The following is a 124,044-nucleotide window of genomic DNA, read 5'->3' on the forward strand; positions in this document are numbered from 1 at the left end:
GTAGCAGTTCTAGTAATCACATGTATACGGTGGTCACTGGTGAGTCAATGTGATGTGAAATCAATGTGCACGCAATCATTTAGTGGACAGTATTGTATTTGACAGCAATGTGAGAAATATGGACAAAAGTTATATATATAAAAAAATTGAATAAAAATGTTGAAGTACAGTACACAGAATGGTCAATATTTGTATGGAAGTGTTTTTTATCTTTCAAAAAGAACATCAATCTCATCCTTATGCCCCTTGTTGTCAAGCATTCAAGTTGCTTTAAACTGGATTAACTCCATTTGAGTCAATGAGCAGTCATTTTGACTCATTCGCTCTTAACAGTCTAATAAATACATTTAATATATGCTATCGAAGAAAAAAATATGTGGGTTGTGTTTATGAAGGTCTGGGTAACATCAGAATAAGACTTTATTAGTTTTTCATTAGTTTATGTTACTGTAGGCTATCTGTTGCTGCATGTGACTCTGTAGGAGGATTTGAAAAAGTACATTTTTGGTGTTCCGGGGAAAAAAATGGCAAAACTGTTTGTGATATCAAAATTCTTACAACATACATGTGTTAAATAGACTTATTTAGGAAAAGTCAAGGATGGAGGGGACATTACTTAAACAATTGTAGAGGTAATAGAATTTTATATTCATATTGAGTCAAAATGACTCACTCGGCTTTTCTGGTGTTAAAATGTCAAGCTGTTTCCTTGGGTGTCCACCCCATAAGTTAAAATATTGAGACGAGGAGGGAACACAATCTGGAAAAGAGGCTACTTAACAAAACCAGGCAGATGCTTTGGGGTGTGACCCTACACCACTGGGAAAATCAGTGCCTCCTCTCTAACTGAGCGTGAACGCAGCAAATAGGGCCCCAAGAGTCCAGTGCCAAGTTACCGGCAGCTTTGAAAGGGTGCTAAAGCCAACACAACACCCCAGCCAGTCCAGATCTCCCAACAAAGACAACTATCCCATGCTTAACACCTGATCATCCATCTCTGCTATTATATTGATTAGTTTGATGAATTATTTTGTCTTAACAACCCTAACACCCACACTTTTGTCTTTTTCACATATTCTTTCCCATTTTATAACCCTTTCAGACATCTACCATAAAGCCACATATTTTCATTGTGTTATAATCAAAGCATCCTGTTTTTGGCCAATTGACATCATTTCCTGCATCCCGTCAGATTAAAATGCACAGGACACCGGCCAACAACTTTTCTCCCACATCTGTTACAAAAAGACTGCATGTTGATACGGTTACAAACATGTTACAAACATCATTATCAATTGCTCTATGTTCTTCACAAGTATAAGATGTTTGATTATAAAGGCATTTATTCATCACAAAAATCCTAGAAGTCCTATAAAAACAAACATAGTAAATGACTGATAGAAAGAGAGTACCTAAACATGCTTCAGGCCAGCTTGAACAAAAGAGAATCAAGTGCTTGACCCCAACTAGTGACTTTCCAGGAATATAAAGAAAATAGTCAATGACTGCTTTACAACACTCAAACAATGAGAATTAAATCTAAATTAAACCTAAAACAGTTTTCAAAATAGAGTGTATTGACAATAATTTGCATGTTAACATTGAGGAAAGGGCATCTGATCTCAGGAAATACAGTAACTTCAGACAGTTTCCTTTCTTTTTGTAATGTTCTTAATTAACACACGGGGGCAGTAAACCATACATGGAAGTTACTTCCAACATTTCCTTCAATACTTAAAATGAGAATTGGATAACTAGAGGCACAGGGAGTATTCTATATTTTAAGATTTTGTGATGATATCAAATAAGCTATTGTATATGGAACACCATTATCAGACTGTGTTGTTCATGCCACGATAGGACCAAAACATCATTGTCCTAGCCTGAGGTTTTATTTATTTTTTATTTATTTCACCTTTATTTAACCAGGTAGGCTAGTTGAGAACAAGTTCTCATTTGCAACTGCGACCTGGCCAAGATAAAGTATAGCAATTCGACACATACAACAACACAGAGTTACACATGGAATAAACATAACATACAGTCAATAATACAGTATAACAAAAGAAAACAAAAAGTCTATATACAGTGAGTGCAAATGAGGTAAGTTAAGGCAATAAATAGGCAATGGTGGCGAAGTAATTACAATATAGCAATTAAACACTGGAATGGTAGATGTGCAGAAGATGAATGTGCAAGTAGAGATACTGGGGTGCAAAGGAGCAAGATGAATAAATAAATACAGTATGGTGATGAGGTAGGTAGATATATGGGCTGTTTACAGATGGGCTATGTACAGGTGCAGTGATCTGTGAGCTGCTCTGACAGCTGGTGCTTAAAGCTAGTGAGGAAGATATGAGTCTCCAGCTTCAGAGATTTTTGCAGTTCGTTCCAGTCATTGGCAGCAGAGAACTGGAAGGAAAGACGACCATAGGAGGAATTGGCTTTGGGGGTGACCAGTGAGATATACCTGCTGGAGCGTGTGCTACGAGTGGGTGCTGCTATGGTGACCAGTGAGCTGAGATAAGGCGAGGCTTTACCAAGCAGAGACTTATAGATAACCTGTAGCCAGTGGGTTTAGCGACGAGTATGAAGCGAGGGCCAACCAACGAGAGCGTACAGGTCGCAATGGTGGGTAGTGTATGGGGATTTGGTGACAAAATGGATGGCACTGTGATAGACTGCATCCAGTTTGTTGAGTAGAGTGTTGGAGGCTATTATATAGATGACATCACCGAAGTCGAGGATCGGTAGGATGGTCAGTTTTACGAGGGTATGTTTGGCAGCATGAGTGAAGGATGCTTTGTTGCGATATAAGAAGCCGATTCTAGATTTAATTTTGGATTGGAGATGCTTAATATGAGTCTGGAAGGAGAGTTTACAGTCTAACCAGACACCCAGGTATTTGTAGTTGTCCACGTATTCTAAGTCAGAGCCGTCCAGAGTAGTGATGCTGGACGGGTGAGCAGGTGCGGGCAGTGATCAATTGAATAGCAAGCATTTAGTTTTACTTGCGTTTAAGAGCAGTTGGAGGCCACGGAAGGAGAGTTGTATGGCATTGAAGCTCGTCTGGAGGTTAGTTAACACAGTGTCCAAAGAGGGGCCAGAAGTATACAGAATGGTGTCGTCTGCGTAGAGGTGGATCAGAGAATCACCAGCAGCAAGAGCAAAATCATTGATGTATACAGAGAAGAGAGTCGGCCCGAGAATTGAACCCTGTGGCACACCCATAGAGACTGCCAGAGGTCCGGACAACAGGCCCTCCGATTTGACACACTGAACTCTATCAGAGAAGTAGTTGGTAAACCAGGCGAGGAAATCATTTGAGAAACCAAGGCTGTCGAGTCTGCCAATAAGAATGTGGTGATTGACAGAGTCGAAAGCCTTGGCCAGGTCGATGAATATGGTTGCACAGTAATGTCTCTTATCGATGGTGGTTATGATGTTGTTTAGGACCTTGAGCGTGGCTGAGGTGCACCCATGACCAGCTCTGAAACCAGATTGCATAGCGGAGAAGGTACGGTGGGATTCGAAATGGTCGGTAATCTGTTTGTTAACTTGGCTTTCGAAGACCTTAGAAAGACAGGGCAGGATAGGTATATGTCTGTAGCAGTTTGGGTCTAGAGTGTCACCCCCTTTGAAGAGGGGGATGACCGCGGCAGCTTTCCAATCTTTGGGAATCTCAGACGATACGAAAGAGAGGTTGAACAGGCTAGTAATAGGGGTTGCGACAATTTCGGCAGATCATTTTAGAAAGAGAGGGTCCAGATTGTCTAGCCCGGCTGATTTGTATGGGTCCAGATTTTGCAGCTCTTTCAGAACATCAGCTATCTGGATTTGGGTGAAGGAGAAATGGGGGGGGGGCTTTGGCGGATTGCTGTGGAGGGTGCCAGGCAGTTGACCGGGGTAGGGGTAGCCAGGTGGAAAGCATGGCCAGCCGTTGAGAAATGCTTATTGAAATTCTCAATTATAGTGGATTTATCGGTGGTAACAGTGTTTCCTAGCCTCAGAGCAGTGGGCAGCTGGGAGGAGGTGCTCTTATTCTCCATGGACATTACAGTGTCCCAGAAATTTTTTGAGTTAGTACTACAGGATGCAAATTTCTGTTTGACAAAGCTAGCCTTAGCTTTTCTAACTGCCTGTGTATATTTGTTCCTAACTTCCCTGAAAAGTTGCATATCACGGGGGCTATTCGATGCTAATGCAGAACGCCGCAGGATGTTTTTGTACTGGTCAAGGGCAGACATGTCTGGAGTGAACCAAGGACTATATCTATTCCTAGTTCTACATTTTTTGGAGTGGGGCATGCTTATTTAAGATGGTGAGGAAGGCACTTTTAAAGAATAGCCAGGCATCCTCTACTGACGGGATGAGGTCAATGTCATTCCAGGATACCCCGACCAGGTCGATTAGAAAGGCCTGCTCGCAGAAGTGTTTTAGGGAGCGTTTGACAGTGATGAGGGGTGGTCGTTTGGTCGCAGACCCATTACGGATGCAGGCAATGAGGCAGTGATCGCTGAGATCTTGATTGAAAACAGCAGAGGTGTATTTGGAGGGCGAGTTAGTTAGGATGACATCTATGAGGGTGCCCGTGTTTACGGATTTGGGGTTGTACCTGGTAGGTTCATTGATAATTTGTGTGAGATTGAGGGCATCAAGCTTAGATTGTAGGATGGCCGGGGTGTAAAGCATGTCCCCGTTTAGGTCACCTAGTAGCACGAGCTCAGAAGATAGATGGAGGGCAATCAATTCACATATGGTATCGAGGGCACAGCTGGGGGCAGAGGGAGGTCTATAGCAAGCGGCAACAGTGAGAGACTTGTTTCTGGAAAGGTGAATTTTTTTAAGTAGAAGCTCGAATTGTTTGGGTACAGACTTGGATAGTAATACAGAACTCTGCAGGCTATCTTTGCAGTAGATTGCAACACCGCCCCCTTTGGCAGTTCTATCTTGCCGGAAAATGTTATAGTTAGCGATGGAGATTTCAGGGTTTTTGGTGGTTTTCCTAAGCCAGGATTCAGACACGGCTAAGACATCCGGGTTGGCAGAGTGTGCTAAGCAGTGAATAAAACAAACTTAGGGAGTAGGCTTCTGATGTTAACATGCATGAAAGCAAGGCTTTTACGGTTACAGAGGTCAACAAATGAGAGCACCTGGGGAGTGGGAGTGGAGCTAGGCACTGCAGGACCTGGATTAACCTCCACATCACCAGAGGAACAGAGGAGAAGTAGGCTGAAGTTAAATCTTGTACTTAAGCGTCATTCATTGATCAGGTATGATACAAGCTTATATAGGGTGCTAGAGAGACACCTAAGGAGAGAACAGATGTTAAAAGGGCTTTACAATACTTGGATCTTATTCTGCAAGCTAATGCTTCTATTTATAGCTAATCTCATTAGCTGCTTCTGCGGTATCACACTATGTGACACTCAAGGATATAATGGGAGCTCCGTTTTCACACATGGTTAAAAAGAGACTGCAGGCTTGCTGCTTGCCTTACTTTCCTGACAGTGGAGAGCAATGAAGCAAACATTCATATACATACAGTACTTCAAAGTACTTCAAAGAGAGTAAACATGTATTTTTCAAACACTACTATCACACCAACATCCATGGTGGAATTGCAAGATCTCAAGCAAAGCATTTTTACAGGATATACTCAATTCAACTCACAAGTTTGGACATTGGACAGCCAGTGTCACTGTCAGTCTATGTATAACCAGGGAACATAATGTAAGAGCTTTCAACATCCTGTGAATGGAGCAAAAATAGCTTGCCGTTTCTGTGTTATGTAAACTATCCTCTGAAATACAATGAACGGATGGAAGAATTAATGAATTAAGTAATTCATGAATTAATGAATTATTGAATTACTTTATATGTCTGTGTCTTTTATGTGACTCATGATTATTAGATACCATTTTCAGTAAATCAAACGACTACAAGATTGCAAGTACAGTAGGCTACATTGTACATTACTTCCAGTGACACCTCAAGTAAAGATTACACACTTAATAATTCCCCTCTCCTATCAAAACAGTTGTGATGCTCAAAATCAATTCAGACAGTAGAGGAGAGTGGGGTAAGTTGAGCCATTTTTTTTCATTCAGCATTACTCCGTCAATAGAAATAGTATAATTTTCTGACAAAGATATACACATATATTTCTCTGGTAATAATCAGAATTAATTTAAACATTTCAGTTTTGAAAACATAGCTTGTCCAAAAAAAGTGGTCTCTTGGCACAACTTACCTCAGTTTGCACAACTTACCACATACCTGGGGTAAGTTGTGCCAAGAGACCACTTTTTTTGTCTTTTAATCATTTTAACTGAAAGGTTGCTGGATTGAATCCCTGAGCTGACAAGGTAAAAATCTGTCGTTCAGCCCCTGAACAAGGCAGTTAACCCACTGTTCCCCGGTAGGCCGTCATTGTAAATAAGAATTTGATCTTAACTGCCTCGCCTATTTAAATAAAGGTTAAATAAAAAAAAATCTTTAAACAATTTAGAAACAAGCATCATGAAACCTCTAACACAATACATTCATTTTACTTTGTGCAAATATTTTTGGGGACCAAATTTGCTTACCTCTTTTTCCATGCCATGTGGTTTCTTCCTTCACAGACTCCATGAAATGATGACCTCTTCCTAAATATTTGGTCAAATGATTAATTTTGTTTATGGTTTCCTAGAAACAATGGTGGCTCAATTTACGTCTTGGCTTAATTTACCCCACTCTCCCCTACAGATCACTCATATAATCCCATGTTATTGTTTTCAGTGTCTGTTCGTCAGATACGTTGTTATGGCAACATTGTAACGTTCGAAAACAGGATTCCAGAAAATGTTTTGCTCTCGATAAGGTTTATGATTGGTCGGCTTGTACTTCAAGTACGACCTCTTCTATGATATCATTGGTCAGCAACGTCTTGGTCTGACTTCCCGCCACAACACATACACGTGTCTGTCTGTACACCAATATAATGTTGTAGTAGTACTGCACGTTGGTTGATAGACACACCAAACTGATTGTACAGATAGAAGTTGCGGTGAGAGATACTAGGCCTATGCATCAGCTCTTTTACATTTTATCAACATATTTGGGTAGACTATGATAGGGTTATTATGATAGGGTTATTACCCATTAGCAATACTATTCGAAACGCCTAGGAAAAACCATGGTCGGCGATATGCATTTATAGCGAATAGTTTAGCGGTCTCATGCTTCGGAAAGCATCTACAAAGGAGAGGGAGCTCCACCGGTAACATCGTATAACAGCTCCCACTGGCCACACACCTCAATTAAACGTCTATTCCACTTTGGTTCAACGTGGAAACAACTTTGATTCAACCAGTGTGTGCCCAGCGGGCTATTTCTTGACAGAAGAAAATTGGCAACACTTTACATCTTCTCTTACATATTACCTGAACACGACCAACTAACCATAATGACGCTTCTGGACATTACTGCATCAGAAAAACCCAGCCTGTGGATATTCGGATATGGCTCATTAGTCTGGAAACCAGACTTCAAATACAAGAGAAACAACGTCGGTTATATCAAAGGATATAGCAGACGCTTCTGGCATGGCGACAATTTTCATCGAGGAGACAAAGACTTGGTAAGTCTACCTTCAGAAATGTAATCAGTGTATTTGCTGCTGCTGTAGACAGACAGAATATTATCTCAGATCAAACTGTTGAGCTTCAGAAAGTGGGAAGTCAAATGAAAAGTCTAATAAAAAAAAGTCTGATTTGTGATGCAAACATATTGGTTATGGAAATGTCAATGTACATAAAGGTCTGGCATGGCCCAAAATACCTAACCTGATAGGCTCACATGTAGTAGGCTACTCTAGCCTAAGTGGAAATGAATTGGTTAAACAATACACGTGTCTGTGCGTTGATCCTCATGTGCTCTGTTCATCTCTGTCCTTATCTCTATGGTCCTTATCCTCCACAGCCAGGTAGAGTGGTGACTTTAGTGGAAGATCATGATGTAAGTGGCCTTGTTTCAAAATAACCCAGAACACACCTACAGCTCACATTTGTTTTGATCCTGTCTACCATGAATAAGTACTGTACTTTGTGTTGTAAAATACATTGACACTGGCGGGGTGGGCTTAACATATTGAACCTTAATCGATGCAGGGCGGATTTTTTTCTCTCTCTCCCCTCTCTCTCTCTCTCTCTCTCTCTCTCTCTCTCTCTCTCTCTCTCTCTCTCTCTCTCTCTCTCTCTCTCTCTCTCTCTCTCTCTCTCTCTCTATATATATATATATATATATATATATATATATATATATAAATATATTAAATCGTTGAGCTTAGGTTTTGTACATTTCCCTGATCAAATAAATCATACATCAATTCCAAAACACTTGTTACAGTGTTTGGATTCAAGGTCAGGATTTGATATAATGATTTTAGCATACATCTGTAAATTCACTTGAAAGTGGCATCCAGAGTGCAAATTATACTGTGACATTAGAGGGGTCTCTATTTTTTTATGGGCTTTATAGTAAAGACATGTAATTTAACTTTGTCCTTTTAATGTGTCATGAACACAACCAGCCATTATGTTTTTATCTGATTGTCAAACAAATCACTTCAAAAAGTAGATTGATTGTTAGCTTGTGTTGGCTAAAGTTAGTTGAAGTTTGTAGTGGCTGTTTAAAGAAAACACATCAATGGTTTACAGTTTCTCTTGGCCCATAGACTATTTTCAGAGTGAGGAACCATCTAACATCAAGTTGTAAAATAGTGAACTACTCCTTTAAGTAGGTTACCTGCGCATGTTCATCTACTCCAAAATAAGTCCAGTATCTGAACAGTGCACTGTACACCCGCAATTTGAATGGAAGAAATCTATTACAAACACCGTAAGTGTAATGACATTCAGCCTACAAAGTGGTGTGTATTCATGGATTCCAAGGGAATTCCCCAAAAATGTATGATTTCTCATTCGTGTCTATCCATGTTTCATCATTTTCCTTCATTTCGCAAGAGGCTGAATCCATTTCACCAGAGAAAGCATCCGAGCGAGGCAAACAGCACCCCTCTTTCTTAGTATCTGTAGCCCATGTATCTGATGCTATTTGGCCAAAAATAATAACACGTCATACTCTTTTTGGCCATACGGCATCAGATACACGGGCTACACGTGCTAAGACAGAGGGTTGCTGTTTCGCTGGCTCGGATACTTTCTCAAGTGATATTGATGTCTTGCTGTAGGTGCGCGTCTTGGTCAAAATTATCAATATATTCTATATATTCAATCTGATTACCTACTTCTCCTGCCCCAGTTTAACATCCATCTCTTTTCACTGCAGGCTTGCACCTGGGGGGTAGCCTACGAGGTCAGCGACTCCCAAATGGAGGAGTCTCTGCAGTATCTGAATGTGATAGAGGCTGTGCTGGGGGGCTACGTCACCAAGATGGTGGAGTTCACTCCCAGAGAGAAGTGCCAAGGGTCTTTGCTCGCCCTGGTCTACATCGCCACCCCTGACAACCCCATATACCTTGGGCCTGCCACTCCCACAGAGATAGCTGCTCAGATTGCCATCTGCAGAGGCAACACGGGCCACAACATAGAGTACCTCCTTCGCCTGGCTGAGTTCATGAGGCTGTACTGTCCCGAGGTAGAGGATGACCATCTCTTCTCCATAGAGGCAGCCGCGCTGGCTCTGGTCATCTGAACTACCAGGGCCAGGGATACTCACATCAGACCAACGATACGACCACTCAATGCTACGACACGCGCAATCCTACTTGTTAATATGATCAATGTGAAGAGAGTGTGAGTCACTACACCTCATAAAAAGGGTCAACATGTCATGATCACTAGCGGTTCTGTGGGGGGAGGGGGGGCAAGGGGGGCCAGTGCACCTGTGACAACAATTTTGGACCCCCTTGTGGCCCCCCTAAATGTGGAGTATTAAATAATTTTTACATAACTAATTTTTGCTATCGTTCTTTTTTTACATCCGTTATTAGACAGTGGCAACGCGGAACACTAATTTAACCCACACATTTTCTAGAGGGACGGCTTTAGGCGGAACACAACAATATCGTACCACATGCAAAATGATATGACAACAATAACGTCTAATGTAACTGGCCCGTCTAACAGTACAACTGGCCCCAGCTTGGCCCCCCCAGTTGAAATGGTCTAGAACCGCCACTAGTCATGATCACTGTTTTTGTTGTCCATTGTCTGTGAACGACCATGACATTGAAATGTTTTAAGCTAAATGGGCAATGAGATTACAAGTAAGGTGCTGTATGTTTCTCTACAAGGTGTATAAAGGGAAATCTGAAATTCTTATATTTCTTGCTATCTTGTGCAAAAATGGTGACAGAATTCACCTTAACCTTTACCAGTAACTTGGTTAATAAGGACTATGTTTGTACACAAATCTGCTTCGTAGTATAGCCATGAACAGCATTTATTGTATACTTTGATTACATATCAAAGAATAACTTAATCATACAGTAGTCTTGCATTGCGTACCAGACTCCTAGGGTCTTTTACTATGAAGACATAGAGGCTGGCTGATTGAAGAATCTACTCATATAAAATAGAACATTTAACCTTTACCTCAGTGGCGTACCACAGTTTAACCTTAACCATTACACCACGCAGTCTGACATTATTAAAGCTATATAACAACATCCTACCCTTTCCCAGCAACAAGAGATATGTCTTATGTAGGGAAATTGGGAACCTATCTAAATGAAGAAAGCTAGTGATTTTTAACAACTATGAAGAGACTTTCTCTCAATCGTCTGGTGCAGAATCAGACTCCTTATCCATTAGGCCACGCAGTCTGTGATTATTAAATCTACATAACAATGTCCTACCTTTTCCAGGCAACAGGAGACATGTCTTATTTAGGGAAATCGGGAACCTGTCTAAATAAGTAAAGCTAGTGAAATTGAATGACCACGAAGGAACTCGAAACCTCAATCTTCTGATTCGAAGTCCGATGTCTTATCCATTACACCACTCAGTCTACTTCTACACAGTGCCTTCGGAAAGTATTCAGACCCCTTGACTTTTTCCACATTCTGTTCCGTTACAGCGTTATTCTAGAATTGATTGAATAGTTTTTTCCCCCTCATCAATCTACACAATACCCCATAATGGCAAAGCAAAAAATGGTTTCTAGAAATGTCTGCAAAGTTATAAAACATAAAAAATTGAAATATTTCATTTACATAAGTATTCAGACCCTTTACTCAGTACTTTGTTGAAGCACCTTTGGCAGCGATAACAGCTTCGAATCTTCTTGGGTATGATGCTACAAGCTTGGCCCACCTGTGTTTGGGGAGTTTCTCCCAATCTCTGCAGATCCTCTCAAGCTCTGTCAGGTTGGATGGGGAGCGTTGATGCACAGCTATTTTCGATCAGGTTCAAGTCTGGGCTCGGGCTGGGCCACTCAAGGACATTCAGAGACTTGTCCCAAAGCCACTCCTGCGTTGTCTTGGCTGTGTGCTTAGGGTTGTTGTCCTGTTGAAGGTGAACCTTCGCCCCAGTCTGAGGTCCTGAGCGCTCTGGAGCAGGTTTTCATCAAGGATTTCTCTGTACTTTGCGCCGTTCATCTTTGCCTCAATCCTGACTAGTCTCCTGCCGCTGAAAAACATCTCTACAGCATGATGCTGCCACCACCATGCTTCACTGTAGGGATGGTGCCAGGTTTCCTCCAGACCTGAAGCTTGGCATTCAAGCCAAAGAGTTCAATCTTGGTTTCATCAGACCAGAGAATCTTGTTTTGGCAAACTGCAAACGGGCTGTCATGTGCCTTTAACTGAGGAGTGGCTTCCATCTGGCCACACTAACATAAAGGCCTGATTAGTGGAGAGCTGCAGATATGGTTGTCCTTCTGGAAGGTTCCCCATCTCCACAGAGGAACTCTAGAGCTCTGTCAGTGACCTCCCTGACCAAGGCCCTTCTCTACCGATTGCTCAATTTGGCTGGGCGACCAGCTCTAGGAAGAGTCTTGATGGTTCCAAACTTCTTCCATTTAAGAATGATGGAGGCCACTGTGTTCTTGGGGACCTTCAATGCTGCAGACATTTTTTGGTACCCTTCCCCAGATCTCTATGGACAATTCCTTCAACCTCATGGCTTGGGTTTTGCTCTGACATGCACTGTCTTTCCAAATCATGCCAATCAATTGAATTTACCACAGGTTGACTCCCATCAAGTTGTAGAAACATCTCAAAGATGATGACTGCAAACAGGATGCACCTGAGCTCAATTTCGAGTCTCATAGCAAAGGTTTTGAATACTTATGTAAATATATATTTTTTTAACTTTTAATACATTTGCAAAATGTCTTAAAACCGGTTGTCACTTTGTCATTATGGCGTTCGTGTGTAGATTGATGAGGGAAAAAATTTACTTAATCCATTTTAGAATAAGGCTGTAACGTAACAAATTGTGGAAAAAGTCAAGGGGTCTGAATACTTTCCAAATGCACTGTAACTTCCTACAATACTACACATTTTTCCATGGGGAAAAGAGAAAAAGTAGCAGTTTTATAGCTAATCTCATGCTATTCTACACATTTTGCAATGAGGCTGAGAGAATTGAGCATTTTTAAAGCTAATTTCCAGCAATTCTGCACATATTGCCATGGGACAGAGAAAAAGTAGCAGTTTTACAGCTAATTTCCTGTCATTAAATTTTTTTTTGCCATAGCTTATGACGTGTTCATATGCTATCTGGAGGGGGAGGGGACCTCTAGGGGGCCCCCAACCCCCCCTCCAAAAATAAATATATACACTCAGTGGCCAGTTTATTAGGTACATCACCCCGTTCTCCTACAGACAGTGAGTCACGTGGCCATGGCTTGCTATATAAAGCAGGCAGACAGGCATTGAGGCATTCAGTTACTGTTCGATTGAATGTTAGAATGGGAAAAACGTGTGACCTAAGCAACTTTGAGCGTGGTATGATCATCGGTGCCAGGCGTGTTGGTTCCCGTATCTCAGAAACGGCCCACCTCCTGGGCTTTTCACGCACGACTGTCTAGGGTTTACAGGGAATGGTGCAACAAACAAAAAATATCCAGTCAGTGGCAGTCCTGTGAGTGGAAAAAGCTCATTGATGAGAGGTCGAAGGAGAATGGCAAGAGTTGTGCAACCACACCAGGCTCCACTCCTATCAGCTAAAACAAGAAGAAGTGTCTCCAGTGGGCACGCAATCACCAGAGGTGGACAATTGAGGAGTGGAAAAACATTGCCTGGTCCAACGAATCTCGGTTCCTGTTGCGTCAGACTCAAGGCAGAGTCAGGATTTGGCTTAAGCAGCATGAGTCCATGGCCCCATCCTGCCTGGTGTCAACGGTACAGGATGGTGGCGGTAGTGTAATGGTGTGGGGAATGTTTTCCTGGGACATGTTAGGTCCCTTGATACCAATTGAGCAATGTTTCCATGACCCGAAGACTTCAGGCTGTTTTGGAGGCAAAGGGGGGTCTGACCCGGTGCTACATGGGTGTACATAATAAACTGGCCATAGATACAGTGGCTTGCGAAAGTGTTCACCCCCTTGGCATTTTTCTTATTTTGTTGCCTTACAACCTGGAATTAAAATAGATTTTTGGGAGTGTTTGTATCACTTGATTTACACAACATGCCTACCACTTTGAAGATGCAAAATATTTTTTATTGTGAAACAAACAAGAAATAAGACAACAAAACAGAAAACTTGAGCGTGCATAACTATTCACCCCCCCAAAGTCAATACTTTGTAGAGCCACCTTTTGCAGCAATTACAGCTGCAAGTATATAGGGGTATGTCTCTATAAGCTTGGCACATCAAGCCACTGGGATTTTTGCCCATTTTTCAAGACAAAACTGCTCCAGCTCCTTCAAGTTGGATGGGTTCCTCTGGTGTACAGCAATCTTTAAGTCATCCCGCAGATTCTCAATTGGATTGAGGTCTGGGCTTTGACTAGGCCATTCCAAGACATTTAAATGTTTCCCCTTAAACCACTCGAGTGTTGCTTTACCAGTATGATTAGGGTCATTGTCCTGCTGGAAGGTAAACCTCCATCCCAGTCTCAAATCTCTTGAAGACTGAAACAGGTTTCCCTCAAGAATCCCCCTGTATTTAGCGCCATCCATTCCTTCAATTCTGACCAGTTTCCCAGTCCCTACCGATGAAAAACATACCCACAGCATGATGGTGCCACCACCATGCTTCACTGTGGGGATGTAGTTCTCTGGGTGATGAGAGATGTTGGGTTTGTGCCAGACATAGCGTTTTTCTTGATGGCCAAAAAACTCAATTTTAGTCTCATCTAACCAGAGTACCCTCTCCCATATGTTTGGGGAGTCTCCCACATGCCTTTTGGCAAACACCAAACGTGTTTGCTTCTTTTTTTCTTTTAGCAATGGCTTTTTTTCTGGACACTCTTCTGTAGAGCCCAGCTCTGTGGAGTGTACGGCTTAAAGTCGTCCTATGGACAGATACTCCAATCTCCGCTGTGGAGTTTTGCAGCTCCTTCAGGGTTATCTTTGGTCTCTTTGTTGCCTCTCTGATTAATGCCCTCCTTGCCTGTGAGACGTTCAAAGTTTCGTATATTTTTTTATAACCCAACCCTGATCTGTGCTTCTCCACAACTTTGTCGCTGACATGTTTGGAGAGCTCCTTGGTCTTCATGGTGCCGCTTGCTTGGTAGTGCTGCTTGCTTAGTGGTGTTGCAGACTCTGGGGCCTTTCAGAACAGGTGTATATATACTGAGATCATGTGACAGATCATGTGACACTTAGATTGCACACAGGTGGACTTTATTTAACTAATTATGTGACTTCTGAAGGTAATTGATTGCATTAGATCTTATTTAGGGGCTTCATAGAGAAGGGAGTGAATACATATGCACGCACCACTTTTCAGTTTTTTATTTTAGATAATTTTTTTAAACAAGTAATTTTTTTCATTTCACTTCACCAATTTGGACTATTTTGTCTATGTCCATTACATGAAATCCAAATAAAAATCAATTTAAATTACAGGTTGTAATGCAACACAATATGAAAAATGCCAAGGGGGGTTGAATACTTTTGCAAGGCAATATATTGACTCAGGGGTGTGAATACTTATATAACTGAGATATTTCTGTGTTTCATTTTCAATACATTTGCAAAGATTTCTAAAAACATGTTTTAATTTTTTCATTATGGGGTATTTTGTGTAGATGGGTAAGAAAAAAATCTATTTAATTTTATAAACTGTAACTAGGCCATATATATATATCAACTCAGCAAAAAAAAAACGTCACTTTTTCAAGAACTTGCCTTTCAAAGATAATTAGTAAAAATCCAAATAACTTCACAGATCTTCATTGTAAAGGGTTTAAACACTGTTTCCCATGCTTGTTCAATGAACCATGAACAATTAATGAACATGCACCTGTGGAACGGTGGTTAAGACACAAACAGCTTACAGACGGTTGGCAATTAAGGTCACAGTTATGAAAACTTAGGACACTAAAGAGGCCTTTCTACTGTCTCTGAAAAACATCAAAAGAAAGATGCCCAGGGTCCCTGCTCATCTGCGTGATTGTGCCTTAGGCATGCTGCAAGGAGGCATGAGGACTGCACATGTGGCCAGGGCAATAAATTGCAACGTTCGTACTGTGAGACGCCTAAGTCAGCACTACAGGGAGACAGGACGGACAGCTGATCGTCCTTGCAGTGGCAGACCACGTGTAACAACACCTGCACAGGATCGGTACATCCGAACATCACACCTGCGGGATAGGTACAGGATGGCAACAACAACTGCCCCAAGTTACACCAGGATCGCACAACCCCTCCATCAGTGCTCAGACTTCCGCAATAGATTGAGAGAGGCTGAACTGAGGGCTTGTAGGCCTGTTGTAAGGCAGGTCCTCACCAGACATCACCGGCAACAACGTCGCCTATGGGCACAAACCCGCCGTTGCTGGACCAGACAGGACTGGCAAAAAGTCCTCTTCACTGACGAGTCGCGGTTTTGTCTCACAAGGGGTGATGATCGGATTCGCATTTATCGTTGAAGGAATGGGCGTTACACCGAGGCCTGTACTCTGGAGTGGGGTCGATTTGGAGGTGGAGGGTCCGTCATGGTCTGGGGCGGTGTGTCACAGCATTATCGGACTGAGCTTGTTGTCATTGCAGACAATCTCAACGCTGTGTGTTACAGGGAAGACATCCTCCTCCCTCATGTGGTACCCTTCCTGCAGGCTCATCCTGACATGACCCTCCAGCATGACAATGCCACCAGCCATACTGCTCGTTCTGTGCATGATTTCCTGCAAGACAGGAATGTCAGTGTTCTGCCATGGCCAGTGAAGAGCCCGGATCTCAATCCCATTGAGCACGTCTGGGACCTGTTGGATCGGAGGGTGAGGGCTAGGGCTAGGGCCATTCCCCCCAGAAATGTCCTGGAACTTGCAGGTGCCTTGGTGGAAGAGTGGGGTAACATCTCACAGCAAGAACTGGCAAATATGATGCAGTTCATGAGGAGGAGATGCACTGTAGTATTTAATGCAGCTGGTGGCCACACCAGATACTGACTGTTACTTTTGATTTTGATCCCCCCTTTGTTCAGGCAGGGACACATTATTCCATTTCTGTTAGTAACATGTCTGTAAAACTTGTTCAGTTTATATCTCAGTTGTTGAATCTTGTTATGTTCATACAAATATTTACACATGTTAAGTTGGCTGAAAATAAACGCAGTTGACAGTGAGAGGACGTTTATTTTTTTGCTGAGTTTATATATATATATATATATATACAGTTGAAGTCGGAAGTTTACATACACTTAGGTTGGAGTCATTAAAACTTGTTTTTTAACCACTCCACAAATTTCTTGTCAACACACTATAGTTTTGGCAAGTCGGTTAGGACATCTACTTCATGCATGACACAAGTCATTTTTCCAACAATCGTTTACAGACAGATTATTTCACTGTATCACAATTCCGGTGGGTCAGAAGTTTACATACACTAAGTTGACTGTGCCTTTAAACAGCTTGGAAAATTCCAGAAAATGATGTCATGGCTTTAGAAGCTTCTGATAGGCGAATTAACATAATTTGAGTCAATTGGAGGTGTACCTGTAGATGTATTTCAAGGCCTACCTTCAAACTCAGTGCCTCTTTGCTTGACATCATGGGAAAATCAAAAGAAATCAGCCAAGACCTCAGAAAAATAATTGTTGACCTCCACAAGTCTGGTTCATCCTTGGGAGCAATTTCCAAACGCCTGAAGGTACCACGTTCATCTGTATAAACAATAGTATGCAAGTATAAACACCATGGGACCACACAGCCGTCATACCACTCAGGAAGGAGACGTGTTCTGTCACCTTGAGATGAACGTACTTCGGTGCGAAAAGTGCAAATCAATCCCAGAACAACAGCAAAGGACCTTGTGAAGATGCTGGAGGAAACAGGTACAAAAGTATCTATATCCACAGTAAAACGAGTCCTATATCGACATAACCTGAAAGGCCGCTCAGCAAGGAAGAAGCCACTGCTCCAAAACCACCATAAAAAAAGCCAGACTATGGTTTGCAACTGCACATGGGGACAAAGATCATACTTTTTGGAGAAATGTCCTCTGGTCTGATGAAACAAAAATAGAACTGTTTGGCCATAATGACCATCGTTATGTTTAGAGGAAAAAGGGGGAGGCTTGCAAGCCGAAGAACACCATCCCAACCGTGAAGCACGGGGGTAGCAGCATCATGTTGTGGGGGTGCTTTGCTGCAGGAGGGACTGGTGCACTTCACAAAATAGATGGCATCATGAGGGAGGAAAATGATGTGGACATATTGAAGCAACATTTCAAGAAATCAGTCAGGAAGTTAAAGCTTGGTTGCAAATGGGTCTTCCAAATGGACAATGACCCCAAGCATATTTCCAAAGTTGTGGCAAAATGGCTTAAGGACAACAAAGTCAAGGTATTGGAGTGGCCATCACAAAGCCCTGACCTCAATCCTATAGAAAATGTGTGGGCAGAACTGAAAAAGCGTGTGCGAGCAAGGAGGCCTACAAACCAGACTCAGTTACACTAGCTCTGTCAGGAGGAATGGGCCAAAATTCACCCAACTTATTGTGGGAAGCTTGTGGAAGGCTACCCAAAACGTTTGACCCAAGTTAAACAAGTTAAAGGCAATGCTACCAAATACTAATTGAGTGTATGTAAACTTCTGACCCACTGGGAATGTGATGAAAGAAATAAAAGCTGAAATAAATCATTCTCTCTACTATTATTCTGACATTTCACATTCTTAAGATATAGTGGTGATCCTGGCTGACCTAAGACAGGGAATTTTTACTAGGATTAAATGTCAGGAATTGAAAAACTGAGTTTAAATGTATTTGGCTATGGTGTATGTAAACTTCTGACTTCAACTGTGTATATATATATATATATATATATATATATATATATATATATATATATATTAAGTACTAGTCAAAAGTTTGGACACACCTACTCATTCAAGGCTTTTTCTTTATGTTTACTATTTTCTACATTGTAGAATAATAGTAAAGACATCAAAACTATTAAATAACACATATGGAATCATATAGTAACCCAAAAAGTGTTTTAAAAAATCTGAATATATTTTATATTTAAGATTATCTGGTAAAAGTCCATATTATGGCAAGAACAGTTCAGATAAATGACAGTCCATCATTACTTTAAGACATGAAGGTCATTCAATTCGGAACATTTCAAGAACTTTGAAAGTTTCTTCAAGTGCAGTGACGAAAACCATCAAGTACTTTGAAGAAACTGGCTCTCAGGACCACCACAGGAAAGGAAGACCCAGAGTTACCTCTGCTGCAGAGGACAAGTTGATTAGAGTTACCAGCCTCAGAAATTGCAGCCCAAATAAATGCTTCACAGTGTTCAAGTAACAGACACATCTCAACATCAACTGTTCAGAGGAGGCTGAGTGAATCAGGCCTTCATGGTCGAATTGCTGCAAAGAAACCACTACTAAAGGACACCAATAAGAAACACGAGCATTGGACATTAGACCGGTGGAAATCTGTCCTTTGGTCCAAATGAGTCCACATTTTAGATTTTTGGTTTCAAACTTTTGTGTCTTTGTGAGACACAGAGTAGGTGAACGGAAGATCTCCGCATGTGTAGTTCCCACTGTGAAGCATGGAGGAGGAGGTGTGATGGTGTGGGGGTGCTTTGCTGGTGACACTGTCGGTGATTTATTCAGAATTCAAGGCACACTTTACCAGCATGGCTACCACACCATTCTGCAACGATACGCCATCCCATCTGGTTTGCGCTTAGTGGGACTATCATTTGTTTTTCAACAGGACAATGACCCAAAACACACGGGTGCTACGGAGGTGTATGTAACGACAGTGCTTTTTACCGGTTTCTGGTCTGACTTTAAAAACTGGTCTTGTCGTAGAACATGAATACCTCAGGTTGAGTCCTTGCTTGAGTCATGCAAATACTTATCCAGTGATGAAATAAGATTATTGCATTGCTCAATGAACTGTATATATTGTAGCTATTTCTATTTTTATATGAAGTCTATTTGCCTTTTTTGTAAAGGAACAGGGATTTGTATGCTTTGTTTTCTAATTAACTGAAATAAATAACATTGAACTTGAGATCTTGCCAAGCCCCCTGGTTCTTTCCAATACACAGTAGTGTAAAGTACTTAAGTATAAATACTATAAAGTACTACTTACGTTTTTTTGGGGTGGTATCTGTACTTTACTTTACTATTTATATTTTTGACAACTTTTACTTTTATTTCACTACATTCCGAAAGAAAATAATGTACTTTTTTCTCCATACATTTTCTCTGACACCCAAAAGTACTTGTTACATTTTGAATGCTTAGCAGGACAGAAAATTGTCAAATTCACGCACTTATCAAGAGAACATCCATGGTCATCCTTATTGCCTCTGATCTGGCAGACTCACTAAACACAAATGCTTTGTTTGTAAATTATATCTGAGTGTTGGTGTGCGCCCCTGGCTATCCATTACTTACTTTTTGAGCATCTTAAGCTAATTTCCTGCATGCCTTCTCCATTTAGAACAAAAAGTAAGCAAAATTGCGCACAGTCATCAAGCTAGGTAAGAGATCATTATTAAATATGTTTAAGTGATTAATAAGAAGGTAATTCAATAATAAATATTGTGTTGCACCTATAACCAATAGTTTAACAAATGAACAACTCTTGAAAAAAAGAGACATCCTCTATTTCAAATTTCAGCCAGTATGACCAGCCAGCCCGAGCTGCCTGCACGCCCGACCCCCACCAGTCTAGTCAAAAACTAAACACTCTCCGAACACACTTTCCTTCCCAGTTCACACATTACATTTTTTGGGGTTCCCAAGGGAAAGGTTTGGAAACAAAAAACAAAACAAAAAACCCCACATACACCTAAAAAATACATTAACACACAGAAACAGCGAATCCTCCATATAATTAATCTCATAGGAGTAATAGAACTGTAGAGCTCTTTTTACTTGCACACAATATAGCTGGGTCACCCAGTCCTGTCCCTTGGGGTCCACCACCCTGCAGCGCCCCAACACACCCCACTCAGCTTTAGGATCTTAGTGAAACATTCATTATTGGTTTCGGGTGTTTTAGGCCAAGGCCAGAGTGACAACCCACAGGACGACAGACCACCAGGGCCATGACTGAGTAGCCCAGCAGCTAGGGATTGCCTAAATAGGTATCTCCCCTGACATGGGCATGTTTTCAATACAGACGCCTTTTGTTGTATTGTATTCCATATAAGGCATCCAGACATTAGGAAAGTTGCCCAGTGTACCCTTAATCTTGTAATAAATCAAATCTAGTGATACATTGTGGGAGGATAACCAACCTTCCATTTAATGGCAATGCATTTCTTAGCCACTATAAATGCTTGGTTAGACAGTTTCTTCAGATAACAGTCTCTAGTTTCAACATTTCCAAGCAAACAAAAACAGGGAGATGGGGAGAATCTGTAGACATGCTGAGACAAAAGAACATACTCTTTGCTATAATTCAGCCAGCCTTCACAAGACCATAACTTATGCAAATATGTCCCCTTGTTTGTTTTACACCTCCAGCAGGGGAATGACATTTCTGAGTGCATGTAATTCAGTTTCACTGGCATATAGTACGTTCTATGGATGGCCTTAAACTGCAGTCATTTATGTCTGAGATGATATGAACATGACTCAAACATATCTGTATCCGTTCATCATCATCAATAGCTTCTTCCAAGTCTTCCTCACATTTTTGTTTTACATGTTTTGTGTCATCAACCCTTAATACAGTTTGTAAATCAACTTTGGAGGTTTGCCAGACTGCCTTAAAATAGCATCTGGCTTGTCCAGTGTTTGCTGCACAAAGAGAATAAAGAGAATAAAATTCACCTCACCTCCATCACAGACTGGTCTTCCCTGGCTGCCTGACCCTGCTGAGACCCCTGTCACCATCTGATCCTCCTAAAATGAGGCCTGACAAAGAATGACCTTTGTGTACATTTATACATTATTCAATCCAAGAATAGAATCAATAGTTCAATAATTGAAATGACCATTATTCCCAGATCCCAGACTATAGCTTTAAGCTTAAACTGCTGTCCTGTAACTACTAATTCAAGATGTAACTTTGTATCATTCACTGATATTATTAATAGAGGCAGGCCTACTGTAGCATTCACCTGAGCTCCATAGACTGGTCTTCTATGGCTGTCTGACAGCTGCGCTCAACCATCGTGAGTCGAAGTGCAATCAAAAATGTAATCATTATTGAAAAGGAAAAAGCACAATGCGCACATAGGTTAGGCTACTATGGTGAGCAAGCGTTGTGTCCTTTCATTTTAAACAAGTATTGATTACCCATTTGTTTGTCTCTGCCTGCAAATAGGCTATGTCCTATAGGCTTATGCAAAACGTAGCAAGTGTCTCCATACCTGTGAGATCAGGTGTGCGTGTGATCTCAAAATAGAGTAGGCTATAGCCTATGCACGGCCAGAGAAGCATGGGGAAGTTATCTTTCCAAGCAAATATACTTCCTAATTCGGCCTATGATTAGGCTATGACTTACTGCATTGCCTAGAAATAGGCCTAAATGTTGATCACCCATATTTCTCTGTCTGAAAATCTTCCCACTCCTAAAAGGTAGGCTATACCAATAGCTCCAGAGAAAGTGCAAGTCTCTCCAACTCTGCTCTCTTCAAACTACATCTAGCATATTGGCTGATACAGGCCAGTAATACAATATAAGGGCCATGTGAGAATCTGATGATTTAAACTATTTCTCAAGTTATTTTTGCGCATTTAATATTGCTTATAGGGTGCAAAATTGCTGGGACCATGATTGGCAAGTGAGCTGCATCACATTCGCCTAAAATAACATTGCGGGACTGCAGTTGGGTTTGGACAAGTTTTTGGGGTAGCGGATGGGAGTCGGACAGAAAGCCAGCTGCTGCTGGCAGGAACTGGATGAAGAAATCGGTCCGCGGAGATCTCTACTGTACACCATGACAGTGAAGCCTGTAATGTTAGAGCTGTTTATTACTGTGCCAGTGTGAAAAGTAGGGAATTAGCTAGGGAAACTGACATATCAGTAACGTTACATTCCCAAACTGACTAATAAAACTAACATTGCACTGAAAACAATAACAGCTAATGTTAACCAACTTTTGGCCAGCTCTCTCTCGAACGGTACATCAACTGGCGAAAGCTAGCCAAGATAATTTACTTCTGAAACGGGACAAAACAAAGGCCACAAAACATCTCCATACAAACAACAGCTGATAGATAGTAATAATGGCAATATGAAAGATAACTAGAGGTTAGAGCTGACCTGCCTGTGGTAGCTACTGTGCTAGCTTATCCCACCCTGATCTGTTTCATTTGTCTTTGTGCTTGTCTCCACCCCCCTCCAGGTGTCGCCCATCTTCCTCATTATCCCCAGTGTATTTGTACCTGTGTTCTTTGTTTGTCTGTTGCCAGTTTGTCTTCTCTTGTCAGATCTTACCAGAGTGTTTTCCCGTCTCCCTGCTTTCTCAAATTCTGTTCCCTTGTTTCCCCGGTTCTGACCATTCTGCCTGTCCTGACCCCGAGCCTGCCGTTCTGTACCTGCCTGACTCTGACCCGTTTACGAGCCTCTGCCTGTCCTGACCCCGAGCCTGCCTGCTATTTGGTACCTTTGTCTCTGCCCTGGATTACGGACCTCTGGTTGCCTCTTTTGCCTGACCCTGTTTGGGTCAATAAACATCTGTGACTCTAGCTGTCTGCATCTGGGTCTTATCCTGAGTTCTGATATAGCTAGCATAGCTTATTCATTCACCTCAGTCAAGAGGGGATGAAACATTAGCTAACGTTACATATCAGCAGTGGTGGAAAAAGTACTCAATTGTCACATTTGAGTAAAAGTAAAGATACCTTAACAGAAAATGACTTAAGTAGGTAGCCTAGAGGTAAGTAGGTAGCCCAAGCTGACAAGGTAAAAATCTGTCGTTCTGCCCCTGAACAAGGCAGTTAACCCACTGTTAACTGGGCCATCATTGTAAATAAGAATTTGTTGTTAACTGGCTTACCTAGTTAAATAAAGGTTAAATTAAAAAAATTTTTAAGTAAAAGTGCAAGTTACCCAGTAAATACTACTTGAGTAAAAGTATCTGGTTTTAAATGTACTTATGTACAGTGGTAGGAAAAGTACTAAATTGTCATACTTGAGTAAAAGTACAAAGTAAAAGTAAATGCTATACATCAAAGCAAACTAGACGGCACTATTTTCATATTATTTTTAATTACGGACAGAAAGGGGCACACTCCAACACTCAGACATAATTTATAAACACAGTACCGTAATTTCCGGACTATTGAGCGCACCTGAATATAAGCCGCACCCACTGAATTTTTTAAAAATTGTTATTTTAAACATAAATAAGCCGCAGGTGCCTACCGGTACATTGAAACAAATGAACTTTACACAGGCTTTAACGAAACACGGCTTGTAACAAAAATAAATAGGCTTTAACGAAACACGGCTTGTAACAAAAATAAATAGGCTTTAACGAAACACGCTTGTAACAAAAATAAATAGGCTTTAACGAAACACGGCTTGTAACAAAAAATAAAAAATTAGCAGTAAACAGTAGCCTACCAAGAAAGTCATTGCTCCAGACCAAGCTCCCGTGCAGCAGCTCTATTTCCTTTTCCAACAGCCAGATCAATCGCCTTCAACTTGAAAGCTGCATCATATGCATTTCTCTGTGTCTTTGCCATGACGAGGGTGACAAAATGACTACTGTAATCAGAATGATGGGAAGTTTGAGCGCGCTCGATTTAATCTAAACAGTTAACAAAAAAGTTGTTTGACCTTAACCCGTTCGGCAATTTCATTGGTCTAATGAAAGCTTCATGCCACCAAAAAACTGAGCACGTCACAGAATGTGTTTTTAAAAAATCTCTATATATTTGAAAGCGGGAAAAATCCATATATTAGCCGCGCCATTGTTTAAGCCGCGAGGTTCAAAGCGTGGGAAAAAAGTAGCGGCTTATAGTCTGGAAATTACGGTAGTTGTGTTTTGTGAGTCAGCCAGATCAGAGGCAGTAGGGATGACAAAGCGTTACATTGATAGGTGCCATAATTCTGTCCTGCTTGAGCACTCTAAATGTAACGAGTACTTTTGTGTGTCAGGGAAAATGTAAGGAGTAAAAAGTACATTATTCTCTTTAGGAATCTAGTGGAGTAAAAGTAAAAGTTGTCAAAAATATAAACAGTAAAGTAAAGTACAGATACCACAAAAAACTACTTAAGTAGTACATAAAGTATTTTTTCTTAAATACTTTACACTACTGCATATCAGTTACAATGCTAGCTCAGCACTGCGAGTAAACACTAGTTTATTTTTTTTCTGTTAAACAGCAGTTACCTTGCCAGCGACATCAATCAACTAAAGAGTAGACAGTCTCTGCTCTGCTTGCTTTTACAACTCGGTGAAAGAGTGCAACACATACACACTGAGCTATGCTCAAGTCTCCCTTGCTGATCCAGCCAGCCTTTCAGAAGCTTTGCCTTCACACAGCCTACCCGACCTCTCAGAAACGTCTGCATGGTCCTAAGGCACTCCAACAAGTATGCTATTTCAGAATGTGTGTGTGGGGGGGGACATGACACCCCCCGTCCCCAGTGAAAGTTGTGTCTCTGTTTAAAACCAAATACTTTAAGACTTTTACTCAAGTGGTATATTCCTGGGTGACTTTCACTTTTACTTGAGTCATTTTCTATTAAGATATTTTTACTTTTCCTCAAGTATGACAATTGGGTACTTTTTCCACCACTGCCAATACAGTATAAGTATATGCTTGTGGCAGTCTAATAGTAAAGCTTAAACTGAAAATCTGTTCCCACTAAGTACTGTAGATAGGGTGCAGATAGAGATATATAGAGGATTGGGATAGAGGAAATCTGTTTTTCTCTCCTGATTTTCAATACAGAAAGGCATCCCAAAGCCTAAAGGTTTTTCCTCAACAGTATGTTTCCTGATTACGTGCCAAATCTTAAACTCTTTTACTCCTGCACACCCTCATATCCCATGGTCATATACAGCTACACTATACACTCAGTGGTCAACTGTCTAGACTATTCTGAAGCAAAGAAGATAAACATGAGGGGCTGCATACTTTATTTCTATAATTCCAGGAAATAGTAAGCTCACAGCACCACTAGAGTGCCTTTGTATTTTTTTTGTATTTATTATGGATCCCCATTAGCTGCTGCCAAAACGCAAAATAAAGGCAGTTTATACAATTTTAAAACATTACAATAGATCCACAGATTTCACAACACACTGTGTGCCCTCAGTCCCCTACTCCACCAAAACCACATATCTACAGTACTAAATCCATGTGTATGTATAGTGTGTGTGTGTGTGTGTGTGTGTGTGTGTCCATGTTTGTGTTGCTTCACATTCCCCGCTGTTCCATAAGGTGTTTATCTGTTTTTTAAATACATTTTTACTGCGTGGCATGTCTTGTGGGGTATGCATGGGTGTCCAAGCTGTGTGCCAGTAGTTTAGATAGAGAGCTCGGTGCATTCAACATGTCAGTACCTCTCATAAATAAAAGAAGCGATGGAGTCAATCTCTCCTCCAGTTTCAGCCAGGAGAGATTGACATGCATATTATTAATATTAGCTCTCTGTGTACATCCAAGGGCCAGCCGTGCTGCCCTGTTCTGAGCCAATTGCAATTTTCCTAAGTCCTTTTTGTGGCACCTGACCACACAACTGAACAGTAGTCAAGGTGCGACAAAACTAGGGCCTGTAGGATCTGCCTTGTTGATAGTGTTATTAAGAAGGCAGATCATCGCTTTATTATAGACAGACTTCTCCCCATCTTAGCTACTACTGCATCAATATGTTTTGACCATGACAGTTTACAATCTAGGGTTACTCCAAGCAGTTTAGTCATCTCAACTTGCTCAATTTCCACATTCTTTATTACAATATTTAGTTGAGGTTTAGGGTTTAGTGAGTTTTTTGTTCCAAATACAATGCTTTTAGTTTTAGAAATATTCCTTGCCACCCACTCTGAAACTAACTGCATCTCTTTGTTGAGTGTTGCAGTCATTTCAGTCGCTATAGTAGCTGATGTGTATAGTGTTGAGTCATCCGCAAACATAGATACTCTGGCTATACTCAAAGTTAGTGGCATGTCTTTAGTAAAAATGTTAAAAAGCAAGGGGCCTAAACAGTTACCTTGGGGAATTCCTGATTCTAACTGGATTTTATTTGATAGGCTTCAATTAAAGAACACCCTCTGTATTCTGTTAGACAAGTAACTCTTTATCCACATTATAGCAGGGGGTGTAAAGCCTTAACGTATACATTTTTCCAGCAGCAGACTATGATTGATAATGGATTTTATTAAATCAAACCCGCAATGCACAACAAAATCAAACTGCCCCTGCATGGAAGAAAGGCACATTTTCACTCAAATCAAAGTAGTTTTACCCACTGAACATGTTCTGTGAATCACATATTGTTTTAATATATGGTACAGAAACCATGTGTTTTTTATATGTACAGTATATCAAGATTTGAAAAGACAAATGAACAGATTCCCAGATCACAGACTGGCTTCAACATTTGGAGCACAGCATTACTGTCACCAAAACAGATCTGCCCTTTGTCGTATGCGTTGGGAGGTGTCAGTGGCTATCAGGATCCTATACAAATACACACCATGCCTGCAGTGTCAGTTAGTAAATCAAATCAAAGTTTATCGGTCACTTACACAGTGCTCGTGAAGTGCTTGTGTTTCTAGTTTCAACAGTGCTGTAATACACACCTAATCCAAAAAGTACTAATAAAGACATTACGGGGTTTACACATAGTCCTCTTTAACGTGAACTCAAGGGTGAAAAAAAAGCTAAAGATATCTTTGTGTTCACACTGCTCTTGCCTTTGAATGAGGACTCAACTCTTTTGCCAGTTCACTTCACCTATTTTGAGGTCTGAGTCCTCTTTGCATTCACATTGCTATGTTTAGGAAGGAATCAAGATCTTTATCCAACATTCACTCAATGCACTCTGGGTTTTTACAAAGTGCAGGACAAGCCATTCCATCAGAAAGTGTTATCGGACAGCTAGATATACTTACTTACATTTTGGAAGCTAATTGATTGCATTTAGTTAAAATATGAGACATAATAATTGTAATCAGAAGATACTATTAACATGTAAATATTATTGGTAACAGAATAAATAGCAAAATAATAACTGCAGATTAAATAATGCTTTAATTGAAAATAGTACACCCACCCTTTAAGAGCTAGAATTGATTTTGTACCTTATGTTGTGATTCTCACCAAATATATTGTTGTCTTCTCACACTATTCCAACCCCACAAGCGAATAAACAGGTTAAGAAGCTCTCTTTATAGATCACATATTGCAAACAAATAATCAGAACTAAAAACCACACATATTTTGGAATTTCTGTGTCAAAAGGTCAAAACCAGATCAGAGTCAAGGAGGTACAGAGTGGCAGACAGGCTCATGGTCAAGACAGGCAGAATGGTCAGGCAGACGGGTACAAAGTCCAGAACAGGCAAGGGTCAAAACCAGGAGGACTAGAAAAAGGAGAATAGCAAAAAGGAGTACGAGGAAAACACGCTGGTTAACTTGACTAAACATACAAGACGAACTGGCATGGAGAGACAGGAAACAGGGATAAATACACTAGGAAAAATAAGCGACACCTGTAGGGGGTGGAGACAATCACAGGAATAGGTGAAACAGATCAGGGCGTGACAATAACCCCCCCTAGGGACCCCACCTGGCGTCCTACCTGTACCTGGGTGCATACCTGGCTGACCGGGGTGTCGGCGGTGGAAATCGCTGATGAGGGCCGGGTCCAAGATGTCTTTAGCCGGGACCTAGCACCTCTCCTCTGGGCCATAACCCTCCCAGTCAACCAGGTACTGGAAACCCCTGCCCCATGGTCGAACCTTCAGGAGGCGTCTCACCGTATACGCTGGCTGGCCACCGATAACCCGTGGGGGAAGGGATGGGCCCGGAGACAGAAGACAAAGGGCAGTGAGACACAGGCTTAATCCTAGACACATGGAAGGTAGGGTGAATACGGAGGGTATGGGGTAACACAAGACGGACAGCAGTGGAACTCAGGACTCTGGAGATGGGAAAAGGACCAATGAACTGGGGAGACAGCTTGCGGGACTCTACCCGAAGGGGCAGATCCCAAGTGGAAAGCCATACCCTCTGCCCAATGCAGTAGTGGGGAGCTGGGGTCCGGCGACGGTCCGCTTGTCGGCGATACCTGGAGTTGGTCTTGAAATAACCACCATGGCTCTTCTCCAGGTACGTCGACAGCGGAGGACATACATCTGGGCCGAGGGTACGCTGACCTGCTCTTGTTCAGGAAAGAGTGGAGGCTGATACCCCATGGAGCACTCGAATGTGGAGAGTCCCGTGGCAGAACTGGGAAGTGTGTTCCGAGCATACTCCACCCAGACCAGTTGATGGCTCCAAGTAGTGGGGTTGGTTGAGACCAGGCACCTTAAGGTGGTCTCCAGGTCTTGGTTGGCTTGCTCCGACGGACCGTTAGTTTGGGGAAGGAATCCGGATGACAGACTGGCCGATGACCCAATACGGGTGCAGAATGCCTTCCAGAACTGAGACGAGAACTGAGGACTCCGATCGGATACCATGTCTACTGGGAGTCCATGGATCCGGAAGACATGCTGCACCATAAACTGGGCCGTCTCCTTGGCAGAAGGTAGTTTGGGGAGAGGGATGAAATAGGCGGCTTTGGAGAACCGATCGACTACCGTCAGAATGACAGTGTTGCCATCAAACGGAGGGAGCCCAGTGACAAAGTTCAGAGATATTTGAGACCAGGGCGATGAGGGACTGGTAGTGACTGAAGGAGGCCAGAAGGAGCTTGCCGTGGAGTCTTGTTCTGAGCACACACTGTGCATGCGGCGACGAAGGCAGAGATGTCAGGGACCATTGTGGGCCACCAGAAATGTTGTTGGAGGAAGGCTAGTGTACTACAGGACCCTGGATGACAGGTCAGCCTGGAGGAATGAGCCCATTCCAGGACCTGAATTAGGGACAAACAGCCAGTTAGCTGGGCCCCCTTCAGGTCCAGGCTGGGAGCGTTGTGCCTCGCGGACCTGGTTCTCAATACCCCAATCCACAGTGGCAGCAAGGCATGAGGTAGGGAGAATGGTTTCAGAGGTCGAGGGTGTGGCAGAGGAACTCTATAGGCAGGAGAGGGCGTCAGGCTTCACATTCTTTGACCCTGGGTGGTAGGAGATGGTGAAGTTAAATCTGGTGAACAGGAGGGCCCACCGGGCCTGCCTGGAGTTGGCGCACTTGGCTGTACAAAGATATTCCAGGTTTTTATGGTCAGTCCAGACCAGGAAGGGCTGTTCTGCTCCTTCCAGCCAGTGCCTCCACTCTTCCAATGCCATCTTCACCGCCAGGAGTTCTCGGTTGTCAGCATTGTAGTTCCTTTCAGCAGGATTGAGACGATGGGACAGGAAGGCACAGGGATGAAGCTTCTGGTCCTGGGCAGATCACTGGGACAGGATGGCCCCCACTCCAACATCCAAAGCATCCACTTCCACCACAATTTGACGCATGGTGTCCGGATGGATGAGGAAGGGTGCTGTTGTGAACCGATGCTTCAGGTCCACAAAGGCTTTGTCAACAGCTGGAGACCATTTGAACGGTACCTTGGGAGAGGTGAGTGCCGAGAGGGGGGCCGCCAGGGTGCTGTAGTCCCGAATGAAACGGCGGTAGAAGTTTGCAAACCCAAGAAACCATTGCAACTGCACCCTGGACATTGGTTGAGGCCAATCCCCGACTGCTTTCACCTTTCCAGGATCCATCTGAACATTGCCCTCAGCAATGACATATCCCAGAAAGATGATTGTAGAGCGGTGGAACTCACATTTCTTGGCTTTTACAAACAGTTGGTTCTCCAGGAGGCACTGAAGGACCTGTCTTACATGAAGAACATGTTCTTGTGCAGATCGGGAAAAAAACAGGATGACATCAAGGTACACGAACACAAACCGGTTGAGCATGTACCGAAGCACATCATTGACCAAAGCCTGGAAAACAGCGGGGTGTTGGTGAGTCCAAATGGCATGACCTGGTACTCATAATGTCCACTGGCTGTGTTGAAGGCTGTCTTCTACTCATCCCCCTCGCATATCCGAACAAGGCGGTAGGCATTTCGAATGTCCAACTTGGAAAATTAAGTGGCCCCCTGGAGAGGTTCAAATGCTGAGGAGAAGAGAGGTAGGGGGTAACAATTCTTGACAGTAATCTCATTAAGTCCCCGGTATTCAATGCACGGATGCGGGGTCTTGTCCTTCTTTTCCACAAAGTAAAAACCCTGCGCCGGCAGGAGATGCAGACGGACGGACGGCCCCAGTCGCCGGAGACTCCTCTATGTACTCCTCCATAGATTTGGTCTCTGATCCAGACAGAGAATACAATCGACCCTGAGGTGGTGTAGTGCCTGGGAGAAGATCAATGGCACAATCATAAGGATGGTGCAGGGGAAGGGAAGTAGAACGTGCTTTACTGAACACTTACAGGAGGTCATGGTATTCTGTGGGATAGCAGAGACACCCACAGTCTTGCTACCATCCTGAGGAAGACGACTTGAGGAAGGCTGTGCTGCTTGAAGGCAGTGGGAATGGCAAAATGGGCTCCAACCCAGGATGGAGCTTGTGGTCCAATCAATCATCGGATTGTGCTTTTGAAGCCAAGAAAGTCCCAAAACAAACGGAACACGGGGAGATGCAATAAGGAGGAACTGTATTGTCTCACTGTGGTTACCAGAAACCTGTAATTGAACGAGCACAGTACTATGGGTGACTTCCCCTATAGAGCGGCCATCCAGTGCCCTAGCATCCATAGGCACAGAGAGAGGCTGAGTGAGAATAACAAGCTCCGAAGCTATCATGGCATCCATAAGATTTTCCTCAGCCGCAGAGTCAATGAGCACTCGGAGAGACTTAGATTGGTCTCCCCACAGCACAAGAGCAAAAAGGGGTCTGCGGGTGATGGGAATTAGGGAATTCCCAGTCTGACCATAGTACTGGTACCCACTAGAGACAAGGGTTTCCTAATAGGGCAGGTGGCTATAAAATGTCCTGTCCCTCCACAGTACAGACAACAGTTATTATTCATCCTTTGTGAGCGTTCCCCAACTGATAACCCAGCTCTTCCCAACTGCATAGGCTCAGGAGTATCCAACTCACCCGTCGTAGATTCCCGAGAGGTCTTGGGTGGCTTCGAATCCTCGCGGAAGAGCTGCCTTATTTCCAAGGGAAACTTCCGGATTCCCTTGGAGGTGAACGTGCCATAGCGGGTGCACGAGTGTGCCCGAGACCAGACCTCCTCTCACTCTTGCATTCCCTTGGGCGTCCATCAATTTTAATGGTAAGGGCGATAAGAGAGTCGAGATCCATCGGCAATTCCCGAGCAGCTAGCTCATCCTTTACCTCCTCAGATAATCCGTGCACAAAAGTATCGAAAAGAGACTCCGGATTCCAGGCACTCTCGGTGGCCAACGTGCTAAAATCAACCGCGTAGTCTGCCACACTACGGTAGTTTTGACGTAAGTCAAGCAGTTTACTGGCCGCCTTTCTCCCGGAAACCGGAGACTCAAATACCTTTCTCATTTCTACCATGAATTCCTCCAGATGACCACAAATGGCAGATTGTTGCTCCCAAACTGTCGTAGCCCAGGAGAGCGCCCTTCCCGACATTAGCGTAATAATATATGCTATCTTTCGATCTGTCTGAAGGAAACAAAGATGGCTGTAGCTCAAAAATAAGCGAGCACTGAGAAAGAAAACCCCGGCAGGTACCACGATTCCCTGAATATCACTCCGGAGGAGGTAAGCAGGGTTCTCGGGGAGCCGGGATAAGCTGTCCCAACTCACCACAGATAGCGAAAAAATTACTGGGTGATTGGGTTTTTCAGAGGTGGCAGGTAGCCTCTGAGCTAACTCCCTGATTTGCTCCATAATAACCTTTAACCCATGGTCGTGGCATTCCGTCAAGGACCTGAGCCCTTCCAAAAGGCCCTGTACCATCTCCTCATGTCTCCTAATGGTGGCTCCCTGCAGGGAGACAGCGTGGCGGAGCTGTTCCAAGTCTGATGGGTCTGTCATGGCCAGTTCGTACTTTCAAGGCACAAGGCGAGACCCAGATGCAGACACAGGAGGCAGATGGTTGGAGTTTTACAATGTTTAATAATCCAAAGGGGTAGACAAGAGAATGGTTGTGGACAGGCAAAAGGTCAAAACCAGATCAGAGTTCAGGAGGTACAGAGTGGCAGACAGGCTCATGGTCAAGGCAGGCAGAATGGTCAGGCAGACGGGTACAGAGTCCAGAAACAGGCAAGGGTCAAAACCGGGAGGACTAGAAAAAGGAGAATAGCAAAAAGGAGTACGGGAAAACACACTGTTTGACTTGACTAAACATACAAGACGAACTGGCACGGAGAGACATGAAACACAGGGATAAATACACTGGGGAAAATAAGCGACACCTGGAGGGGGTGGAGACAATCACAGGAACAGGTGAAACAGATCAGGGCGTGACAGTGAGGGGTTATGGCAGGGGAAACTGTGTTGCATAGTTTAGTGTATGGTGCGGGAATAATGACAAGTGAACCTGGGAGCTTTTTGTTCACATTGCCCTTAAAAAGGGAAACGGACTGAGGATTTCAAGCGAACTGAACTCAGACCACCTCGAGGGTCTGAAAGGGACCAGAAATTGCCTGAAAGGGACCAAGTGTGAGAACACCCTAAGAAATATCAGAACGAGCAATGTCAGAGTCCAGAATATATATATATATATATATATATATATATATATATATATATATATATATATATATACACTGCGTGTACAAAACATTATGAACACCTTCTCTTTCCATGACATAGACTGACCAGGTGAGTCCAGGTGAAGGCTATGATCCCTTATTTATGTCACTTGTTAAATCCACTTCAATCAGTGTAGACTCCTGAACATCTAATCAAATGGCTACCCAGACTATTTGCATTGTTATTATCTATGCATAGTCACTTTAATAACTCTACCTACATGTACATATTACCTCAATACCGGTGCCCCCGCACACTGACTCTGTACCAGTACCCCCTTTTATTGCTGCTCTTTAATTATTTCTTATTTCTTATCTCTTACTTGTTTTTAGGTCTTTTCTTAAAACCGTATTGTTGGTGAAGGGCTTGTAAGTAAGCATTTCACTGTTGTATTTGGCGCAAGTGACAAGTAAAATTTGATTAGATTTTATGAAGGGGAGGAAACAGGTTAAAGAAGGATTTTAAAACCTTGAGACAATTGAGATATGTATTGTGTATGTGTGCCATTCAGAGGGTGAATGGGAAGACAAAAGATTGAAGTGCTTTTGAACGGGGTATGGTAGTAGTAGGTGCCAGGCGAGACGGTTTGTGTCAAGAACTACATTGCTGCTTGATATATATATATCATACCGTATACCACAGGTATGACAAAACATGTATTTTTACTGCTCTAATTATGTTGGTAACAACAATAAGGGTTTGTGATATATATATATAACAACATAATTAGAGCAGTAAAAATACATGTTTTGTCATACCTGTGGTATACGGTATGATATACCACGGTTGTCAGCCAATCAGCATTCAGGGCTCGAACCACCCATTTAATAATGGTGTGTATAGACCAGTGGAGGCTGCTGAGGGGAGGACGGCTCATAATTATGGCTGGAACTGATTCCGCTCCAGCCATTACAACGAGCCCGTTCACCCCAATTAAGGTGCTACCAACTTCTTGTACCGACAGTATGGACAGTGTATGAATAGGAAAGGTGTGTACAGCAGTACAGTAGTTATATAGGGTGACTGAGGTCCTTGATGATCTTCTTGGCCTTCCTGTGACACCGGGGGCTGTAGATGTCCTGGAGGGCATGCAGTGTGCTAGTACATTATGTTCCTGGGAGAGCCACTTCACCGACTCACATGAGAAGTGCTTTGTGTGTGTTTAGAGTGAGACACAGGGGGCAGAGGGGGTTCCCATTCCTTGCATGTGGAGTTTGATTACATTGTGAGAATGTGCACACCCAACAAAAATAGTTCTCAGCAGCGCATGCTTTTTGGGCTGAGCTCCTTCAGAGGCACACTGGTCCAGATTCCAAGACAGCTGTCTCTAAATGGGTGAAAGGTTAAAGCCGTAAAAAAATTATGCTCTCTGCTAGGAAAGGCAAAGGCTGTTTAATTAAATAGTATAAATGGAAGTATAGGCCTGTATGATGAATTGGACGAATGGAAACTTATTCAACAGAAGCGTCTTATGAGACCTTATGTGACTGGACCCCTCTGTGTGCCAATAGGACTACACACTTCAATTAGAGGCCAACAGCATATTCGTAACAGAGTATGAAATTCTCTGCGCTATTATCAATCAGAATGCATCGCTATCTGATGACTCAGGAAACAACAAAGCATGACCTGAAAACCATTTGGGCTCTATTTCAACTAAGTGCAAAATGCAATTGACTTGACTCATACATTTTGAGTCAAGTCATAAGTTTTGAAAATATCCTCTGTAGTCAAAACACTTCAATTGGCTTTGGGAATACATTAACATCATGATATGGTGGGGGTTAAAACCAGTTTGAAGACCTGGATGTATGTGATACTTCCAGGTTGTTATTGTAAAATATGTGTCCTCAATAAGACCTATGTGTGTACTCAATAACCTGCTAATGTACTGCTACACATGTGTGTTCTATTAATGTGTACTCAATAACCTGCTAATGTACTGCTACACATGTGTGTTCTACTAATGTGTACTCAATAACCTGCTAATGTACTGCTACACATGTGTGTTTTACTAATGTGTACTCAATAACCTGCTAATGTACTGCTTCACGTGTGTTCTACTAATGTGTACTCAATAACCTACTTACGTACTGCTACAGATGTGTTTTCTACTAATGTGTACTCAATAACCTGCTAATGTACTGCTACACATGTGTGTTCTACTAATGTGTACTCAATAACCTGCTAATGTACTGCTACACATGTGTGTTCTACTAATGTGTACTCAATAACCTGCTAATGTACTGCTACAGATGTGTGTTCTACTAATGTGTAATCAATAACCTACTAATGTACTGCTACACATGTGTGTTTTACTAATGTGTACTTAATAAGCTACTAAAGGCAATGTAAACCCACTACACTAAAGTCTGAGTGGTTGCTTCTTGTATACAGTACCTTTAAAGTCAAAACAGGACAGCAATATGGCTAGTACAACATGAATACAGTACACCATGAATGTGTACATGTACATTCTCAAGGACAGTAAACAGAGAGCAACCACTCTGTTAGATCAGTGATTAATCATTACGTGATGACCAGTTGGTTATCCTGAATATAATGAACTGTCAAGCTAACACCTCTTAGATGAGCTGATAATAAGGGCTTACCAATCAATAGAGCTCTCACAAAGCCTCCATGAGGGTTCCTTGGTGGCATATAGGAGTGAAAACATGACCCGGGGGTCACTCAATTAGAGCATAGGGATCAGGCACAGGCCATGTCTTCATCCCTGACCATCTCCATTACATAACCACATGGCCCGAGCTCACTGTAAGTGGTCATTTAAGACAAAGTAAAAACCTAATCAAATAAAATGAAAAATGTAATTGGTTAATGAGGGGCAGACATTTCTTAACCTTGCAAAGCCGCCTGATCCTGCAAGCTTACATGAACGTTGGTGCACGGATATCTGCAAGAATCAGTCTGGTATTTACGAAGGCTAACTTTTGTCTATTTTGAAACTTTTGTCTATTTTGTCTATTTTGTCTTTTGTCTATGAAACTTTTGTCTATTTTGTTTTTCAATTGTTTCCCCTCACCCCTCTCAGCCCCAATGACTCATGTTCTCCTTTTTGTGGTCATCTGATGTAGAAAAGATGTCATTGTGCTCTGACCTGCATGTGCATTGATTACAAGGAGCATGCGTAAACAATACTGAGAAAGAACAGAGTGACGTCACACATCCTCATGATAATAGCAGTCTGTAGGGAATAGGAAGCACGCTCCAGAAACACTGTTCCTGGCTAATCATCCCCTTAGCCTCCACCTGTAGGCTAATGTGTACTCTGGCTGAACCCAGACCCGTGACCTTGTGTGGTCAGAAGGAGGTTGAAGGTCATCCTGAGAGTGCTTTAAAAAAGTCATTAGGGCACTAATGGAGTCTGGGCACTTAAGAGTTACTGGTCCTCAATACTGGAAGTAATCCCAAACCTCAAGGTCAGGCCTAGTGTCCACTAAGGATCAACTGACCCCATCACAGACTGGTTCCACTGGACATGAAACTATTACAGACATAAAAGGCTCCACACAACAGAGAACAAATACTTCACACTGATCTAACACTAACAATGGCTAACGGGTTGGCAGTAAATCTGAAACCGCATATCAAAGCTACAGTTGAAGTCGGAAGTTTACATACACCTCAGCCAAATACATCTAAACTCAGTTTTTCACAATTCCTGACATTTAATCCCAGTAAAAATTCCCTGTTTTAGGTCAGTTAGGATTACCACTTTATTTTAAGAATGTGAAATGTCAGAATAATACTAGAGAGAATGATTTATTTCAGCTTTTATTTCTTTCATCACATTCCCAGTGGGTCAGAAGTTTACATACACTCAATTAGTATTTGGTAGCATTGCCTTTAAATTGTTTAACTTGGGTCAAACGTTTCGGGTAGCCTTCCACAAGCTTCTAACAATAAGTTTGGTGAATTTTGGCCCATTACTACTGACAGAGCTGGTGTAACTGAGTCAGGATTGTAGGCCGCCTTGCTCGCACACCCTTTTTCAGTTCTGCCCACAAATTTTCTATAGGATTGAGGTCAGGGCTTTGTAATGGCCACTCCAATACCTTGACTTTGTTGCCATTTTGCCACAACTTTGGAAGTATGCTTGGGGTCATTGTCCATTTGGAAGACCCATTTGCGACCAAGCTTTAACTTCCTGACTGATGTCTTGAGATGTTGCGTCAATATATCAACATCATTTTCTTCCCTCATGATGCCATCTATTTTGTGAAGTGCACCAGTCCCTCCTGCAGCAAAGCACCCCCACAACATGATGCTGCCACCCCCGTGCTTCACGGTTGGGATGGTGTTCTTCAGCTTGCAAGCCTCCCCCTTTCCTCTAAACATATCGATGGTCATTATGGCCAAACAGTTCTATTTTTGTTTCATCAGACCAGAGGACATTTCTCCAAAAAGTACGATCTTTGACCCCATGTGCAGTTGCAAACCGCAGTCTGGCTTTTTTATGGCTGTTTTGGAGCAGTGGCTTCTTCCTTGCTGAGTGGCCTTTCAGGTTATGTCGATATAGGACTCGTTTTACTGTGGATATGGATACTTTTGTACCTGTTTCCTCCAGCATCTTCACAAGGTCCTTTGCTGTTGTTCTGGGATTGATTTGCACTTTTCGCACCAAAGTACATTCATCTCTAGGAGCCAGAACGCATCTCCTTCCTGAGCGGTATGACGGCTGCATGGTCCCATGGTGTTTATACTTGCTTGCTATTGTTTGTACAGATGAACGTGGTACCTTCAGGCATTTGGAAATTGCTCTCAAGGATGAACCAGACTTGTGGAGGTCTACAATTTTTGCTTCTGAGTTCTTGGCTGATTTCTTTTGATTTTCCAATGATGTCAAGCAAAGAGGCACTGAGTTTGAAGGTGGGCCTTGAAATACATCCACAGGTATACCTCCAATTGACTCTAATGATGTCAATTAGAATATCAGAAGCTTCTAAAGCCATAACATCATTTTCTGGAATTTTCCAAGCTTTTTAAAGGCACAGTCAACTTAGTGTATGTAAACTTCTGACCTACTGGAATTGTGATAGTGAATTATAAGTGAAATAATCTGTCTGTTAACAATTACTTGTGTCATGCACAAAGTAGATGTCCTAACCGACTTGCCAAAACTATAGTTTGTTAACAAGAAATTTGTGGAGTGGTTGAAAAATTAGATTTAATGACTCCAACCTAAGTGTATGTAAACTTCCGACTTCAACTGTAAGTTGTTCATTCAAACTGAAATGCCATATCAACCTTTTAGCTCAAAGTTCACTACATGCCTGAGCACACCAAAAGGTCTGTGAGCAGCTCTGCTTTGCAACAGGGTCTGAGTCAGAACTTAGGTGTTCTGACTAATGTACCTACGTGTTGCTGTTAATGGTCTAGCTACCTGATTCTGCAAACAGGGACAACAACATAATAACAATCATCCATCATCATATGATGATAAGACACAAACTTCAATCCATCGTATCTATCATTCCCTACAGAGTGATGTGACTGATGTGTGTCCCACCTCCATGCAGAGCACAACTAACAACCTCTGGATATTATAATCCAATCTGTGGGCACCAGGGCTCTGGGGGATGGGGCCTGAACCAGGACTGACCTGATTAGCCTCTCAGCCAGAGAGCCTCCCCCTGCTTCATTAGCCCAACCCTCCTCTGTGGAATGGCACTTTTACTACTCTTAATTTAATTTCCCTAATCTAGTTTTCACTTGAGCACACCATGGCCACCCGCGTCTGGTTGTGGGGTGTTTTTGGGGCCTTCTGGTAAATAGCATTGTGAGATCATCTCTTGGAAGACTTCTGGCTTTCACTGATAGACGGGTGGGGTGGGGAGGGGGATCACATTGATGTGTAGTTATAAAACAGTCTGGAGAGAGGGCTGATTGTGTGTTGGTAAACACTGGCTGTCTGTTTGCATTTCAGCCCACAGTCACCTGCGTAGCAACACAACAAAGACACCGGGACCATATGGTACTCTCGCTGAGTGACGCTATCTCGCCCTATCATCAAGATTGCACCATGTTGGTTATCAACACAAAGCAAACCATACTGACAAAGAAAACGTTTTTCCAGACCAGGTCTGGTTTGAGTTGTAAAAGCAGACATCGGACAATGTAACTGATTGGGGAGGGATGAGCGAACAGCTCCCCCTGTTGGCTGTGTCTGTGTGAGATACAGTAGCAAAGAGACATGAATAAGAGAAAATAGGATGGGACAAGAAGAGAGGTTGACATAGTAAGTTGGTAGAAGACATTGCAGAGAGGGAAGATTAGGAGTGAACTTTTCTGAAGGTCTAGAACAATCTATCTATGCAATATACAATCAGTGTACAAAACATTAAGAACACCCGCTGTTTCCATGACAGACTGACCAAGTGAATCCAGGTGAAAGCTATGATCCCTTATTGATGTCACTTGTTAAATCCACTTCAATAAGTGTAGATGAAGGGGAGGAGACAGGTTAAAGAAGGATTTTTAAGCCTTGAGACAATTTAGACATGGACTGTGTATGTGTGCCTTTCAGAGGGTGAATGGGAAGACAAAATATTTAAGTGTCTTTGAATGGGGTATAGTAGTTGGTGCCAGGTTTGTGTCAAGAACTGCAACACTGCTGGGTTTTTCACGCTCAACAGTTTCCTGTGTGTATCAAGAATGGGCCACCACCCAAAGGACATCCAGCCAACTTGACACAACTGTGGGAAGCATTGGAGTCAACATGAGCCATCATCCCTTTGGAACTCTATTGACACCTTGTAGAGTCCATGCCCAGACGAACTGAGGCTGTTCATGCTCCTGTGTATTATTTACGAGCAATAAATAACGTGTAATAACTGATGTCGCTGTGTATTAGACTTTCCTTTCATTATTTCCAGCAAAGGGCAAAGATCCTTGGTATAGATAGAGATGGCCCTGACATATGCACTCTGTAAACACTTATGTACCAAATTCACTTAGCAAATATCAAAAGGCCCTGGATGTTTCCTGCCATTTTTCTGGAGAGTGTTTTCTCTCAAAGAACAGGAAGCAGAGCCTAATTTTCCCACAGACCCACAGAGGTTGGATCTCAATGCCGTTCCACAGCGGTTCTATGTTGTATTTACAGAAGACAATAAAGGAGAAGCTAACTTACTAACTACTTGGCCTCCTTTATTGGCATTGTGGCAGAGTGCTAAACGTGTTACTCGTCAATGTTTAGGGATTTCCAGAGGGCCTCTGTGCCGGGGCTACTTGGCCTCCTAATTACAGTAAGGAACACAAAAGCCCTTCTAACTGTAACTCTGTCTGCACATTGTTTCATTCATATCATCGTTTCAGTTCATCAACAGCACATTGATTGGTTAGACAATGGAATTGATATTGGCCAGCATTCCTCTAATGCAAAAAAGGAAATGCTTGGGAGTTGGGGGGCTCCCTAGCTAGCTTATTGTCAGCTACACATTTCTGACAGTTTGTTCCTCCATAGTTGGCAGCCTTTCCATAGGTAATTTATCTGGGGTGGGAAGTATCTGCTGCCTGCAAGGGGCATTGTTCTGGGTCATCAGTCATGTGTCATTGGCTAGTGATCCATCATGCTGTTTTCAAAGATAATGGGGTTCCCTTTTGACCCAACAGTTACAGGAACCAGGCCAGTCCTGGTGTGTTTTTCAAATAATATTTCAGTCAACCTGACAACTACAGCTTGTTGAAACATGAATAAAAAAATGTTTTTAAATGTGGCTTTCACTTCGAGGGTAATGGTTTGGCTTAACACCATGGGTTGTGTGGTGAGCCATGAGTGAAGCATCATTTGTCAACATTTGTCAGCACTGTTTTGGTCCAACACCATCTTTTCATCACAGGTCAAACAGTGATCCTAGATAATGCTACTAGGACGAATCCAGCTTTGAAACATCCCAAAGGGGGCTGTGTGGACTCAGGAAACCTCACTTCACTTACACTTTGAAATAACTGCCCCCCTTTGGGACAACTTGATACAATCTTGTATTAGCTAAAATCATCCGGTTCTCTATATAGATTTCCCTTTGATGTTCTGCATTTGTGCTTGGGTTCCTTAATCTACTGCCCATTCTCAGTCACTGGAACCTTCACTGGTTCCTGATGATTGCCATGACTTTCATCCTTCACTTTTACCTATCTGAAAAAACAGAGAGACGTGTCTGTGTCCAATGTTATCAGTGCTGTGAGCTAAAATGTGCTTGTTACAGATGGACAAGACTGGTCTAAAGTACACTATACATACAAAAGTATGTGGACACCTCTTCTAGTTAGTGTATTTGGCTATTTCAGCCACACCAATTGCTAACAGGTGTATACAATCGAACACACAGCCATGCAATCTCCATAGACAAACATTGGCAGTAGAATGGCCCGTATTGAAAAGCTCAGTGACTTTTAACATGGCACCGTCATAGGTCAGTTTGTCAGATTTCTGCCCTGCTAGAGCTGTCCCGGTCAACTGTAAGTGCTGTTATTGTGAAGTGTAAGCGCCTAGGAGCAACAAAGGCTCAGCTGTGAAGTGGTAGGTCACACAAGCGCAAAGAACGGGACCGCGAGTGCTGAAGCTCGTAGTGGGTAAAAATCATGTGTCCTCGGTTGCAACACTCACCAGCACGTTCCAAACTGCCTCTGGAAGCAACTTCAGCACAATAACTGTTAGTCGGGAGCTCATGAAATGGGTTTCCATGGCCGGGCAGCCACACACAAGCCTAAGATCACCATGCGGAATGCCAAGCATCGGCTGGAGGGGTGTAAAGCTCGCCGCCATTGGACTCTGGAGCAGTGGAAACACGTTCTCTGGAGTGTTGGATCACGCTTCACCATCTGGCAGTCCGACAGACAAATCTGGGTTTGGCAGATGCCAGGAGAATGTTACCTGCCTGAATCCATAGTGCCAACAGTAACGTTTGGTGGAGGAGGAATAATGGTCTGGGGCTGTTTTTCATGGTTCGGGCTAGGCCCCTTAGTTCCAGTGAAGGGAAATCTTAACGCTACAGCATACAATGACGTTCTAGATGATTCTGTGCTTCCAAATTTGTGCCAACAGTTTGGGGAAGGCCCTTTCCTGTTTCAGCATGACAATGCCCCAATGCACAAAGCGAGGTCCATACAGAAATGGTTTTGTCAAGATTGGTGTGGAAGAACTTGACTGGCTGAATGGAAGCAAATCCCCACGGCAATGTTCCAATATCCCAGAAGAGTGGAGGCTTTTATAGCAGCAAAGGATGGACCAATTCCATATTAATACCCATAATTCTGGAATTATACGGTATGTTTAACCAGCAGGTGTCCACATACTTTTGTTCATGTAGTGTATATAATATATCCCCATCACAACCCCAGAGCCCGAGGTCTCACCATCATTTCTCTTTCTAGGGCCTAGGCCAAGACAAATATTCCTGACTCATACTTGTTGAATTATAGGGAGCTATTTCCTGAAGTGATTAATGAAATCAGTCATCACTGCATGGTAGGAATCAATTATGCATATTATGTGTTTGTTCGGAGTTCTTTACTCCTTTGAAAAGGGTATGTTTTACAGTTTGAAGGTAATCAGCAAATCTTGCCAGATTTTTCCTGCTTTTTTATTGATCTTATCATGCTTCAAAAGACCAGATGTTGGAGCTTGGGCTGATCTGATAGGGACAAACATAGATGTTTCAAAGGCCAAAATGTTCAATCTGATGTTGAGGCACTAATTCCATGAAAGACTATGGTCCCATGTGGATATGTCAATATAATGAGGCTAATGTCACAACATTACTTTAATAAACCCCTTTTCAGTGGTGGAAAAAGTACTCAATTGTTATAATTAAGTAAAAGTAAAGATACCTTAATAGAAAATGACTCAAGTAAAAGTGAAAGTCACCCAGTACTACTTGAGTAGAAGTCTAAAAGTGTTTGGTTTTAAATATACTTAAGTATCAAAAGTAAAAGTAAAAGTATAAACCATTTCAAATTCCTTATATAAGCAAACCAGATGGCACACTTTTCTTATTTTTTATTGACGGATAGCCAGGGGTACACTTCAACACTCAGACATCATTTAAAAAACAAAGCATTTGTGTTTAGTGAGTCCTCCAGATCAGAGGCAGTAGGGATGACCAGGGATGTTCTCTTGATAAGTGTGTGAATTGGACCATTTTCCTGTCAACATGTAACGAGTACTTTTGGGTGTCAGGGAAAATGTATGGAGCAAAAAGTACATTATTTTCTTTAGGAATGTAGTAAAGTAAAAGTGAAAGTGGTCAAAAATATATATAGTAAAGTATAGTAAGGACACCCAAAAAAAGACTTAAGTAGTACTTTAAAGTATTTTTTACTTATTAAGTACTTTACACCACTGTCCCTTTTTGAAACCAAGGTGACTCTCCCTCCAAATGCTGATATATAAAAATGGCAATCTGATATGATGGGGTATGGTGGAGGGAAATATTAACCGCATAAGGGAAGTGGAAGACTGAAGAAAATTCTCTGACACCAGGGTCCCTCTGCTCTCCAGAGCTGACAGGCAGACAGACAGGGGTGGGATAGGGGATTCCTGGGGGATCCCAAAAAGAGCTGGACAGTCTGACCCACAGGGAGACAGGGATAAAGCCACACAGTCCGTATTTCCAACATAGGAAAAGTCAACTGGAATTAAATGGTCAGGTACGCATTATGGGGACAAATGCTGTGGTGGTTACAGGCAAGGAATATAGGCGCTTTCATGTGTGAAACTTAGTGTAGTTCCAAGAAATACAACTGTGTTTCATAATTGGCTTTACCACACAAGCTCAGCTGAGTAGCACAATACAACCTTTAATGTAACTAGCACAGCAGACAGAGCTCACACCATCCTAGTTAGACTTGTGATAGGCGCTAACAGACAGAGGGAAGAGATTCAACTTCCTTCAGCTAGGAGAAAGAGCGCTCCAGCTGATCCAGCTGACCCGTGGACCCAGGGTCCGATCGGAGAGACGCTCTGAAGGTGTCGTGTTCCAAGACATGGTAGGCTTGAGCTGGGAGACGCACCAACAGGAGGAAGACCAAGCCCCAGGACCCACTGAAGAAAAGACTAGAGTTACACCCCCTCAGCCCCCCAAAAAAGTCATACCTCCCCACTCCCAATGTGCTGACAGACGACTGACAATGTGGTCCAGAGATACTATGCCTAATGTGGTTTTGTTTTATTTGTCCAGATACAGTTTCTGCTATATAACAGTAGAGTATGTCTGAAGGGCGATGAGTTGTTTTTCATGATTCCTCACTGGAAGCGTATTAAGCAAGCGATACAACATTTGAAACCTAACTCCACCACCTTAATCTATTACTGATGAGGCTAGCTATGATATGGACCAAACATGTATGTAAATTAGTGGTTAATTCACTGACCTGAACTAAATATCCTATGGCCATCCAACAGGCAGTGATGAACATGAATCTTACTATCCGTTTTTGACCGTTTGTTTTGGAGAATTGGTACTTGTCATCAGGGACAGACCTCCTGTGGCTTTCTCTTGAGGACAAAGTGGGATTAGGGCTCCCCCTCCTCTTGGACCACTACCAAGGCTTAATGGAGCAGGAATTCATGGATTGAAGGATGGATGGATAGATACTGTAGATAAGTAAATGGATGATCTGAGGATACACGCAGGGTCGGGTGACCCCCAAATCGGCACTTGGGCTTTACTTACAGACAACGCCCAGGGAGGAATAGGAATTGTACTCTGGTGTGTGGGATTTACTCTGAGTAGTTTCTGCCACCTCTGCCATAACTGGCAACAAGTCAGAAATATGAGCAACAGGGGAGATTCACAGAGCTCTGAATTCCTATGAATCTACCCTGTTAATGAAGGAGCTATAGGCCAGGGAGGTGACCTGGGAAAGGGCTGTATCCTGTCTCCAGGGGAGGTGCAGAAATACAGACTAAACCAGTCTGTCCCTGTCAACATCTGGTTCCTCTCTGCCTAAACATACATGTAATGGGCCTAAGTAACTTACAGATATAGACCCTAACTGACTATTTATATGGTCTGGCTCTAATATTCAGAACTAAATCGGAATATTTTACTATTAAATTGTACCTTGGGTTTTGGAATGAAAATTCCTGCCTGGAACAAACACCCCTGGAGGAGCGCTATAGACTTCAACACCTCTTGGCTCACCCCCCTTGTTAGAGTGACACTCATGAAACACACAGAGAATCTCACTGTCAATAGACTGTCGATAGGTACTTATCACAGGGGGAGGTCATTCCTTCTCTTGCTAGAGCAAAAGCATGCTGACCCGGTAGTGACGAACCTAACGATTGTACTTGCAGAATTGCAATGTTCATCAGTGGACAACAACATGATTTTGAGCCAATCAGAGAGCACAACTTGTGGGAGAGAGAAAAAAAGGGGGAAAAATAAAAACATTTGCATTTTTTCCCATACATCCGAAGGTGAGCCAGTCACACTTCATACGCAATGTAGGCTATGAGATAGTAGCTAGCTAGGACGCAATGCACACAACACTAAATACCTCCTCCAAGCAAGCTAACAATTGTAGCCATTATAATTAAATCACAATGGATTAGCTAGTTTCCATGAATTAGCTGACTGTGTTAGCTGCCAAGTTAGTGCAGTGTCCTTCGCTAGCTAACTAGCTATGTTGTGCTAGCTTGCGAATATGCTAATGTTTGCTTGCTAGCTAAGCATTTGGCTATGGGCTGGCACTGGCAATATGGGATTATGGAGAGGGAATTCCATTGTTTCTTCGTCATCTTGCTAGGTAGTTATCTAGCTGTGGCTATCTGGCTAGTATCAACACGGGCTTTCTACAAAATAGCAACATTAGTGCAGATAGCTTGGAATCTATTCTAGACCTTAAGCAATACTCACAGGTATGCATTGCTAAACAATGCTACTGCCACCTGGTTTGGAGCATTTTAACAAGGCTGATGACTTCCAAGGTCTTTGCTGTGTGAACAACACTCTGTTCAGAGGTGCTAAGTACAGTCGGCAGGCAAACGTTTGACAAATCTACCAGTGTGTATGAGCTTTAAGACGGATGCCACTGGACCCAAGAGGAAAGAGGATCCGTAAAAGCATCATCACGGGGTCCCAGAGACATCTGTAACCTATCTCATTTGATGAAGGCGTGCTCTGCAAATACTCAACTGATAGTGCAGGCTTGAAGGAAGCTGTTGCTTTCACTTCGGTCTAAGATGTGAACTTCAGTTGCTGTGTTTACTCTTTCACATATTTTAAAGAACTGGTTCAGATGTATTTGGGTTGATGGACTGTTTTATATCTTCTGTAAAGCTGCTTCACAGACCAAAGGCCACAGCTTTGATAGCCTGTGAATGGAGCCCTGTACGCTAGTGCGTTGTAGGCTCTGTTGTGGTGACCTGCAGATATCCATTCAGAGACCATTACTAAGCAGATTACTCCTCCAAATCTGTGTCAGGATATAGTTCTCATGTCTGGTGATGCTGATACAGAGATGTGGAATACTAATGGATTGCTCTTTTTATGAACCACGCAGGAGGAGTACAGTAAAGGTCAGTACAGTGTATCAAAAACATGTTTACAGTAACTGAGGCGTGAGAACTATAAAGACTAGGCAAGGTAAACTAAGTAGCTGTGCAGTACAATGAAGCCTAACAGTCAGATGATCCTGAAAACAGAATGCTGCTGACCCCTACAGCACAGGTCAGGACATGCAGCAAATAACAATAAATAGGCAGACTCCATTCATTTAATAACTGTTCTTTCACACTAATTTCATGCAAGTTATATAATCACACGAAGCTTGCGCCCGGGTTAAACATGTTAAGAGCAGCTATTGAAGAAAAGGGAAATTGGAAATCCAACTATAACGGTCTGTTTCCTGTGTATGGCAGTGTTACCTTGGATGTGGGAACGAGTCCTGTGAATCACTGTGCCAAAATGCAGTATGGGGACTGGTGATACCATGAAGACAGGGTCCAGATGTTGTCCTTCTACCGAGGGGGAATACATTCCCTATCACTCACACTGCAGGTGGGAGAAAGAGAGGGAGAGAGAATGAGAGAGAGAGGAACAACGGCAAACAGGAAGTAGGGAATTTACAACACAATGCTCCTAGAATTTCCTGCATGCTTCAACAGATAAGGAAGTCAATCTAATTTTATATTTTCCCCCTAAATATATTCCCACTGTCCCAAGTCACATCTCGTGTTTTCTGCACGCAGTAGGCCTATACTAGGGCATTGTGGTGAAATAACTTCCCCCTCAGACTGAAAAATCTTCATATATATTTGTAGGCCGTCATTGTAAATAAGAATTTGTTCTTAACTGACTTGCCTAGTTAAGTAAAGGTTAAATAAAATAAAATATAAATACTAATTTGAACAATGCACATTCCAACTCTTCCTTATTAATATATCATATATAATTTCTGTGAATCAGGTAAATCAAAATACTAAGAAATGTGAATTGTAGTCTTTCATCGAGAGAATGACTGCATGCACAACCTTGAAGGCTCTAAAACACTGGGCACACACAGGTGTGACCCAATACCTCAGACGGTGATAGCTAGGTATTACAGTCTGAAACAAAGCAATACAATTGTTTGGAAATGTTCCTCCCACGACCTCTGCAAGCCAGAATGTTCAATAAAATTACATTTGAACTACCGGTTGTCTGGGCGGTTGGTCTTATGCAGCTGGAAGTTTGAGACAAAATATCTAACGGCATTTTTAAAATGCTAGTACTGAGATTTCCATCACCTTGCACATGTTCAACACCATGTAAACACCTGCAAGAGCATGGTTAGTAAGAATGCATCACGTCTTGTATTTAGACTGAAGAAGAATATGAATGCAACATGTAAAGTGCTGGTCCCATTTCATGAGCTGAAATTAAAGATCCCAGAAATGTTCCATATGCACAAAAAGCTTATTTCTCTCAAATGTATTTGAATCCCTGTAAGTGAGCATTGGGGACAATAAAAGGCCACTCTAAAATGTGCAATTTTGGCACACAACACAATGCCACTGATGTCTCAAGTTTTGAGGGAGCGCGCAATTGGCATGCTGACTGCAGGAATATCCACTAGAGCTGTTGCCAGAGAATTGAATGTTAATTTCTCTATCATAAGCCGTCAACGTCATTTTAGAGAATTTGGCAGTACGTCCAACTGGCCTCACAACTGGGGAGGGATGGGGAGATATTTCTGTCTGTAATATAGCCTTTTTGTGGGGGAAAATTAATTCTGATTGGCTGGGTGGGTCGGCCTGACTCCCAAGTGGGTGGACCTATGCCCTCCCAGGCCCACCGATGGCTGCGCCCCTGCCCAGTCATGTGAAATCCATAGATTAGGGCCTAATCAATTTATTTCAATTGACTGATTTCCTTACATGAACTGTAACTCTTTGAAATTGTTGCATGTTGCGTTTATATTTTTGTTCAGTATACGTTGTGTGCCTCAGGTGATGAACAGACAAACCATGAAAGCCACACACAGACATCTGCATTTTGAAGTTGCTTTTTTGTGGATATTTTGTCAAAAAATTTCACCGGCATAAGGACGAACTCAGCGGACAACCGGCAGAGTAAATTCAAATTAGGTTTATCCAACATTCTGACTTGTAAAGGGACTGTTCGGAATGATGTAATCTATGTTAGAGACGAGTATAGAGGAATGTCCATTGCAGACTCAGATTCGTAGAGGCTAACGCAGGTGATCTTCTGTGTATCTTCCTGACTAGTGGGAAATCACTCCAGAGGAAATCCCACCACTGCATTGGAACTTGGGACATGCTGCTGTAGCAGAGGATTCTGCTCCTGCATCTGACAGCTGAGCTGACCAAAGAGCAACTGTCAAGCTGTTGACAGAGCCACTATGCCCACTCAACTGAGCTATTTCAGAGGACAATCAGATCTGGGAGAGGAGAGGAAGCCACAGGCAGGTCTGAAATCACAGAGGGAGCTGGCCACACACACAGGGCTGGAGAGGCAGATATTGTAGCTGACAGTGGAACAACACTGCCTCCTATAGAGAGCGGTGACAGTCACACATTATAGGCCTACATGAAGTAAATGGTACTGTTTATTAGTTATTAGTAACAGGGTGTTACGCAGCAGCTAGAGTATAATTACTGTGGTAGGCCTATAAGTATCTGTACCTTATACACTGTTACAATGTATAAGGTAATCCAGAAATAATGCCCAGTACCAATGGACATCAGTGTTGTTACAATGGTGTCAAACCTTGTTTACATATGTTTGTTGTGTTTGATACCGTTCCATTTATTCCATTCCAGACATTACAATGACCCCGTCATCCTATAGTTCCTCCCACCAGCCTCCACTGACTGAAATGTGGTGGAATCATGACAGTAACTTGACTGGGCATATGAAGCGTCCGGGTTAGAGTCCCGCTCCTTGAAAGCGGCAGCTCTACCCTTTAGTTCAGTGCGGATGTTGCCTGTAATCCAAGTCTTCTGGTTGGGGTATGTACGTGCGGTCAGTGTGGCGATGACGTCATCGATGCACTTACTGATGAAGCCAGTTACTGATGTGGTGTACTCCTCAATTCCATCGGAAGAATCTCGGAACATATTCCAGTCTGTGCTAGCAAAACAGACCTGTAGCTTAGCATCTGCGTCGTCTGACCACTTCCTTACTGAGCGAGTCACTGTTACTTCCTGCTTTAGTTTTTGCTTGTAAGCAGGAATCAGGAGGATAGAGTTATGGTCAGATTTGCCAAATGGAGGGCGGGGGAGAGCTTTGTACACGTCTCTGTGTGTGGAGTAAAGGTGGTCTAGAGGTTTTTTTCCTCTGGTTGCACATTTAACATGCTTGTAGAAATTAGTAAAATGGATTTAGGTTTCCCTGCATTAAAGTCCTCGGCCACTAAGAGCGCCGCCTCTGGATGAGCATTTTCTTGTTTGCTTATGGCCTTATACAGCTTGTTGATTGCTATGAAGAATATAGATGAAAACTCTCTTGGTAAATAGTTTGGTCTACAGCTTATCATGTGATACTCTACCTCAGGCGAGCAAAACCTTGAGACTTCCTTGATACTAGATTTCGTGTGTCAGCTGTCACTTACAAATAGACACAGACTGCCACACCTTGACTTACCGGAGGCAGCTGTTCTATCTTGCCGATGGACCAAAAACCCTGCCAGCTGTATGTTATCCATGTCGTCGTTCAGCCACGACTCGGTGAAACATAAGATGTTACAGTTTTTAATGTCCCGTTGGTAGGATATTTGTGATTGGAGCTCATCCATTTTGTTATCCAATGATTGCACGTTGGTTAATAGGACTGATCGTAGAGGGGAATTACTCACTCGCCATCGGATCCTTACAAGGCACCCCGAACTACGTCCCCGATATCTCTGTCTCTTCTTCATGCGAATGACGGGGATTTAGGCCTTGTCGGCTGTCTGAAGTAAATCCTTCGTGTCCGACTCATTAAAGAAAAAATCTTTGTCCAGTACGAGGTGAGTAATCGCTGTCCTGATATCCAGAAGCTCTTTTTGGTCATAAGAGACAGTGACAGAGACATTATGAACAAAATAAGTTACAAATAACGCAAAAAAACACACACAATAGCACAACTGGTTAGGATCCCGTAAAACGGCAGTCATCTCTTCTGGCACAATCATTTGAACAATGTACAGTATTTGATGTTTACAACGTTTTCTGAAGTTTGTAATTTCCACTTTGAAATTTCAGACTTGATTTTCCCTTCTGAAAAATGTATCAACCCGTACAAAAATGTTAATGAATCACAATTCACATTTCTTGTTGCTGCAGAACTATTTCCCTGCTGTAGCATGCTGCCTCAAATTAAGATTCCACATATGTACAGTGAATTCATCTGTCATTTCCTTGTTTTTTTTGCAGGTGTTTGATCATTTTCGCTCCATGTGTTAAAATCAAATAGATGTCTTCATCCTTTGCTTCAGTGTTGTCAAACCTGTGTCTTTCCAGAATATCACTTCAAAATGGATCCCCTAGATCCGCACCTTCCATCCTGCTTCACCCATAATTCTAGTGGGGACACAGTTGGACCTCCGGCATGATTTTAACATCCTTATCCATCTGGACTAGCTGAGGGACAAGCCGGTGGTAAGCTCCCAGGTCAGGGGGCTGGCAGAGAAGATCAGAGCCCACGACTATGTGGAGTTTTCCACAGTGACCCAGAAGAACCTCAAAGAAGCATTTGACTCTGCTATCTTTGTTGCCATCAAACACAAGGCCTGTCAGAAAGCAAAGAAGCTCAATCTCCTGGATCGTAAAATACTTTCTCTAGTGGCGGGTGGATGAAGTTCTTTTGCTTCATCTGACCAAATGGAAACACTACCTCAAATATAAACTCAACATGCAACAATTTCAAAGAATTTACTGAGTTACAGTTCATATAAGGAATCCCCCCCCTAGACGATCTCGCAGGTGAAAAAGCCAGATGTGGAGGTCCTGGGCGTGGTTGTGAGGCTGGTTAGACGTACTGCCAAATTCTCTAAAACGACGTTGGAGGCAGCTTATGGCAGAGAAATTAACATTATATTATCTGGCAAGAGCTCTGGTGGACATTCCTGCAGTCAGCATACCAATTGCATGCTCCCTCAAAACTTTAAATATCTGTGGCATTGTGTTGTGTGACAATACTACACATTTTAAAGTGACCTTTAATTGTCCCAAGCACAAGGTGTACCTGTGTAATGATCTTGCTGGTGTCTTTACAGTCTTATGTCCAACAATTTAAACATTAAAATATACAGTACCAGTCAAAAGTTTGGACACACCCACACCTACTATTTTTTTAACTATTGTCTACATTGTAGAATAATAGCAAAGACATCACAACTATGAAATAACACATATGGAATCACGTAGTAACCCATTTCTTTTTAACAAATCAAAATATATTTTAGATTTTAAATTCTTCAAAGTAGCCACCCTTTACCTTGATGACAGCTTTGCACAATCTTGTCATTCTCTTAAGCAGCTTCACCTGGAATACTTTTCCAACAGTCTTGAAGGAGTTCCCACATATGCTGAGCCCTTGTTGGCTGCTTTTCCTTCACTCTGTGGTCCAACTCATCCCAAACCATCTCAATTGGGTTGAGGTCGGGTGATTGTGGAGGCCAGGTCATCTGATGCAGCAAACAAATTATAGTCCGATTAAGCCCAAACCAGATGGGATGGTGTATCGCTGCAGAATGCTGTGGTATCCATGCTGGTTGAATTCTAAATAAATCACAGACAGTGTCACCAGCAAAGCACCCCCACACCATCACACCTCTTCCTCCATGCTTCACGGTGGGAACCACACATGCGGAGATCCGCATCAGTTCACCTACTCTGCATCTCACAAAGACACGTCGGTTGGAACCAAAAATCGCAAATTTGGACTCATGTCCATTGCTCATGTTTCTTGGACCAAGCAAGTCTCTTATTATTATTGATGTCCTTTAGTAGTAGTTTCAAAGTTCTTGACATTTTCTGGATTGACTGACATTCATGTCTTAAAGTAATGGTGGACTGTCGTTTATCTTTTTTTAATTTGAGATGTTCTTGCCATAATATGGACTTGGCCTTTTACCAAATAGGGCTATCTTCTGTATACCACCCCTAACTTATCACAACACAACTGATTGGCTCAAACGCATTGAGAAGGACATCAATTCCACAAATTAACTTCTAACAAGGCACACCTGTTAATTGAAATGCATTCCAGGTGACTACCTCATGAAGCTAGTTGAGAGAATGCCAAACGTGTGCAAAGCTGTTATCAATGCAAAGGGTGGCTGTTTTGAAGAATCTCAAATATAAAATTAATTTTGATTTGTTTAACACTTTTTTGTTACTACATGATTCCATATGTGTTATTTCATAGTTTACAATGTATAACATAGTAAAAATAAAGAAAAACCCTTGAATGAGTAGGTGTGTCCAAACTTTTGACTCTTACTGTATATATACAATATATTTGCTCTGAACTTGTGGGGCAAGCAAATGATGAAGACATCAAATAAAATCAATCACCTGCAGGCCACCAGTTGTGGAACCCTAGTGTGGGGTAAACACCGGTAATATTGCGATTGATATCATTGCGATTGATTTTAATCTGTCACATTCATACCGACACAATTACATTGTGTCCACTTAAGGACATTTTCATTCTGGGCAGGTCTCACATCAAACCCACTGACATGATCAAACCATAGAGAAATAGGATTTTGTTATCAGGTAGTCGTTTACCCAAGGATTCAAATTATAAATGATCTACTGCCCTCTACTGTTGTACTGATGTACTGAATATTACAGAAGCTACTGAGCTTTTACTTGTTTAAAGCATATTACAAATTGCATAGAAAATCGATATTTGTTAATTCTGTCAGGAAAATGAATTATTTATAATGATCAAATTCAAAGTCTTGCAATATTAGTGGTAGTGTCAGAAAGAGTTCCCTTTCACAGATTCAACACAAAATCAAATCAGGTTGTACAATCCAATATCTTTCTGATAAAATGTCATATTTTACTAGACAATCCATCATCCATGTCTGTGTGTGTCTTTATGTAGAAGTATACATATTATCAAAGACAATTTGATAGATTTTTGACTACAACGCCTACTTGTTTCATTCAAAACAACTTCATTTCCCAGCATACACCTCATTTACCTATATAATCTGATCAGCTGATCTGACTTGGCTGGCAACAACAACAATCATAGCGCACAGAAATTCGCTAGGGAAGGGGTTGATGAACAAAACAATGACAAAGCTTGGAAGGATTTCAGTGCAATAATATATTTTAAAGTCTCCCGAAACGGATTGGGCTATTTTTCTTTGTATGCTTTTGTTGACTGACCAGTTGTTATCCTAGCATTCGGCTATAATATTATTGACAACCGAGTTTACCAAAACTGTGTAGCTTGAATAACACAGCTAGCTATCTAGCCAGCCAGCCAGCTAATGTTAGCTGTTACAGACAGGGGTGATTGGGATTTGTTGTCGGTGTTTTGTTGATCGGAACTCGTAGTTTGTCACATTGACATTGGAATAACGTTATTTTAAACTAGCTAACTACGTTAGTTGGCTAACTATTGTTTAAATGTCAAGCTACAGGCAGCTAACTTACTAGCTAGCTTTTTAGGCAGCTGTCAGCTAGGTGGTTTTATTTTCGAGCTAGGTAGCAATTAGGAAGCTAGCTAACAAGGGAAGTGATTTATGTTTGATTCTAAACAGCTGGCTAGTTTTCCCAGCTGTGGTTTCAAGTTGGTGCCAGTTTGCACATATTCATGTTAGTGTGGTTAGCTATATGTTTCAGGGAAGTTGTCTTGCCAAACATTTGTTTTATTGCATACATTGTGTTTCCAGCTTTACTTTGCTGTAACGTATTTATTCTGGCAGTGTTCTAATGTTCATGAAGCCAGTTATAACCGTAATGTATGTTATTGTCAAGAGCAGGTTGACTTAAAATAGCCAGAACAAACATTCAACCATATTGCCTCAAAGTACTATATTTGCAATGTGTCACATATTGACATTTTTGTATGGAATGCTGCAGTAAGCTGTAAAAAATTGTAGTGGATCTTGACCCTTTACAGGTTAATTGGAGCACTGTCACCATGCAACCCTGTTAAGTCTACTTATATCAAGTTGTCTATGTTGTAGGTGTAGCCTATAAAGCACACAGTATTTAATACTAAGGTCATGTGTTATCACTGAAACTACTTGATTGATATTTATTTACTCTTTTGGGACTATTTGGCGTTATAGTCAAATTACTCCAGCTAGCATAAAACTGTTCAGATTTGGCTTGCGAAGGAAAAATGAGTGGTCATGGTTCATCAGAAAAGGAAATTAACACCAGTCTAAATTGTCAAGAGAGCTATGCTTGTGGGGGCTCAGAAGAGGCTGCTTTTGAATGTGACGAATGTAGAAGCTTGCAGTGTGTTCGCTGTGAGCAGGAACTCCATAGTCAAGAGGGCCTGCAGAACCATGAACGGGTAGCGATAGGCCCGTGGCATGTACCCTACTGTGACAACTGCAGAGGAGGGAAGGAAAGGCCAGTGAATGGCCGCCGCCACAGGTCTGTCGTCCGCTGCCAGAGCTGCAAAGTCAACTTGTGCCAACAGTGTCGGAAAAGCACCCACAATGGAGGTAACAAGAAGAAGCACCCACTCACTGCCTATCCTCCTCCACCCAAACCTGCAGAGCTCAACTCAACCCCTCCACCCAAACCTGCAGAGATCAACTCAACCCCTCCACCAAATCCTGTTGAAGTCAAATTAACCCCTCCACCCAAACCTGCAGAGATCAACTCAACCCCTCCACCAAAACCTGCAGAGATCAACTCAACCCCTCCACCAAATCCTGTTGAAGTCAAATTAACCCCACCACCCAAAACTGCAGAGATCAATTTAAGCGTATTGGTAGACGAGGCAGAAGTCCAGAAGACAAAACTTCTGGAGAAAGTCTGCAGTTTTCTTCTGGTTGATGCGAATGAGGAGATGCAGGTGGGTAGTGAAGGGAATAAAAAAAGTCCTTTGAGTTTTTGCATTCTGTCAGTTTTGTTTCTAAACTAAATTGTGTTTTGTGAAATGGAATTACCTCATCTGCTAATTCTACTCTTTTTTTTCTCTCCAGGTAAAGGACGATGGCGCGTTTGTGAAGAAATTGAACTGCAAGCCTGACAAGCTGATCAAGGTGGTGTCCGTCTTTGGCAACACAGGAGAGGGCAAATCCCACACTCTGAACCACACTTTCTTCATAGGCAGGGAAGTGTTCAAGACCTCCCCCACACAGGAGTCCTGCACAGTGGGGGTGTGGGCGGCATTCGACCCTATCCACAAGGTGGTGGTCATTGACACAGAGGGCCTGCTGGGTAACAGCTCCAACCAGGGCCAAAGAACACGTCTCCTTCTCAAGGTGCTAGCTATCTCCGACCTCATAATCTACCGCACCCATGCCGACCGCCTCCATGACGACCTCTTCAAGTTTCTGTGCGACGCGTCGGACGCCTACCTGAAGCATTTTACCAAGGAGCTGAAGGCCACTACGGCCCGCTGTGGCCTTGATGTGCCTCTGTCCACCCTGGGTCCGGCCGTCATCATCTTCCATGAGACCGTCCACACCAAGCTACTGGGCTCAGGTCAGTGCTGAGAAATACTGTAGTCAACACTTACCATAGTGTACTGTACACAAATCGAAGATTGTTACTTGCTGCACTCATCAGTCTCATTGTTATTTCACCTTCCTTGACAGAGTGGAAGCAGGAATAAAGTAGATTCATGCATATTGTCAAGAATTCTGCTATACAAGATCATAAAACATGTGATTTGGTAATTACGGGTGCAAAATCCTACTCATCCCTATCTCTCTTTGACACGCTAAGACTAGTATTTGTTATTCCAACAGAGCAGTTTTGAAACTGTGTGAACAGGTAACTGACCAGTCAAGCAGTTTGAATAATCTAGAGTCCTTTTAAAGTATGTGGCTGTTGAACTGTAAATTATTTTATATCCCTTGAAATATACTGAACAAAAATATAAACGCAACATGCAACAATTTAAAAGATTTTACTGAGTTACAGTTCATATAAGGAAGTCAGTCAATTGAAATAAATGAATTAGGCCCTAATCTATGGATTTCACATGACTGGGAATACAGATATGCATCTGTTGGTCACAGATACAGTACCTTTTAAAGAAAGGTAGGGGTGTGGATCAGAACCAATCAGTATCTGGTGTGACCCCCATTTGCCTTGTGCTGCGTGACACATCACCTTTGCATAGAGTTGATTTTGGCCTGTGGAATGTTGTCCCACTCCTCTTCAATGGGTGTGTGAATTTTCTGGATATTGGCAGGAACAGAAATGCGCTGTCATGCATGTCGATCCAGAGCATCCAAAACATTCTCAATGGGTGATATGTCTGGTGAGTATGCAGACCATGGAAGAATTGGGACATTTTCAGCTTCCAGGAATTGTCTATAGATCCTTGCGACATGGGGCTGGGTGTTATCATGCAACATGAGGTGATGGCGGTGGAATGGCACGACAATGGGCCTCAGGATCTCATCATGGTATCTCTGTGCATTCAAATTGCCATCGTTAAAATGCAATTGTGTTCGTCATCCGTAGCTTATGTCTGCCCATACATAACTCCACCGCCACCATGGGGCACTCTGTTCACAACGGTGACATCAGTAAACCACTTGCCCACATGCCCACTTGCCCGTTTTTTATTTTATCTAACCTTTATTTAAGTAGGGAAGTCAGTTAAGAATTTATTCTTATTTACAATGACGGCCTACCAAAAGGCCTCCTGCGGGGATGGGGTCTGGGATTAAAAAATAAATTAAATAAAAATATAGGACAAAACGCATATCACGACGAGAGACAACACAACACTACATAAAGAGAGACCTAAGACAACAGCATGGCAGCAACACATGACAACACAGCGTGGTAGCAACACACCATGGCAGCAGCACATGGTAGCAGCACAAAACAGGGTACAAACATTATTGGGCACAGACAACAGTACAAAGGGCAAGAAGGTAGAGACAATACATCACTCAAAGCAGCCACAACTGTTAGTAACAGTGTCCTTGATTGAGAAAACACACACTTGGTCTGCAGTTGTAAGGCCGGTTAGACGTACTGCCAAATTCTCAAAAATGACGGAGGTGGCTTATGGTAGAGAAATTAACATTAAATTCTCTGGCAATAGCTCTGTAGTCGGCATACCAATTTCACGCTCCCTCAACTTGAGACATCTTTGGCATTGTGTGACAAAACTGCACATTTTAGAGTGGCCTTTTATTGTCCCCAGGACAAGGTGCACATGTGTAATAATGCTGTTTAATCAGCTTATTTATATGCCACAACTGTCAGGTGGATGGACTACCTTGGCAAAGGAGAAATGCTCATTAACAGGGATGTAAAACATTTGTGCACAAAATTTAAGAGAAATAAGCTTTTTGTGCGTATGGAACATTTCTGGGATCTTTTATTTAAGCTCATGAAACATGGGCCAGCACTTTACATTATATTTTTGTTCAGGGAATGTTTCTTGTCTTTAGAATTTGACTTTTTTGTCCTAGAATCTTTTTGTTGTTGTGTGAGGCACCTTCCACCTCAGTTTTGATTGATCAACGTAATAAGTGAAATGTTCTTTTTATGAAGGGATATATAAACGTTAAGTCTGTCTTCTCATCCTGTTCTTCGTTCTCCCTCATTCGTTCTCCCTCATTTATAACAGACAACTCATCAGAGTCTGTAGATCGGTTGCTACTTGAGCGGTTCAGGAAGCTAGGCCGTTTCCCAGAGGCATTCAGCTCCATCCAGTACCGAGGCACGCGTACCTGCAGCCCCCCAACAGACTTTGGTGGCCTACAGCGCACCCTGGAGCAGCTGCTGGACAACAACGCCACCCGCTCCCCTCGCTCCCCAGTTGTCATCTTCAAAGCCTTGCAGGTAGTAGACATGCTTATAACTCAGTCAGTAGTCACCTGGCTCCAAAACAGTTTCAAACAGGCTCACATTTACATAAGGCAAACACTAAAACATCCCGTTCTTGTTTTAGTAAGTTTCAAACATTGCTATTCAATAGTTACAGATCTGTTTACTTTCACACCATTTGAACAATCTAGTCAGGCTATGTGTATGACATTTCTGATGTATTGTTTCTTTCTGTCTAGGCCCTGAGTGAGCGCTTCAATGGGGAGATCTCTGATGAGCTCATAGCCCACAATTGCTTCTTCCCCGATGAGTACTTCACCTGCTCCTGCCTCTGCCTCAGTTGCGGGTAAGTCCTCTCATTTATTTCATTTTCTCCATCTCATGCCACTAAATACAGCGAGGGTTTTAACAAGTCACATTGTTGTTGCTATTTTAGCTCTGGCTGCAAGAACAGCATGAACCACCTTGGGGAGGGGGTGTGTCATGAGGCCAAACACCGCTGCCGGTACTCACCCCAATACGACAATCGCATCTACACCTGTAAGGTTAGTCCTGTGGATATCCACCTAAATCTTGTACTACCTGAACCCAATGTTGCCATATGACATTCTGAAGATCTGACTCTGTATCAGGCTGACCGCAATGCCTCTGTTGTCCCACTAGGCCTGTTACGAAGGGGGAAAGGAAGTGGTGGTGGTTCCCAAGACCTCTGCGTCCTCAGACTCTCCGTGGCTGGGCCTTGCTAGATACGCTTGGTCAGGGTGAGTGACACTAGAGGTCATCGTTTGGGGTTGAATTTCTACCGGTGTCTCTAATTTTAAGTCATGGTGCTTTTTGATCTAGAATCACCAATCCATTCATTGCTAACCCCTAGCCGTTTACTAACTTATTTGGTGCACTCCAGATATGTCTGCAGATATGTAGTTTGTCTTGAGGTACAGTGCATTCGGAAAGTATTCAGACCCCTTTTTCCACAATTTGTTAGTTACAGCCTTATTCTAAAATTGATTAAATTAAACATTTTCCTCATCAATCTACACAATACCCCACAATGACAAAACTAGAACAGTTTTTGAAAATGTTTACACATGAAAAATAAACTGATACCTTTTACAATTTACATAAGTATTCAGACCCTTTGCTATGAGACTCGAAATTAAGCTCAGGTGCATCCTGTTTCCATTGATCTTCATTGAGATGTTTCTACAACTTGTTTGGATTCCATCTGTGGTAAATTAAATTGATTGGACATGATTTTGAAAGGCAAATACCTGTCTATACAAGGTCCCACAGTTGACAGTGCATGTCAGAGAAAAAAACCAAGCCATGAGGTCAAAGGAATTGTCCGTAGAGCTCCAAAACAGGATTGTGTCGAGGCACAGATCTGGGGAAGGGTACCAAAAAATATCTGCAGCATTAAAGGTCCCCAAGAACACTGTGGCCTCCATCATTCTTAAATGGAAGAAGTTTGAAATCACAAAGTCTCTTTCTAGAGCTGGCCGCCCGACCAAACTAAGCAATCGGGAGCAGAGCCTTGGTCAGGGAGGTGACCAAGAACCCAATGGTCACTCTGACAGAGCTCCTCTACGGAGATGGAAGAACCTTCCAGAAGGACAACCATCTCTGCAGCACTCCACCAATCAGGCCTTTATGGTAGAGTGGCCAGATGGAAGCTACTCCTCAGTAAAAAGCACATGACAGCCCGCTTGGAGTCTGCCAAAGGGCACCTAAAGGACTCAGACCATGAGAAACAAGATTCTCTGGTCTGATGAAACCAAGATTGAACTCTTTGGCCTGAATGCAAAGTGTCACATCTGGAGGAAACCTGGCACTATCCCTACGGTAAAGAATGGTGGTGGCAGCATTATGCTGTGGGGATGTTTTTCAGCGGCAGGGACTGGGAGACTAGTCAGGATTAATGGAAAGATGAACAGAGCAAAGTACAGAGAGATCCTTGATGAAAACCTGCTCAGGACCTCAGACTGGGGCGAAGGTTCACCTTCCAACAGGACAATAACCCAAAGCACACAGCCAAGACAACGTAGGAGTTGCTTTGGGACAAGTCTCAATGTCCTTGTGCCCCAGACAGAGCCCGGAATTGAACCCATTCGAACATCTCTGGAGAGACCTGAAAATAGCTGTGCAGTGACGCTCCCCATCCAACCTGACAGAGCTTAAGATAATCTGCAGGGAAGAATTGAACAAACTCTCCAAATAAAGGTGTGCCAGGCTTGTAGCATCATACCCAAGAAGACTCGAGGCTGTAATCGCTGCCAAAGGTGCTTCAACAAAGTACTGAGTAAAGGGTCTGAATACTTTTTTTTTATTTATAAATTTGCAAACATTTCTAAAAATCTGTTTTAGCTTTGTCATGGGGTATTGTATGTAGATTGAAGGGAAAAAAATTACAATTTAATCCATTTTAGTATAAGGCTGTAACAAAATGTGGGAAAAGTCAAGGGGTCTGAATACTTTCTGAATGCACTGTATATGGTTATAAATGCTCTGTAAAATATTACTTTTGTGTTTTTGTGTCTGCAGGTACGTGATTGAATGTCCAAACTGTGGGGTGATCTATCGGAGCCGGCAGTACTGGTATGGGAACCAGGACCCAGTGGATACGGTGGTCCGCACTGAAATCCAGCATATATGGCCTGGGGTAAGAGAACTACCACACCACATACCTACTAAAATACTTCTAAATGCCTATTGGTATTATTTCCACATTCTCAACATAGTCTTATATGTAAACAAAATAACTTGTAAACTTCTTGCAACTCAATGTTCACTTTCCACAGGCAGATGGATTCCTGAAGGACAATAGCAATGCAGCACAGCGTCTGCTGGATGGTGTTAACTTCATGGCCCAGTCTGTGTCAGAGCTCAGTGTGAAGCCTGCCAAGGCCGTCACCTCCTGGCTAACGGATCAGATCGCCCCGACCTACTGGAAACCCAACTCCCTCATCCTGGTGAGTGACAGAGGACCAGACACACACATCATACGTGGAACAGTAGAGTCAACACTTTCTTGTCCAGGAACCTGTTTATTGCCCTTCGCTGCTATTCAGCTGGGGCCAATGTTACACAACCCATGTTTGCGGGTCACAAGATAAGGCTCAGATCGACCCCTCGTACTAGATTCCCTAGTCAATAACTGCCTCATGTTTTTGTTTTTCCCTGTAATGTCCAGACATGCCTTAAGTGCCAAGAGGTCTTCCAAGACAACGATACCAAGCATCACTGCCGTGCCTGTGGGGAAGGGTTCTGTGACACATGCTCGTCCAAAGCCACGCCTGTCCCAGAGAAAGGCTGGGGTCTGGCCCCCGTGAGAGTCTGTGACACCTGTTATGAGCAGAGGGCCACACATACAGGTACCAACACCTCAAAGCCAAAGTTATCCTGTATGTATTTATTATTAGCCATGCTGTACAGTGGTAACTTAGTATACTTAGCCTTTAAATCTGTTTTTAGCCTTACTTAGTCTGCATACACGTTTATTTTAGCCATACTGTACAGTGGTAACATAGTTGTATGCTTTGTACAGAGCTGTTGCACGCAGAGGTTGAAGATGAGGAAGGTGGAACCCTAGCCAGGAAGGTTGGAGAAGCAGTGTCAAACACACTGGGCGCCGTGGTTACTGCTATTGACATCCCACTGGGTGAGTGTTATGTAACACAAGAGCCAGATAGAATTGTGTAATGGGCAATGACTGCAGGAATTTAAACCCATGGACAGGCTGCCATCTGGTGGCATATGAAAAATGTCTCTGCTGCTCCTTATCACAAATAAAATTATTTTTAGATACTGCACTATTAGGATACTTTTATTGTTCGACAGGTTATTGGTTTAGCATTGCACTTCCATTCTACTGTAACAGTCGTTTTTTACTGTGTCTGCTCTCTCTTCAGGTCTGGTCAAGGATGCTGCGCGTCCCACCTACTGGGTGCCTGATCAGGATATCCTCTCTTGCCACAACTGCCAGTGCAGCTTCACTGCCAAGTTGTCCAAGCACCACTGTCGCGCCTGCGGGCAAGGCGTGTGTGACGAGTGCTCGCTGGAGCGTCGGCCGGTCCCGTCGCGGGGCTGGGACCACCCCGTCCGTGTTTGTGCTAACTGCAACCAGAAACCTGGAGACCTTTAACGGGGCTGGCCCTCTTCCCTTACAACACTCGACTGAACCACCTCTTAACCCTCTACCCACCCCTTATAGACCTCCATTAAATGGTTCTGTCCCGTGTCTGTGGCAAGTATGTTTTTAGTAAATCTAGTTTTAGGGTTTCTGATGCCTTGTGGAACAACAGGAACATCTATGTAATTTGTCCTTATCAAAAGAGTGAGCCAGGAATATATTTTGAGCTCCTCATTCACCCAAATCACAGCTTTTTTAAAATGGTTTAAAAATATTTTTCTACCATGGAAAAAAAAGTACATTTGTAGCATGTTAGCAATGTTCTTTTCTTGAGAACCCTGGGGGGGGGGTAGTTTTAATCAATACTTTCCATAAGGCCTTGTTTTACTGATGTTACTACTAATGTTGAGGGGATAATGGTGTCAGTGAAGTCCCTGCTGCAGGTTAATTGCATGCTCTACTACACTATTTTAGGTTTGCTCTAAGTCTGTTGCAGCTTTACAAAGCTGCTGCTTATCATGGCCAGAAAAATACAAAAAAACAAAGATTTGACTTAGATTTGAGCATGCATGAGCACCCATATCCCATTTTTCAACCAGTCTGTCAAGAGTTAGTCAACTTTAGATTTAGGATATTTGGTCTGCAAATAGCCTTTTGGGTTACTGCTTCTGTTGACACTAACTTCCTATTTACTTCAGAGGTTATGGTTCTATGAAGACATGGAATTATGCTAGAAGAATGTGAAATCAGGATTTTAGAAACTTTGTTTTGTAGAAAACAGTTGTTCAGCTTGAGTCTGAAAGATGCATAGCCTTTGAGATGTTCAGAGGGTCTGGTGATCTCTGAATAAATCAATACCTAACCTCATTGTTATATTTTAACTTATACTGGGTGGTATTTTTGTAATGTATCTGACAATTTCTGTTACTTGAGTGTATACACATGATGTGCATTATGCACCTAGAATTTGAATGGTGTGGCAGTTAGTACCGTTTGTTTGAATCTTGTTTGATCACCATAAGCATAGGCTGGTGGGAAAATGAACTCAGCATTTGTTTTCAGCCCTCTGCTTCTGTGGCATTATTTGTCATCCATGTTAAAGATTGCAGTGTCAAATAGATTGCATGCTCATTCTTTCATATTATTTTGTGCTTTTTAATAATTGAGAGATGATATGCTATATGTAGACAGTAAGTCATAAGTTAGTTTAATGTGGTTTTATTTCTGAATACTGTTATTGGTATATTTGAGTTCAATTGCTTTCTTGACTGGAAACTGTTGTCCTTCATTCATACAACACTTGGATATGCACAGTCAGCTAGCATTTATACCTTAACCATTTCACTTCTTTGATTGTTAGATGAATAAGAGGCTGAAATGTCAGAACCCAGGGAACAATATTACCTGGATACATGCCAACCAAGCACATACAATGTCTATTTCCTTTATCTGTGTTTGGAAAAAAAGGTTGTCCTGCAAGCATTTAAGATAATTGTCATTTTGTTAGATTTGTATTTTATTTTTGCCCTTTTGTCTAAGCTGTAACCCTAGATGGTGAGGTATAGAAATTACGATGGAATCTGCCTTGTCTGCTGTCAAAATGTTTCTGATTGAATGATGTCATTGTATGAAACTAAGTCATGTCTGTGTTGCTAATATTGCACAGAGTAATAGCCAGGAATGTCAGCTATGTCCCCATCTAGTCCTTTGTTTTCCAAACCTATTGCTTGAGAGAGAGACCTTTGTGACCGAAATGATAATGGATTGAATTCTCGAATCGACACTCCTAATGCACAGACAAGAAAGAGGTATGAAACACTATGTTATGCTGTTATTGAACATAAGATCGTGAGAAAGTGTGCATGTCTGCATATTGACAATGTCCATAAGTGGTGGAATAACTATATTATTAAAGTCTTATCAGCTCATGGCTGTTTTATAGTTATTTGGTTGGGGAGGGGGCTATGGATATTTAGTCAGGTTCTATTTCATATTTCTAATAAGATCTGCTCTTTGAACCCTGGCAACCTTAGTTTTGTTGCATTGGTGGGAAGAAAGTTTGACAACTTTAGCTATCTCTTCAAGAAGTCGGTATCATAGACATATGGTCGGTATTCCGTTTTCTACAATATAAATACAGGCAGAACCCTTTAAAATCGTTTTGACAGTTTACTCATTGAGTTTACCACACAGGCCACGCCTTATTTACGTATACTGTGGATGCATTGGCCAACGATTTTACCCCGAGCCCTGATTGGTTGCTCTTGCGTAGGTTTCCCTCAGAACTGCAAGACGCTGATATTGCGTTACAGTGTAGCAAAATGGCGGCTGTCATTCAGAACCCACTAAAAGCGTAAGTAATTTTGACAAATTGATAAAATTCTATTTTGTTACTTTGTTGCCAATACTTCAATTAAAATGATCCGTCTTTTCAAGCAAGTACAAGACGCGTGCAAATTAGAAATAATGCTGTCTTAGCATTTTGTGTATGTCTACTTGCATAATGTGCCACTGCTTTCACCAAAGTAGCACCTACTTAGTTTTTTATTAGACATTTCTGCTTATGATTTACAGTATTCTAGCTATAATATTGGCTATGATATGCGAATGATATATGAATTACACATTAGGCCTATAGCCTAAACCTGGTAATTTATTGACTCCCCATCCAGAGACGCTTTGACCGATACTTTTAATCCTACTTCAAAATTAAGCACAAAAGTGTTTCAACATGCATTGCGCTGTGACGAGGACGAAAAAAAATACAATATTACATTAATGTTGGATATTTACGTAATAACATTGACATTCCGATTCAGAGAGTCGTTTATAGTTGGTGTGAATTGTCGACATATCAACTTTGGCGCTGAGCGCAGATGTGGTCAGGTCCAGGACCCGGTAGAGCAAGGGAGGAGGAATTTTACATTTGCATGCCTTTCCTTCCGAAAGCGAAGTGACAGCAACGTGAGCCCCGGAATTTCAGTTGGAGATAGTAGGCCTATGTATTTTGTAACGCCTGTGCCATAATTTCAGTTTTATCCTACGCTCTGTGTGCACCACTTTGTCTCTACAGTGTTTGTCCATGACTCCATACATATTTTGTAGTATCTTTTTTATTTAACTAGGCAAGTCAGTTGAGAACAAATTCTTATTTACAATGACGGCCTAACCCGGACGACGCTGGGCCAATTGTGCACCGCCCTTTGGGACTCCCAATCACGGCCGGTTGTGATACAGCCTGGAATCGAACCAGGGTCTGTAGTGACACCTCTAGCACTGAGATGCAGTGCCTTAGACCGCTGCACCACTCGGGAGCCCTTTAACATTGTATCTAACATTCTTTTGTAAGAAAATATCTATTCATCCATTGAAGTTGAGAAAAAACTATTGCCAATTTAATAGTTTTAAGGCAGGTTTGTATGTATTGAGTGGTATTGGCAATGCCTGTATGTACATTTTCTCAAAGACATGGACAAGATTGACCGGTAGGCCATTTCTTTGTTGCTATCCATGTTTGGACACTGACAGACTGTTGTAGTGCAGCAGGACAGTTGAGGTATAACCATACCTTTTGGACTGTGCAGTACAGATGGCGAGACTGTCTGGAGGTGAAGAATGAGGGATTTAACTTGACTGTGCCTTTTTAAATGGAGGAGTGGTGCAGATTAGCCTGGTCCAGGATACTGGGCCCATTTATCAGGATGCTATGGCAGATGTCAGTAGTGTAGAGAAAAAATGTTGGTTGGATGTGCCTGCAAAAATTTGGTGGGGAAATGTGATTACATTTTTTGAGGGAGGCTAAATTCCTGCAATTCTACACATTTTTCTATGGGGCAAAGATACAATTTAGCTGATTTCCTGCAATTCTACACATTTTGCCATGAGGCTGAGAATTGTTTTAAAGCTAAACTGTAGGTGTGTTGACTGTGATAAAGGCACTGGATTATGAGCTGTCTTGTTTGCTAAATGAACAAATAAAGTAGGCAGTGGCATGGTGCACAGTGACATATCCCTCAATTCGGTCATATTTGTGGCTTATTGGGGGTGTGGCTTTCAGTTCTTTTTGGCCAACCATCCTATGAGAGTGAATGCCATTCCAGTTAATCTGAATGTCATTCCAGTGCACTGCTCTGAATTCTGAGGTTGTTTGCATGTTTAGGTAAAAAGACTAATGTCCCGTTTGGAACAAGTAGAGAGAGCATATCTGCTCAATCTGATTGGGTGGGCCCAGGCCCACCTGTGCCTACGCTGCTGGACAGAAGACCCATCTGCTCCTCAGTAGAAGTACCCTGGCACCCCCATGGGCCCTACAGGATCAAGGGAGTGTGCTCCTCGCCTATACCCGCCATTTACGTATGATTGCCATTGTTATTATACATTCATGACTGCATAAATGAGAGGGAAGAGCTCTACCACTGACAAGCATAAAGGGATAGTCTTGTTTTATAATTTCATGGCTGTGTTTCCCAGTTGGCACAATGTAGCCTAGTTTGAGCATGTGCCATTTTTTAAAATACATTTTGCTGGACTAATTTCCTCCAAACCACTTTATCCTTGCATCCAACAAGATCAACCTACACATTCTATTGTGCCTGAAGCTGCTGCTGCTTCATCTCGTAGAGAGGTTTTAACATTCAAATGTGGAATGTCTCCTCGCTATAAGCTTTGCTTAATGAAGTGTTTCAATCTGCTATAATTAGCCACACGTCATTTTTCAGATTATAATTAGTCACACTTGACACTAATTGGATGTTGCTCATGTGGACCAGTTTGACAATTTTGTATCAGGAGTATTCTTATTTGAGATTAGGCAAATTTAATTAGGGAGTCTTGTTGGCTTTGTTATAGAGAAGGATGTGGTGGGTGTACCTTAAGTGTTGCTCCTCCCACACTGTGTGTGTGTGTGTGTGTGTGTGTTAATTCCTGTATGCATGAGAGGGAGATATAGGGTGAGAAGAAGAGATGAGAAGAGGGAGAAGGGCCTCAACAAGCTACTGATAAAATGGAGAACAAATATTGAGCCTGTGTGTGCACAGGCCATGTGTGTTATCTTTGAAGATGACTCGGTGAACTGGCTATCTTAGCTATAGGGTAAACGTGTTCGATAGGAAGTCTTGTATGACACTATGCCATTACTCTGTGGTTGGCTTTGAGTGAGTCATGCTGTATGTGTATTGGTACTGCAGTGAGGTGTAGGCCTATCGTCTGGTTTTCCTCTAGCCCTTATCTTGGCTCTGTTGTGCTGATGGTTGTAATCAAGGGCCTGTTGTCAGGATGCAGTCTCTCTCTAGACCCTCCCCTCTTTCTATGCTGCAGCTCTGGTTTCCTGTAAAGCTAACATGTACCTACAAAACCCAAGACATTTGCCTAAACAGATCTCAAAAGGCAGAAGTTGGTGGAGGAAATGTTTATTCTGAAGAATGTGTATTGTATTGCCCTTTTTCAGCCTGTTGGAAAATGTATGGCTATAACAGAGTATCAAGGTCTAGACAACAACATTGTAACTCCAACACTGTTACGTCAGCCCTCACAGGCCCTAAACTATACTGAACAAAAATATAAATGCAACAATTTCAACGATTTTACTGAGTTACAGTTCATATAAGGAAATTAGTAAATTCATTAGAGAGCCTTAGGACCATGCCTCAGGACTACCTGGCCTGATGACCCCTTGCTGTCCCCAGTCCACCTGGTTGTGCTGCTGCTCCAGTTTCAACTGTTCTGCCTGCGGCTATGGAACACTGACCTGTTCACTGGACGTGCTACCTGTCCCAGACCTGCTGTTTTCAAATCTCTAGAGACAGCAGGAGCGGTAGAGATACTCTGAATGATCGGCTATGAAAAGCCAACTGACATTTACTCCTGAGGTGCTGACCAGTTGCACAATCTTCAACCACTGTGATTATTATTGTTTGACCCTGCTGGTCATCTATGAACATTTGAACATCTTGGCCATGTTCTGTTATAATCTCCACCCGGCACAGCCAGAAGAGGACCGGCCACCCTTCATAGCCTGGTTCCTCTCTCAGTTTCTTCCTAGGTTCCGGCCTTTCTAGGGAGTTTTTCCTAGCCACAGTGCTTCTACACCTGCATTGCTTTCTGTTTGGGGTTTTAGGCTGGGTTTCTGTACAACACTTTGTGACATCAGCTGATGTAAGAAGGGCTTTATAAATACATTTGATTGATTGATTAATCCCTAATCTATGGATTTCACATGACTGGGCAGGGGCACAGACATAGGTGGGCCTGGGAGGGCATAGGCCCTCCACTGTGGAACCAGGCCCAGCCAATCAGATTGGGTGTTTCCCCATAAAAGGGCTTTATTACTGACAGAAATACTCCTCAGTTTCGTCAAGTCTCTAGGTGGTTGGTCTCAGACGATCCCGCAGGTGAAGAAGACGGATGTGGAGGTCCTGGGCTGGAGTGGTTACACGTGGTCTGCGGTTGTAAGGTTGGTTGGACCTACTGCCAAATTCTCAAAGAGAAATGAACATTAAATTCTCTGGCAACAGCTCTGGTGGACATTACTGCAGTCAGCATGCCAATTCCACGCTCCCTCAACTTGAGACATCTGTGGCATTGTGTTGTGTGGCAAAACTGCAAATTTTAAAGTGGCCTTTTATTGCCCCCAGCACAAGGTGCATCTGTGTAATAATCATGCTGTTTAATCAGCTTCTTGATATGCCACACTTGTCAGGTGGATGGATTATCTTGCCAAAGGAGAAATGCTCACTAACAGGGATGTAAACAGATGTGAGCACAAAATATGAGAGAAAAAGCTTTTTGTGTATATGGTAAATTTCTGCGAACTTTTATTTCAGCTCATGAAACATGGGACCAACACTTTTTTTTAAATATATATATATCAGCTTTAATATTGCGGCTAGATTGTTGCTGCCATCAATGTAATTGTCTGCATCATTTCGAATCCCCCATATATTTTTGGGGTAAATATATATATCTATATACTTACATATACATAGAAACTCAGCAAAAAAAAGATAATTCATAAAAATCCAAATAACTTCACAGATCTTCATTGTAAAAGATTTAAACACTGTTTCCCATGCTTGTTCAATGAACCATAAACAATTAATGAACATGCACCTGTAGAACGGTCGTTAACCTCTCTGGCGCATGTGGGACGAACTCGTCCCACCTACGTAACAGCCACTGGATATCCAGTGGCGCGATTTTTGAATCGTTAGAAATACTATTACTTCAATTTCTCAAACATATGACTATTTTACAGCGATTTAAAGACAAGAATCTCGTTAATCTAACCACACTGTCCGATTTCAAAAAGGCTTTACAACGAAAGCAAAACATTAGATTATGTCAGCAGAGTGCCCAGCCAGAAATAATCAGACACCCATTTTTCAAGCTAGCATATCATGTCACATAAACCCAAACCACAGCTAAATGCAGCACTAACCTTTTATGATCTTCATCAGATGACACACCTAGGACATTGTGTTATACAATACATGCATGTCTGTTCAATCAAGTTCATATTTATATAAAAAAACAGCTTTTTACATTAGCATGTGACGTTCAGAAAAAGCATAACCCCCGCAAACTTCCGGGGAATTTACTAACAGTTTGCTAAATTACTCACGATAAACGTTCACAAAAAGCATAACAATTATTTTAAGAATTATAGATACATTACTCCTCTATGCACTCGATATGTCCGATTTTAAAATAGCTTTTCGGATGAAGCACATTTTGCAATAATCTAAGTACATAGCCCGGCATCACAGGGCTAGTTATTTAGACACCCACCCAGGTCAGCCTCCACCAAAATCACATTTCCTATAAGAAAAATGTTCTTACCTTGCTTGTTCTTCGTCAGAATACACTGCCAGGACTTCTACTTCAATAACAAATGTTGGTTTGGTCCCAAATAATCCATCGTTATATCCAAACAGCGACGTTTTGTTCGTGAGTTCTAGACACTATCAGAATGCTACATCACGGTCTCGAGCATGGCGCATTGGCGTGACAAAAAAATTCTAAATATTCCATTACCGTACTTCGAAGCATGTCAACCGCTGTTTAAAACCAATTTTTATGCCATTTATCTCGTAGAAAAGTGATAATATTCCGACCGGGAATATGCATTGAGCCTAAACAGCCGAATAAAATTTATCCTCAGGAGCGAATCGTGCACGCGCCTCATTCAAAGGTCCTCTGAGCAGCCACTTGCCAAAGGCGATAATGTGTTTCAGCCTGAGGCTGCCTCGTAAACCTTCAGGTATTTCCCGGGTTCTGAGAGCCTATCGGAGCCCTGGGAATTGTCACGTTACAGCTAAGATCCTTACTTTTCAATAAACAGATGCAAGATGCACGACTCCTTGTCAGACAGGGTACTTCCTGCTTGAAACCTTGTCAGGTTTTTGCCTGCCATAGGAGTTCTGTTATACTCACAGACACCATTCAAACAGTTTTAGAAAATTCAGAGTGTTTTCTATCCAAACCTGAACAATAATATGCATATTCTAGCTTCTGAGTTGGTGTAGGAGGCAGTTAAAAATGGGCACATATTTTTTCCAAAATTCTCAATACTGCCCCCTAGGCCAAACAGGTTAAGACACTAACAGCTTACAGACGGTAGGGAATTAAGGTCACAGTTATGAAAACTTAGGACACTAAAGAGGCCTTTCTACTGACTCTGAAAAACACCAAAAGAAAGATGCCTTTCTACTGACTCTGAAAAACACCAAAAAAAGATGCCCAGGGTCCCTGCTCATCTGCGTGAACGTGCCTTAGGCATGCTGCAACGAGGCATGAGGACTGCAGATGTGGCCAGGGCAATAAATTGCAATGTCCGTACTGTGAGACGCCTAAGACAGTGCTATAAGGAGACAGGATGGACAGCTGATCGTCCTCGCAATGGCAGACCATGTGTAACAACACCTGCACAGGATCGGTACATCCAAACATCACACCTACGGGACAGGTACAGGATGGCAACAACAACTGCCCGATTTACACCAGGAACGCACAATCCCTCCATCAGTGCTCAGACTGTCCGCAATATGCTGAGAGAGGCTGGACTGAGGGCTTGTAGGCCTGTTGTAAGGTAGGTCCTCACCAGACATCACCGGAAACAACATCGCCTATGGGCACAAACCCACCGTCGCTGGACCAGACAGGACTGGCAAAAAGTGCTCTTCACTGACGAGTTGCGGTTTTGTCTCACCAGGGGATGATGGTCGGATTCGCGTTTATCGTCGAAGGAATGAGCGTTACACCGATGCCTGTATTCTGGAGCGGGATCGATTTGGAGGTGGAGGGTCCCACATGGTCTGGGGCGGTGTGTCACAGCATCATCGGATTTAGCTTGTTGTCATTACAGGCAATCTCAATGCTGTGTGTTACAGGGACGACATCCTCATCCCTCATGTGGTACCCTTCCTGCAGGCTCATCCTGACATGACCCTCCAGCATCCAGCATGATAATGCCACCAGCTATGCTGCTCGTTCTGTGCGTGATTTCCTGCAAGACAGCAATGTCAGTGTTCTGCCATGGCCAGCGAAGAGCCCGGATCTCAATCCCATTGAGCACGTCTGGGACCTGTTGGATCGGAGGGTGAGGGCTAGGGCTAGGGCCATTCCCCCCCAGAAATGTCAGGGAACTTGCCGGTGCCTTGGTGAAAGAGTGGGGTAACATCTCACAGCAAGAACTGGCAAATCTGGTGCAGTTTATGAGGAGGAGATGCACTGCAGTACTTAATGCAGTACTTAATGACTGTTACTTTTGATTTTGACCCCCCATTTGTTCAGGGACACATGATTCAATTTCTGTTAGTCACATGTCTGTGGAACTTGTTCAGTTTATGTCTCAGTTGTTGAATCTTATGTTCATACAAATATTTACACATGTTAAGTTTGCTGAAATTAAACGCAGTTGACAGTGAGAGGACATTTTTTTTTTTGCTGAGTTTATATATATATATATATATATATATATATATATTTATATTATATAGAGAGAGAGAGAGAAACATACATACATACATACATATACACACTTTTTATATATACTGCTCAAAAAAATAAAGGGAACACTTAAACAACACATCCTAGATCGGAATGAAATAAATAATCTTATTAAATACTTTTTTTCTTTACATAGTTGAATGTGCTGACAACAAAATCACACAAAAATAATCAATGGAAATCCAATTTATCAACCCATGGAGGTCTGTATTTGGAGTCACACTCAAAATTAAAGTGGAAAACCACACTACAGGCTGATCCAACTTTGATGTAATGTCCTTAAAACAAGTCAAAATGAGGCTCAGTAGTGTGTGTGGCCTCCACGTGCCTGTATGACCTCCCTACAACGCCTGGGCATGCTCCTGATGAGGTGGCGGATGGTCTCCTGAGGGATCTCCTCCCAGACCTGGACTAAAGCATCCGCCAACTCCTGGACAGTCTGTTGTGCAACGTGGCGTTGGTGGATGGAGCGAGACATGATGTCCCAGATGTGCTCAATTGGATTCAGGTCTGGGGAACGGGCGGGCCAGTCCATAGCATCAATGCCTTCCTCTTGCAGGAACTGCTGACACACTCCAGCCACATGAGGTCTAGCATTGTCTTGCATTAGGAGGAACCCAGGGCCAACCGCACCAGCATATGGTCTCACAAGGGGTCTGAGGATCTCATCTCGGTACCTAATGGCAGTCAGGCTACCTCTGGCGAGCACATGGAGGGCTGTGCGGCCCCCCAAAGAAATGCCACCCCACACAATGACTGACCCACCTCCAAACCGGTCATGCTGGAGGATGTTGCAGGCAGCAGAACATTCTCCACGGCGTCTCCAGACTCTGTCACGTCTGTCACGTGCTCAGTGTGAACCTGCTTTCATCTGTGAAGAGCACAGGGCGCCAGTGGCGAATTTGCCAATCTTGGTGTTCTCTGGCAAATGCCAAACGTCCTGCACGGTGTTGGGCTGTAAGCACAACCCCCACCTGTGGATGTCGGGCCCTCATACCACCCTCATGGAGTCTGTTTCCGACCGTTTGAGCAGACACATGCACATTTGTGGCCTGCTGGAGGTCATTTTGCAGGGCTCTGGCAGTGCTTCTCCTGCTCCTCCTTGCACAAAGGCGGAGGTAGCGGTCCTGCTGCTGGGTTGTTGCCCTCCTACGGCCTCCTCCACTTGTGTGGGTTGTAGACTCTGTCTCATGCTACCACTAGAGTGAAAGCACCGCCAGCATTCAAAAGTGACCAAAACATCAGCCAGGAAGCATAGGAACTGAGAAGTGGTCTGTGGTCCCCACCTGCAGAACCACTCCTTTATTGGGGGTGTCTTGCTAATTGCCTATAATTTCCACCTGTTGTCTATACCATTTGCACAACAGCATGTGAAATGTATTGTCAATCAGTGTTGCTTCCTAAGTGGACAGTTTGATTTCACAGAAGTGTGATTGACTTGGAGTTACATTGTGTTGTTTAAGTGTTCCCTTTATTTTTTTGAGCAGTGTATATATACCCAATCAAATCAAATATACCTTTATTATTAGCTAGAAACCCTACCACCCCTCCCCAATTGGAGTAAACTAATAAACAATAACACTTAGGCTTCTACCTTCAGTTTATACGTATTATACGCACTTTACAGACATTATCCATTTTTCAATAGTGATATTTTGTTTGTTTTTAGTCCTTCCTCTATTTCTGATGTCCATCCAGTTTGATTTCTATTTGTAACTGTGCTATTTCACAACATTTCTGAACCTATATACATTTTACAGACTCGGTATGTTTTACATTGGTTATCTTGTTGTTATTAGTCCCACCCTTCAGCTCCATTCAACCCCTCCCATCTATCTCTTAACAGCATCCATTTTTGATTTCTATTTGCAATATATTTTTTTGTGCTGTGATGTGATGCTTCACAAAAGTCCTGAACCTTTCTATTCTCATAGCTTCTACAGATTGTAAATTAGAGATAAACATTTTTGCTAAAATAATGATTATATTATTGATCAATTTGAGTATGACTTTTCAAATCACCCAGTATTGCTATCTGCAGTGTTAGTTCTAGGTAAATGTTGCAGTTCTTCAGCCATTCCTGGACCTGTGACCAGAAATGAGCTACGTATGGACAGTACCAAAATAAATGATCAAATGACTCTGCCTCCTCGCAGCAAAATCTGCAGAGCTGGGAAGATTGTATCCCCCATATATATACTATTCTATTGGTTGTATAATCATTTAAATTAAAAGATTTTAAGTTTTGAGTCCGGCGTCGTTTTGCGTGTCAATTCATAAACCATGTGCCATGGAATCGGTACATCGAAAATCTCTTCCCAACTATTTTGCAATGTTTTGGGCCTTAAATGAAATTGGTATATATTTTTATTTATCACAATTTACTTTAACAATTTTTGGTCTTTAATGCAGGGCCGACAGACAACTTCCTTACTTTTTCCCCCTTCTACTTGCCTCTTCCATTTTTGTGGTAATGCTGCAATTAGTTGGTTGTAATTTTGGGTAGAGCAGACATTTCCATATGTCTGTGTTAGCTGCACGTGTGACATAACTCCACCAGTCCTATTTATGATATCATTTACAAAAATTATACCTTTTTTAATTTTAAAAATATATATATATTTTTGATCAATTAGTATATTTGAGTTAACCACAATATTTGCTGTATTATTTGTTCTGTCTTTTGAGGTGGATTAAACTGAAATTGCAACCAACTTTCTAAGGCTTGTTTAAAAAATAACAATATTTTGGAAATTATTTAGTTTTCAAATAACCGAAAGTGAGCAGTTGTAATCTGAATATAGGGAAAAGGGCCATTCTTGAACATGGGGGGATTCATTCTTACTAATTTACTAGAGAACCATTTCGGATTTAAGTATAACTTTTGTATGACTGATGCCTTTAGTCAGAGGTCTAATGCTTTAATATTTAAGAATTTCTGCCCTCCGAATTCATACTCGTTATATAAGTAGGCCTTTTTAATTTTGTCTGGCTTGCCATTCCAAATAAAATCTAATATATTTTGTCATATAATTTTAAAAGGGTGTCACTGGGTGTAGGCAAAACCATAAGCAAATAGGTAAACTGTGATATGACTAAAGAGTTAATCAGGGTGATTTTTCCACAAATAGACAGGTATTTCCTTTCCATGGTAGCAAGATTGTATCTATTTTTGCTAACTTTCTATAAAAATGTATTGAGTGAGATAATTTCTTTCTTTCGGGATATGTATACCGAGTATGTCCACATCCCTGTCAGACCATTTTATTGGTAAACTACACGGTAATGTAAAAGTAGCATTTTTCAGTGATCCAATGCGTAATAATTTCATAATTTGGTTTTAATCCAGAGAGGTTAGCAAAAGTATCTAGATCCTTTACGAGGTTGTGGAGGGATGCTAATTGTGGTTTTAAAAGAAAACATAAATCATCAGCGTACAATGACACCTTTGTTTTTAAGCCACGGATTTCTAATCCCTTAATATTATTAAGAGGAGGAAGGGAAGCGCTACTAAGGTACACAATAGTACATTTTGGTAGACAGAAGGTGCTCTTTGGTAAAAGGGGTAAATTGGTCATCCAGAAGAAAGGAGGACCAAGGCACTCTTCATATAATTAATTAAAATGCCTTTATTAGTATGGCATGTTCAATAGAAACAAAGTATTAAAAAATCCGACGCGTTTCGGCTGCATGGCCTTCGTCAGGGAGTACAAAAAAATAATACAATGTCCTCTTTTGACCAGCTTTTCCAATTAGCCCTAATTAGAAGAGGGAGTGGTTACAAAATTGATTGGACACACCTAGTAAGCAATACTATACACGTTAAAAAGTGAAATACTGTAGCTATGTTATCATAAAAATACAACTCCAAGCTAGAAGTATCAGGACACTTAGAGAGGTAGTTCTAACCTTAAATATGACTGGGAGAAGTGTCAAGAATAAGAAAGCAATATATTCCATAGTACACTAGAACACAGCAAAACATGAACAACAACAGTCTAAACATAGCTGAGGGCAATTGAGCAAAATGTCCACTAGATGACAGCAAATGGACCTATCACAACCCTACAGGAAGGGTGAGAAATCCATATCTTCATTTAAACCAGGGTATTTAGTGGCCTGTAGTTTGTAAATCCAAAAACTTTCCCTTTGGTTTAACTGTTTAAGACGGTCCCCTTTTCTAATAGAGGCCGGAATATGATCAATACCCATAGCTTGTAGGGAGGCAGGGTTGCCATGGTGTAAGGACTTGTAGTACCTTGCCATGGGGTAGTCTTCATTGCCTACCCATATGGCGTACTTGTGTTCCGCTAAGCGGTCTTGAAGGCGTCTCTTTGTCCGTCCAATGTAGAACACCTTACTTGCACTGTGGACATTCCAATCTATAGATGACATGAGTGGTTTTGCAGTTAATGAAATGCTTGACGTAATACTCCATTTTGGAAGCTGTGTCAACAAAATACTTCTGTGCAATATTTCTGCAATGGTTGCAATGGTTACATTTAAAAGAGCCCTTGGGTTTGTGGTCAAGCCAAGTTTTTTGAGAGTCACCCGGAAGATAACTGTGGACTAATTTGTCATTTAGGGTAGGACATCTCTTAAAGCTTATGACTGGTGGCTCAGGAAAGACTTGGCATAGTAGCGTATCACTTTGGATGATTCCCCAATTATTTTTAATGTTCTCTGCTTCAGTGCTGTATTTTGTAACAAAATACACTCTCTCTGATGAGGCACTCCCCTTCGCAACAAGTTCTGTCTGTCAAGTAATCCAGTCCTTATACCTGCATCTTTCAGGACCTGAACGCTGTAGCCCCGATTCAAGAAGCAATTCTCCAATTCAGCAGATTTGACACTGTAGTCTGTTTCCTGATCGCAAATTCTGCAGACTCTTTGGAATTGGCCATATGGAATATTCTCTTTTAGCCTTTTGGGGTGAAAGCTGTCTGCCCTCAGAATGGTATTCCCATCTGTAGGCTTCCTAAAGATTGATGTGTGTAAACAACCTTTGTCATTTCTACTAATGTCGAGGTCCAAAAAATGAATGTTATCCTTGCTGTACTCCATAGTTAGTTTGATGTTAGGGTTAATGCTGTTAAGGTATTGGTGGAAGGAAATAAGTTCATCTTCTGAGCCGGACCAAAACAGGCAAACATCATCAATATAGCGTCCCCGCCATATAATTCGGTCAAAGAAATGGTTTTTAGAAGGATCCAAAATGAAGCCATTTTCCCATTTACCCAAGTACAAACCAGCGTAGGAAGGGCTGTAGCAATCTCCCATGGCACATCCTTTGACCTGTTTAAAAATACAGTCCTGAAAGATAAAGATGTTGTGATTAAGAGTCCATTCAGTCAGTGAGACAATGAATTCTGTAGGAGGCATCTCCGTTTCAGGTTGGGTACTCAAGAAATGGTGCATAGCTGCCAAACCTTGTTCATGTTCAATGGTGGTGTATAGAGACTCCACATCCATGGAGACTAAAAAGGAAGCTGTATCTATATTGTTCAATTCCTTAATTTTGTTCAACACATCTGTGGTATCGTGAAGACAGGCTGGGAGTGACGTCAGAAAAGGCTTAATAAAGTAATCAGTGTACTTAGAGATGGGTTCTGTCAGACTTTCATTACCACTAATGACTGGTCTGCCTGGGGGATTTTCAAGATTTTTGTGGACTTTTGGAAGAAGGTAAAAAGAAGCCATACGCGGACTGCCATTGAAAATAAATTTTAACTCATTGTCTGAAATGTAGCCATTCTCCTTAGCTTCTGTGAGGATCCCTTTCAATTCAGTTTTTAGGTCCTCTGTAGGGTTGAAGGTAAGAGATTGGTAGAATTCATCATTGTCTAATTGACGGTAGGCTTCTGTCACATATTTGTCTTTACTCCACACTACTGTAGCACCACCTTTGTTAACCACAATCTGTTCATTTTTGGACAATGATTCAACTGCATCCCTCTCTGTCTTAGAAAGATTACATCGTGTTTGGTTGGAGTCAATTTTACCCTTAAACAGATTCTCCACATCAAAATTCACTTTCTTGGCAAATGTATTTAGTGTGGCATTCTGGACGATGGGACAAAAAGTGGACTTGGGCTTAAAAGGTGTTTTTGAGGGAACAGAAACTGCCTGACCTGAGACACTGGCGTCTGTAGTTGGAGAGATGTTTTGCTTGTACCAGGCTTTCAGATGTAGATTCCTGTAGAAACGAAATAGGTCAATCTTTGTATTAAATTCATTAGTTGAATATGTGGGGGCAAAGGACAGTCCTTTAGACAATACCCTTATACAATCATCAGAAAGGGGTTCTCCAGAAATGTTGATCACAGCCTTGTTCTGGTCCTGCTCCGTGTGGTTGGATAGTCTTGATTTCTTCCTCCCCTCCGTGTTGGCCTCTTCCGCGTCCTCTCCCTCTCTTGTTGAGGAACCTGCGTGATTCCTCTTCCTGATCAAAAACATCTTGGGAGGAGCTGGCCTTTGCTGTCATCTAGTGGACATTTTGCTCAATTGCCCTCAGCTATGTTTAGACTGTTGTTGTTCATGTTTTGCTGTGTTCTAGTGTACTATGGAATATATTGCTTTCTTATTCTTGACACTTCTCCCAGTCATATTTAAGGTTAGAACTACCGTTCTAAGTGTCCTGATACTTCTAGCTTGGAGTTGTATTTTTATGATAACATAGTTACAGTATTTCACTTTTTAATGTGTATAGTATTGCTTACTAGGTGTGTCCAATCAATTTTGTAACCACTCCCTCTTCTAATTAGGGCTAATTGGAAAAGCTGTTCAAAAGAGGACATTGTATTATTTTTTTGTACTCCCTGACAAAGGCAATGCAGCCGAAATGCGTCGGATTTTGTAATACTTTGTTTCTATTGAACATGCCATACTAATAAAGGCATTTTAATTAATTATATGAAGAGTGCCTTGGACCTCCTTTCTTTTTGATGCCCTTAATATTATTGTTGGATCTAATTTTAACAGCTAACATTTTCATGGCAATAATAAATAGATATGCCGATAGTGGACAACCTTGTTTTACTCCTCTTGACAGTTTGAAACTTTCTGAGATGTAGCCATTATTTACTATTTTACACCTAGGGTTATCATACATAGCTTTAACCCAAAATTGAAATATTCTAGACATTTATATATAAACTCCAGTCGTACTTTATCAAAAGCCTTTTCAAAATCAGCTATGAAAACCAGGCCTGGTTTCCCCGATATTTCATAGTATTCTATTGTTTCCAGTACTTGTCTTATATTATCTCCAATGTATTATCCATGTAAAAAAAAAACGGTCTGATTAGGATGGATAATATCTGACAATACCTTTTTAATTCTATGCGCCAAGCATTTAGCTAGCATTTTTGCATCATAACCAGAGGTCGACCGATTATGATTTTTCAACACCGATACCGATTATTGGAGGACCAAAAAAAGCCGATGCCGATTAATTGGCCGTTTTTTTTTTTTTTTTTACATTTATTTGTAATAATGACAATTACAACAATACTGAATGAACACTTATTTTAACTTAATATAATACATCAATAAAATCAATTTAGCCTCAAATAAATAATGAAACATGTTCAATTTGGTTTAAATAATGCAAAAACAAAGTGTTGGAGAAGAACGTAAAAGTGCAATATGTGCCATGTAAGAAAGCTTGCTCAGAACATGAGAACATATGAAAGCTGGTGGTTCCTTTTAACATGAGTCTTCAATATTCCCAGGTAAGAAGTTTTAGGTTGTAGTTATTATAGGAATTATAGGACTATTTCTCTCTATACGATTTGTATTTCATACACCTTTGACTATTGGATGCTCTTATAGGCACTTTAGTATTGCCAGTGTAACAGTATTGCTTCCGTCCCTCTCCTCGCTCCTACCTGGGCTCGAACCAGGAACACATCGACAACAGCCGCTCTCGAAGCAGCGTTACCCATTCAGAGCAAAGGGAACAACTACTCCAAGTCTCAGAGCGAGTGTTGTTTGAAACGCTATTAGCGCGCACCCCGCTAACTAGCTAGCCATTTCACATCGGTTACAACAGCCGAATCTCGGGAGTTGATAGGCTTGAAGTCATAAACAGCGCAATGAAGAGCTGCTGGCAAAACGCGCGAAAGTGCTGTTTGAATGAATGCTTACGAGCCTGCTGGTGCCTACCATCGCACAGTCAGACTGCTCTATCAAATCATAGACTTAATTATAATATAATAAACACACAGAAATACGAGCCTTAGGCCATTAAGATGGTTGAATCCGGAAACTATCATCTCGAAAACAAAACGATTATTCTTTCAGTGAAATACAGAACCGTTCTGTATTTTATCTAACATCCATAAGTCTAAATATTCCTGTTACATTGCACAACCTTCAATGTTATGTCATAATTACGTAAAATTCTGGCAAATTAGTTCGCAATGAGCCAGGCGGCCCAAACTGTTGCATATACCCTGACTCTGCGTGCAATGAACGCAAGAGAAGTGACACAATTTCACCTGGTTAATATTGCCTGCTAACCTGGATTTCTTTTAGCTAAATATGCAGGTTTAAAAATATATACTTCTGTGTATTGATTTTAAGAAAGGCATTGATGTTTATGGTTAGGTACATTCGTGCAACGATTGTGCTTTTTTCGCAAATGCTCTTTTGTTAAATCATCCCCCGTTTGGAGAAGTCGGCTGTCTTTGTTAGGAAGAAATAGTCTTCACAGTTCGCAACGAGCCAGGCGGCCCAAACTGCTGCATATACCCTGACTCTGTTGCAAGAGAAGTGACACCATTTTCCTAGTTAAAAGAAATTCATGTTAGCAGGCAATATTAACTAAATATGCAGGTTTAAAAATATATACTTGTGTATTGATTTTAAGAAAGGCATTGATGTTTATGGTTAGGTACACGTTGCAGCAACGACAGTCCTTTTTCGCGAATGCGCACCGCATCGATTGTATGCAACGCAGGACACGCTAGATAAACTAGTAATATCATCAACCATGTGTAGTTAACTAGTGATTATGATTGATTGATTGATTGTTTTTTTTTAGATAAGTTTAATGCTAGCTAGCAACTTACCTTGGCTTCTTACTGCATTCACGTAACAGGCAGGCTCCTCGTGGAGTGCAATGTAAGGCAGGTGGTTAGAGCGTTGGACTAGTTAACCGTAAGTTTGCAAGATTGAATCCCCGAGCTTACAAGGTAAAAATCTGTCATTCTGCCCCTGAACAAGGCAGTTAACCCACCGTTCCTAGGCCGTCATTGAAAATAAGAATGTGTTCTTAACTGACTTGCCTAGTTAAATAAAGGTGTAAAAAATAAAAATTCCGGCCAAATCGGTGTCCCAAAATACCGATGTCCGATTGTTATGAAAACTTGAAATCGGCCATTCCGATTAATCGGTCGATCTCTAATCATAACACTGAAGTGTAAGAGGCCTCCAATTGTTTAAATGGACTGGATCTTTATATATACACTTGGATTCTGTTTCAGTAATAATGAAATCAGACCTTGTTGCGTGTATATAGGAGTGGTTAAAACATGCTAATAATGGTCCTCTGAGTATATCAAAAAACAGTTTTGTATACTTCCACTGGTATGCCATCCAGCCCTGGAGTTTTCCCAGACTTAAAGGCTTTAATAGCATCAAGACGTTCCTCCTCTGTAATTTGGCCTTCACATGAGTCTTTCTGTACAGATGTTAATTTTACATTATTAATAGGAAAGAAATCCATACAATTAGCTTCAGTTAGTGGAGATGGAGGAGACTGAAACAAAAACATATTCTTAAAGTACTTTACTTCCTCTTTCAAAATATCATTCTGTGAATCCTGCGTGACTCCATCATTTGTAACAAGTTTCAATAAAAAATTTTGGTAGCATTTCTATGTTAAAGACTGAAAATAATTTGGTGCATCTTTTCCCCCATATTCCATGGGACCAACACTTTACATGTTGTGTTTTATATTTTTGCTCAGTATAAAACTCTAGGGGTTCCTCAAATGTAGTGTAAAAATAGCAGATCACTTGGCTTGCCTGGCCTCATGGAAACTGAGTTATCATTCTCTATTATGCAAAATGTGTGTTCATGTAATGCTCAAACTAAGGGCTGGGCACAGACATGCGACGCCCAAACTGTTGACAGAAGCACACTGATAGAGGAGGCCCCAGCAGCCACAAGATTACATTTTTGTTTCCCCCTCACTCACATCTGTAAGATGGTGTGTGCTTTTGAGCTAGGCTTTCCCTTACTGTAGCTAAGTCAGAACAGTGTCTGTGTCTGGTTAGTTCTGCTATGTATTTTTACCGTTGGATCAACCTTCCAACCACTTCAATGTCACACAAAGGTGCTAAATAACGGACAGTGGGGAAAAAACGTATGTGAGTATGAGCGGCGCCTCTCTCACCTCTTGTGCTCTCAGACGCTGAGGCTCGTCACTCATGATGAGTGTTGGAGATGTCTCTCACCTAGGCTGCTGCATCTGCTGCTCAGGGCCAGTGCACTAGTAGGATGAAACACATGCAGCAGCCTCTGAGACAGACAGTTGACACCTCATAACAGAGGGAGCTTTAAACATGACTTTCGCGGCTTGTTTGTTTTCTATCCCCCTGGATGTTTTTGGTCAGACGCTGAAGCTTGACTGAAGTGATCTAGGTAGAGCATTCAGATTCACATGACATGATGGTAGTTTAAGGCCTAAATGTTCTTTAATTAGGTTAGTAGCCTAATGACTGTATTGTTAACAGCTACAACACATGTAACTGTTGTATGGCATAAAATCCTGAAACATGATTGAGGTGCTATGACATATTAGTCATTTCTGGTCCCAGGAACATGGTGCTTTAGTTTGGGCAGGCATAATAGTCATCATTATTATCAGTTGTCTAGTCTTGAGGTTTATTTAAAGTTTAATAAACTCACTGCTCAATCACCTTTTCAGATAGACTATTTTATATTAAACCCTCAAGCGAGCGCTTAACAGTTGGCCACTCTGCATGTGCATAAACCTCAGTTTGTGATTTGTTCCTGTAAAAATTCCTGTGCTGCTCAGAGGCTAGTTTTAGAACCTTTAGAAATGCGAGTAGTCTCGTGTGAGCTCATTGCTCTATGAAATTTCCACAAGGCAAAGAATAACATTGGCATTATTATCTAGCCTACTATTCACTGTCTTTGTTGGTTTATAACACGAGGAAGGAAAGCAATGCAGCCTGCTAGTTATCGTGCTATCCTTTCTGATGGTTTGTCTTTAACCTCTCTCTCTGAGCTTCATGCTCTCCATCTCTCTCGTGCTCTCCCCTTCTTTCTCTCCCTTCTTTCTCTCTCTTTCCTCTCTCCTTGCCTTGTGTACCTGGGACTGTTTACTCGTCACAACCACACGGACGCGCAGCCTCATTCCAAGAATCCTCAAACACTGTGGCTTTGTCTCACCGCAGTGCCTTCCTCTATCTGAGGGAAAACATTCCGAGCCTGTCTGTTTATCTGTTGGAAGTTGTCTAATCAGAGAGTTAGGGAGAAAGAGAGGATAGATTTGTAGGACAAGGAGGAGAGAGAGAAAGCGGATTTGGACTTCTTTGCTCGGCCCAAGCGTGCCAATGCCTCCTCTTCTCACAGACCTCCGTATCTCTAATTGAGGCTGGGAGAGCTGCGATTACAGCGCCTCATTAAGTGTGTCTTTTCAAAATGGCTGCTTGTGCGTATTGTAATCGAGAACATGTGGTGAAAATGTATTATGGGTAGGCTATACCAGTGGCGGGCCCAGCTAGGTAGAACTTTACACAGGCATACGTTGCTGCCTTTTGTGTTAGATTCAGCATTTATCCTCATCTTTGATGTAGTCAAATTAAACCTGTCTGTGTGCTAGCGGCTCTGCTGAGATTAATTAAGCAGACTAATTACCATATGAGCTGTGTGGCAGGGACGGAAGGTTTGAATGTAAAATCTCCTCCTTTCACAGCAAATATTAACATTGATACCCTAAGGGGCTGCCAAACTATCACCGGCATTGGAAAAAAGCTCCACAAACTATAAGATCATTGAGATAATGTTAGTGGTAGTAGTAGTGTCTGTAAATCTTGATATGTTAGACATGAGACTCTTTGAACACATTCTATATTGTGATGCCCTCGCCTAGCACATCTTCTTCCTCATGAATTAATCACCCTAAATAGAAACCAAAGCTCACTACTGTGTAGAATCAGTCATGTGATTCAGTCATGTCCCAGCGACCCAGAGGTCATGATAAATGTATTTATAAAGCCCTTTTTACATCCGCACATGTCAAAGTGCTTATACAGAAACTCAGCCTAAAACAGCAAGCAATACAGATGTTGAAGCACAGTGGCTAGGGAAAAACTCCCTAGGAAGGCAGGAGCCTAGGAAGAAACCTAGAGAGGAAGCAGGCTTTGAGGGGTGGCCAGTCCTCTTCTGGCTGTGCCGGGTAGAGATTATAAGAGTATATGGCCAATTATTATTATTTTTTTCTATCGAGCGGATGGTCAGGTGGTCAGAACTTAATTAAAAATAATTTGTAGACTGCGAATTGACCGCAAGAAGCCCAAACAGATATAATATTTAACTAAAACATAATCAATTCAAACCTCACTTGGAGCTGATTTTCTGGTGTTTTACAGTCTTGAAATGAATGAATGAAAATGCAAAAAAATAAATATATATATATACACTGCTCAAAAAAATAAAGGGAACACTTAAACAACACAATGTAACTCCAAGTCAATCACACTTCTGTGAAATCAAACTGTCCACTTAGGAAGCAACACTGATTGACAATACATTTCACATGCTGTTGTGCAAATGGAATAGACAACAGGTGGAAATTATAGGCAATTAGCAAGACACCCCCAATAAAGGAGTGGTTCGGCAGGTGGTGACCACAGACCACTTCTCAGTTCTTATGCTTCCTGGCTGATGTTTTGGTCACTTTTGAATGCTGGCGGTGCTTTCACTCTAGTGGTAGCATGAGACAGAGTCTACAACCCACACAAGTGGCTCAGGTAGTGCAGCTCATCCAGGATGGCACATCAATGCGAGCTGTGGCAAGAAGGTTTGCTGTGTCTGTCAGCGTAGTGTCCAGAGCATGGAGGCGCTACCAGGAGACAGGCCAGTACATCAGGAGACGTGGAGGAGGCTGTAGGAGGGCAACAACCCAGCAGCAGGACCGCTACCTCCGCCTTTGTGCAAGGAGGAGCAGGAGGAGCACTGCCAGAGCCCTGCAAAATGACCTCCAGCAGGCCACAAATGTGCATGTGTCTGCTCAAACGGTCAGAAACAGACTCCATGAGGGTGGTATGAGGGCCCGACGTCCACAGGTGGGGGTTGTGCTTACAGCCCAACACCGTGCAGGACGTTTGGCATTTGACAGAGAACACCAAGATTGGCAAATTCACCACTGGCGCCCTGTGCTCTTCACAGATGAAAGCAGGTTCACACTGAGCACATGACAGACGTGACAGAGTCTGGAGACGCTGTAGAGAACGTTCTGCTGCCTGCAACATCCTCCAGCATGACCGGTTTGGCGGTGGGTCAGTCATGGTGTGGTGTGGCATTTCTTTGGGGGGCCGCACAGCCCTCCATGTGCTCGCCAGAGGTAGCCTGACTGCCATTAGGTACCGAGATGAGATCCTCAGACCCCTTGTGAGACCATATGCTGGTGCGGTTGGCCCTGGGTTCCTCCTAATGCAAGACAATGCTAGACCTCATGTGGCTGGAGTGTGTCAGCAGTTCTTGCAAGAGGAAGGCATTGATGCTATGGACTAGCCCGCCCGTTCCCTTACCTGAATCCAATTGAGCACATCTGGGACATCATGTCTCGATCCATCCACCAACGCCACATTGCACCACAGACTGTCCAGGAGTTGGCGGATGCTTTAGTCCAGGTTTGGGAGGAGATCCCTCAGGAGACCATCCGCCACCTCATCAGGAGCATGCCCAGGCGTTGTAGGGAGGTCATACAGGCACGTGGAGGCCACACACTACTGAGGCTCATTTTGACTTGTTTTAAGGACATTACATCAAAGTTGGATCAGCCTGTAGTGTGGTTTTCCACTTTAATTTTGAGTGTGTCTCCAAATCCAGACCTCCATGGGTTGATAAATTGCATTTCCATTGTTTTTTTTGTGTTATTTTGTTGTCAGCACATTCAACTATGTAAAGAAAAAAGTATTTAATAAGTCTATTTCATTCATTCAGATCTAGGATGTGTTATTTTAGTGTTCCCTTTATTTTTTTGAGCAGTGTATATATATATATATATATATATATATATATATATATATTATAGATTTTGCTCAGAACTTGAGGGGCCAATTTGGGCCACGGGCCGCCAGTTGGGGAACCAACTAGGCTATATGAAAGTCACGCCAGTCTCCGCAAAGAGCAATGTAAGCATCACACAGACAACATTAATCTTAGTCTCGTTGTTTGTCCATGGTAGAGCCACTCCAATCACTGGTTGAAGATCCTGGGAATAGTGTTTGTTTGATTATTTGATTGACCCTGGTGATTAACATGATTTAAAAGCTGACTGTAATCATCATTGCATTTCTGCTGGTCGCTAGGGAACGGCCCATGACCCGCCATCCCTGATTGTATGCTGACAGAGCAGTACAGAGGATGAAGAGTTGAAAATATGCTTCCAGAATGTAGCCAATATCAACCCTGTAATGTTTTACATGGTGTTTAACCTGTCAGATCAGGAAAACCTTAATTTATTTATTTTATTGAACCTTTATTTAACTAGGCAAGTCAGTTAAGAACAAATTCTTATTTACAATGACGGCCTATACAAACTCATCTTATAGTTTTGTTTGGGGCTGGGTTTAGGTCTTCGAGATCATCATGGCTTAATGTATATGACAGTCAAATGGAATGACAGTCAAATGGTCTGTAGGGATATTTCTAGTGGTCCATGGTGGTCAGTGAGTCATGGCTGAAATGAATTGTCTGGTTAGCCACTAATCTGGTATTTGGGCCTATTTCAGTGTCTATAACAGCCACATAACCAAATGTATGTCTGTGCCAACCACATGTGGTGTTGACCTCTGTCTGAATGGTCTCCCTGCTGCAGGTTGGGTGACCAGTTCTACAAAGAGGCCATTGAGCAGTGCCGCAGCTACAATGCCCGCCTGTGTGCCGAGCGCAGCGTGCGCCTGCCCTTCCTGGACTCCCAGACCGGTGTGGCACAGAACAACTGCTACATCTGGATGGAGCGCCACCATCGCAGCCCTGGTGGGTAGAGAAGCACTACTCTGTTGGTTGGGAGTTATGATGGCTGGCTCTGTGGTTTACTAAAGGGCAATTCCACGCCAACAGTGTTGCTGAGACTAAGATTTTTCACTTTGAAATGTATGTCAAATAAAAACAATGATTGTGGTTTGTGCTGTCATTCTCTTAACAAACTTTGCATCTGCACTGTTATTCAAGTAAATGTGTTTTTGTTAAATGTTCAGTTGAAATTGTTCAAAGTAGTCATTTTGCATACTACAGTTGTATGGTTTGTTTAACTTTGCAATCATTGGTTTTTTGTTTGACATACATTTTTTTAAAGTGAAAAATCGGAGTCTCGGCATCACTCTCTTTTAGCATGGAATTGCCTTAAAACTATCATTCAGTTGACGTTTAGTGGGTAATGTCATCTGTCTAAATATGTCCCTCTGGCCACTACAGCTACAAACATGTCTAATATAATGATATCCAATAGTGTTCATGTTACCGCCAGGGAGAACTATTCATATACAGTGCATTGGGAAAGTATTCAGACCCCTTTACTTTTTCCACATTGTGTTACGTTACAGCCTTATTCTGAAATGGATTAAATCGTTTTTTTTCGTTCATCAATCTACACACAATAACCCATAATGACAAAGCAAAAACAGGTTTGTAGAAATGTTTTCAAATGTATAAAAAATTCAAAACTGAAATATCACTTTTACGTAAGTATTCAGACCCTTTATTCAGTTGAAGCACCTTTGGCAGCGATTACAGCCTCAAGTCTTCTTGGGTATGACGCTACAAGCTTGGCACACCTGTATTTAGGGAGTTTCTCCCATTCTTCTCTGCATATTCTCTCAAGCTCTGTCAGATTTGATGGTGAGCGTTGCTGCACAACTATTTTCAGGTCTCTCCAGATATGTTGGATTGGGTTCAAATTTGGGCTCTGGCTGGGCCACTCAAGGACATTCAGAGACTTGTCCCGAAGCCACTCCTGCATTGTCTAGGCTGTGTGCTTATGGTCGTTGTCCTGTTGGAAGGTGAATCTCCACCCCAGTCTGAGATCCTGAGCGCTCTGGAGAAGGTTTTCATCAAATATCTCTCTGTACTTTGCTCTGTTCATCTTTCCATTGATCTTGACTAGGCTCCCAGTCATTGCCGCTGAAAAACGTCCCCACAGCATAATGCTGCCACCTCCATGCTTCACTGTAGGGATTGTGCCAGGTTTCCTCCAGACGTGACTCTTGGCATTCAGGCCAAATAGTTCAATCTTGGTTTTATTGGACCAGAGAATCTTGTTTCTCATGGTCTGAGAGTCCTTTAGGTGCCTTTTGGCAAACTCCAAGATGGCTGTCATGTGCCTTTTACTGAGGAGTGTCTTCCTTCTGGCCTCTCTACCTTAAAGGCCTGATTGGTGGAGTGCTGCAGAGATGGTTGTCCTTCTGGAAGGTTCTCCCATCTCCACAGAGGAAGTCTGGGGCTCTGTCAGTGTGACCATCAGGTTATTGGTCACCTCTCTGACCAAGGCCCTTCTCACCTGATTGCTCAGTTTGGCTGGGCGGCCAGCTCTGGGAAGAGTATTGGTGGTTCCAAACTTATTCCATTTAAGAATGATGGAGGCCACTGTGTTCTTGGGGACCTTCAATGCTGCAGATATTTCTTGGTACCCTTCCCCAGATCTGTTCCTCGACACAATCCTGTCTCGGAGTTCTAAAGACAATTCCTTCGACCTCATGGCTTGGTTTTTGCTCTGACATGCACTGTGAACTGTTAGACCTTTTATAGACAGGTGCCTTTCCAAATCATATCCAATCAATTTAATTTACGACAGGTGGACTCCAATCAAGTTGTAGAAACATCTCAAGGACGGTCAATGGAACAGGATGCACCTTAGCTCAATTTCGTGTCTCATTGCAAAGGGTCTGAATACTTACAGTACCAGTCAAAAGTTTGGACACACCTACTCATTCAAGGATTTTTCTTCATTTTTTACTAGAATATGGAATCATGTTGTAACTAAAAAGAGTGTAAAACAAATTAAAATATATTTTAAATGTTAGATTATTCAAAGTAGCCACCTTTGCCTTGATGACAGATTTGCACACTTTTGGCATTTTCTCAACCAGCTTCACCTGGAATGCTTTTCCAACAGTCTTGAAAGAGTTCCCACATATGCTGAGCATTTGTTGGCTGCTTTTCCTTCACTCTGCAGTCCAACTCATCCCAAACCATCTCAATTGGGTTGAGGTCGGGTGATTGTGGAGGCCAGGTCATCTGATGCAGCACAACATCACTCTCCTTGGTCAAATATCCTTTACACAGCCTGGAGGTGTGTTGGGCCATTTTCTTGTTGAAAAACAGATAGTCCCACTAAGCTCAAACCAGATGGGATGGCGTATCGCTGCAGAATGCTGTGGTAGCCATGTTGGTTAAGTGTGCCTTGAAATCTAAATAAATCACAGACAGTGTCACCAGCAAAGCACCATCACACCTCCTCCTCCATGCTTCACAGTGGGAACCACACATGCAGAGATCATCCGTTCACCTACTCTGCGTCTCAAAAACACACGGCGGTTGGAACCAAAAATCTCGAATTGGACTCATTAAACCAAAGGACAGATTTCCACCGGTCTAATGTCCATTGCTCGTGTTTCTTGGCCCAAGCAAGTCTCTTCTTATTATTGGTGTCCATTTAGTAGTAGTTTTCTTGCAGCAATTTGACCATGAAGGCCTTATTTCACGCAGTCTCCTCTGAACAGATGATGTTGAGATGTGTCTGTTACTTAAACTCTGTGAAGCATTTATTTGGGCTGCAATTTCTGGGGCTGGTGACTCTAATGAACTTATCCTCTCCAGCGAGGTAACTCTGGGTATTCCTTTCCTGTGGTGGTCCTCATGAGAGTCAGTTTCATCATAGTGCTTAATTGTTTTTGTGACTGCATTTAAAGAGACTTTGAAAGTTCTTGAAATGTTCCGGATTGATTGACCTTCGTGTCTTAAAGTAATGGTGGACTGTCGTTTCTCTTTGCTTATTTGAGCTGTTCTTGCCATATTATGGACTTGGTCTTTTACCAGATAGGGCCATCTTCTGTATACCACCCCTACCTTGTCACAACACAACTGATTGGCTCAAACGCATTAAGAAGGAAATCAACTCTACTAATTGATTTTTAACAAGAAACACCTGTTAATTGAAATGCATTCCAGGTGACTACCTCATGAAGCTGGTTGACAGAATGCCAAGCGTGTGCAAAGCTGTCATCAAGGCAAAGGGTGGCTACTTTGCAGAATCTCAAATATAAAATATATATTTGATTTGTTTAACGCTTTTTTTGGTTACTACATGATTCCATGTGTTATTTCATAGTGTTGGTGTCTAAACTATTATTCTTCAATGTAGAAAATAATAAAAATAAAGGAAAACCCTTGAATGAGTAGGTGTATTAGTAGGTGTGTCCAAACTTTTGACTAGTACTGTTTATACAAAAGTATTTGGACAACCCTTAAAATTAGTGGATTCGGCTATTTCAGCCACAACCGTTGCTGACAGGTGTATAAAATCGAGCACACAGCCATGCAATCTCCATAGACAAACAGTGGCAGTAGAGTGACCTTACTGAAGAGCTCAGTTACTTTCAACGTGGCACCGTCATAGGATGCCACCTTTCCAACAAGTCAGTTTGTCAAATTTCTGCCCTGCTAGAGCTGCCCCGGTCAACTGTTAGTGCTGTTATTGTAAAGTGGAAAACGTCTAGCAGCAACAACGGCTCAGCTGCGAAGTGGTAGGCCACACAAGCTCACAGAACGGGTCCGCCGAGTGTTAAAGCCCGTAAAAATCGTCTTTCCTCGTTTGCAACACTCACTACCGAGTTCCAAACTACTTCTAGAAGCAACGTCAGCAAAATAACAGTTTGTGGAAATGGGTTTCCATTGCCGAGCAGCTGCACACATGCCTAACATTACCATGCGCAATGCTGGAGTGGTGTAAACCTCACCACCATTGGACTCTGGAGCAGTGGAAACGTGTTCTCTGGAGTAATGAATCATACTTCACCATCTGGCAGTCCGACGGACGAATCTGAGTTTGGCGGTTGCCAGGAGAACGCTACCTGCACCAATGCATAGTGCCAACTGTAAAGTTTGGTGGAGTAGGAATAATGGTCTGTGGCTGTTTTTCATGGTTCGGGCTAGGTCCCTTAGTTCCAGTGAAGGGAAATGTTAACACTACAGCATACAATGACATTCTAGACGATTCTGTGCTTCCAACTTTGTGTCAACAGTTTGGGGAAGGCCCTTTCCTGTTTCAGCAGGACAACGCGCCGTGCACAAAGCGAGGTCCATACTGACATGGTTTGTCGAGATTGGTGTGGAAGAACTTGACTGGTCTGCACAGAGCCATGACCTCAACCCCATCGAACACCTTTGGGATGAATTGGAACAGCGACTGCGAGCCAGGCCTAATCGCCCAACATCAGTGCCTGACCTCACTAATGCGCGTGGCTGAATGGAAGCAAGTCCCCGCAGCAATGTTCCAACATGTAGTGGAAAGCCTTCCCAGAAGAGCGGAGGCTGTTATAGCAGCAAAGGGAGGAACCAACTCCGCATTAATACCCATGATTTTGGAATGAGATGTTATACGAGAAGTTCTATGTCCATATACTTTTGATCATGTAATGTATATCAGCTGCATAGCCTCATCTCCTTTAATCTGCATCGGATGCGCTCAAATGTTTCAGAGATATCAGTTTGGGAGGCTACTGTGTGCATTTCTTTAAAACACTCGCAGTCAAACAACCAATAATACTGCACACCTCTGGTTCTTTTCCTGTGTTTGGTCCGGACTGCGTTCTCGCCTGCAGGAAACCATGGTACGAATGGAATCAGACAGAGACCACCTTTTTTGAGAGAACCACAGTGCGGTGCACTCCCGAGTGCGTATAGTGTTCACACCAGTCCAAACGAACTGAACTAAGGGGGAAAATGCACCAGAGTTTGTAACAAAACGCTCCAAAACAATTTGGTGTGAAAGCCCCCTTAATGTGTGTGAGTGGGAGTGAAGAAGTGAACAGCTAAAAATTTGTGATGCACCGATATTACATTTTTTGCCGATAACGATATCCGATATTTTCCTTGCCAAAAACAACAATACCGATAACCGTTAACCGATATATAAAAAAGCGACCTTTTAAGCATTCTAATACAGTTAAATAGTTAACACACACACATGGACGCAGCGGTCCAAGGCACTGCATCTCAGTGCAAGAAGCGTAACAACAGTCTCTGGTTCGAATCTAGGCTGTATCACATCCGGCCGTGATTGGGAGTCCCATAGGGCGGAGCACAATTGGCCCAGCATAGTCTGGACTGTCATTTTAAATAAGAATTGTTCTTAACTGACTTGCCTAGTTAAATAAAGTGAAAATTATGAAAATAAAGTGAAAATGATGGTCAGTAAAGAGAACTTTAAGCTCGTCTCTGAATTTAAAAAAAAACGTGTAATACTTTGCCCCTTGATAACCAGCGCATTTCTGTGTGTTGTAAAAGTGTTACATGGTCGAGAGTTCATGGGCCTTGCTTTAACAAAGTCGACCATTTTCATTGTAATGTCCAAAATGTCTTTCAAGCTGTCAGGCATTCCCTTGGCAGCAAGAGCCTCTCGTGGATGCTGCAGTGTACCCAAGTGGTGTCAGGAGCAACTGCTTGCACGTGCGTTACCACTCCACTATGTCCCCCAGTCATGGCTTTTGTGCCATCAGTACAGATACCAACACATCGTGAACACCAAAGTCCATTGATGTCACAAAGCTGTCAAGTACTTAAAAAATATCCTCACCTGTTGTCCTGATTTCCAGTGGTTTGCAGAAGAGGATGTCTTCCTTAATTTACCCCCCATAAACGTAATTAACATATACCAGGAGCTGTGCCAGGCCCGCCACGTCTGTTGACTCATCCAGCTGTAATGCATAGAATTCACTGGCTTGTATGCGAAGCAGTAATTGTTTCAAAACATTTTCTGCCATGTCACTAATGCGTTGTGAAACATTGTTGTTTGATGGAGGCATTGTCTGTATAGTTTTTTGGCCTTTTTCCCCCAGCATTGTCCCAGCCATATCCGTGGCAGAAGGAAGAATTAAGTCCTCCACAATAGTATGGGGCTTGCATGTCCTAGCCACTCTGTAGCTCACCATATAAGAAGCTTCTAGCTCCTTTTTATTAATGGTATCTGTTGCTTTTATACATGTCTTACTACTCGAAAGTCATCTTAATTTTTTTTTAAACTCCCGTGGCTTATTTTTCAAAATGGCATGTTTTGTTTCTAAATGTTTGTGCAAGAGTGAAGGTTTTATCGAGTTGTGAGATAGTACTTTTGCACATATAACACACTGTGGCTGAGGAAAGGCACTACTCCCAATATAATTGAAGCCCAAATCAATGTAGTTGTCATCATATTTGCGCCTCTTCGATGGTCCAACGTCCCTGTCTGTTATTTGGTGCTTTCTCAGGTAAGGGGGCAGTAGCTCTTCGGCTGCATCAGATTCACAACTGTCAGTGTCCATGCTAGCTGGGCTAACAACAAATGTAGAATTACTGATGCTAGCATTGGATGTGCTCGTGGAAGCAGAACAACTTGTGTCGTCGACAGGTGCAGGTGTGGTACTGCTGGTAGTAGCAGTACTACTAGTAGAGCTAGTATGTGTCTCTATTGACATGTCTCCTTTACTTTTTTTAAACCATTTATCAATTTTCGAGCAAAAAGAATGAGCAACAGCTATGTTTGGTTACATACGGACCGTTAGTGGAATTCCCGCGAGAGAGTAACGGTTGATGTGATTGGATGTTAATTATTTGACTAGGCTACCTGTATTTGACATTGTGTTGTTATTTCGCTGAACATTAAATGGTTTAATTTTCTTTTTGGCAGTGAAACGAGGCTACTCAGGCGAGAGAAAAAAAACTGGAAAATATAAATGGACTGTTTGAAAATGTGAAGATTATTATAATTTTTTATGTGAATCACATTTTTATTTGGCGTACCCCCGACGGCATTGCGCGTACCCAGTTTGGGAATACCTCATCTAAGTGATTGATAGTTCAGCAGTCATAAAAGTATGCCTTATTCACAATTGGAATATTGTATTAAAGGAAAGTAATGTGAAGCAGTAATGGGCAGTTACTACCATCATGGGACTTTGTTTTATTTTGTGTTGTTACAGCATTCATCCCACATAATGCACAAAGCATTTCATGTTTAAAAATATTACATTGAAACCGAAATCTGTGATATTTTTTTTATAATCGAACCGAAACGATCTCAAAAAGCACTAATTGCTCAGCACTAGCTCCGAGTCTCAGACATGGTTTTGAAAAATGTAAGGTATTTTTCTGTTATTTAATATGGTGTTTGAATATAGAATGTGTTGTTTTATTTGTTCTACCAGTTATCAAGATATTTTTCACGTTTTAAAAATAAAGCCCAAGTCGTTATTTTATGACTAGCTTTTTTTGTGTATGTGTTGTTTTGCCGTGGTTTCGTTTCGGTATCGAGTATCGTTTTGGTATTTTGGTATCGACTCATGATATTAAACCCGGTATCATATCGAAGTCAAACATCTGGTGTCGTGACAACCCTAGTTGGGAAATAGAAGAGAGAGAGCCAGGGGTATTCACTAACTACCATATGCTAGCTACTCTGAGGGCTCATCCACACCGAAGCCCATCACCAATGTGTCTGCACACGTTGACTTTCAACTCTCCACAACTAGACAGCCTCTCCCCCTTGGAGCTGCAGGCTAAAAATAGAGCAGGCAGCCTGCAGCAAGGAGCTGATTCTGCATGCAGCCCGAGTCTCACTCTACCACCGCCAGTCAGACAGCCAGCAACTTACTCCGGCTTGCTGCAATGCTAGCTACCTCTGCCCAGCTACAGGAGAAGGCCCTCTCTCAGTGGAGAGTTTGTAGACACCAGGCAGAACCAGCTAGTGCTCCTCTACTGGGCATGATGACATTCACTGGTATGTTGCACAGTGTTACTGTTAGTGACAGGCAGAGCAGAGTGAGGATCAGTGAAAACAATACAATAGGAAGTGTCAGTGAAACAATGGCTGGGTTTCATTCCCTCCCTCTCTCTCGCTCTCTCCCAAACCCTACATAACACATCACTCTTCCAACAAGTCCATTGCAAATAACTTGGTAGACAGTTTGAGCAAATCCACGAGAAAAACAATACAAGCTAAGTATTATTATTCATCACAACAGGATTATGGTAGCTATTCCAAAACTCTTTTTGAGAACCATAATTTTTTGAAAATGCAAAAGAGAATTGAGCCGCTCTAACTTCTGCGTGAATAGGCTATTTAGTAGTCTACACTATACAGTACCAGCCAAAAGTTTGGACACACCTACTCATTCAAGGGTATTTCTTTATTTTTTATCTTTTCTACATTGTAGAATAAGAGTAAAGACATCAAAACAATGAAAAAGCACATATGAAATCATGTAGTAACCAAAAAAGTGTTAAACAAATTCTTCAAAGTAGCCACACTTTGCCTTGATGACGGCTTTGCGCACTTTTGGCATTCTCTCAACCAGCTTCATGAGGAATGCTTTTCCAACGGTCTTGAAGGAGTTCCAACATATGCTGAGCACTTGTTGGCTGCTTTTCCTTCACTCTGCAGTCCAACTCATCCCAAACCATCTCAATTGGGTTGAGGTCGGGTGTTTGTGGAGGCCAGGTCATCTGATGCAGCACTCCAGCACTCTCATTCTCGGTCAAATAGCACTTACACAGCCTGGAGGTGTGTTTTGGGTCTTCAAATAATAGTCCCAATAAGCTCAAACCAGATGGGATGGCGTATCGCTGCAGAATGCTGTGGTAACCGCGCTGGTTAAGTGTGCCTTGAATTCTAAATAAAATCACTGACAGTGTCACCAGCAAAGCACCATCACACCACCTCCATGCTTTACAGTGGGAACCACACACGCGGAGATCATCCGTTCACCTACGGAGTCGAATGGTGAAAATTATGGTCAGTAAAATGAGATATTTCCGATGTAAATGTTTATTATACATTTGCAAAAATGTCTAAAACCTGTTTTCACTTATGTCATTATGTATGAATGATGTGGAAATATTTTTCTTTAACCCATTTTAGAATACGGCTGTAATGTAACAAAATGTCGAAGGGAAGGGGTCTGAATACTTCACGAATACACTGTATACACCTGTGTAAGGATATTTTTAGGGTCAGTAAGCAACACATTATGTATCTGGGTGGGGGGAATTGAGACCTGAGAGGTGTTTTCTTTAGTTCCTGTCTCTGTGTCTGTCTATAGCACTTTGAGGTTGTAATGAAAAGTTCTTAATAGTTTCATTTATTATTATTATAGGGGTGGCTGCAGGTCAGATGTATACATACCCTGCCCGCTGCTGGAGGAAGAAGAGACGGCTGCACACCTCCATGGACCCTCGTCTACGCCTCTGTGGCCTACAACTAGGTAATAGAAATACCAGGTTACTCCCACCCCACCCCCCAAAAGTCCAGTGTCTCTCTCTGCCATGTCACATCACCCACTCTTTTGTCTTATTACTTATGATCTGGGATCATCTAACTGAAAGCACATAATTTAATTTCAGTGTGGAACTCAAACAGCCTGCTAGTCACTTTTTATCAAAAGAAAAGTGCTCCGTTCAGTAACCGAGTAAACCTTTTTTGTGAAAACTAGAACGTGTAACAAATGGTTGCCTGCTGGGAGGAGAGGGACAGGAATCACAACACGGCATTTAATAAATGTTATGAAATGGAGTTTGTCACTGCTCCTCACATACAATCCTGACCATTTACTCACTCAATCTATCATCCACTTCCATTTATTTTTAGTAGGGATGCACAATATATCAGTGAACATATCGGAATCAGATGATATTAGCTAAAATTGCAAACATCGGTATTGGCCGATGTCTAGTTTAACGTGATATTAAAATCCGATGTCAAAGCTACCGTGCATACCTATATAACGTAGGTACAGGACGTAATGATTCCACGTAAAATTTTGCACTACACGTGCAACACAGCATTCCTAACCTAGCCCACACAATGTCTGCTGTGTGGATTGAGCATTCAACAAGTCGAGCAGTCATTTGAAAGAGTAAGAACATTTCTGCGAGACAACTCAAAGGCCAAATCCATTAAAGCCAAGATAATGGAATTCATTGCCCTTGACAATCAATCAACCGTTCTCAGTCGTGGGTGATGTTGGCTTTCGCTATTTTTCAGATGTTGGGTCTGTCAAAGCTGTACAAAAAAGTCTGCAAACAAGTGAACACCGGCCACGAATGATGTGTTTACAATACCGTGTCGGTAATAAAGCAGAATTTGTTCGACTGCAACAAATTTGTTCGACCGCAACTTCTGGGGTAGCTAGCTTTAGCTTGGTACCTAGCTAGCACCAACACAACCAGCCTGAAAACAATTACCAGTAGAAACTGCAGTCATTTTCATTATTCTTAGCAATGATTTAGGAATCCTTGTGAGTAAGTATTAGCAATTTTGCCACTTGTTGTTTGCCTATTAAAATTGATCTTCAGTTCATGAAAAGAAATAGGTAGCCAGCTAAACAACCCTGTTGCCCAAATCTAACGTTATAAGCAGCCAGCAAGCTTCATCTGGCTAGTGTGAAGCTAGCCACAATAAGGATTAGGCACAATAGTGGAATTTGCGGTTTGCCTTCAAAATAAAACTATGACATTGACAGTGATGCAAATTAATACAAATAGTAGAATTATGCCATACTTTTATTTTTAAGGCTAACCGCAAAGTCCACTATTGTGCCTAATCCTCATTGTGGCTACCTTCACATAGATGGGTACGACCAGCATTAATCAAATAAGAACTGTCTTATCAATTAGGCTTATTTTAGATGATGGCACCTAGCTATATAGTTAGCTAGCTAATAGTTACTGAAACAGATTATGTTGTTTTGCTATGTTTTGGGGAAGGACATTGCTTGCATTCTTGAGCTAGCTAGCTTTTTTTATGGCCATCACTGTAGGTGCGCGAGACAACTTTACAAGCATCATAGCATACGTATCAATGAATCGTTGTGACATATGAAATACGAGTGATAGTGTAATGAATGTGTAATGACTACGTACAAAATGTATTTTTAAATTAAATTATGTGACGTGCAGTCATATTCAGGTCCTGATTGGTCAACAAGCTTATTTGACACGTCAAATAGTGTTCTTTTTTTGACACGCAAAGACCCAAACGGCGTTCCATAGAAATCCTGGTTGAGAATGAAACGACTGAACAAATGAATAACGAAACAGCACAGCAAGTAAGTGAAAGAAATAGGTTTTAATTATGTTTTACTGGTGATGGGGACATACAATTCAAGTCGGAAGTTTACATACACCTTAGCCAACTACATTAAAACTCAGTTTTTCACAATTCCTGACATTTAATCCTGGGAATGTGAAATGTCAGAATAATAGTAGAGAGAATGATTTATTTCAGCTTTTATTTCTTTCATCACATTCCCAGTGGGTCAGAAGTTTACATACACTCAATTAGTATTTGGTAGCATTGCCTTTAAATTGTTTAACTTGGGTCAAACGTTTCGGGTAGCCTTCCACAAGCTTCCCACAATAAGTTAGGTGAATTTTGGCCCATTCTTCCTGACAGAGCTGGTGTAACTAAGTCAGGTTTGTAGGCCTTTTTGCTTGCACACGCTTTTTCAGTTCTACCCACACATTTTCTATATGATTGAGTTCAGGGCTTTGTGATGGCTACTCCAATACCTTGACTTTGTTGTCCTTAAGCCATTTTGCCACAACTTTGGAAGTATGCTTGGGGTCATTGTCCATTTGGAAGACCCACTTGCGACCAAGCTTTAACTTCCTGATTGATATCTTGAGATGTTGCTTCAATATATCCACATAATTATCCTGCCTCATGATGCCATCTATTTTGTGAAGTGCACCAGTCCCTCCTGCAGCAAAGCACCCCGCAACATGATGCTGTCACCCCCGTGCTTCACAGTTGGGATGGTGTTCTTCGGTTTGCAAGCCTCCCCCTTTTTCCTCCAAACATAACGATGGTCATCATAGCCAAACAGTTGTATTTTTGTTTCATCAGACCAGAGGACATTTCTCCAAAAAGTATGATCTATGTCCCCATGTGCAGTTGCAAACCGTAGTCTGGCTTTTTTATGGCGGTTTTGGAGCAGTGGCTTCTTCCTTGCTGAGCGGCCTTTCAGGTTATGTCGATATAGAACTCGTTTTACTGTGGATATAGATACTTTTGTACCTGTTTACTCCAGCATCTTCACAAGGTCCTTTGCTGTTGTTCTGGGATTGATTTGCACTTTTTACACCAAAGTACGTTCATCTCTAGGAGACAGAACACGTCTCCTTCCTGAGCGGTATGACGGCTGAGTGGTCCCATGGTGTTTATACTTGCATAATATTATTTGTACAGATGAACGTGGTACCTTAAGGCGTTTGGAAATTGCTCTCAAGGATGAACAAGACTTGTGGAGGTCTACAATTTTTTTTCTGAGGTCTTGGCTGATTTCTTTGATTTTCCCATGATGTCAAGCAAAGAGGCACTGAGTTTGAAGGTAGGCCTTGAAATACATCCATAGGTACACCTCCAATTGACTCAAATGATGTCAATTAGCCTATCAGAAGCTTCTAAAGCCATGACATCATTTTCTAGAATTTTCCAAGCTGTTTGAACTTAGTGTATGTAAACTTCTGACCCACTGGAATTGTGATACAGTGAATTATAAGTGAAATAATCTGTCTGTAAACAATTGTTGGAAAAATGACTTGTGTCATGCACAAAATAGATGTCTTAACCGACTTGCCAAAACTATAGTTTGTTAACAAGAAATTTGTGGAGTGGTTGAAAAACGAGTTTTAAAGACTCCATCATGTGTATGTAAACTTCCGACTTCAACTGTATGTAAATGCCAACAAAATAACGTGTGTGTGTGTGTGTGTGTGTGTAACCTTTATTTAACTAGGCAAGTCAGTTAAGAACAAATTCTTATTTACAATGATGGCCCGGACGACACTGGGCCAATTGTGTGCCAGCCTATGGGACTCCCAATCACGGCCGGATGTGATACAGCCTGGATTCGAACCAGGGACTATAGTGACGCCTCTTGCACTGAGATGCAGTGCTGTAGACCACTGCGTCCATGTGTGGGTGTGTGTGTGTGTGTGTTAACTATTTAACTGTACTAGAATGCTTAAAAGGCCGCAACATTTGTTTAATATTGGGTATCGGTATCGTTTTTTTTTGGCAAGGAAAATATTGGATATCGGAATCGGCCAAAAATGTAATACTGATGCCCTTTGCAACCATGTACCTATGTGTGAGTGGATTCTCGGCACTCACTAGAATGAAAACTAAATACAGGCACAGACTGTGTGTGTAAAAAGACTGAGATTCTCCGATACAACCCAACATTGCAGAGTTATGTGCATCCTTTCAAGCACACCCTTCTCATTAACCTGTGGTGAGTTATTCACAATTTTTGATGGACAAATAAGGTTTTATATGTAAGATGGCTAAGTAAAGAGCAAAATTATTGATTGTTATCATTTGTGCCCTGGTCCTATAAGAGCTTTTTGTCACTTCCCACGAGCCCGATTGTGGAAAACTCACACTCATTCTTATGTTTAATAAATGCATCGTATAGTGTGTGTGTGTGGCGGGCTTACATTTATGGCAAAAACAACATTTGAGAGTGCGCTGACCCTGGTGCTAGAGGGGGTACGCAGCTCGAGGTTGAATGTTTGAAGGGGTACGGGACTATAAAATGTTTGGGAACCACTGACTTAGATCATGTATTTTCAGGTAAAGATGCCTCGTGAAGCAACAGCTGCTCTCTATATCATCTCACGATCATGCATTCTTCTCTTCAGTAGCAGACGTAAAATAAACAGACCAGACAAGTAGATATGCAATAGATTTATGGTCATTGTAGTTAATTACCACGTTTTATGCGCTAAACTATGTAAAATATAGGCCTGTTGGAATCTACAACTCCCTACTATATCACACAGTTCAGGCTGGATCTGATTTTATCGCTAGAGAAACTGTGCGATGTGTGGATTGAGCTCAGAATGTATTTTTTATGTTAGTTATTTAATAAAGGAAAAATATCTGACGTCACTACTTGGAGCAAACAAAATAGTGTACAATAACAGTCTAAACTGTTTTAAATGTAATTTGATACATATCAGGGTTAATTTGCTAATCTGTGGCCATAATATTGCCGTCAAATGACTTTCCATAGACATTATTCATTACAGCTAAATATTGTAATTTATTAAATGTTTAGTTCCAAAACTACATAAACACTTTGAAGCTAATTTCTGAAGCTTCTATATTGCAATAGTCTACACACCATAAAAATACAATAGATTTTACACAGCATACGATTCCCAAAGAGTATTCACTTCCCAGAGTGCAATTATCTGCCCAGGGCTGCTGGCTGGCTACTGCTAGCATGCCCAGACATATGCAAAGTAGTCTAAAATATTTTACTGTCACGTTATGAGTGCATTTCACATTACTTTTGGGTTGTAATCATATTATAATGCTCACATGAATGAGATGCTGAATACCGTAATTTCCGGACTATTGAGCGCACCTGAATATAAGCCGAACCCACTGAATTAAAAAAAATATATATTATTTTGAACATAAATAAGCCGCACATGTCTATAAGCCGCAGGTGCCTACCGGTACATTGAAACAAATGAACTTTACACAGGCTTTAACGAAACACGGCTTGTAACAAAAATAAATAGGCTTTAACGAAACATGGCTTGTAACAAAAATAAATAGGCTTTAACGAAACACGGCTTGTAACAAAAATAAATAGGCTTTAACGAAACACGGCTTGTAACAAAACTAAATAGGCTTTAACGAAACACGGCTTGTAACAAAAATAAATAGGCTTTAACGAAACACGGCTTGTAACAAAAATAAATAGGCTTTAACGAAACACGGCTTGTAACAAAAATAAATAGGCTTTAACGAAACACGGCTTGTAACAAAAAAATTTAAATTAGCAGTAAACAGTAGCCTACCAAGAAAGTCATTGCTCCAGACCAAGCTCCTGTGCAGCAGCTCTATTTCCTTTTCCAACAGCCAGATCAATCGCCTTCAACTTGAAAGCTGCATCATATGCATTTCTCCGTGTCTTTGCCATGATGAGGGTGACAAAATGACTACCGTAATCAGAATGATGGGAAGTTTGAGCGCGCTCGATTTAATCTAAACAGGCAATTTCGGCAATTTCATTGGTTCGGCAATGAATGTAAGGTAACCTGCCTAAATGACTACCGACCCGTATCACTCACGTCTGTAGCCATGTTCAGCAATTTCATTGGTCTAATGAAAGCTTCATGCCGCCAAAAAACTGAGCACGTCACAGAGTTTTTTTATTTGTAATTTTTAATTTGAAAGCGTGAAAAATCCATATATTAGCCGCGTCATTGTTTAAGCCGCGAGGTTCAAAGCGTGGGAAAAAAGTAGCGGCTTATAGTCCGGAAATTACGGTAGATGTTTATGTCATTGTCACTCAAAAATAATTCAAATTTAGTTGCTAGTAGAATAACGACAATGTTACAATGCAAATGTCATGGTTAAAATAGTTTTTATGTCGTTTTAGAACTAAACCTCCCATGCACTGCACTGCACTGCTTTGTAACTCCTTTTGCTCAAAGATATTTATAACTAACCCAAGATAGTTAATCTGTATCGTTTACAGTTGGAGCAAATGAAGCATAGTGGGCAGAATAAGCAAGGAGGTGGGCAAAGCCAAGCACGAGCTAGTGAGATCCTATTGCCGCGTTGTAGAATGTATTTGCATATTTCCGTTAGGAAACACCGCCTCTGTGAAGTGCACATGTGGACAAATTCAATTCAACCTTGCACTCCTACACAACAAAATGTTTTAAAACTTTTGCAAAGCATCAAGTCTCTAAAGTTTAGTGCACTGTGTTCCTAACAGATTCTAGCTTTGAGAACTGAAGCATTTATTAAGATCAGATGTTTCATGAATGAGAAAATTTGCGGAATGTCGGCCCAGTTTAACCTAGTTCCACCCTCTCCTACTACACCCGCTACTGGACTTCATCTCACTACCATATTTGGTGGTGAGAAAACGTTCTAAACCAATGCTTCTGTATTCAGCAGCCCTTGTGATGTGTCTGGGTTCAAATCAAATTGTTTTTGTCACATGTGCTGAATACAACAGGTGTAGACCTTACAGTGAAATGTTTACAATCCCTTAACCAACAATGCAGTTTTAAGAAAATACCTATAAAAAAATGTAAGAGATAAGAATAACAAATGATTAAAGAGCAGCAGTAAATAACAATAGCGGGGCTATATACAGGGGTACCGGTACAGAGTCAATTTGTGGGGGCACTGGTGTCGAGATAATTGAGGTAATATGTACATGTAGGTAGAGTTATTAAAGTGACTATGCATAGATAATAACAGAGACTAGCAGCAGCGTTCCAGAGTGCGGGGAGGCAATGCAAATAGTCTGGGTAATTAGCTGTTCAGGAGTCTTATGCCTTGGGGGTAGAAGCTATTTAAGAGCCTCTTGGACCTAGACTTGCTCGTTTTCGGTAGCGGAGAGAACAGTCTATGACTAGCGTGACTGGAGTCTTTGACAATTTTTAGGGCCTTCCTCTGACACCGCCTGGTATGGAGGTCCAGGATGGCTGGAAGCTTGGCCCCGGTGATGTACTGGGACGTACGCACTACCCTCTGTAGTGCCTTGCGGTTGGAGGCCGAGCAGTTGCCATACCAGGCAGTGATGCAACCCGTCAGGATTAGATTAGATTCAACTTTATTGTCATTGAACAAGTACAAGTACAGTACAATGAAATGCAGTTAGCATCAGCCCAGAAGTGCAAATAAAAGAGTACAAATAAAAGAGTACAAATATAAAGAATATAAATATGCAATGAAGGCAAATGGCAAGTCTAAATGTGCAATGAAGGCAAATTGAAAGTGCAAGGAGGCATGCTACTGAAATGCAGGGATAGCAACAATGAGGTTACCGAGGTAGACATGTACAACTGAATATTAAGGATGCTCTCGATGGTGCAGCTGTAAAACCTTTTAAGGATCTGAGGACCCATACCAAATCTTTTCAGTCTCCTGAAGGGGAAAAGGTTTTGTCGTGCTCTCTTCACGACTGCCTTGGTGTGCTTGGACCATGTTAGTTTGTTGGTGATGTGGACGCCAAGGAACTTGAAGCTCTCAACCTGCTCCACTACTGCCCCGTCGATGAGAATGGGGGAGTGCTCGGTCCTCCTTTTCCTGTAGTCCACAATCATCTCCTTTGTCTTGATCACGTTGAGGGAGAGGTTGTTGTCTTTGCACCACAAGGCCAGGTTTCTGACCTCCTTCCTATAGTCTGTCTCGTCGTTGTCGGTGATCAGGCCTACCACTGTTGTGTCATCAGCAAACTTAATGATGGTGTTGGAGTCGTGCCTGGCCGTGCAGTCATGAATGAACAGGGAGTACAGGAGGGGACTGAGCACGCACCCCTGAGGGGCTCCCGCGTTGAGGATCATCGTGGCGGATGTGTTGTTACCTACCCTTACCACCTGGGGGCGGCTCGTCGGGAAGTCCAGGATCCAGTTGCAGAGGGAGGTGTTTAGTCCCAGGGTCCTTAGCTAAGTGATGAGTTTTGGGGGCACTATGGTGTTGAACGCTGAGCTGTAGTCAATGAATAGCATTCTCACATAGGTGTTCCTTTTGTCCTGGTGTGAAAGGCACAGTGTGCTGTGCAATAGAGATTGCATCATCTGTGGATCCGTTGGTGTGGTATGCAAACTGGAGTGTGTCTAGGGTTTCTGGGATAATGGTGTTGATGTGAGCCATAACCAGCCTTTCAAAGCATTTCATGGCTACAGACGTGAGTGCTACGGGTCGGTAGTCATTTAGGCAGGTTACCTTAGTGTTCTTGGGCACAGGGACTATGGTGGTCTGCTTGAAACATGTTGGTATTACAGACTCAGACAGGGAGAGGTTGAAAATGTCACACTTGCCAGTTGGTCAGCCCCTTCTGCCTGTGTTTTGCGTAGTTGTTTTGGTGGGATGGCCCTCATCTGCTCTGTAATCAAAATAATCCCATAGTTCACTTCTGCAGACAGTTTTGTCAACAAGTTGTTTGTCAACAAGTTGTGAGCGTGGAGGTAGGATGTTTTTGCATGAAGAAGCCATGCTGTCTCTCTCCTCTTGCTTGTTTCTCAAAGTGGCTCAAGCTGTGTCGACTGCATACACAAGCACAAGTATCCTGGCTAGCTACTGCCCCCTTGAGAAGAATCAGACAAATTACTAGACACTCGATCCTCTTAATCCATATATGATGTGAGACACATTTGACAGAAGTACGGAAGTAACAAAAATTATAGTACCGAAACGTTTTTCATGTTCTAGTATCAAAGTATTTCCAACGTTTCGATATACCGTTCAACATTATCTCCACCTCTTCCTACTCAGATCCTTACCTCTTACCAACTGCTGCATGTTAGCATTCCGCTCAGGGATTGAGACTGCTAGGTGATTTTACTTGGGGAGATGAGTGTCTGTGAAGGTATGATAGCTTGAGGCTTTGAAGCCTGTCCTCTTTTCTAAAATCGTAAGGCTGAATGAAATACCCATCAGTGAAGAGAAAGTCTTGAATATGATGTCCATGATAGACTGACTACCAACCAATATTAGTCTTTTATCTCATCCACACTCTTTGTTTTGACCTCTATCTCAACAGAAAAGCTCTGGAACTTTTCACATTAAAGGGACAGTTCACCCAAATCACAAATGTACCTACGTTTATGGACATTTCCTAGTTTGACTAGGAGAATCAGCGACCCAGGGTTAAGGTTTGGTTAGTTATGTTTAGTTAAACAATGGCAGGTCGTCCCTGGTAGCGTGCTTTAAATAGCAATCCCAGATTAGGCTAGCTTTGTAACAAGGCATTACACATTGGATTAATATATCCTTCATTTGCTGAATAGAAACATAAGTTGTACAGAAAGTATCACACATCCCTAATGAAGGGATTTGGTATTTATAGTGATGCTTTGTTAAAGCGAGCCATTTGTATCTTCCTGAGAAAGACTGACTAGATGTGGTGATACCTGTCAGTGTCTTTAGAGTTACTGGTATACATGTCTACTTTAACTGATGTGAGGGGCGGCTCCCGGGTTTGTTTGATTTATTTGTGTGTGTTTGTTGCTCTGTATCCAGATGGAGGACTCACAGGCAAGGATACGCTTCCCACACAGGACACCACACTGGAGGCTCTTCTCAGAGGGGAGGGCCGACACCAGAGGAACAACTCTAAGGATGAGGAGAGTCTCCTAGAAATCCAGGTGGGTCCTAATGAAGTTTTATCCCAATGACTTAAAGGGAAAGGGAGTAGTCTGATCTAGGATCAGCTTACCTAACCTCTGCCATGACTATAACCAGTCTGAGCCTGATACCAGAACTGCCTGGAAAGGTATAAAAGGGCACACTGTCATAATGCGCTTTAAATATGCAAATAGCTAGTATCAGAGGTTTATGGCCTTATAGTTTATTACAACCATCTTTTTTGAACATGTTTTATTACCTAATTTAGTTGTTCCTCAGACTGAGAGTCAGGCAGTGTCTTTGACCTCCAGACAAGAGATTGATCCCTCTATTCCCTTTTTTCCCACCACAGAGGGTGTTGGAGGCTGACGCAGCTGAAGGTGCATACCATGACGATGAGGACTATGAAGTGGACCCCCCAAAAAAAAGACACAGAGGAAAAGGCAGAGTAAGTGATCCACAGAGACACACTGTACTGTAGTAAACTGCTGCTAATGTACATGACTGCCCTAGTTCATAACTCATTCAATAGAAATCCCATTAGCTACATTAGCTAGCTAAGATCATGCATATAACCATCTAACGGTGGTGTTGCGCCAAACTGCGCATGTGCATGCCATCAAATCAAAGGCACTCTTTCGATATAACGTTTTGGAATAATAACATGTTCAGCTACTTAAGACATTGGCTTGAAACTAGGTTGTGTGCCTTTTAGAAGTAGAGAAAAATATGAACTAAGGACGAATTTTTACTCATTGTCTGCCAAGTCTGCTTCGCAAGCGTTCTCGGAAGTCTCATGATGTTGGGCCTCTGGGTTTAGAAACTCTGTGGTACTATATTTGCATCATTATCTGTGCTGCGAGCACTTCCTGTTGTCTGAATACTACTCAGTGCTAGAGACTGATCTGAATCAATTCATTATAATATTTGTTAATATTGGTACCGGAGTTTAAGGGCTCTTATATTTTTATACTGACAGAATTACATTATACACTGAGTATCCTAAACATTAGGAACACCTTCCTAATATTGAGTTGCAACCCCCTCCCCTTTTGCCCTCAGAACAGTCTCAATTCGTTGGGGCATGGACTACAAGGTGTCAAGTGTTCCACAGGGATGCTCCCCCATGTTGACTCCAATGCGTCCCAAAGTTGTGTCAAGTTGGCTGGATGTCCTTTGGGTGGTGGACCATTCTTGATACACACGGGAAACTGTTGAGCGTGAAAAACCCAGCAGCGTTGCGGTTCTTGACACATACCGGTGCGCCTGGCACCTACTACCATACCCCGTTCAAAGGCACTTAAATATTTTGTCTTGCCCATTCACTCTCTGAATCGGCACACATACACAATCCATGTCTCAATTGTCTCAAGGCTTAAATCCTTCTTTAACCTGTCTCCTCCCCTTCATCTACACTAATTGAAGTGGATTTAACAAGTGACATCAATAAGGGATCATAGCCTTCACCTGGATGTACCTGGTCAGTCTGTCATGGAAAGAGCAGGTGTTCTTAATGTTTTGTACACTCAGTGTAGATTAGTATGTTTTTCAACACAACCCAGTCATAAGCTTCAGAAACAACCTGTCCTAAGAAACATTTCCTCCATACAGACTGTTACTATGACGTTGATGACAAAGGAAACAGACAACCTATAGCTACAAACTACCATCTCACCTAAGATATTTTCCTGCCAGCCAGTTGAATGCACCTGTACAAATTAGCTTATCTTTGGTTGGCTGCTTTCTTTGCCAGTGAATTACATTTTGTATCGGATTTATTTGTAAAAATGTAAATTCTTATACAAAACACCTTCCCTTTCTACTCTGTGTATCTTTCCAACAAAATGCTATTTTAATGAATCACCGTTTCATCTAATGCATTAAAAATCTATTGTACCACATAGTTGTTGGCTGTCAGGAAAGATTTTTGCTACATTGATGCACTCTATTGAGTGTGCTATATTTACCTTTCTACGGTGGTCTTTTTCAGTTGGGCATTTAGTTTAGTATGATATGGCCTTGTACTGTAGGTTTCTACACTGCTCAAAAAAATAAAGGGAACACTAAAATAACACATCCTAGATCTGAATGAATGAAATAATCTTATTAAATACTTTGTTCTTTACATAGTTGAATGTGCTGACAACAAAATCACACAAAAATAATCAATGGAAATCGAATTTATCAACCCATGGAGGTCTGGATTTGGAGTCACACTCAAAATTAAAGTGGAAAACCACACTACAGGCTGATCCAACTTTGATGTAATGTCCTTAAAACAAGTCAAAATGAGGCTCAGTAGTGTGTGTGGCCTCCACATGCCTGTATGACCTCCCTACAACGCCTGGGCATGCTCCTGATGAGGTGGCGGATGGTCTCCTGAGGGATATCCTCCCAGACCTGCCAACTCCTGGACAGTCTGTGGTGCAACGTGGCGTTGGTGGATGGAGCGAGACATGATGTCCCAGATGTGCTCAATTGGATTCAGGTCTGGGGAACGGGCGGGCCAGTCCATAGCATCAATGCCTTCCTCTTGCAGGAACTGCTGACACACTCCAGCCACATGAGGTCTAGCATTGTCTTGCATTAGGAGGAACCCAGGGCCAACCGCACCAGCATATGGTCTCACAAGGGGTCTGAGGATCTCATCTCGGTACCCAATGGCAGTCAGGCTACCTCTGGCGAGCACATGGAGGGCTGTGCGGCCCCCCAAAGAAATGCCACCCCACACCATGACTGACCCATCGCCAAACCGGTCATGCTGGAGGATGTTGCAGGCAGCAGAACGTTCTCCACGGCGTCTCCAGACTCTGTCACGTCTGTCACATGTGCTCAGTGTGAACCTGCTTTCATCTGTGAAGAGCACAGGGCGCCAGTGGCGAATTTGCCAATCTTGGTGTTCTCTGGCAAATGCCAAATGTCCTGCACGGTGTTGAGCTGTAAGTACAACCCCCACCTGTGGACGTCGGGCCCTCATACCACCCTCATGGAGTCTGTTTCTGACCGTTTGAGCAGACACATGCACATTTGTGGCCTGCTGGAGGTCATTTTGCAGGGCTCTGGCAGTGCTCCTCCTGCTCCTCCTTGCACAAAGGCGGAGGTAGCGGTCCTGCTGCTGGGTTGTTGCCCTCCTACGGCCTCCGCCACGTCTCCTGATGTACTGACCTGTCTCCTGGTAGTGCCTCCATGCTCTGGACACTACGCTGACAAACACAGCAAACCTTCTTGCCACAGCTCGCATTGATGTGCCATCCTGAATGAGCTGCACTACCTGAGCCACTTGTGTGGATTGTAGACTCTGTCTCATGCTATCACTAGAGTGAAAGCACCGCCAGCATTCAAAAGTGACCAAAACATCAGCCAGGAAGCATAGGAACTGAGAAGTGGTCTGTGGTTACCACCTGTAGAACCACTCCTTTATTGGGGGTGTCTTGCTAATTGCCTATAATTTCCACCTGTTGTCTATTGCATTTGCACAACAGCATGTGAAATTTATTGTCAATCAGTGTTGCTTCCTAAGTGGACAGTTTGATTTCACAGAAGTGTGATTGACTTGGAGTTACATTGTGTTGTTTAAGTGTTCCCTTTATTTTTTTGAGCAGTATATTTCATTTGCAACTTCCTTTGGATCACTGAATAACTGGGGCCTCTGCAGGACTAGCGCTGTCGTGTCATTGGTCACCATGGTGATGGTGGTTTTGTCCCCACAGGGTCGGGGTTCAGGCCGCAGGAGGACAGAGATGGATGACCAGGACAAGCCATACGGCTGTGACAGTAAGTAGAAAAGTCAAGAAATAATCGACCTTCCTCACATATCGGATCAATTATTATATCATCCAGTTATGAGACATTTGATCTCCACTTCAAGTGGTTGGTTTTGTTAAGGACCTTCTAAAGAGAGATTATGTACTACCATGCCTCAATAAGCTAGTTATTCAAATGTTATATTGATTTCTCTGGTCTGTTCTGGATGTCGTTCTACAAAGGGGTTAGGTGCTGTCAATTGAAATCCCATGTTCAATAACATTGGGAAATGGCAGCACTCCAAAATGTAAAAATAAATAAATAAAAACCCACCTCAAACACCTAATTTCAACGCTTTTCGGTAGTTATGCCTTCATCAGAGCATCAAGAGATGTGCCATCGTTTTTTTTATGCAAGTGCCTCTGGGATAATTACAATTGCCCACACCTGTGTGAGGGTGGTGCGTAGTGGTATTCAAAACATTAGTCAGCAAACACAGGAATGCTGGCGCATGTTGACACCAATGCTTCCCAGAGTTGTCAACGTTGACTGGATGTCCTTTGGGGGGGTGGACCATTTTTGTCTTGCCCATTCACCCTCTGAATGGCACACATACCCAGTCCATGTCTCAATTGTGTCAAGGCTTAAAAATCCTTCTTTAACCTGTCTCCTCCCCTTCATCTACACTGATTGAAGTGGATTTAACAGGTAACATCAATAAGGGATCATAGCTTTCACCTGGATTCACCTGGTCAGTCTGTCATGGAAAGAGCTTGTGTCCTTAATGCTTTGTACACTCAGTGTATATACAAATACATATACACAGATCAGCAGAATAAACTCAACAAATAGCATTTGGGGATTAAGTGCTGTGATTCCCTATGGACAGCATGTCAACAAGCCAACAAGCTAGCCCACAGGCGTTAATTCAAACCCTAACATATCAACATGATGTACATAATGGTCATTGAAATCCCCCTTGGAGAACTCAGAGGCATGTGTTTCCACATGAATGAGAAGCACAGAGAGGAGACAAGTGTTGTTAATGTACCGTCTCAAGTAGTCCAGTAGGCATACAGTTTACATGTGGAAAACCTAGGCAGGGGTATTGGATTTCTTTAGTTGTGGTGACTCTTACTGAGTGACACATACCATTTTCTTTCCTTTCTTTTTCTGCTTTGCTTTGTGTTTCTCTGTTTCAGACAGATGCAAACAAAAGCAGAAGTCAAAAACTGCAACCTCCGGTATCTGAACTTGTTGGCTTTTTACTTTTGAAGTAAAAAGCCAACATTTTGAAGTTGTTTGATGTAGTTAAAGACCATAGTTGATTAGTATTCCTAGTGATCTTATTGGTGTAACTTGTGTACTGCACATCTGTTCTCTTAACAGTGAGTCCTTCCCTGTGGCTCAGTTGGTAGAGCATGGTGTTTGCAACGCCAGCACAGTGTGTGCAACGCCAGGGTTGTGGGTTCGATTCCCACGGGGGGCCAGTATAACAAATATATATATTTTTTTTAAATGCATGAAATGAAAATGAAATGTATGTATTCACTACTGTAAGTTGCTCTGGATAAGAGCGTCTGCTAAATGACTAAAATGTAAATGTTGTATGTGTGACTCTTGCCACACATTTCTCCTTCACTGTCCTTATGTTTCCACATCAGGGTTATGCTTTCTCCTGAGAGTGTTCCGTATTACTGAGTAGTGAACCATTTCCCTGTATTTTCATTCCATTCTCCAACAGATAAGCTAAGCTCCAACATTTGGATCCTATCAGTCTATTTACAGAACTCAACTTGATGAATTTCTCATGGCATGGTTTCTTGGTATACAGATACGACCTTATTTGACAACCTTATTGGGCACACTTGAAGATGCAATAAAGCCATGTTGCAACAATAATGACATGAATGCTTAAAGGTTGAAAACTACCTGACACTGTGTCGGTGGGTATTTGACCTACTGTTGAAATGAATCTTAATGTTTTCAGTGCAGTGACGAAAACATTGTGACGTTTTTTTTGAATTTTCACAAAATCCCCAATGTGTCTAGAACTGAAGATGAGTGATACATACAGTTGAAGTCGGAAGTTTACATACACTTAGGTTGTAGTCATTAAAACTCGTTTTTCAACCACTTCACACATTTCTTGTTAACAAACTATAGTTTTGGCAAGTTGGTTAGGACATCTACTTTATGCATGACACAAGTCATTTTTCCAACAATTGTTTACAGACAGATTATTTCACTTATAATTCATTGTGTCACAAATCCAGTGGGTCAAAAGTTTACATACACTAAGACTATGCCTTTAAACAGCTTGGAAATTTCCAGAAAATGATGTCATGGCTTTAGAAGCTTCTGATAGGCTAATTGACATAATTTGAGTCAATTGGAGGTGTACCTGTGGATGTATTTCAAAGCCTACCTTCAAACTCAGTGCCTCTTTGCTTGACATCATGGGAAAATCAAAAGAAATCAGCCATGACCTCAGAAAAATAATTGTAGACCTCCACAAGTCTGGTTCATCCTTGGGAGAAATGTCTAAATGCCTGAAGGTACCACGTTCATCTGTACAAGCAATAGTACGCAAGTATAAACACCATGGGACCACGCAGCTGTCATACCTCTCAGGAAGGAGACTCGTTTTGTCTCCTAGAGATGAATGTACTTTGGTGCAAAAAGTGCATATCAATCCCAGAACAACAGCAAATGACCTTGTGAAGATGCTGGAGGAAACAGGTCCAAAAGTATCTATATCCACAGTCCTATGTCTTCACTGTGGCTCAGTTGGTAGAGCATGGTGTGTGCAACGCCAGGGGTGTGGGTTCGATTCCCACGGGGGGCAAGTACCAAAAAAAAAAAAATGCATGAAATGTATGCATTCACTACTGTAAGTTGCTCTGGATAAGAGTGTCTGCTAAATGACTAAAATGTAAAATGTCTATATCAACATAACCTGAAAGGCTGCTCAGCAAGGAAGAAGCCACTGCTCAAATACCGATTGCACATGGGGACAAAGATTGTACTTTTGGAGAAATGTCCTATGGTCTGATGAAACAAAAATAGAACTGTTTGGCCATAATGACCATTGTTATGTTTGGAGGAAAAAGGGGGAGGCTTGCAAGCCAAAGAACACCATCCCAACTGTGAAGCACGGAGGTGGCAGCATCATATTGTAGGGGTGCTTTTCTGCAGGAGGGACTGGTGCACTTCACAAAATATATGGCATCATGAGGCAGGAAAAGTATGTGGATATATTGAAGAAATATCTAAAGACATCAGTCAGGAAGTTTAAGCTTGGTCGCAAATGGGTCTTCCAAATGGACAATGACCCCAAGCATACTTCCAAAGTTGTGGCAAAATGGCTTAAGGACAACAAAGTCAAGGTATTGGAGTGGCCATCACAAAGCCCTGACCTCAATCCTATGGAAAATGTGTGGGCAGAACTGAAAAGGTGTGTGCGAGGAAAGAGGCCTACAAACCTGACTCAGTTACAGCAGCTCTGTCAGGAGGAATGGGCCAGAATTCACCCAACTTATTGTGGGAAGCTTGTGGAAGGCTACACGAAATGTTTGACCCAAGTTAAACAATTTAAAGTCAATGCTACTGTTGTGTCTTTGGCATCATTAAAACAGAAGACATGTTTATCAAATAACTCTCTGTAATTATTATTACGCGATTTAACTGATTAATTGTGTAACTGTAATTAACTAGAAGGTCGGGGCACCAAGGAAAATATTCAGATTACAACGTTATAATTTTCCTAATATAACTTTCAGATATTATAATATCTCATCAATTAGTCTCCTTTAATGATGTTAGTTTACCTCACGTCAATCTCATTCCAAACGTCGTAAATTGTTGGTTATCTGCACGGACCCATTCTTCACTATGAGTCATCCATACATCAATTGTCTTAAAATCATTTATTTACTAATCTAAGTAATTCACAGAAATGCATAACAAACAGATATGGTTACAAGGAAATGATAGGAGAATGTGCCCTAGTGGGCTAAACCGGCATGGCGGCTTATTACACAAAGAAAGGGGGTTGGGCTTGAATGAAAGAGCGGGAAGACTGAGGAACAGAGAAAGCAGCTATGCCATTTTAAATACAGTATCGTATGCATTCTAAATTACCGCCCATTTGGAAAAGGAAAATGCAATAAATATTTACTCTGAGCTGCGCTTCGGTAGGTTGGTCGTAGATGCTGGCCGTGTTGGCCAACAGAGGTCTTCCTGTCCTCGGAAGAATGTCACTGGTGGTAAATTGGATACGTTGTAGTATCTTTGTTGTGTGTTAGACTGGATACGTCGTCCGTCCTTTCCTAGCCCACGTCTACAGCGGCCGCTGCTAACTCAACGGCTTGGAAGTATCACTTCTGTAGTGAATGAGAGTTCAAAGTTCATACCATTCACAACCAAAGCTCACGCTGAGGTTGGCTTAGTTCTGTACTTGACATGTGAGTCCTTTTAACGCAGAGGCTGCAGACCTCACGTACCCAGAACAGACTGGTTACATTTTGTCACTGACTTATATAGTGGCGAGGGGAGAAGGGTGGGTTTCATCATTTATAACCCCTGTCTCTTCACAGGGGCGGGCCACTGATTGGTCAGGGCTCTTTCCTTATGAAAACCCAATTCTCTAATTTGGAAGTTAAAATTACATTTAATCTCCTAACAAACAGTTTCAATATCAAACATTTAAATTGCACAACAATTCCATGTGAATCTGAACTAGAATGTGTAGACTTTCCCAGGTACAGTTTATGTCGTCCTGTCATCAGTCATAATGTCTCAGATGACAACCGAACTGACATCCATACTCATTAAGTACCTGGTATATTTCCAACTGGTTCTTTTACCGAAATATGGTTCCTTTCCCCCTACTTGTTTGATGTTCCCAGACTCTATATTTAACAAAGGCTATTCAAAAGTCCTTCAGTAGGGTCAGAGAGAGAGGGGAAGGGAGAAAGGTATTTATGGGGGGGTCATAAACCTTACCCACAGGCCAACGCCATGACACTACCAAATACTAATTGAGTGTATGTAAACTTCTGACCCACTGGGAATGTGAGGAAAGAAATAAAAGCTGAAATAAATAATTCTGTATGCTATTATTCTTACATTTCACATTCTTAAAATAAAGTGGTGATCCTAACTGACCTAAGACAGGGAATTTTTACTCTGATTAAATGTCAGGAATTGTGAAAAACTGAGTTTAGATGTATTTGGCTAAGGTGTATGTAAACTTCCAACTTCAACTGTAAATGCAATTTGTCTCAGACACATTCTCAGGGAAGAAGTGAATGTTTTGTCTCTGTTTTGTGCTCTCAGTCTGTGGGAAGCGCTACAAAAACCGTACAGGGCTGAGTTACCACTACACCCATTCCCACCTGGCAGAGGAGAGGGGGTCCGAGTCCTCCCGGTCACCCTCCACACAACGCTCCGATAGACACAAACGTAAGACACTCATATTCAAGGCCTCTAAAATGTCTCTCTTCTGGTGTCACCATCAGCAACAGAAATGTACAGAGAGCATATGTGGGGGTGTTTTTAAACGTTATTGCTATTTCTAGTACATGGTTTGCATGGTTTTTTTTCTTCTTTGTTGCAGTCAATTAGCTAAAGTAGGGATAGCGGTACCTCTGTAGGTGTAACACTGCACCAGGTTTAGGAACCCTGAGCTTACAGTTCCATCTGCACCTCATGGCTGACTACCTCCACTGGGCTCTCAACATGTGATTTCTGTCTTCAGTGCAAATTCACTAGCTCCATTTTAACTATCGATGTACACTAATCATTTTCAGGTCAGCCCTGTCTAATGAGGTCTTTTGGGAAAAAAAAATCTTCAGAAATTGTTAAAATGTCTGAATGCTTGGTTCAGGGCTCAGTGTTTGATCCAGCCTTCTTTTGCAGGTCAGAAGGGCCCAGGTGGGTCTGCCAGTACCAATAACTACTGTAACTTGTGCCGGTGCACACCAGGCTCCAACAGGGGTAAATCTGGGGAGAGGTTACCCTGCTCAGTCTGCCGGTGCTCCAGTGAGTACCCTGCTCTGCTACACAGCATCCAAACCATGATTATGACTAAGCTGTACTGATTGCTGTACTATAGCTGTTATGCCGTCCTCATCCTGTCATTTTGTTGCCAGCTGGACGCCCAGAAGAGAAGAAGGACAGCAGGCCATTTGCCAGGGCAGAGGAACTATTTGGCACCACCTCAGAGAGCGACACGTCCACGTTTCACGGCTTTGAGGATGATGAGCTTGAAGAGCCCTCGTCAAACGGCAAGGGGACATCCAACCGATACAGATAGAGAAGAACTTACTAGGTTTAAAGACTATTTTTAATATGGATAACCTCTAGCAAAAGTCTGCTGCTTCTTTTTAAATGTTTTTTTGTTGTTGTGGAAAGCACAAGTGATTATTTCAGGAGAGAAATGCAAGAAGTGTTATTTTATTATCTACTGAACCTTGTTTAATAATTTATGAACATGTTTTTTACATTAACTTTGAAAGCAACAAGAAACAGAGTGTTTCTTGACAAGTGACTTGCTCTTCATGTGAAACTGAAGGAAGAATCATTTCTTGGATTTTTTCCCCCCTGGAACAGAAAAGGCAATTATGTTATGAACAAACACTGGAACGTGGATATCATTGTATTGCTCTTTTTGGGATGATTTGCCAGAGAAAATGAAATTCAATAATTTATCTGAAATTAAACAACTTAAATGATAAACTTGAGTTTGGATGCGGTATGAATGTCAACACCAACCCATCCCTCGGCTTGTTGATGTCACTGGAATCAACAGGAAGTTTTTAAAGAGGAGCTTTTAGATGATACCTCCACTGCTTCATTCTCTGGATTATAATAATGTGACAATGAAGGAGTGAAGTGAAGGATTGACGTGTGTGGATGAAGCAGAGGGCTATGAAGACATAACAGAAGCAGGGCATGGCTAGCTGAAAGGTAAGCACCTAGGTCCTATTCACACATTATAGTAGTACAGCGCTTTCTCATTTAAATACAAGGTATATCCTTATTCCATCAGATCATGCTAGAGGGCTTTGCACTTTGAAGAACATTGAATGTAAAAATGCTTATGTTAATCTCGATCACCATCAACAAAGAAAGATACCAAAAAAAATGCTGCTGGTGTTTTTATGCCAGTTATCTTGGAGAGGGGTGAGTCTGACCTATTTCTCTCTGTTGTAGGCGTACCATGGAATGAAGATCCAGAGGGCTGTGAAGCCAGTGAGGGGTGAGGTTCAGGACCCTCAACACTGGGCCTCTACACACCCCTCCACTGGACTCAAAAAACCTATCTGGCTGACAGTCAGACACCATACAGCCATCCAGCCAGCCTGCCAGCGACCACACAACCCCATACTCTCCGACTCAGACATTTTCTCTTTTTGAATTTCCCCCCTGAGAATATGTATTGATTATCCCAGATTGAACGTAGAAAACGAGTGGCTCCACATACAGTGAGTCTCTCCTGCACTGCAATGCACTGTGCTGTACAGTACCTATCCTGTATAAGGAAAGGTCAGGGCTATGGGTTCTGTGCCCACAGGGTGTGTTTGGACCCTGTGTGTTGCTACTCTACGGCTGTGTCCACCATGCCCATGGGATCCAATGTGACACTGAGACGTCATTAACTTCATCACTGTGCCAGCCTGCAACCCAGTTGGGAACCAGCTCTGACAGCCATAGTGACCTGATTGAACCACTCTGACCTCTAACTTCTGACCCCTGCCATAGCGACGGTGCTGAACTCCCTCCGTCACTAATACAACAAAACCTCTGGACTACTTAGACATGCTCTTTTCTCCTCTCTCTTCTCTTGCTCTCTTTAATGTCAAACTAATGTAGAGTTTGCTTTAATCCCGTCCGTCCTCATGTTTCAGAATTGTTCTATATTCCTTTGTTTTAAACAGAATATTGACAGATTGGGTTCTTAGTGTCATTTAAGTGTATCTGCTGAATATTCTGATGTCTTCTGTTTGTTCTGGCTTTGTTGATATTTCTTTCTACAATACCTACTATTACTACTACAGTACTACTACTCAGGCATATGATTTGTACTGCTGTTGATTGTTCTTGTGTCTGCATAATGATGCAGTCAGTATCAGGCCGCTCTCCCCTGCCTGCCTCATGATGTATTCTATTGGTCAAAAGGATAGAAATACCTGATGAGGGTGTTGACAAGGAATCAGAAAGGGCAATAAAATAAAATGGATGCCGCATAGTTTAGTCATCACACTGACACATGTCTATTTAGCCCAGCTTTAACAAACCATTGCAATAACAAAACATTCTGAACTGTGCCCAACTGAGTTCTTGGGCACATTACTCCAATTTCTCTCCTTTGATTCCTCAAACACTTTTGTTCAGAATCACTTTTAGGTAACTGCCAAAATAAAGGAAACAGTTCAGTAAATGAGGGATACAAAGTATATTGAAAGCAGGTGCTTCCACACAGGTGTGGTTCCTGAGTTAATTAAGCAATTAAAACATCCCATCATGCATAGGGTGATGTATAAAAATGCCCAGTTGCCCATTATTTTTTTGCTACCATGGCTAGAAGAAGTGATTTTGAAAGAGGGGCCTCAAAAGAGCATAGCTAGGGGGTTAAAAGTGTTCGGGTGTGCATCCATGCGTGCATGCTTGCACTTTTTAATGGATGGGGATAAGCAATTGAACACTTATTGGAGATTCTGGAGTGGCACCTGAGACAGCGTTTTCCACCACCATCAACAAAACACCAAATTATGGAATTTATCCCTCCAATATAGTTCCAGACACCTGTAGAATCTATGCCAAGGGGCATTTTAGCTGTTCTGGCTGTTAGTGGTGTCCCGACGCCCTATTAAGACACTTTGTGTTGGTGTTTACTTTATTTTGCCAGTTACCTATACATGGCATAATGCGAGGAGAGATATGTACAATTGCAGAAGAGCTGTAAAACAATGTTATGTGACATTTTGATTTGAGTGCTATATTAGGCATAGATACTTTATGAAGTGTAAAGGGTGCTTGGGATATTGAGCCAAAAACGTGTTGATGTATTGTATATCTGTCACACAAATTCATGTGTCCTTCCATGTGGTCATATGAGCAAGTTGTTAGTTGTTACATTAGCTAAAAGAACCTGAAAATGCAAGATAGCATTTAAATAGAAAGGAATGTCTTAAATGTTGGCACATTAGACACTCACTTACAATACACATTCTTAACACTGAATTCCCTCAGGGACACCTTCATCCACAGTTTCTAGGTCTTTTTTATGGATAATTATTTTGGTAATCAGCAACAACCTCCCTATCAATTACATGGTCATCAGTCATTTTGGAATAACAACCTGGTACTGATGTAGGATCTTAATTTGACCTGTATTGTCGCAGCAAAATAATTCTACAGCAACAGGATTTTAATGTTTAGTCCATAATTCTGCCTGATCGGTGGTCAGGCTATTAGCTAGTCAAAATGAGGCTACATGAAGAGTGTCATATTGTTAATATAACTGTGTTAGTGCAGGTTTTCAATGAATTAATGACAAACCTCATCTGCAAATTCTCAGCAGCAAAAGAGTGATCAAATTAAAGTCTTACATCTCTATTAACCCCCCTGGAGTCAGCGGAGAGTGTGTGGTTTATGGTTAACGTTTTCTTTCACTGGTGACTTCCTCTAATAAACGGGTCTAGCATGGTGCACTTCCAAACAACACTCATTAAAGTCAGTGATGTCTGTATAGAAACAAGTGTCATCACCACCAATCATATAATCTTGCATAGCCTGTATACCTCGTCAAAGACGGCAATAACCCAAGAGCTCTCAGCAAGCCTTCCTGAGTTAGCGGAGAGTGCAGGGGTTGGAATGGAGCCAAGAACAGATGAAATGGACTTGACCGGTCATTTTATCTTCAACTGTAAATAACTAAAATCGAGAGAATGACGTCCTTTGTTTGTTAAACTATTTTTATTGTAATGAAAGAAAATAAAGAATGAGACTCCGCCCACTCCGGATGTTTGGGGATGTTTTGCTGTGGTCCTATTTAACACCATTGTTGCTATTGTAGTATTTACGTTACTACCCAGTTATAAGAGTAACTGGTTACCAATATGCTACTAACTGGTTACCAATATGCTACGAACTGGTTACCAATATGCTACTAACTGGTTACCAATATGCTACGAACTGGTTACCAAATGCTACTAACTGGGTACCAAAATGATACTAACTGGTTACCAAAATGATACTAACTGGTTACCAAAATGATACTAACTGGGTACCAAAATGCTACTAACTGGTTACCAAAATGCTACTAACTGGTTACCAATATGCTACGAACTGGTTACCAAAATGCTACTAACTGGGTACCAAAATGCTACTAACTGGTTACCAAAATGATACTAACTGGTTACCAAAATGATACTAACTGGGTACCAAAATGATACTAACTGGTTACCAAAATGCTACTAACTGGTTACCAAAATGCTACTAACTGGTTACCAATATGCTACGAACTGGTTACCAAAATGATACTAACTGGGTACCAATATGCTACTAACTGGTTACCAAAATGATACGAACTGGTTACCAAAATGATACTAACTGGTTACCAAAATGCTACTAACTGGTTACCAATATGCTACGAACTGGTTACCAAAATGATACTAACTGGTTACCAAAATGCTACTAACTGGGTACCAACATGCTACGAACTGGTTACCAAAATGCTACTAACTGGGTACCAATATGCTACTAACTGGGTACCAATATGCTACTAACTGGGTACCAATATGCTACTAACTGGGTACCAATATGCTACTAACTGGGTGCCAATATGCTACTAACATGTGCTACTGTAAATGAGAGGCGGACACCATGTAGATGGAGGTCCCAAGGTTTTATTTTTTAGTCCCCTCAAGATATCAGGTGCATGGGTCTTTTAGAGTGCTAATAGTCATTTTGCTGATTGAGAAACTAGAAGCACAAATGCCCTGGATATGTTACATGCATAGTAATGTGCCCATACCATAACATGTGCTTTTAGATAATGGAAATCTATATAGCCAATTTATATACAATGCACTCTGTACACACACACACACAGTGCTATTGTGTTTGTGCAGACAATATTCTTTAAAGGAATATTTCACCCAAATTACAAAATTATACTTTGGTTTCCTTACCCTGTAAGCAGTCCATTCTTTGGTTTAGTTTCCCTGGCAGTGGTGGCACTGTTTTCAAATGCTGGCCTAGCTAGCAGAAATTGTTCCATTCTGCTTCCAGGGCAAGATTCGTGACAATAAATGTCAACCTGTAGGATTTGTGCTACAAAGCCTAAAACGTTAGCATTTGGAAACTAAACCAAAGCATGGATTTCTGTCATACATTGTCTATAGACTGCTTACAGGGTAAGGAAGCCAATATGTCATTTTGTAATTTGGGCGAACTATCCTTCAATAAATTAAGCATCTCAATAAATTAAGCATTTCTATCTTATAGTCAAGAGGTTTTAGTTTATGATAATCATATAAATATCAACCTGTACAGTGCATGGCAGCAACTCTAATTTAATTTGAAATACTGTAATTCTCTCAGTATTTGACTTTAGTAATATTGACTCTGGCAGTTGATCATATGCCCCCCTTACCACACGAGGGAGCTGTTGTGCTGTGAATGATACCCTCCTCTATCTCAGGACTTTGGGAGAGTAGAAGAGCGATGCAGCAGAGGCCTTCAGATGAATCATGTATCTTCCAGTTCCAGGGGTGGATGTGATATCAGTCAGGTGCATCCTGTTGGTTTATGTCCTTTCAGCAGGGATGTTTGTTGTTCTGTTCAGTGGTGGAGATCGAGGTAATTTCCCTTTTGGTTGTGTTTGAAGATAGAAGAAGAAAAAGAAGAAGAACCAAGCAGCTTGCTGGTTGGCTGTGCACGTAACCTTTTTTCCCCAGTTCAGACTCCCTAAACTTCATTTCACAGAGCATTTTCCCTAACAAGCATACACACTGTTTGGCAAATAAAACAATGGCTTGCAACAACATGACATGAGGAATAATACATACACATATCTCTGTAATGACTGAGCATGTAAGTCATGGTTTACATTGATATGAATGCAACAAAAAGGCTAGCACTAAATGAAACATGCTTCTCTTGGGCTGTTAAGCGATATAGGATCCTTCTGATTGCGGGGTGATGACATATTTCGACATCCAAATAAATATTCCTGCCACAGTCCTCCTGTTCGGGCATGCCTGGCCACCATGGCCCATAGAGGACTGTGCATGGTGTTTACTCTCCTTTAGATGACACTGGTGACTTTCCAAAGTGGTAGTGATGCAGGGTTTTTATTAGGACAGTAGTATGATTTGATATGTTTTCTTATTTTTTTACAATTTTATCCTGTTTCAGCATATAAAAAAATGCTTGGAAAGATCAGAGGTTGGACCTAAGCAAGTGTTTAAATACTTCCCTACACATGTAGAATATTGTTACTAAAAACAACTTCTCCGCACCCCGACGGTCACCAGCTAAACTGTCTCCCTATGAACAATCTGAGATTTCCTCCGTGTGAATGTCACTTAAATAGCTCTGTGACTGGTCAAATGTGGCA

At 42.0% G+C, this 124,044-nt stretch overlaps 4 protein-coding genes across 5 annotated transcripts in view; all 4 read left to right on the plus strand.

The window, feature by feature from the left end:
* Positions 1 to 176, plus strand: part of LOC115172634 (delta-like protein 4) — a 6,933-nt gene extending 6,757 nt beyond the window's left edge. For both annotated transcript variants that reach the window (XM_029730266.1, XM_029730267.1), the window contains exon 11: positions 1 to 176. This exon is cut by the window's left edge and continues 1,264 nt beyond it. The gene's annotated coding sequence lies outside the window, so the exon portion shown is untranslated.
* A 7,180-nt stretch (positions 177 to 7,356) lies between these two features.
* LOC115172088 (glutathione-specific gamma-glutamylcyclotransferase 1-like) lies at positions 7,357 to 9,699 on the plus strand. The gene is made up of 3 exons (XM_029729273.1): positions 7,357 to 7,624; positions 7,966 to 8,001; positions 9,334 to 9,699. Exons 1-3 carry the CDS (start codon positions 7,451 to 7,453, stop codon positions 9,697 to 9,699), a joined length of 576 nt encoding a protein of 191 aa, XP_029585133.1. The 5' UTR covers positions 7,357 to 7,450.
* A 44,460-nt stretch (positions 9,700 to 54,159) lies between these two features.
* On the plus strand, positions 54,160 to 64,971 carry zfyve1 (zinc finger, FYVE domain containing 1). The gene is made up of 11 exons (XM_029730268.1): positions 54,160 to 55,966; positions 56,097 to 56,601; positions 58,715 to 58,929; positions 59,154 to 59,260; positions 59,351 to 59,459; positions 59,578 to 59,675; positions 61,456 to 61,573; positions 61,713 to 61,883; positions 62,105 to 62,285; positions 62,459 to 62,572; positions 62,823 to 64,971. Exons 1-11 carry the CDS (start codon positions 55,280 to 55,282, stop codon positions 63,053 to 63,055), a joined length of 2,538 nt encoding a protein of 845 aa, XP_029586128.1. The 5' UTR covers positions 54,160 to 55,279; the 3' UTR covers positions 63,056 to 64,971.
* A 44-nt stretch (positions 64,972 to 65,015) lies between these two features.
* LOC115172636 (zinc finger protein DPF3) lies at positions 65,016 to 121,437 on the plus strand. The gene is made up of 10 exons (XM_029730270.1): positions 65,016 to 65,396; positions 88,128 to 88,288; positions 97,657 to 97,764; positions 107,565 to 107,689; positions 108,022 to 108,117; positions 111,380 to 111,443; positions 116,754 to 116,879; positions 117,336 to 117,458; positions 117,569 to 118,385; positions 118,632 to 121,437. The coding sequence occupies exons 1-9, from the start codon at positions 65,365 to 65,367 to the stop codon at positions 117,730 to 117,732; spliced, it is 999 nt and encodes a 332-aa protein (XP_029586130.1). The 5' UTR covers positions 65,016 to 65,364; the 3' UTR covers positions 117,733 to 118,385; positions 118,632 to 121,437.
* Positions 121,438 to 124,044: the final 2,607 nt, after the last annotated feature.

This window comes from Salmo trutta, chromosome 33, assembly GCF_901001165.1.
Source record: "Salmo trutta chromosome 33, fSalTru1.1, whole genome shotgun sequence".
NCBI lineage: Eukaryota > Metazoa > Chordata > Actinopteri > Salmoniformes > Salmonidae > Salmo > Salmo trutta.

What these genes read in the sequence shown, in the direction of transcription:
- LOC115172088 (XM_029729273.1), top strand. Translation starts at nt 7,451, where the DNA reads ATGACGCTTCTGGACATTACTGCATCAGAAAAACCCAGCCTGTGGATA. An exon ending in ATCGAGGAGACAAAGACTTG is followed by an intron (nt 7,625 to 7,965) that starts GTAAGTCTACCT and finishes TATCCTCCACAG; the next exon opens with CCAGGTAGAGTGGTGACTTT. An exon ending in CTTTAGTGGAAGATCATGAT is followed by an intron (nt 8,002 to 9,333) that starts GTAAGTGGCCTT and finishes TTTTCACTGCAG; the next exon opens with GCTTGCACCTGGGGGGTAGC.
- LOC115172636 (XM_029730270.1), top strand. Translation starts at nt 65,365, where the DNA reads ATGGCGGCTGTCATTCAGAACCCACTAAAAGC. An exon ending in GCGCCACCATCGCAGCCCTG is followed by an intron (nt 88,289 to 97,656) that starts GTGGGTAGAGAA and finishes TTATTATTATAG; the next exon opens with GGGTGGCTGCAGGTCAGATG. An exon ending in CTCAGTCTGCCGGTGCTCCA is followed by an intron (nt 117,459 to 117,568) that starts GTGAGTACCCTG and finishes TTTTGTTGCCAG; the next exon opens with CTGGACGCCCAGAAGAGAAG.
- zfyve1 (XM_029730268.1), top strand. Translation starts at nt 55,280, where the DNA reads ATGAGTGGTCATGGTTCATCAGAAAAGGAAATTAACACCAGTCTAAAT. An exon ending in TCATCTTCAAAGCCTTGCAG is followed by an intron (nt 58,930 to 59,153) that starts GTAGTAGACATG and finishes CTTTCTGTCTAG; the next exon opens with GCCCTGAGTGAGCGCTTCAA. An exon ending in GCAGAGGGCCACACATACAG is followed by an intron (nt 62,286 to 62,458) that starts GTACCAACACCT and finishes TGCTTTGTACAG; the next exon opens with AGCTGTTGCACGCAGAGGTT.